This window comes from Dermacentor andersoni, chromosome 8 (assembly GCF_023375885.2).
Source record: "Dermacentor andersoni chromosome 8, qqDerAnde1_hic_scaffold, whole genome shotgun sequence".
NCBI lineage: Eukaryota > Metazoa > Arthropoda > Arachnida > Ixodida > Ixodidae > Dermacentor > Dermacentor andersoni.
Genome location: NC_092821.1, coordinates 129,340,179 through 129,484,357, shown reverse-complemented (window position 1 = coordinate 129,484,357; position 144,179 = coordinate 129,340,179). Strand labels below are relative to the sequence as shown.

The 144,179-nt window shown below is 43.5% G+C and overlaps 5 protein-coding genes and 7 long non-coding RNA genes across 12 annotated transcripts in view; 5 read left to right on the top strand and 7 right to left on the bottom strand.

The window, feature by feature from the left end:
* LOC126526014 (uncharacterized) overlaps positions 1 to 14,018 on the top strand; it is a 17,974-nt gene extending 3,956 nt beyond the window's left edge. The window contains exons 3-7 of the mRNA XM_055067779.1: positions 2,675 to 2,772; positions 8,212 to 8,568; positions 10,187 to 10,406; positions 12,822 to 12,975; positions 13,832 to 14,018. Of these exons, the coding sequence (XP_054923754.1) occupies positions 2,718 to 2,772; positions 8,212 to 8,568; positions 10,187 to 10,406; positions 12,822 to 12,975; positions 13,832 to 14,017 (972 nt within the window). The 5' untranslated portion in view covers positions 2,675 to 2,717 and the 3' untranslated portion in view covers position 14,018. The remainder of the gene's footprint in view (positions 1 to 2,674; positions 2,773 to 8,211; positions 8,569 to 10,186; positions 10,407 to 12,821; positions 12,976 to 13,831) is intronic.
* An 846-nt stretch (positions 14,019 to 14,864) lies between these two features.
* Positions 14,865 to 17,896, top strand: LOC129383340 (uncharacterized). The gene is made up of 4 exons (XM_055067780.2): positions 14,865 to 15,052; positions 16,456 to 16,623; positions 16,785 to 16,916; positions 17,466 to 17,896. Exons 1-4 carry the CDS (start codon positions 14,996 to 14,998, stop codon positions 17,667 to 17,669), a joined length of 561 nt encoding a protein of 186 aa, XP_054923755.1. The 5' UTR covers positions 14,865 to 14,995; the 3' UTR covers positions 17,670 to 17,896.
* A 4,095-nt stretch (positions 17,897 to 21,991) lies between these two features.
* Positions 21,992 to 25,699, top strand: LOC126525651 (uncharacterized). The gene is made up of 2 exons (XR_007598257.3): positions 21,992 to 22,139; positions 25,378 to 25,699. It is a non-coding gene; the product is annotated as an uncharacterized lncRNA (long non-coding RNA).
* Positions 25,700 to 27,166: 1,467 nt separating this feature from the next.
* LOC140219876 (uncharacterized) lies at positions 27,167 to 29,868 on the top strand. The gene is made up of 2 exons (XR_011896138.1): positions 27,167 to 28,062; positions 29,581 to 29,868. It is a non-coding gene; the product is annotated as an uncharacterized lncRNA (long non-coding RNA).
* Positions 29,869 to 43,332: 13,464 nt separating this feature from the next.
* Positions 43,333 to 47,825, top strand: LOC126525640 (juvenile hormone acid O-methyltransferase-like). Its single transcript, XM_050173567.3, has 3 exons — positions 43,333 to 44,001; positions 46,061 to 46,226; positions 47,345 to 47,825. The coding sequence occupies exons 1-3, from the start codon at positions 43,456 to 43,458 to the stop codon at positions 47,542 to 47,544; spliced, it is 912 nt and encodes a 303-aa protein (XP_050029524.1). The 5' UTR covers positions 43,333 to 43,455; the 3' UTR covers positions 47,545 to 47,825.
* A 1,918-nt stretch (positions 47,826 to 49,743) lies between these two features.
* On the bottom strand, positions 49,744 to 59,224 carry LOC140219874 (uncharacterized). The gene is made up of 3 exons (XR_011896137.1): positions 58,988 to 59,224; positions 51,177 to 51,266; positions 49,744 to 49,959 (listed from the first exon to the last, which is right to left on the bottom strand). It is a non-coding gene; the product is annotated as an uncharacterized lncRNA (long non-coding RNA).
* Positions 59,225 to 62,756: 3,532 nt separating this feature from the next.
* Positions 62,757 to 65,379, bottom strand: LOC129383253 (uncharacterized). The gene is made up of 2 exons (XR_008611130.1): positions 64,893 to 65,379; positions 62,757 to 63,101 (listed from the first exon to the last, which is right to left on the bottom strand). It is a non-coding gene; the product is annotated as an uncharacterized lncRNA (long non-coding RNA).
* Positions 65,380 to 74,648: 9,269 nt separating this feature from the next.
* On the bottom strand, positions 74,649 to 80,944 carry LOC126526013 (uncharacterized). The gene is made up of 4 exons (XM_055067633.1): positions 80,668 to 80,944; positions 77,260 to 77,290; positions 75,386 to 77,088; positions 74,649 to 74,791 (listed from the first exon to the last, which is right to left on the bottom strand). The coding sequence occupies exons 1-3, from the start codon at positions 80,711 to 80,713 to the stop codon at positions 75,435 to 75,437; spliced, it is 1,731 nt and encodes a 576-aa protein (XP_054923608.1). The 5' UTR covers positions 80,714 to 80,944; the 3' UTR covers positions 74,649 to 74,791; positions 75,386 to 75,434.
* Positions 80,945 to 86,033: 5,089 nt separating this feature from the next.
* On the bottom strand, positions 86,034 to 93,730 carry LOC126525649 (uncharacterized). The gene is made up of 5 exons (XR_007598255.3): positions 93,633 to 93,730; positions 92,087 to 92,124; positions 89,881 to 89,905; positions 88,699 to 88,748; positions 86,034 to 86,098 (listed from the first exon to the last, which is right to left on the bottom strand). It is a non-coding gene; the product is annotated as an uncharacterized lncRNA (long non-coding RNA).
* A 24,494-nt stretch (positions 93,731 to 118,224) lies between these two features.
* Positions 118,225 to 119,408, bottom strand: LOC140219873 (uncharacterized). Its single transcript, XR_011896136.1, has 2 exons — positions 119,230 to 119,408; positions 118,225 to 118,661 (listed from the first exon to the last, which is right to left on the bottom strand). It is a non-coding gene; the product is annotated as an uncharacterized lncRNA (long non-coding RNA).
* An 11,341-nt stretch (positions 119,409 to 130,749) lies between these two features.
* LOC126525654 (uncharacterized) lies at positions 130,750 to 139,667 on the bottom strand. Its single transcript, XR_007598259.3, has 5 exons — positions 139,527 to 139,667; positions 137,443 to 137,479; positions 136,460 to 136,494; positions 135,484 to 135,517; positions 130,750 to 130,888 (listed from the first exon to the last, which is right to left on the bottom strand). It is a non-coding gene; the product is annotated as an uncharacterized lncRNA (long non-coding RNA).
* Positions 139,668 to 141,604: 1,937 nt separating this feature from the next.
* LOC126525646 (uncharacterized) overlaps positions 141,605 to 144,179 on the bottom strand; it is a 9,552-nt gene continuing 6,977 nt past the window's right edge. The window contains exons 6-7 of the mRNA XM_050173572.3: positions 143,062 to 143,173; positions 141,605 to 141,743 (exon numbers count right to left, since the gene is read on the bottom strand). Of these exons, the coding sequence (XP_050029529.1) occupies positions 141,731 to 141,743; positions 143,062 to 143,173 (125 nt within the window). The 3' untranslated portion in view covers positions 141,605 to 141,730. The remainder of the gene's footprint in view (positions 141,744 to 143,061; positions 143,174 to 144,179) is intronic.

The following is a 144,179-nucleotide window of genomic DNA, read 5'->3' as shown; positions in this document are numbered from 1 at the left end:
CAAGAGGTCACGCGGCTCCATGTCGCGCCTCTCTTCTGCCTGCATCGTAGCGGTGCGTGCTCCACTTAGACTCTCTACTTCCGGTGGGCGCAGATGGCATCACAAAGGAACCACGCATAGCGACTGGCACAGCGATGTAGTGACATATGGCACAAGCAAAGGCACAATTACTCTGCCTTTTCTCTGCGGGAAAACAACAAAACGAATTTCATAACGTTGAACCTGCCGTGGCTTCCCAGCGGCTATGGCGTTGTGTTGCTCAGGAAAGGTCGCAGGTTGGAACCGGCCCGTGGCTGCCGCATTCCGATGGGGACAGAATGCAAAAACTCCCGTACCCTGTAATGGGCTCGTGTTGAAGGACTCCAGTTGGTCAAAATTGTTTCGAAGCCGCTATTGTACTGCTTGCGTCATAATCATATGATGGTTTTTGCGCGTAATACCCAAGAAATGAGGTATTTCCCCCAAAGATTATTATTCTTATTTCTCGAATGTACTGCACTCTTTAAATGCGCGTGATACCACGCGACGGCGAAACTTGAAGGAACGTTGAAATATGACGACCGTAATTAAGCTCATGTAAAATGGCACATGATGCATCTTGCGACAATAGAAATTACAAGAATTTATTTCTGGGGCTTTACGTGCCGAAAACAAGATATTATTGTAAGGCACGCCGTAGTTGGGGACTCCAGACTGATCCTGACAAATTGTTGTTGTTTAACGTGGGCCAAATGCACGGTACAAGGATGTTTTTGCATTCAGCCTCCACGAAAATGTGGCCGCCGTGACATGGATGCGATCCCGCGCCCTCGGGCTTTGCACCGCAACGCCAACCCCACTGCGCCAGCACTGCGGTTTGATATCAATTTAAGGCATTTCGAACAGCCTGCCGTTCGGTCAAGTGAAGGTGTCAAAGAAATGGAAGGCCGTGGCTGCTGCAGTTTAGAAACGAGAAAGCTGGTGACTTGTAATGACGCCGTACTTAAACATTTCATTCGTTTTTTTAACAGAACAATCGTACTGGAACTCGTCTAGTGGCAGTAAGTACGCATGGTGGTTGATCTGCTTCAGGCAATAATAGAAATCTAATCTGATCTTGTTTCAATATCTGTTTACGTACGTTTCCAGTTCAAACCGAAAGCAGGTAAGTGCAGCCAACACCTGGCATTCAATTAAAGGGAAATAACCTTGCCGATAGCCAATAATCAGACTAAGACGTTGAGAGGTAAGTCAACAAAATGTGCCTTGTGATCCCGTACATTGAATAAACTTGTTCTTGGAAGATTATTGAGGTTCAATTGTGGCCTTATTAGCGCTTTAATATATGTTGGCATTCCTATGTGGCAGATCAACTGTTCATGCCTATGGCGTTGACTGTCAAATGAAGTTTATTGCAGTAAAAACGATGTGTATATTAGGTGTGCAACTTGTTTTTTTATGTACTTATATACAGGGTGTTTTCTTTTGGCCACACGGATCTTTTATGATAACGCTATAAGGGGTAGGAACGTTGCGTTCCTGCAGAAAAGCTTTTTTGCAAGGCGCGCCTACATTGCCGCTAATAACGTGAGCATCAGAAGACTAATTAACGAAAAAACGTTAATTAACTTTTTATTTGAACATTTTGGACAGTTATTTGAATGGCGGATTTGGAGGCAGTCACATTTTAATCAACCAAAACTTAGTTTCTAGAAATTTTTACGTAGCACTTAATCTCATGCAATGTTTATGTTTATGCACCGCAGAGGTCCCCACTTGAATGTTACGCAATGTTTGTGTCTCTTCGCTACAGCATCCACAAGCTGTGCCGGTGTGCAAGCAACAGCTCATGCTAATGCACGCTGTGAGACGTTCACGCAGTGACGCCATTAGGACGAAGGCATTGTTTGATGTGAGCACGTGCTCTCACACGCACGTGCTCTCTCGTACCTGCTGCGTGACGAAGCTACTTGGCGTTGGCACGTGGCAAGCATGCGTGCCATTGTGGCCTTATAGTTATAGCATAGGGCTCTTGAGCTGGGGGACGGAGGTTCCACTTTACTATCGGACACGTCATTTTCTCGCGTTCTATGTGTGCGAGCCATGACATTAAAATAACAATAATGTCCATCACTGTCAGCAAAAGCAGCAGCTCTTGCCACCGCGACCTTCAGAGAAATCCTGACGGGTTCAGTTTGATTCTTTTCTCTTTTCAACCGTATTTGTCCTTGTTAACAAGGAGCGAGCAACCGTATAACATCTGCTGTGCTGAGAAGCATGGCGGTGGTGGTGGCCCCTGGTGGCAATGGACATCTTAACATCAAACATGTTTCAGGCAGGCATATATTTAACATTAAAAAGGTGATAGTACCTTAGAAGCACATAAAGATGTGCGTAAAAATTTATATGCAGCGACTTGCGTTAAAAGGCATATAGCAAAATATTTACGTTGTACACATAAAATCAAAATCGGACCGCCTATTGTTTATGCTTGTAAAAATGCACAAACGGTCAGTCAGATGAAGTAAAAAAGAAGGAATCAGGAAGTGAGGAAATGAACAGGAAGTTGGGCAACATCTGAGATTTGTTAAGCAATCATTATTTATTTTTTTGAGAGGTTGAATGCAGGCACAGTTCTCGGTGGCAGCAGCAGAGCAGCAATTTGACTTTGACGTGCTCTTTTCTCTCGCCTCAGGGCCAACGGACAAGCCTATTTCTGCCTGCTAGGCTGTGTTGGCATGTCCCTGGGCTTCGTGCTTTCCGCGGTAGCAGTCCTCGCACTCGTCATGGCCGGTGAGAATCGTTGGCTTACCCTCAGTAATTTTCTGTGTAATATTAGAATGAGTAAAAGAAATGTCAAGAGCCAACCCAGGTTGCAACCCAGATAATATGTTTAGCATGCTTTGTGAGTCTGGGATGAGCGACACTATGTCGCACTATGCGATTTGGGTGACACTCACCTCAGCACCGTGGCTTACCCGTACGCGGTAGCCAACCGGTGCTTCGAGGGCCACATCCTCAAGGGGCAGCTGAAAACCGCGTCTGGTCGCTGGCACAGGGTCTCAAACGGCAGCGTCTCAAAATGCTAGTTGTCATGAGGAAAGAATGCAAGAACGTTTCCCTTCCCGCCATGTGGCGGGAAGGGAAACGCCATATTTCTGTATGTGCCATATTTCACATACAGAAATATGCCAGCAAGTGCAGAAGCACCCCTTCTGTATCGCTTTTTGCTGCAGAGCTTCAGTTTTTGGAAGCGACCGCTTACTGATTTGATTGTGTCTTAGTATCCATCGCCTTTTTTCTACTTTTTGATTTTATTTTTTTCTCTAGTTTTTTTCTAGTTTTTTGTTTTCCTGCGCCTGATTCCGTTGTCTGCCGGCACGTTCGTTCATGGATGCGCAATGTCATTTTTCCCGATTGTGTCACTCCCTCCCCCCTTCACTTCTGCCTTTCCCCTTATACAAGGTATCCGTATTCCGTCAATAAAATTTAGTTGACAGTCAGCGCTTGTGTCTCGTCCTTGGTACCTTGTGGTTGCATGTGTTTGCGCTGTTACAATTTTTATGTCAAGTATGCACCAACTCGCCCAGAAAGAAGTTTTAATGGTACCGCCAAACGGCCAGGAAGTCAAAAGACTTCACTTTATTTGTAAAAGACTACTACAAGCATTAAAATACTTAGACCGCGGCATTCATTTCCCTCGCTCCACCGATGTGCGCCAGCTGACGCCGCTTATGTGAGTGCTCTATCTTGAGGCTTAAGCTCAAGCTTTCTTTCCTCCTCGCAAGAGCCTTCGAATAAGAGACCAGGCATGGGCTGGCAGTGTTCTTTTTTTTTGCGTTACTTGTCGGGACGCCGTGCTGGCTGTAGCACATAGAAAGCACCACCAAAGGACCTCTTCAGCCATCAATTTCGTGCAAACTGGGAAGAAAAGTACCCTGATAAGAAAAACAAGTCAGTTTTGACAGTCTGACTGAAAATATAGACTGCAGTATATGCCCCAGAGATAAAAACAATAAATTATCCGCTGCACCACCACTGCGACGGTGGCGCTGGTATACAATTTACTTGGTAGTGTACCAATTACACGGCCTGCGCCTTGATTCGCAGCAAACTGCAAAGAATGGTCAACGCGTGACACTTCCTTCCAGAGTACTATTGTAAGTGTGGCCAAATGTTTGCCCTTTGTCACCCATTGCGTGGGAGCGGGTTCACCTGCCTGTATTAACCCCATTTCCCGTGCCGCGACAGTTAAAGATCGTGCGCGCTATGAGTCTCGGAGGCCAGCCTTCGCCGTAAAAATATTCTTTGATCACCACATGGCGAGAGGTCTGATGTTTCTGTGGTGCTCAATGGCATGTTATAAACCTAAGCAGCTAATACACGTAAACTATGCGTATGTTTATGTTCTGCTGCGAAAACAACTTCTGTAGAACAGCGCAAAGACTTATATGATCAGGCTTAGCGTGAGTTCCTTTCATTGAGAGTCATCAGGCTAATAATCGTCAATTACAAATTCACATATACCGCACCTGTGAGACGCTGCTTGATTAATTTTTTTCAATCGCATTGGGTTTGAAGTGCAATCACGAATGTTCGAGAGAACTACGTACACGAATAATTAGAAATTCATAACCCGACAAATCGCAAAATCTAGGCATTGTATTAAAATACTCAGCGTATTGAAAATACTCGGTGATTACCAGTTCAATCATTAACTTCAGAACACTTGTTAAAATTGTAAAATTGAAGCCATGCAGTAGTAAAGTCATTGGTGCTTAGGTGTAGTTCTGCACGATTAGGACCGCTCTAGAGATGATTGTTCATCATACCATAAGATACATCCGCATTCAAGTTAACAGCTTCAACAAATCCACCTTCAAGCAGTTCGCGAACATCGTAAATGGACGTATGTTTATCATGTATTGTTAAAAGCCCGTCAATGTTCTGACCAAGTTCTACGGATACTTTGCGTTTATGCAGAATCCCCTTTATTATTGTTTAGGGTCTTCGGACAGTACGTACCTAACTTATGTAGAAGCTGTTGTCGGCCTTCAAAAACGGGCGCTGTGAATAGTTGCATTTTCTAAACATACTGATCCAAGTAAACCTCTGTTTTAATTGCTTCGTGTTGTGCGGTTCATGGAGGCGTATAAAGTAAAATTGCTCAGGCAGTTCATGCAATAATACATTTTAATAATCCACTACGCATCACAATATTTAATTTTCCGGCACGAAACTCGAGGGCAGCTTCTAACAACTTCTAACAATTGTATAACATGGAACGCACTCCCACACAGCGTAAAGGCTAGGCAATACTTTGTACAATGCTTAAAATCTTCTTCTATAATTGCTGGAGGTTCTTTCTATTTATATCCTCTGTTGTCATAACATAGTCTTTTGTTTATCCTACATTTTCCCTCTAAAAAAAAAAGCTTTAATAACGTGTGTTTAAGTTGCCTCGCACAATAAGTACGCTGTTCTTATCTCTGTTAGACCCGAGAACGACCTAGAGGGGGCGCTGCGAGTGGCGCTCGCGTGACGTCAGGGCACGGACTCGCGCCTCTTGTCTGCTGCAGTTCGGGCGCTGCCCGGGCGCCTTCTGCTGTGTTTCCGTTTGTTCGCTCTCGTTCTCTATGCTTGTATACTTATGATGGGCCTCTCCAATATATCTTGTACGAAGTCTTCGCTCGCAAAAATATAATCAAGGAGCTTATTTCCTAGACGACAATATATTTCTCAAAGGCAATGCTATAGTGCCACTCACCCGCCGTGGTTGCTCACTGGCTATGGTGTTGGGCTGCTGAGCACGAGGTCGCCGGATCGAATCCCGGCCACGGCGGCCGCACTTCGATGGAGGCGAAATGCGGAAACACCCGTGTACTTAGATTTAGGTACACGCTAAAGAATCCCAGGTGGTAAAAATTTGCGGAATCCTCCACTACCGCGTGCCTCATAATCAGAAAGTGGTTCTGGCACGTAAAACCCCATAATTTTCTATAGTGCCACCCGATGGAGCTCAGACCAGTCCATTACGAGTTTTTCATGCCCGGATCTACACTTTGCAGTGGTAGCTGACATGAATAATAAAAGCATAGATGCAAAAGCACAGCACACAAGAATCTAGCTAGGATTTCATACCCACCATGGTGCAGCATGCTTGTCACAATCAAACGCTGGCTATATTTGACTTGTACAACATTTATCTTGATTTTAACCCACTAAAGCATGTTTTCTGATGACCAGTAGGTAATGGTATAATATCGAATTGTTCTATTTCTTCACAGAAACGCTCGGCAGTACCACGAGGACTTAACTAACACTGCAGTTTAGATTCTGCCAGCACCACTTGCGTTTTTAACTGCTTCTCAAAACGCCGTTCTGCTCCGGTTAAACTGATGGGGGGGGGGGGGGGGGTTAATTTGAAGCAAAGCTGTTTCAGGCTTACAGCTCTTTGCAGCACACGGAAAGCAACGTACAAATATTTATTCCTTTTCCATGCCACACGTTCAGCTCACTTGAGCAATTTACTGGTGCTTCTTGCTTGAGAAACAAACATGATGAACCTTTTTGGAGAACTGACGCACGTTGCTCGGGCCAAATATTTGAGTGTACCATTTCGCTGCAGCCAGCAAGAAGCCGAAGCCTCAAGCTTTAGTAGTGTGGCACGTACTGAAGTTATCATTGTTCCCTAGTGGAGGTCAAAAGTCAAGTGAATTCGTGTGAATCTTGTGGTGTCTTCTTCATGAGGCGGATATGCGAGGTTTTGTCGTACGTACTGACGAAGCGAATAGTTTTCAGTTTGTATAATTAAACAACGCCGGATCGAGACATGGTGAGGCAGAATGTATTTGAATGTTCCATTTCAAGGGAGCCTAAGCTGTGCGGTAGTGCCTCCAGTATGCTATAGGCATTGTAATTGGCGCTGTGAAGAGCTACTTCCTGGTTTCGATTGCAAGTTGTAGTGAACGGCTCTGTTTCGCGAACAGTGCGTGCCTCGCCATAACGACAGTCGGTTGCTTCCGTTGCGGGATGGGTGTGCCATGTCGCCGATAAAAGCTAGCGAGGGCCACTATGACACATTTCATCACTTGCAGTTGGTTGGTTCTCGATCTTAACCACGAAATTTTCCTTCCTGTGATGGCTGTTATGGTATTCGCTACGTATACATATACAAAACATGGTGCGCCGTCGTATTAAAAGTCAATGCGTTTCTTGGTGCCTGTTTCAGAGAACGGTGAAAGTAGTATTAAACCTTTTTACAAACAATGAGCGCCTAACTCTTCCTTTTAGGCCTTAATACAGTTACCACATTTGACTAAAACTCACCAGAGTAATAAGAATCATGATGAAAGCTTCCTTCTAACACGATTTTATAATGTTGGCACCAAATATCAAGGTTTCCTTCCATGTAGAATGCGATGCCTCGCATAGCTAAGTACTAAGAGAATGTTAAGTGTTTAGAGGAGCATCACACATAACTTCGCGTGTTGAGCTTGGACATTCTTTTTAAACAATATTTATGGACAGACATGGCGGATATAGCATCGCAGGAACAGCAGACCCCTTCTGCGCCATATAGCTTGCGATATCCAAGTCGCAAATTTTCTCCATTCACGTGGTTTTGAAGAAGAAACTGTGGCTCAGGCATGGCAGCAAAAATAATCCGCAATATTCTTTTGTAAGTACGGCTCGAGCCGCCAATACCCCAAGCATGCACGAAGGGAACCAGCGCCCACTGCAGCCGGGCGAGCCGGAGCGAGCGGCGTCCTGGCCGCGACGCCACTCGCGAGAGGGCGCCACTCCAAATTCCCGCCGCTAATAGTCGCCAAGGCTATGGGTCCAAACAGTATTGTGGGTATGCAATGAATCAAATAAAGAAAAAAACTAGAACACAAATAAGTTGGTCTAGCAGACCTCGAGGAGGCTGTATTCTAAGGCGTGGTCGCCTCATGATCCTTGTTTAGCACACGACTACTCTGCCGCTGGGAATCAATTTCGCAACTACATACGTGTTCTAAAATGTAAATGCAAAGAGTTATTCGATTTCCGTTGATAATTAGCAAACCCGATCATCGCGCTTAATTCATCGGGTAAATTTCACCTCTTCCACAAGTTCGCTAGTATGTATTGGCAAAAGTGCGAGAATCGCGATGGAATATGTAATAATTATTTTCTAAATAAAACGTGGAAAAAGCGGGATTTGTATTCGATGGCATTTTTCGTATGCAGGTCTGCCAAACGCTCCCGAGACAACGGTACTAGATGAAGACGGCAGCGATGGGTCCTCATCCTCATCTTCCCCATCCTTACCAGTCGCAGCCCGTGCGACCGTTGAAGTGATTGTACAGCGCACTGCGCCTGTGCACAGCACTGTGGGGACGCCAGCTGAGCCGATGGTACCAACAATGACCACTATGACGAAAGTACCGACCGTGACCCATGCGCCTTCAACAAAACCGAAGGAGGCGACCACACCGCCTCGTCCTTCCGTTCCGACTACGCCTAAAGCTACGCCTCCTGAAGAGTACTACGAAGATATAGAAACGACTGGAGGCGACTACGATTACTTTACGCCTTCCGTGAAACGTGAGCTTTATGTTGACACGCATTGTCATTCTTGGCTAAATTGGCGACGCCTTGTGTTAGTCTACTTATTTTTTTACAATGTTTAGCAAAGGGCGTTGCCATTTGCTAGACATGGTCGCTCGATTCTTGTTCACCTTAGTCAAGTGTCGAAGCTTGAGTATATCATCATCGTTATCCCATTCTTTACGGATCATTTTCTTAAAATTGGCAATCACCGCTTCAATATCGTTGGGTCCATCATGGCCTTCTTCATTATCACGATAGCTTCGCATTCATGATGCCTGAATGGCCCGGTTTTACTCGAGCATTCGACGAAGGCTGGAGAGAGGCGTAAATTAAACGAAACATTACGAATTGTGGCACTCAGGCCCACAATTTGTGAAAATGGAGTTCATTTTGTCCAATCATCAGCGACGGCTCAAATGGCTATCGCCTTGCACAGTAGAACAGAAGGTAGGGGCCTTGGTACCCTGGCACCTGCATGCTGATGGTGATGGAATGCAAAAACGCTCATCGACAGTGCCTCGATGGCGTGTTAATGAAACCTGAGTTGTTTGTATTAATCAGCGGAGCCCTGCTTGGCGCCATCTATCATAACCCAGTGCGATGTTTCAGGAAGTTACACCAAATAATTTAGTAATGAAATATTCCTAGCTTTCTGCACTTTGGGGCGAATTTCGTAGAAATATTTTTTTCAGCCCTATAACACTGTATTGACAACACGACGTGGTGGTTAGCACTGCGATCAGCCACTCAGTAGTGTGTATCTTTAGAATTGAATACAATTACGTGAAAGCTTATTACAAGGTACAGGCAATAATGCTCTCCAGTTCTGGGTTATTTCAGTAGCGGCCTATTAGAACTTGTCTCGTAATGTACATTTGTAAATAATCTTTGCGCAGTTCCTATTCCGAAGGCAGGAAATGGGTATGCGCCACTGACTATTCTCCTCCAATTGACAGCTTTGTTGGGCAAGTTGGTATAGCTTGAAGGAACGTTAGCGCAAGCAGACAAGGACAAAATGGAGACGTCTTTCTCATGTGTTTGATCTTAAAGGCCATTTTAAGTACTTTTCTGATAGTTTGCTTACTGCTTCGTTGGTTGCTGAGTTTCGTGCTTAGTCAAGTCACATGAACGTTTTTTTTTTTTTTCTCTTGGACGCAAACGTTATGTTTCTTGACAGCAAATACAATCAAGGTAAACAAGAGCGAAGTTCACAGGAATGCGAAGGCTTGGAGTGAATAACAGTGACTGAACAAAGAATGCCGCAGGAGGTCACGTTTCAACTAGGGGACATGTCTTTGACTGTGAACCAACTGCTTTGCCTTGACTGACGCAAGCACCGTTCACAAAACACTGGCTTCTCTGACATTGTTCAATCACAGTTACTACCCATACCAGTCATTCTGTCAGACAGACAAAAATAAAAAGATGACGACAAATGGACCGACAAGAATAGTTCTGTGGTGAGCAGACCAATTAGGTTCATTATTTTATTGATCCTAATGGCAGTTTAGACATTTACATCGTACAGCGTCTCGCTTCCTCCTCGTTTTCTAATCAAATAGCCTCAAGAAGTGTTTTAGCAGTCCTAATAAAACAACTGACATACGCCCAGATTCTGCGAGACCTGTCCGCATCCCGCTGTTGTGCACGGTGAGTGTGAAGATCACGGGAGCCACCGCGCTGCCGGACGACGGCCTGTGTGACGTCATCTTCTACGACTCGTTCTACGTGAAGAACGATCCTCACGGGTGGCAGGACGCTGGCCTGGATTATCTTCTGGACTCTGGGAAACGGATGATGAACACCGGCATCGGCGTCTCCTTTTCACCAGTGTAAGAGCCTGAACACACTCCGTAGTGCTTTCACCATCGCTTACGCAAGACGTGCATTCTCCCCGTATACTTTGCCAGCGATTCTTTCGTTCGCTATTGGGCATTTGACATTAGCTTATACCATTGCGGGTCACACGATGCACTGGGTACACGTTAAATTTAAAATTAAGGATAAAATATATTCTGGACTCACCCCCTACGGCGTGCTTATTCTGAAGATCGTGGTTTTGTCGCGTAAGTCCCCAAAATTAAATAACACCCTTTAGGACATAATCAAAATCGTGAAAGTCGTGAAGGGGTCATGAGTTTCTTTCTGTTTTCTTTTACGAAGCCTTACCCGAATTGTGTGGTAAGGCGAAATCTGGAACCGCTATGCGTACATATTGTACGGCGATCCTCCATTCCTTCAAACAAATGGTTGTTTTTTTGTTCGTCCTCTGTACGAACAACAGTTGTCAGACTTTACCTGAATGATCATGACACATTTGTTGCCTCTCTACTTTAGCAAAGCAAACACTAGCTCTAACAAGCAAACTTCAAGTGTTATGAACGACAGATGCATTGCGCCAGTGCAGTGAATGCCCCATAACCAGAAATCTCCAGCTATCTGAACAGAAAAAAAATTATCTTAAGGCGTGTTTCGATTATTTGCAACGGTGATTCGAAGTGAAATTTTATGGCGAGCTTCGAACTTTATCGCTGTATCATAGTTATGGGCAACTACGAGCCCCAGCACCTCCATTGTTTTATGTCGCACCAACTATAGACCAAACGTAAAAGAGGCAAGCGGTGAGCGTTGCGTAATCTTAAAGTAGACTATAAGACATGCATCAATCTGTGAACTACACCTAAAGTTAATGATGCAACAGCAACCAACTTACCAAAAGATGGTGTTTACTGGATTTTATTGGCGCAAGGGCCAGGTGTGGCCAAAGAGATCTCACTAAAAGCTGGTAATAGTTTATACAATCTGAAGGTCATTAGATGAATACGTATCTGCTTGAGGTGTAGCAACATGTGACTGACGTGCTTTGTCAGTGAGGTAAACAGTTCGGTGTTTTGAACTAGCCTGAGTGAATCATGCATTCTTAATCTCGTATCTTCGCTAGCAATTTCGAGCTCAGCTCATTATTTAGCACAAAGTAACACAAAGTTGTATTTTAAGTGGACTCGAACCTAAACTTATGCTGCTTAGCATAAATCTCCCTCAGCCGATGTGCTTGACACAGCAAATTAAGGAATTAGCCTTCCCATCTTATTTCCAATAGAATATAATCAAAAACAAACATTATCCCTGTCAGTCCCTCTTCGCACCACACAACTAAGCGTCACACGCTTCCATTTATACAGAAAGAAGCTAAAGAAGTGACTTTTCTCATCAAGCCCACCTTACGTGGTGTGGAAAGTTAAGGCAGCATATTGCAAGAGAACATTTAGAGCACCTTTGAATAAATAACTGTCAGCAAATAGAAAGGCCAAATAAAATAAAAGCATACGTTAAGGTTGTCGTTTACTGGCAAACTCAAGTTACTCCGTCTCGAATATTCTTTCTATATTTCGTATTTTTAAAGTTTTCTTCTTTCTCGGGAGTCCACCTGCGTTGCAGCTGAAACATCGCGTGACTGCTTGTGTATTTTAGGACAATGTGAGCCTGACGCCATAAAACAACAAAAACAACTTCAATTATTTCCGGCTAGACAAGGAATCGGTTTGGGTGATTTGGCACTGCGCAGGAAAGGGCTGCAGCGCAATGGTCCAAGTGCTTCTTCACCCTGATGTACGGTGAAAAGTCCATATGCCGCCTAGTTCACTGACTCGTCCAAGCATCGCAACCACGCCTATTACACAATACAGATACTTCATATTCTTGCAACATGGAGATGTGAGCGAGAAAATTACCCTGCACTTTATATGTGTGTTCGATATATTTTGCGCAACAGTCCCTTTTAACGATTCAAGAGTTCTGGGAGCGTGGCCTCTCAGCTCCTCAGCACAGAAAACCACGCGGGCTCTTCTGCAGCCCATGAATGCGACAGACTTGCGTGCCCGACTGTAGATACATAAATTAATGATCTAAAAGTCCAAAAAAAAGGTCAACTCATGCCTCCACTCTCTAGCATCCTCTTTCACTTCTCGGTCCCCCTTCTCAATCGTAGGTTAGCACACTAGGCAAATTTTAATTACCCTCGCTTCCTCCCTCCCTCTTATTCTTTCTTTCCCTCTTTCACTGTCCAGCAAGTGTTGCTGAAAACATTATGAGTGACCCTTCAGTATAATAACGCTCTTGAATAGAAAGAGTAACTAGGTGCATTAGCGTATGTGAAATAACACGGTTTGCAGCAAGCTGAACGAGTACTTGCTTCCTTGTGATAGACATTCTCAATGGAGTGTTTCGCTCTTCTTTTTTTTTTTCAGCAATGGCAAGCTTTTCACTGATGCGTTCGCTCCAGCTTTCCTCCCTACCGTCGACAAGTTCCTGAGAAACGGAGTGTATAGCTTCGGCATGCTGAACGTCCACGACAAATATACTACCGCAAAAGATTTGGCCACATGCCTCCAGATTCTGCAGGTATGCTTCGCAGATGGCTCTCACCTCGCAACTCTAGCGAGAAATAGAGATATGAAATTTATACAGTAATATTTTTTCATTGAAGCAATGAGTGCTTGGCCTCTTGATTGTACGCACTTGCAGTGTCGCTAAATAAACATCCAAATTCTTCTATAGATACAATACGCTACAAAGATCCGTGGTCAGCTCCAATGTTTCTTTTTCATGTTGCAAATGTTCCTACGAAACTCGTGTATTTACTTTATTTCTGTGTACGGGGCAATATTACATCACGAAAACGATTTTCCCCACTGATATTAATTTACTATCTACTTTTCCTCCTACGCTTTCATTTGCAGGGGCACAAGACGGCAAATGTAGTGTAGAATTAGGTATAAAAATAAATTAGATATGATTATTCCGCGGTCCAATTAATATCACGCTAGCTTCAGCGACAAACTGAAAAATTATGAAGTTTGAGAAACGATGGTGCCATTTGGCGCCAGAAGAGCAAAATCGATTTCGCTTTAGTTCTCGCCGCGGTGAGCGTCTTGTCACCCAAAATCAAGTTTGTGCCAGCGTTCCTGTAGCGGGTAAAATATTTTTTTGTTCTGAGGCGTCGCCACACCCGAGACGTACTCTTTCGTCAATGTCCTCAAAAATGTACACGATGCGTCATAACTTAGCGTCACAACTGTTTTGCGAAGTAAGAGTGCACGCGGTCGAAAATGTTTAGCTGAAACTGCCATTTGTACCACGCTTTAAGAGGTCAATGTTCAGCAATGTCTTCAACTTTATTTACGCGGGTACATAATGCGTGCTTAAACTATCGTTCGTATCTTGTATTCCCAGTTAACTTTCTTTTCGTGCACTGCAGCTAATCAAACAACGTGTAGGACGTGCAGAAAACAATGAGGCGGACTTCCCACCTGCCTACACTGTGCTGGGCGTCTACTTCGACCTTCCCTATCGATACCAGAACATGAAACAATTAAGGCAAGTTTTATTTTTTTTTCTTGGCAGCGCAACCAAACCTAAAGCGTCAATACCTGAAACAGAATGAAACCAAGAGACGAAAAACGAGGTGGACTCCAATTAAACTCTGCCTTCCAGCTGCAAGTTAACAGATAATGAATAGTGCGTCTACGCGCGCACAATTTGTTTAAAAATTCAGCTAATAAACATAACATATACCCTGACTAAATTATTTCTGCAAAAGTCATCGAAAACACTTCCGACAGATATGGAAAGGTGATAGGAAAGATAAAGCCACAAAATAAGCATTCGGTTAAGACAGCAAGCCATCATTTCGCAGTCGACTAGTCGACTTCGATATGTATCGTGGTTCGATTGGAAAGTGTAGTTATTCAGGAGTGCGTTCAGCAGACGGGTAGCACGAGGCAGAAATGAAACAATTGAATCTTAGCGTGGGACCTTAAATTCGGGTGTAGCCGACCTGACTGCACCATTCGGACCGTCCACGATAATTCTTTCGTATTTGACATTGATATACAAGCAAGTTGTGTGAACGAATCTATGAATAATGACATAAGGGCAATGTTTGAATTAGGAAGGAACAGCACCAACCAAGACGATCACGAGAGGGAGAATGACACAGGACAAGCGCCATCCAATGACGGGGGCGCTGTTCCTGTGTCGTTCTCCCTCTCGTGATCGTCTTAGTTGGCGCTGTCCTTTCCTAATTCAAGTATGCACCATCTAGCCCAAATGAATGCTATTAAGGGCAATGGCATGATGAGTAACCAGCGGTTACAGTAAAAGGTCATGATCATGTCTCAGTTATGAATGTCCCAGATAAAAACTGCAAGTGATGTCAACGCAACTAACGATAACTTACGTGTCGTCAACGGCACAAAGAAACGAGATCCCGCGGTTCAACTTCCGCCATGTCTGATGCCAGATACTTTATTTGAGTCTTGCTTTGCGCAGGCGATTCTCCGTGCCCTCGTTCTTCGTTAGCATCACGCATCCCTCGTACTACAACACCAATGATCCGGACTGCCGCATCCTGCCTAATAGCATGCTGAATTTCCCAAGGAGTCGACCACGTAGCGCCATTAAATACGGCATCACAGTTGTAAGTTTACTTTATTTGTACCTAAACGCGCCGAGCGGTAAAGGTTTTCTAGTATTGTTTGAAGCGTTCAATGCACGTTTAAACCGCACGAAAATAGAACAAGTTTCAAGAACTCCTTCCGATGGCAGGCGACCTCAGAGTTGGGCTCCTTAGTTCTTTATTATCGCATTAACTGAATCTGACGTTCTCTAGGTAGTGTTATGCGCTGAGTCTCGAACGTTGCGTTCAGCCGTTACGAATATTATGACCACCACCTTTTGTGTACCGGTCGTTGTTAATGTCACTGAATGTTGAACCACAGGAAATATGCGACCTGAAGTAAACGAATGCTTTTTGTAGTGATTGTCTAGTGTGGCATTATTAGTGCTTAAAAAGTGTTGCACATTTTCTTGCTCGTGGTTTTTTTTCTATGTTAAGAAGAGCCTTTAGTTTGGGGGTACTTATCTAAATACATTGGAAAGGAGAAATAGTTTTTTTTTTTTGGAACCACTGCACGAAATTTGATGAGGTGCGTTGGCTGAATTTGAAAGAAAATTTTAATGTCTAGTGATGGTTGGTTGCAAACTCTTTATTCAGTAATTTGTAATTGACATTTTGTAATGATTGATAATTTGTGAATTGTAATTTGCAATCGGTTCTCAATTTCGGATCTGTGAATTCATTCGTAAATTTCTGCCTTCTCATTAGGAAATTTGCGCATGCGGAGAAGTCGATAGTATTACGTAGCATATCCGCACGGGGCAGGATTGCAAACTTATGTTACTGATGATTCGTAGACTTACCGGTTTGCGAGCTCATTCACTGTTGCAAATCAGTTCGGGAACCGTTATAAATTTTATTTCCCCGAAACGACACTGAAGCGGAACGAAATCGTATAACTTTAAACCCTTACCCGATCGAACCGGTATTTTTCTTTTTTGGTTCGACACGCTGCTTTATCTATTGCATTAGAGTTTCATTAAGCCAGAAGTATTCATTGAGGGCGTTGTCAGCGTGAACGCTTTCAACGACACAGGCACCGCTGCTAAACACTGTGCAGGAAAGCTGTGAAAGAGCTGCGCTAGAGTCAGGAACAGGTCTGCGTCAACTTTGCTCCGCCCGAATTAAGGCAGTTTCTGTCCAATGACTCATTTTGCCTTCCGTCAAAGTGATGCCACGCGTAAATTTGGCAAGGCCATACAAATCTTTCGGTTCGTGTTTTGTTGAGTTATATCTAAAGCCCCAGGCATTCTGAGCGCATATATTTCGCCACAGTCGTAACACTGTTCACGTACAGTGCTCCTGCTATTCGCGCATGCAGAGTACTTGCTTAAAAAAATACCACACATTCATCAAATGACAGAGTCTAACTCCTGGTCTTTTTATTCAACATTTGGCATTCTATCTCAACAATGACTCCTCAGACGGAAGCAGTCAACCACGTCAAATGGACGATGCGCTATAAGAAGAACTACACGGAAATGGCCATATCTTTCTCCATGCGTGGCTATGTGTATTTGCTGGGCCTGACCAGTGCTTTGTTCACGCCCTGCACAAACATCTTCAGGTACTACGACACTGCTCCAAATCGCGTAAGTACAGCCAAACCTGCACGCCTATTACGCACGCGCATAGTACACCATTGGAATTTGTCACAACTGTAGCTCGTCAGACATTGCTCTGAAATTGCACGTAATAATCCATAGCTATGCATACCGTAGGGTGTAACTATGACACCCGGTGTTTCGCGCAGCTCTGCAACACGAAACACGCATCCAACTACCTCTACGACATTGAAATGCTTGCTGACTACACCTTCTACGTTGATAGACCCCCAAGGAGCACAATGATGACCTTCGACTCCGAAGTCGCCATCAAGTCAAAGGTGGGCGTCTCCGCATTCTATGTAATGAATCTCCTTGCATTTGGTCAAAGTGACCCCATGCATAAATTTACTCAACCGTTCGGCCCAGCTTGGCGTCAAAGTAGGGTGTCAATGAAAAATTGTCCGATAGCACCAGAGCTCAGATATGATTGCCAATCGCAGAAAACGAAAGCATGCCTTAAAACTGGAAATGACAAACCCTTACCAATTTCCACGTGCAAGCTGTCCATTGAGGCGTTCGTTACATGGAGGCGTTCGTAATCAAAATTCGTTGCGTGTCTCTTAAATACGGCGGCGCTGTGGCACGTTCCTACACAAGGTCTTTGATGCGACAACGTTTTAATGCTGAATAAATTATTCACTTGCTCGGCAAGGCCCACTGGGGTGGCTGAGCGACGCGTTAATGACTGAAATTTGAAGTCCGTATCTAGTCGTGACACGCCATTTGTCCATCTGGCTTCACTACACTTTCGCCGATTTCCACAGTCAGTGCGATCTCATAATATTGTTTTTCCATATTCTCGTGCACCTTGCTTTTGGGGAATGCAGCTTTGTTGGACGGCCGCCAATTTCCCGAACCTTCCCATCCTCGCCACCGCCTACGATGTGGACTACGATGCCAGTGACGAGGGCTGCCCTGCTCTGCACCTGGGAAAGGGTGCCTACAGACGCCTGAGATTGCTCAAGGCTCTGAACAATTACGTGCGACACAACTTTACGGATCTTCAGCGCTGCCTCGCCGCTCAGTTTTGAATAAACTTAAAAAGCATACTCGACGCAGGCCGCGGAGCGAGCGTCACGTGATCAACAAACCTAAAAAAATAAAAACAAGGTAGGATTGGCTGTTGCATACCCTCTGCTTTAATTAAATAATCAACCAGCTAATAAAGAACAAAATTAATGAACGGATTAAGGAATCACGCAAATGAATAATAAAGAAATTACCAATTAATCACCAATGTAATTTAATGAATAATTATTTATTTATTAACTGGCTGATAAAATTAATTAAAATGATTGAGTAATTTATTTATACATTTAATCATTTATTTATCTATCCATTTGTTAATGTATCCATTTATTGTGTCTTCATCAACATAATTGGTCGTCACTATATTTGGTCTATAACAATTATAGAGCAATTTCTGTATTGCCACTTTTTTCTAAAATTGCTGAGAGTAATTTACAGAAGAAACAACTGCTCTTTAAAGGACAAAAGCGTAATTTGTAAACAGCATACGGATATCAAACGGGCAAATCAACTGGAACAGCTCTATGTCATATTACGGATAACTTACTTTTAAATTTTGAAAAGAAGCTGTATACCGTTGGTATCTTTATTGATTTCCGCACAGCTTTCAATGCCATTAAACATGACATACTACGTAAATGACTAGAAATATACGGCATTCGTGGACTGTCTGGCAAACTTATACAAAATACTTGAGTGGAAGAAAACAGTTCAAACAACTTCGCGAAACTCGGTCTGAGACCGGCAATATAATATATGGTGCTCCTCAGGGATCAATTTCTGGTCCTTTGCTCTTTATTATCTACATAAATGATATTGTAAATATACCTTTAACCCCAGATATCGTTATTTATGCAGACGATACAAACGTTTTCTTTTCCGGACCTGACCTTGGCTTGCTGGAATCGCAAGCTAATGCCTGGCTTAGCAAGTTATACGCATGGCTGAATAATAATGAAGTAGCATGTAATGTAAACAAAACAAAAGATATGATTTTCGCTCCGAAATATAAACCCACATACTATAATGTCATATTACGCATCAACAATTCTAAAATCATGTTAACAAATGGCTGTCGATTGATTGGGGTTTGCTACAAATCTCATTTAAGCTAGCCGACCATGTCAACCATGTACGGTTGAAAGTACCTTGCTCCATAGGCTTGATGTACCGGCCGAAAAAACTTATACCGATGCGTTTGAAGAAACAATTATATTTTTCACTAATTCACTCAAATCTGGGGTACTGTCATTTAGTTTGGGGATTACGCAACAAGGCTGATTCGGACCGGCTCTTAGCACTCCAAAAAAGAGCTTTACGTTTTGTGTGTTTTTCATTGTCTGTACCAGACAGCTGTATATTCCAGATTCTAAAAATATTGCCTTACGCCGACTTGTACAGTTTCTTCCTAGGACTTTTTGTTTATTGTGAAATGAAGAATAACTAGATAGTTTTCATTGAAAAATATTTAAAGCGGGGTGTAGAATATAATTTACGTACGAGTACTTTAGTTAGACATAGACTCTGGACCAACTATGGCACCCAAACTATACATAATCAAATAATATCCCTTTGTAACAGACATCCCTCTGTAATTGATCACGCTCTCAACAGTAAAACTGTTTGGCAATACAAAAGGAAAATAAAGCTACTATTGTCAAAAATACCCGATCCTAACTGATTTTATTTCATGCTTTAACCTGCTGTGTCATCAAATTCATTGCTGTATGTAGTGCATATCTTGACTGGTGATTATTTCATCCCACATATTCATATTTGTATATTGACACAACGTACTGCACTATATTGTATGACTTGCTACTCTATATGTATTATTCAGTTCATTACAATCTTTGTAAAGTGTACATTTGCTTGTGCTCCCTATGTAGGATACAACCTCTGTTTTGTTCTCCTCATTTGGTATATCATTGCACACTGCACTTGATTTGGTGAAAATGCTGTCGGATGTGTACGCCCAAGGCGAAGGCCTTGTCAGGAAACATACATGTTTCCTTTTGCCACGCCTCGTGGACATACCTACAGCATTGCATTTATGTGCGTAATAAAGGTTGACTTATGAAAACGCCAAGCGGTGAGACAGAATGAAAAAAACAAATTCAGGGCTATTCCACTTTCTGAAGGCGGATGACCAACGGATGACCAACGGACCAACCTGTATGTAACTTAAATAAAATAAAATAACAATACAATGTCGCAAAAATATGCACGGTGTTATGTTCATTGTGAGTGTTACCTTGCGCGCACCACTGATCTTTGTCGTCGTAGTACACAGCAAATACGGGATGAAGTGTTTGCTTGAGGCGTTGACGTGCGCCATACTGGATAACCTCTGAGACGGTTCAGCATATTCTTTGTATCTCATGGCACATCGGATCGTCGCAGAAGTATTAAATTTTATTTGAATTATGGGGCTGCACGCTCCAAAACCACACTCGAAAATACCATGTAATATTCTACATGGTATTTTCAGCTGCACGAAAATTTTTCATAATTTCCAGTGGCAGTCAGCACAATGCTAACCTTCAATCTAAATTACTCTATCACGTGGCTATTACTTCAACTATAAATGAAAAACCTTATTTGAGCAATAAGCATGCGTTTGATTATTACCTTTTAAATAATTACAATACAGCACAAACTTCGGTCTACGAATTTTAGTCGGACAGTTGGCAAGGCATCTTGAATTGGAAAGACAGCACTCCACCAGTTTCGATATCATGATTTTCAGTGTGCGACGAAATTTGTTGACGTTCTAGTTATTTTTGTGCTTCAATGCATCAAACAGCGTTTCCTTAAAGAAAGAAATAAGCGGAACAATGGTGCATCTTCATCGCAACTCTGCCGGTGCATATGTTGAAATCTGTGCCATCCTCAGAATTCTTTCCAAGTCGATACCATCTCTATAGCTACAATCACAATATTAAGATATGTGCGGTAAAGTAATATTTTAAAGCGTCAATTAGCGTGGCTACGATAGTTGTTCAACTACGCATTTTGATTTTCTTGTAAAAGTAATGTCAGTCTCATTTAGTAAATTAAGTGAAGCGTTAGAATACTGCTATTTGCTATAGGCAGTTTTTCGAAATTTGGTGCAGCTAAAAAAAACCCTACATATTTTTTCTGAATCACTAACCGCTGAACTGCACGTTCTTGCTTGAAACGCGTGCTTTTCATTTGAAGTTTAGTGCTATTTGTCCTATAGTCAACTTTATATTCTAACTTTAGATAGCTCAATTTTGTAGTGCTTTATCAAGTGAGTCGGTAACCGAGTACATCAACAAATGTTTGGAGGTTTTATTGCGTTTTACTAACCTCTCTCATTCGAATATGAAAACTTCTTGAGGGAGTGTTATGTAGTGATCGATGATAAAGACCTGGTCATTCCTTTGTACAGACGGAACGCATGGTACTTAAAGAGCAACTTAAGTCGTGAGGAAGCAAGTGGTTGTGAGGAGCGAAAGATTTGAAAAAGTGATTAGCCTTTTCTTTAAAAGAAAAGTCCAGTCTGGGGCTACAAGGAAGTGCTTAGTGGGAACAATACGCTGGAGAGGACATGCGCCACAATGTTCCTGGCTGCAAACTCGAGCCAGTGGTGTCCCTGCACTCTTAAAGCACGGATCCTCTGTTAAAGTATAACCACAAAACAATAATCAATTTCCAGAACACAGATAATGGAATACTTACATGTGATTACATTCTTAAAATTTCACGATACTGCTAAACGTAGGTACGAAATCGACTGTTAAGTTATACAATTTGTACCACCATTAAAAAGTAGGCTAGAAGTATAGGCTACTATGAACTTCTCTAAATTCCAACGGGGCATGAAATTGTGTCTCCTCAGTGAGATAGAAACAGGTTTCATTGCATGGGTCGCTTTAGTATTGGTGTTGTCGTCAAGTGGGCCACAGGGCTTTCGTTAAGGTTTGTTCTTAGAAAAGGAAATGGGGGAGGAGATCTGCGAGCTGCTTTTCATGCGAGAGCCTGCTGCTACGTCTTCCGCGAAAGAAAGCGCACGTTTAGCCTAACGAAAGGGTAGCGCACCTGTTCGCCAAGAGCTGATATGCGTTCAATCGCTGGGTCGTTTAAATCTCGTTCGGCGGAAAAGAAGCAAGAGCGCAGCGCGTCGTATTAATATACCCTCGCACCACCTGCCTGTCGTCAGAGGACGCTCGTGGTTGTCGCGCACGGGGACCTTAGAAACGGTGGGGAAATTAAAGAGTATAAATTTCCAGCTGCTTATACGAACACCAATCGAAAAAATCGACAAGAAAAAAAAAGTACGGCTTGCGATTAGGTGAGCGGATTTTGCGTGTGTTGCTTTCTCGCTTCTGCGAGCATGTACGGTCGCCTGAAAGAGCGCGCTAGTATGAGGCTTGTGGCAGTCGCGTTTTTCGTGACGACTGTCACCTACGATGCAAACACACTTTCTGTTCCTCAGAGGAGAGCAGGTGAGGTGACAGTACACTATCTCTCTGGCAATATCTGTTCTTTTTAGATATGTGTTACTTTATCATGAACAGCCACGCTCTTATTGTAATATGAATATTTCCATGATTTTATTCGTCCGAGGAAACATCGATCAAATGTCGAAGGGTCGATTAGGATTCAGGATCAAACGGGCGAAACAGACGCAGACTTGCTGGTGCAAGTATGCGTCCCTATTTGATGAAATACCCGCCGTGGTTGCTCAGTGACTATGGTGTCGGGCTGCTGAGCACCAGATAGCGGGATCGAATCCCGGTCACAGCGGCCCCATTTCGATGGGGGGCGAAATGCGCAAACACCCGTGTACTCAGATTTACGTGCATGTTAAAGACCCCCAAGTGGGCGAAATTTCCGGAGTCCTCCAATACCGCGTGCCTCATAATCCGAAAGTGATTTTGGCACGCAAAACCCCATAATTTCATTTATATAATGAAATGAGATGTACAAACTTACCACCTGCCCTGATCGTTGAATGCATGTAGATTACTAATAGAGCATGTGTCAACGTGGAGAAATATTCGAGAAGATGGCTACGTATGCGTGCTTAAGTGGCTAGTGCTGTTGAATCTGAACTTCGTTCATGGAACTTTGCATAGTGCTCACCACAGTGGTGCATGTAGAAAGTTTAGATAATGCGCGTTTTGGTTCTCAAGTGACACATTGCACAGAAGAGTTTGGCATGGCGCCAGTGCGTGCGAGGAGGTGTCATAGTTGCAATTCAGGAGTTGCAGTATTAGATGTAATGTCATTCTCCAAGGTGATTGCGGTCAGAAAACGCGAAAGGCGTCAAGGTCAAGCAATGACCTGCCACAGTGAAGCACGAACAATGGCAAAGGTCTCGCAATATTACTGGTAGATAATCGAATATCTAACCGGAGAAGCAGGTGTAACAGAGCGTGTTAATTGTACGCAGCGCTCGTCGAACATATTCACAATATCACCCCCAAGCTGCACAGGACGAAGCTGCTTAAGAAAATCGTACGAGTTTCTCAGAGAGAATGCTTCGCAGTTGAAAAAAAAATTGTTCTAGTTTGGTATAGCTTAGGGCTACCGCCTGAATTTGTTGGAGCCGTAGTTGCTACAAGATGATATTTTTTTTTCCATTCATGAATGTTTTTCCGCGTTTACGGCTTCTGCAGAAGCGACTTACCAAGAGAAAAATGCATGTTGATGTTGCCAACGGAATGAAAGTTCTCTGCTCCGCATCACAGTCACTCGTTCATTCCGGAAGCCTTCAGAAATCGCAGAAATATTTTTGTGACCTTCTTAAGCTGTGAACCGCGAGTTAATTGTATCAAGATTTTGACAGACTGCTCATCTGTTCCTAAGGCTCCGTTTGTACTTTAACCCCAAAAGGTACATGGGACACATGTGTGCCCGAATTTGAAACATGCCTCAGTACGCATGTTTTGCCCCTACAAACCTACACAGGGCAATTCATAGATCTATTAAACTTCCCGTTGCCGAAATGTTTTATTTCGGTCGACAGGTCTGTGACAAAAAACCGACGAAACGTTGGTGGAGTCACGCAACAATGGGTGCTTTGCCGTCTATGGATTGTGTACTTATTTTGCATAGCTTTCTAAACAATGAAGGGAGTCAATGATTACAATACAAAGTGTAGTGATCAAGGGTTCTTAAGAGACCAAGATTCTTCAATTTAAAGCAGTACGAAGTATACTAAGTACTGTTTTACCATGAAAGAGGCATTGGGACATATGTGTCCCAGTGTACCATGACGGAATGCTGGATACCAATTGGCGGCATTCACTCATGGGTGGCACATTTATGTTATAATAGCCTCTTGAAAGTAACGAATGTGTATACTTGGTGCCTTTACGTGTGGCCTGGTTTATCTTAGAGAAACGCTGTTGTGTTAAGATTATTGCAGGAAAACAACGCAAATTCCTCGTATCGGAAACAAGGATTTTATGACATTTTCTTTGATGACAACCACAGTGAGTCTGCTTCACTGCCTGAGAAGGGTGATTTTGACAACCATGGTGCAGAAATTGATGCAGAACATCCAGAGAAACCATAACATTGAAAGCGACCAAAAATCAAAAGAAAGAAGGTGTTTCAGCCGAAAAACTCGCAATTACTGCTCTTAAAACTACGTGTAGAGTCAAAGCGCCACCAAATGAAAGGCAACGTACAGAACAATGAATCACAGCTCATTGCCGCATCCAACGCAGAGAAATAAATAGCATGTTCCCTAGAACAAACAACAGGTGGATCTTATAACATTAACAATATTTTCGGTTGCTGTGAAGTTGGAGAGCTTCGCAAAGAATGCTTGTAAAAGAAAGAAATCGTTATACTGAGCAAAACGGGAACATCTTCACAATATTATCACAATAAATCAAGACCTTTCTAGTTGTCAACATTCTGATGACCTATCAAGTCCTCTCAATCCGAAGGTAACTTGCGAAGTGGACTGCAAATGTAAAATACTACCTTCGAGTTTTCTTTAAATTCCTAGATATCGCAGTAAACGTTGTTTACATAATGTAGTACGTTAAACTGCATGCTAACAAGCTCCCTATGCCCGCTTTGACATCATTGCAGTTCTGCCAAGCGGTCGCACAGGTTCTTACCGAAAATTTTTGACCTGACAGCGGAGCAGAAGTCTTGAGCATATACGCAAGAGTGAGCGCAAGACAAGAAGCCAAATTACAAAAGCTTCCGCTCGAAAGAGGTGCACGGATCGTTTCTACTGTGTGCTCGAAAACCGCATATTTACCAGCGGCAACATTTGCAATGTTCACTTGTGCTTCCCTACCACAACAAATTGCTTCATGGAGCCATATATGTTGGGCAAGCTGATTATAAGTCCACGTAAATGTTCGACTCCCCTCACGTACTTAGGGACACATATGTCCCACAGAATAACGTATAAGCTATCCGAAATAAATGTTCGAAAAGTGCTTCATTAGTGTTTTGAAGGCCCAAATATTGAAAAAAATATATCAATAATTTCTCGACTAATAAGGTTAAGTTAACAACGCTTCAGAAAGTGCATTTTAATGACAAAATCTTGCTAATGGTACGACTGCCAGGGTTTGAACATCGTTTTACACTACATGAGAAAACCCCTGCTCATTATCGCAAATTATTCGATTGGGTTCTTATTCGATTCGTTATCACAAATGACTATTCGCAACCCTGTTATAATTTACGCTTTCCTTAAATTTCCACCAGCTGGAGTGAAAATTCTAGGCCCTAGAGAATGCGCTCCAGGTGAAGCGTACACCTGTGTCAGTGGGGACTGCGGAGAGAGAACCTGCGCAGATGCTGCAGACGACAACAAGATCTGCGCAAGGACCTGCATCACGGGCTGCTTTTGTGCCCCGGGCCTGTTCCGTCGTCCCACGGACCGCAGATGCGTCCCGAGGGAGCAGTGTAACAATACCAAGATGCCAATCGCAGCGGCCTCTTCCTTACAATGAATCGGGGACACTGCTGCAGACGCTTCCTCGTGTACCCACGATTGGCTTTATAAATTATGGTTTCCACCGACAAACGTTGCAGGTTTCTTCGTTGTCCAATGTGACGAAGTGCAAGATGGAATGACTGCATTGAAAGGTTTAAAGCCAGAAACTGGCCGAGAAAGACTACAATAGTTTGACGCAACGTATGATTGATGTACCTATAGGAGGGTACCTCAAATAATAGTAGTAGAACTGAAAAGTAGAAACGTAATAGCAGAACGTGCATGCCTCTAAATTGTGCATGCATTCTCATCATCACACATATTTCTTTTAATGCTCGAACAGACATAGGTAGAATCAATGCTGAGTTTATACAGTTTATTTAAATATATTAAAACATCAAATTATTAGAATGCATTCATGAGATTCAGTCTGGATTTTCGCGACCAGTTTGGATTGATGTACTGGAGCTTACAAAACTACATCAGGAATATTCGAGTTTTTATTTTTATAAGATTCTTTCAGAATTTCCTTACTACAAGAAATTCATGATGCACAAATCGGAGGTCAAAAATACTGAACAGAAGGCAGTTTCTCCTCGTTCGAGATTACGCATTTTCTAACCTTGCGTTTTTCATATGAAAATCAAAGTTCTCAGCAGTTTTTTGATAAAATTGCCCGCGGCTGCATGTGAAACGCATAGTACGATCGGTGTAATGACTTGCAAAAGTAAAATAAGCATTTTCGGCAATTTTCGTGTACACGTTAAGGAATACTAAACCGCCTACTCTTCCTCATTGTATACAGGGCACTGAGCGTGTCGGCAAGAAACCCTGCTTTTTCATATCGCCGAGGCAGGTGTTCAGAGGGACACGGTTTCTATAAACGCGACGCACGTACATGCAGGTCTCGCATGTGAAAAACAGGTATATCACCTCGTTTGCAAGTGTGCACAACCGATAAAACGGTGTTACTGCCCTCGATTACAATTACTTCGCGACAAGGATACTCAGCCGTCAGGCATTGAGCCGCTTTTGCGCAATCTTTTATTATTTGAATCACTGAGTCTAGCTCCATCATGGGCAATGTTTATTGGCGGATATTTAAGAAGAGATTTCTTTCTGTGCATAACTTTTCTTAAGGCCTTCCTGATAGCTTTTAATAAAGAAACAAATACACGGTTGAGCTGGAGTGTAATAAGTCTTTTCATGCTTTGGACCGTTCGTTTTTATCATAAAAGCAAAGAAAGCACTGATTGCAAGATAGAAGCCAATAAAGCTAAAACTTTGTCGGAACTTGTGTGATTCCAGGCAAACTGGATGAATACACGGTGTTCCAGCTAACCTTAGCCCCCGTTTTAAAATATTCGAATGTCACGTAGCTGGACAGAACCAAGCTAATGTTGTCTGCCGTCGCTTGGCAGTACTCAGATTATTTGTTTTTCATTCTATGAAATTGCAGAATTAGTCCTAATTAATTAATCAACTTCTCAAATATTACGATTAGATGGAAAGTGTTGATGAGAAAATTGCAGAGCAACATGAAAAGCTCCCGATACAGCTTTCTGTTGCTCAGTACGTGCTAGGTAAAAGTGTTTTTCCGAGCACAAAAGAAGCCCGTGTGTACAAGCGGGCTAAAATGCCTCGAGCGGCCAGTCGAGCAGCGATTCTGCTTGCATTTGCGGGATTCTTTCGCACTCAGAAAAACACTTTTATGTAGCACGTGTGAGCAACAGAAAGCGCTATTCGGAGTTTTGATGTCGCCCTGCAATTTTCTCACTGACACATTTCATCTTGTTATATTATTTGACAAGTTGAATAACTAATTAAGACTAGTTATCTGATGAGGCGGAGTGAAAAAATAATAATTTGAGCATATCCAAGTGAAGGCAAACAACATTAGCTCGGTTCTGTCAAGCTTCGTAGCATTCGCATATCTTTAAGCTCTGGCTAGAGTTAGCTGGGACACCCTGTATTCAGAAATGAAACAGGAGAGCTAGGATATGATTTCTTTCTAACTTAGTTTTTTTTTTGTAACTGTGTGTTTCAGAAGAATAATGACAGTTTGGTTATTTCCCATACGACAGAAAACCCCGCTATCGTGACGGACAAAGGTCACCGAGTATCAGCCTCTCTGAAAGTGGCCATGTGTGACACGATTCTCGTAATCTGTAGAAGCCCATAGATTTTCACAATGCCGCTGCACCTCGGGACACACGATTGACACGAAGAACAGAAAGTGTTCATAACGAGCAAAGAAGGGTTCGCAACGTGTGTATGATAACCGATAAGCGGGTCCATTTCTACTGGCCGATGAAACTGCGCATACTGTGTATAAATACCACCTAATGCGCTATGCTGATGAATCGACACGGCGAAGCCGGCAGTAACCATGAGAGCCTCCCTCCTCGTGTCCATTCTCGTCGTCGTCATCGGATGCGCAGTTGCCCAGCGAGGTAAGTTCCTTCGATTTCCGCGATACTATCATGTGATCTTTACCCTAGCAGCCCAGCGTGTTCTCCTCAAACCCCTCGTGTATTTCCATACTTGTTCGTAAATCACGCGACCACGAATATTGGCAATGGGAACGCGAAGTATTAGTAAAAAATATATTGTCTTATATCGGCGAATCTTTGTGTAACCGGTTCTGTGATGTTAGACGTCATTTGCGCTCGAAGAAATTGACAAAAAGTTGATCGAGGCAGTTATTTTGACATCGACGACGGAAAGCACCCGCGAAATACATGTTACATCGAGGTCACATGAGGATACACGATGGAGCATAAACACGCAACCCACCACATGCGTCTTCGATGCGTTTAGCAAAACAAAAAAAAAATGTTTTTACCACTACAAATACGAGTAAACGGTGTTTTTTCATGGATATACATGCAGGTTTTGAATCGTGAAGATGACTTCGATGTTTCTCGGTTTCAATTACGTAAATGTATGTACCCTAAGGTTAGCACTTAAAAAATATTTAGGTGTATCTAAGGTATTAGCGAAATTATGGTTCAATATTTTCTTGCTTCTAATGTCCGCCTAGCCACGGAGAGTATCAGCAAACATGGTAGGGGTTCTGATGTGACAGTCTTCTTTAAAAAAATTCTTCCGCATAAAAAAAGAAACATCTGGTATTTGAATGCTTCTTTCGCGTAAAAGTCGGCTCGCAGGACTCTATTGCGACGAGCATACACGATGGTTGATCATTGTATTCTTTAACGATGCTGCGAGTGTAAAGTACTTTGTGTCTACAGTTTGCCCGCGACTAGTCACTCGGTAGTTACGCACTTTTGCTCTGAAGGCGCTTACAGAAATGTGGAGGACGGCACCCGAGTTTTCTTGGAGCACGGATAGCTTAACCATATGCGACAAACGGGTCCCGGTGTTCCTCCTACCACGTCAGGGGTGCGATTCCGTGAGATTGCACCCCGGTATCACCTCGCCCCTTTGACGTCTGCTCTGATACCTCGCCGTGCAATTATGTTTGCGAGGACAAGCAAGCTTCTAACCAACAAGGAGCGTGCTTTCCTATCGGGTAGGTAAAAGGTGATAAGAAACCGACATTGATGGACGGGTCTTGGGAGGAGCAGAAGTTGCGCATGCTTCGGTTGTTTCGTGCGGCAATGTACTTTTCGGGGTGTTATCAATGCACATCTCTCGGGAGGAGTTGAAGACACGCATGCGCCCGAGGTTATGTGCGTCAATGCAAATTACAATAGAGTACAGATGAATGTCCAACGCCCGTCCGTGTCTAACGCATTTTTCCTTGTGTGCGCGTCCTTTGTGTTTCGCTGGTACCCCTTGTCTCAAGTTCATCATGCACCAACCGGCCCAAGAGCTCGCGCTGATGCGCGGTGCTTCTTTTTCGTCGACATTTGCAGAGATATCTGTTCGAAAGTCCATTTATTCAGATTTGTAACAAATGCGTAAAAGAAATACAATTTTTTTTACATTGTTTCCTATTCGCGTAGGATGGCAAATACGGCCGCTTCGCTGTGGTCCTGGAGAAATTTGGAAGGTCTGCGAAAGCAGCTCCTGCGGTGAAGAAAAGTGCGATGTACGAGGTCCTAGGCCCTGCACAGCTGATTGCCAGACCAGATGCTTCTGCAAGAGTGGCTACTACCGGCGACGTGCCGACAACAAATGTGTCCGGCTTAGCCAATGCTAGGCCTCTTCGTGAGAGCGACGGTACTACTCTGCCAACTTACGAGAATTATTAAATGAGAGCGATGAATAAAACTTCCAATGTTGAAACAGTGCGCGCCGAGTGATTTTGAATGCTCAACTTTCTCTTCGTGAGCAAACGCCTTTAGTTGGGTAATTTCACGCGAAACAGCAACTGCGTGTCATTTGCTGCGTTTTTCAATTACTTTTCTTACGAGCTGCATTTGCAGACTACGGCTTATAATGAAGTATGCTGTAATGAATTCAGAACACGGGTGGAAGTTGTTTTCCAACATTCGAAGCAATGTACCGAAGACGCTGAATGCGATCCGTGAGAAAGACATCGATCAAAAAATTTTAAGGCTTGCACATGCATAAGAAAAGGTAAGCGCTTTCAACACATTATTCAGATGGATTTCTGTAATTGCGTTTGTCAAATATTTCAGGGCTTTCCACTGCTCTGACCTCATTTGTTAGACATTAAGGGCAGTGTATTTAATACCCAATGAACACAGGAAACCTAAAGAAACTGAGAAACAACGATAGACTAGTTTATTGCTCTGAATATTCTGTTTACATCATAGTGAACATCACGGTGGCGCTGACGGCTGAAAGTGGCTTGCTGTGCCCATGTAACTGCTATGTCAATAAAAAGCGAGAGTGAGAGATAGTGAGAGCAAGAGAGAGCGGGAGGGCAAGCGGAAAATAAGAGTAAGAGAGAGCGAATGAACATTTTGCTTTCCGGCTGCGACCACCGACGTATCTATATCTTCCGCGAAAACTGCCGATAGAGACAGAGAAGGTTTCTTTGTCCCTGAACAAAAACAAACAAGTTGAGGCGCGCGCTCTTCTAGCAAGTCTCACTTTGGTTTAATGCTTAACCTTTGAAGGGTTTGTGCCAGCTTTGCAGCGTCTGAATAATCAAGGCTTTCTATAGAAGCTTTCCACGCAAAGCCCTCTGGGCCTTTCTTAACAGAGTCTGCCGGCTGGGTGTGCGCGGCGGTCTAGCCGAACAGCAGGCACACAGGACAGCACTAATATCTTTACTGAACTTATAGGTACCCAGGCTTCTGGTCTTGTTCTGCAGGGATTTGCTCAGTCAAATTGTCCTTGTCTCAACATATATACGCCATCAAGAGCGTAATTCCTTTATTAACGCAAACATTTTCTATGCCATTTTCCCCAAGCATTAGGCCACAATCGCGCGCATTCTCCTGTTGCGCCGACATCATGTACATCAACGAGATAATTGCTGCGGGTGGATGACAAAGGTATTTGTGGTATCGCCCCAGTTCTGCCAGCTCTAGGACAATTTTTCCACATGTATGGATTGTGTGCATTGTTTAGGGAAATAGGAAAATGTATTCAAATGAAGGCATGTTTTTTTTTAGGACTTTGAAATTGTCAAATTAGTAACGTAACAGGGTATTGCACCAGTCGCAATGTGCTTGAGCGAGTTTTTCTCTGCAGGAAAGATAATAAAATCTGAGGACACCTTAGCACTTATGAGTTTTGAATGCGAAACCGTTAACGTCCAACTGAACGTCGCTGAGCAATCCTCGAGGGCAAGCGGGCGCGTTGAGACGCTTGGCCAATGCCTCCTAGATAGCACAAGGCCGATGCACCTCGATCCGTGACGTCATGCTACCTTGCCCGACTGCCATATAATCTAATGGGGACGCTTTCGAGTAGGCCGCGGGAATTTTGACGGCGCCTTTTTGGTTACGGCGGGGTTGACAATGAAAATGTTGGTCCAAGGAGCATGATTACATAAATCAGAGTGCATGGGTCTGCTATCTAGGCGGCGCTGGTTTAGTCCAGTGGGTAAGACACTGGGCTTCTAAGCGTGTAGCCGTAAGTTGGCAACTCACTACCACCAACGGTCTTCCTTACGAATGTAGTCTATTTTTTATACATTAATTTCCTTATAGCGATTACCGAAGCGAAATTACAACGCAGGGAAGATGTTGCGCGGTGAAAGAAAGTGCGGAAAACAGAGGCTTCCGAGAGGGAGGGTGACGTGGTGTCGCGGCGATGCCCTTTCCCCTCACAAAACGAACACCTGGTGCGCAAGCGAAGCAGCAGGTGTTCTCTTTCGACCGCTCGGCTTCGTCGAGGCGCGCACTTTACGAGACGTCGCAGCGAATGGGAATCCAGGTGCTGTTTCACTGCTCCAGACGACAGACACCGGCTTTTTCGTTCAATGGGCCAAATTAACCGCGCATCTGTGTGCTTAGCTGCATACGACGCGTAAGCGCACAAATGTGGTGGTGCTAGTCAGCACAGGGCACTGAACAAGTTATTCACATTTTTGCAATCGGTGTTGCGAAGTATTGCACTCTCTTCACAGTGTTATATTCTGTGAGGGATGTCAGACTCTCATCTTACTTGCAATTTGGTGAATGTTCCATGTAGTCTTTGCACTTCGGTACCCATAAAAAGCAGCTTTAGACAGCAACAAAGTTTTTACCTGATGACGTCTGCTTCTGTGAATATGGCCTCAAGCAGGAGGTTGTGTTGCTCGCATTACAACTTGCTTGTGACATCACTACAGATAAAGTACAGTGGCTTCACTATTTGAATGTTTCATATCGAAGCTACAAATAAAGATATCTACAAACAGTGGTTTAGAATCATTGAGGACATTACCTAAGATACAGAAACTCATCCATTGCGTAAACAGTATTGTTACACAGCGTTCAGGCGAGAACAAAACATCCTGTGGGAAAAAAAGTGGCTACAGGCCCTCTTCAAGTGTAGTGAGCTTGTTTTTTACCACTGAAGCGACAAATTTATATGCGCATGTTAATTATAAACCATCTAACGTTAAAGAAAGAAACTTAAGAAAAATGCCTTATGGAGTTTTTGACAACATATGGAAGGCTTTTAAAATGAATTGCGAAATCAAGACGTTGGACACAACGTGCGTTTGTTGTGACTTCTTTATTTACAATTACAGCTGCGATATATAGGCACAGATTATTTAAAGACCATTTTCGTGCCACCAAAGGCACCAAAGGTGACGCGCGGTAATCTGCAGGTTACAAAAATTGGCATGTTTACCTAAGCTGGCGAACTGTATGAATTCCTTTCGCTTGATTCTATTTCATTCCTATAAGGCACCGTTCGTAGCAAGCTGCGGCCATTGATAACCTGTTCATATTTGGTGCCACCCGGAGATCTGACGCACAGTAGAGAAAATCCCGACAGTGCCGTTAAATTATACCAGATCTCACCTCGGCGTGTTACGACGCATGGACACTTGAGAAATGTTAACGAAAACATTGCTTACCAGCTTCACCCAGCTGACCAATTGCACGATTAGAGTTGCTGACACAGGTCTCTCCTTTTCTTTCTTTTCTTTTCTCCTCGCCTTCCCACTCTCCCGCTCTTGTCCCCTCGTCTTGGGAACAACGCTCACAGACGTCAGGTGACAGCTCTCATTACCTCTGAAGTCTCTCCCTTGATAACCAACCGCCACCGACAAAAACTGCACGTGACGTCACTGCACTAACCATTTAAAACTAACATGCCGGGGATGACGAGGCCGCCTTTGACGCAGATAGGTCCTCCTATCGAAACGTTGGCCAGCCTTTCTGAGGCACCTTATCCCTGTTTACAAACTTCATACCACAGTGTGCTATTCTATCTGTCAGCCCCCTTCTTGATTTTAGGCTGCCTAAGTTTATTCTTGATGGACATTTTCTATGTATGGCGGACATTTCTTTCTCGCAAATTATTGACCCCTACAAGAAACACTGAACCGGAGTAGTTTAAATCACGACTATTGTAAAAAGCACAGCAGCGGATAAAACAAAATAAATGAAGGATCTTGCGGCACCTTACATAATTGATGCCTTAAGGTAGTGGCTTTATTTACTCCGCCTATCTTATGGACGTGCTCTTGCGTGGACGCAGTAGAAGGCAGCCTTGGCGGCAAACCTGTTTGGCTTGGTTGTAGCGGCACTCTGTACTAACCGAACCCAGTCTCTCTTGACAGCTTCAATGTCGTCCTCCGGAATCGCCTCGTATAATCCAAATGCTTCAAAAATCAGGCCTGAAATTGTTTCATGGTAAGAAACCCATCAGTCGAGAACTTAATATAGAAAAACAAATGAAAATTAAAAACGCAGCAATAACAGAAAATAGAAGAATGTCAGTGAACATAAAATTATGGTGCCTGTCATATTTCACAATGCAGTGGCAGCAAAAAAAAAAAAAAAAAAAGAAGAAAAACAGCTTCAAGGGTCCTGATATCTACTTCTCAGGAAATCGCTGAAGATCAAAGTAAAACAGGATCGAGGCCCGCACCATTGTCGATGTCGTTCCAAAATCAGTACAGTGCTTGGGCATATTTTCATGCATAGCCGATACAATTGGAACAGACTATAGGGAGGGGGCACTTACCTATAACGATAACACTATATTGACGGGTAATAGCAGCCGATGCAGAACCCGTATAATAGCAAACCGCTCTGTCTGGCTTCATCATCATCATCATCATCATCATCATCATCATCATCATCCTGGTTACGCCCACTGCAAAGCAAAGGCCTCTCCCATACTTCTCCTATTACTCCGGTCATGTACTAATTGTGGCCATGTTGTCCCTGCAAACTTCTTAATCTCATCCACTCACCTCACTTGCTGCCGTCCCCTGCTACGCTTTATGGTGCTGCGGAAAGGAATCGGGCTCGTGGATAGGGGGTCCTGGGTTCGAATCGTATTGCGGGAAAATGTTCTTAAATCTGCAACGATACATTTTTACTGCTTCGTTTTGGCCATAATTGTTCTTTTTCCCTATCCCTATGACTGCCTGACTTCATATTGTAGGTATGTCAACTGTCTGAATCCCAGACATCCCAATAGAATCCCCTCAATTAACTATAGTTTGTCACAGAAATGTGTGGTTATGGTGCATATAGTTATGGTTGTTTTTCACGAGTCGGCAGCTGCACCTAATGTCGCGTTTCTGGAGGGCTGTTTGTGCCTGAAACTCAGTTTATCAACCAGTGAGACAACGTGAACGTAAAGAGATTACCTTGAGCAATAGCCTTCGACAAGATGTAAACTGAGTATGGGAATAAGTAAACCAGCAATATTCCCCTCCTTATATAGCTGCTATTTATAGGTGCATATTTGCCGAACCAGCAATTTCAAATGAGCTAATCTCAATTTCTTAACACATGCACCTGCCACGTGGCTGACCTCGACGATGACGGTGGCGCCCCACACAGCAACAAAGTGCGAAATCGTGTGAAATAAAATGTATGACTACAAAATATGGTCAAACATGTATAAAATTACCACTGGAAACTGCACACAGCATGATTTAAACTTCCCTAGATATAGTCGCAAAAACCACAATTCCATGAGTTGGTTCCAGAAATCCTACATATAGAGATTAATGCGCACAGTTCACATCACTGTCGTATGCTGACGTCTTTCTAGGCTAGGAGAGTGGCGGCTAAGGGGGGGCAACAATTCAAGGAACCTAGCTGTCATCACACACTTCTGAAACAAAGGCACGAAGACACAAATAATTGGTTACGAAGTTCGATATAACGACACAATGAGCATTTCTTACTTTCCTTATGAGTTTTAGGATACCCTAAAGGTTCTCACTCACGTGTTATTTTTCAGCTCACAAAGCGTAGGTTAACGTCATTCTAGCGTCATAACCGTATAAAAGGGTAAACAGTTGCAAGAAAATCTGCTAAAGATTAGTTTACATCACGGAGGAAGGAAAAAACGAAGGAGACACCCTGACGTCACTCTTTGTGAAGCTCAGTGACGCCGGGAAGTTGCGGTTACTCCGCCATCTTGTCGGCGCAGGTTTTCCTCTCTTGATGACATTTCTCGCCGTCGGCGCACAACTACGCCGGGCTGCGCGCCCACGTGCGTGCGCCTTGCTGACCCGACCAACGAACCCATTCGCGGTGTATACCAACGCGATACCGTTGCCTAAGTCATTTTTTTTTAAATTATGGGGTTTTACGTGCCAAAACCACTTTCTGATTATGAGGCACGCCGTAGTGGGGGACTCCGGAAATTTCGACCACCTGGGGTTCTTTAACGTGCACCTAAATCTAAGCACACGGGTGTTTTCGCATTTCGCCCCCATCGAAATGCGGCCGCCGTGGCCGGGATTCGATCCCGCGACCTCGTGCTCAGCAGCCCAACACCATAGCCACTAAGTCAGTTCGTACGAGCATTGTGCTCTGGCATTGAAAGAAGTTCATAACAAACACCGCAAACTGGGATGTGATGATTTTCTGAAAATAAATGTGTGCATTCTGACTGCAATGCAAGAATGCACAGGCGATGACTTTAGCAGCACACTTTACACACATCACGAACTATGGCTCGCCCATCGGCAGCTTATGAGAACCAACACGTGTGCTGATCGTGGCTTTGTAGAAATCGTTTTGATTTATTCAACAAGTTTCGGGTCATAGAACCCCGACGAAGAGGCCAGCAAATGAGAATGTCGTTACGAGTTCAAATACACTGAATGCCGCCTGACGTATATTGTTCTTACGGCAAGTGAAGCTTCGGGAAACAAAGTTCTGTGGTATCCTTGGTGCGGTGCCTAACAATAAGCGCGTGCGCGTGCGGCTATCGCGTTGGCCGGGCCTACGTGCGTTTGCGGTTTGACGTGCGCGCAAGCGTACGTTTTTCTGTCGAGCCTCTTCACTTTGGCACCGCATCCGCCAACCCTGCTCCCCTGGAACGCACAGATATGTGCGGTTGAGCATTCGTCCCTTAATTACCCGCAGCAGCCGCTTCCTGACCCCACTTCCCTGTGGCCGTTTTACGATGCCACAAATGCATCGTCCGCTGTCAAAAAAAGGAATACTGCACAGCTGTCACTGACCTGCAAGGCGTTTATCATACGTATTCTTGAGCACGACAGTTTCAGTCTGTGAATACCACGTTAACATGAATCCACCGAAGACGGCAGATGTACTCCCAGATCGTCCTTCGTCAGTGGCGTGCTGAGCGGTGTACGTTGTTGCGTGCGCTTTAGTTTAACACTTTTTACTTCTTGCAGTCCCACCCGACTTCTACAACAGCCGTCTGGGAGAGCACGGTCTAGATAACAGAGCGGAGCAAAACACTTAGACTTACGTAATCCTGCACATATGACGCCTTTGCCACGGTATGAGACCTATGGGGCAGCGCACAAATGAGCACACACCACCATAACAAAGCTGCCATGGTACCCGACAACATTACCGCTACGGCGAAAGATACCACGTGACTTCCTACACACGTTGCTCCTAACGTGCGAAGCGGGCAGGGCCCATCGTCGGCTTTTTCCTTCCTCCGTGGTTTATATCAAAATTTGTTGCTGGAAGTGAATTATTTGATTTCAGTGTTGAGAAAATTAAAAAAATTTCTCACCGACGAACACTTCCACGGTCGGAAACGGCCATTCGCTTTGAAAGACGTGACATGCGACAGTTTCCAGCCCAGCTTCGGCGACGAGTGCTCGCACCTCAGCTTCTATTTTATCGAGTTGGCCGTCGAAGTCGAACTTGTACTGGAGTGAAAACAGTGGTCTTGGGTCCTATAGGAAAGCAAATATGGTTATTCCAAGTGTGCGTGAAAACATGCCTTATACACCTCTTTTGTCGCAACAGATGCAATCCTTGTGCTTTCATGCATAAGCAAGGAATGTTTCTACAGCCAGCAATAACAACATTATACAACATTGAACACGAGTCTTGTATCGGAAGTGGTAGAAGTGCTGGCTTATGTTAAATTTATTTACAGAAGGTCGCTTCAGTCACTATTGTCTCAGCAATTCCTTCTCGGCTAATTGGCGGAAGTGATTTTTCTGCCGCTTTATTGATCTTAAAGCGAGGGTGCTAGTGATACTTCCCATTTAGGCAAATGAATAATAGTAATCTACCTTTGCGCAGAACTCTTGTACCGTTCGAACTAGATCAATCAGCACCCATCTTGTACGTACATAATCACACTCACATTGTTAGCCTCGGGTCTTTCGAAATCGGGGCGCTAACTATCATATAGGCTTTGCACTGCTGGCCTTACTCAAATGAACGTAAATGTTCGCCTAACCTGATGATGTGCGCGAAGTCACCGTGTCCACGACATCGCCGCATGCATGATCTAAGATAATTATAAGACCGCGGCGTTGCGCGAACGTAGCGTACAAGGAAGAACAGTGACGATGGTAAATGAAGATCCCATAAAAAATACCACGAAGGAATAGAAAGAAAGAAAACGCAAAAGCAAAAAGAAGAGAACTGTGTGAGGAGACACTTCAGCAGAGGTCGTGTGGGCACCACGGGCCCTGCTTCCTTTTTATTATTGTTTCTCTTGTTGCTTGGGTGGCCACGCTGCATGACGTCAGCATGGCATTAAAGAATGTAGGCTCGCTTTGTGCAGATACTGTAAGAGCATCTTATGAAATGTGCTGTCCACGAGCCATCGTTCATAAACTTAAGGTTGGTCGTTTCTCAACTTCACGTCACTGTGTAGACTTTCTTGGACTGTCTTTGTCCAACAGTGTGTCCAGAATTTATGGCGAGCATCCGCAGCAGCCGCAGGAGTGGATCACTTCGGGAATTAGTCATTATCTGGACATCGTGGACGCTATATCGGGCGCTTATCTCTAAGTGCAAGAAAACTTAAATAATAGCCTCTGGGAAATATCACAATTCTAACGCTTGATCTAAATTAGTCGATGAGGCGGTCATTACTGCTATGCGAAATTAAAATGCCTAATTGAATAGTTCACATAACTACGCTAGTTAATTTTTAATTAATTACTTACGGCATATATTTCAATCTATGAATTCTAGCTAGTGAGTTTACTAGGCATATCAGCTTGGAATGAATTCGGAGGATGTCATAGGTTTCGAGATATGCGGTAGTTGCATCGAATTTGTGATAAAAATGCACTGTTGTTCCACTTACTTTATTCAGGAATACGCTGATTTTTTTACCTTGAAGCACAAAAGTAAATGGAACGCCAATGCATTTTGTCGGACACTTTGAAAATTATTATGTCGAAACTGGTGTAGCACATAAAATTCGCTCCAAGTGGATATGCTTTGCGAACTTACCAGCCACAATTCGTAGATCGAAATATGTGCTGTAAAGTAATTAATAAAAAAGTAATTTAGTGCAGTTGTGCTAATTATTTGAGATCAATAGTTATACTTGGTGCTAACTGCCACAGAAAATTTTTTAAAATTTGGTGCAGTAAAAAATATGCATGCATACAAGTGATGTATGATGTAACAGCCGCCGCGGTCCAAAATTTCTTGGCACAGGCTTCCTCCGCCCAAGACAAGCCGCGGTAAAGTGAGCAGACACGGGGAGGATAAGGGTACGTTTATCCCTCTGGAACATAGATTTTCGTGCAGCGCCTGATCCTCCAACCAGCCGCAGCGTAGCTTCCCGAAAACTTTTGGCATCTCCTTCGACTGAGCGGATACACGGGTGGCGTTTTGAAGACCAGACCACTGTGAGGCTTGGCCATTAGCGGCCACTTCACCATGTGGCAGGAAAAACTCGCAACTTTGAAAATTTTTTCCCCTTGCAAGCTGTTTAAGCATAACCGGGACAATGTTATTAGCGCTTAGAACTTATCAGCATGACGTTGGGCTCCCGAGTTTATGCTATAGTCACCGCAGTTTGTGCCGTGCACTGTGTCTTGGTTTGAATTTTGGCGCCTTGCTTTTAAATAGAAACAGTGCAAATGTACTCCGCTTTTCTATGATACCACGTTTCTAAAAGGGGCCCATGATAAACCTGAACGCGAAATCATAGAAGCGTACTTTATCAAGATGGCAGTAGGTAATTGGATCAGCATGGCTTCGCCGTCACTACTGGAAAAGGAAGTTGAACTTATAGCACGTTTCTTGTGACATCGCGGAGATATGCGAGTATATGTGGTTGATGTGGTGCGTAAATATGCGGTATATCATGTGAGTAAATATCTCAATACATATACATGCATGTGGTTTTGAGATAATAAACATTCAATTGTAAGCTAGCGCTTGTCCTATTTTCACGTGTTATCATTCTGTCCTCATCTGAATCGCGCTGAAAATTTCAAGATCCTTCTGAAAAAGTTCCGCTATCATGAAACTGGGTACCTCCCCAGCCACGCCACCCATCATTTGAAAGAGTGAATACATGAACACCCTTTCCAATAAGTTGTATTCTTCGACTTCAATTGACAAAATATATATTCAGTCCACCACGTTGAGCAAGATTTCGTACTCCAGCTTCCACACTTTCCGTCATACCAAAGGAAGCGTCAGGCCACCATTGTTCTGCAGTATCGACGATATGAAAGTGACTGTGAAGAAGAAGTGGGTGCAATAGTCATTAGCCATAATTTTTTCGGAGCACATGTTCATAACAGCGAAAAAAACAGGAACATGTTCCTATAGCACATCACGAAGGTTCGTCGAACTTGCGCATTCCAAGAGTGAATGAACGTATGTGGGGGTTGAATGTTTCGTCTCATATCACAAAAATATATATTTTCTAATAACGATAATATTCTGGACATCAATTTTAAGGTTGCTATGATAGCAAAAGGGAAATCAATATTTGAAAATATCGTAGTCTGAACAATTTATGCAAAACAAAGCATAGAAACTCACAGGAATCACTCGCCGCCATCTTTCCATCAAGTGCACTTGCAGCCAGACATCCGTGAAAATGTTCCAAACGGAAGAGAATACCAGGCACTCCCCTGAAACGGGTGCCAGCAACTTGGCCAGGTCCGCGTAGGCTTTTCGCTGATCCTTGACGAAATGAAACCAGAGAAATGAGTATATGCGGTCGAAGCGGCCGTGCTTGCCAATCAGTTGTTGCACGTCTTGGCCCCCAAAGTCGAACACGTCAAACGTGACGCTGTCTTGGCTCCTGTAGCGCTTAGCGAAATCGATCATCAGCGGCGATCGGTCGATGGCAACTAACTTCGCGCAGGGTGTGGAGCGAGGTACGAGGAAATCTCTCGTGAATGTTCCCGGTCCGCAACCGATGTCCAGATGTTGGTGGTCTTTGGCTGGCGTCTCAAGAAATGTGATTCGGTGAAGCGCACACGAACCTTCTTTTATGGAAAGATCCTCCAGAGTGGTATACGTATGCGCATGGATGATATCCGTCGGGCCTAAAAATTGGTTGCCGAACATTTTTAGCAAGAGAGCAAAGTAGTGGCAAGTAAGCTCCAACAAGTTCTCGGCGCCAAATGGCTTTCTAGGACTGCCGAGGAAGTGTGTTTCTAACTGCGCAGGAAAGCGCCTGCCAAGAGATTATTTTGTAGACCTGGAACTATCTAAAGAGACTCGGAAAGGTCCACCGTGGTTCTGTAGATGGGCAGCTGTTGATCGCAGCGAGTTTTATACGTGTTCTGGCAGAACACCGACGAGCTATATATACATATATATATTCTCTGTCGACTGCGTTGTGCCGCTAACTTACTTCCGCCTATGCGCCGTCCTACTCGTGTTACGCGCATTAGTTAGCTAGTGATTAGCTCTTGCGGTCTTATCAGTTCTCGTCTGTCAGGGCAAGGACCGCACGCGTCAGGTTACGCGCGATCTGATACAGCGGACTTCCTAGCGAGAGCCCATAGCAGCAATGACATGAAATCTTTGGGACATAACCAGTGTACATAAGCACTTCTCACGACATCTCGCTTACGTCGTTCATGGAAAGACTGTGCTACGTCCGTAGAAAACAACCCGCTCTGTTTACCACGCTAGGGGCCCTGGATTGTGCAGTGGGCACATCATTTTCATAGGCATTGTAAAGAGGGTAAGCGGCATCGACGGGCTGTTTTCAGGAGCCCTTCTGGTAATGGAGGCGCGCTAAAGAATGATATATGGGAACATGTCATGGCTACTATTCTTCTCAACTGTGAAGCACCGGCACTGCCACAGAGAGATTCTCCTAAAGGTGTCCCGGCTGGTGCATTCTTTAAACGTACTGAATGGCTTAAAAATATAGCGTACATGCAATAAGAACATATGTAATCGTACAGATAGATTATGGCGTAATTGTCAGACCTTAACTAAACAAAATGCTGCTTTTCGCTTGTGTTATATCTCCGAACACCTTTGTAGTTTTGTATGTTGTTAAGTGCCATGTCTGTGTGTCTGGTGGAATAAGTTTGACTAAGCAGCACGGAACATGTTGCTATGATATCGTATCACGTAACCGCTGCTTTACCTTGACGAGCTGTGTAAGAGTTTAGACCCCATAGACTTCGAACGCGAACCTTTATGCACGTTTCTGTTTAGAGCTCCCAGATTTAAAAACAACATTAAATAAATAGCGCCGTTTTCTTATCTATACGTCCAACTTATGTTTAGTGTACGCACATTTCAAGCTCTGGAAGATTGCCAGCGAGCGATGGACGAGTAAGCGAGCCCCCGCAAAAACAGCGCCTTTATCAAAAGTTCCCGCTCAAGTTATCGCGTGACGTTGCTGAAATTTCAGTTGAGCAGGCGGCTCAAAGGGACCGGTGAAACATTGGGTTATGAAAAAACACACTTTTGCTCCATGAAAAGTCCCATCCAAAATTAGGCTGTCTTATTTGTAAATGCCGGGGCATCGGTGAAATTAAAGATTAAATGTGCGTATATCTCACTTTGTTGAACGTTTAAAAAATTCTCATTGTTGACGAAAATAAGACCTCCGATAGAGGAGGTATGACACTGCAGCGAGCGCGAACTATGCGAAAGGTTGTTCAACACTGGCAACTTCCTGACTATGTCAATGATAGGTAAAATTTTTGAACGTTAGCGTCAACAGAGACAATAATGAATGAGCCCTATAAAGCTATATACGATCTTTTAACAGGTACGCAAGTAAACACAGTTTTCGTTTACACGCGACCCGGAGTTCAGCGTGTTGCCGTAGCCACGCGTGCGTTTTTGATTTCCGAAGCATGGAATAATATGCGAGTCTCCAATAATATACCAACTGCAATTTTAGGCGATAATTATGCTGTATTTATTAACAGTCGACTTGCGTACAGTCATCTCACACACTACATCAGAAGTGCGAAGATTTCACCGTCAGATCTCGCCACTTACTCGTTTTTGACACTTTCTTTGCCAATTTTAAATTATAATTCCTGTGTAAATTGCCAACAGCATGCTGGAATCTATCACTATAAATCACGCTGATTTCATTTCCATCAACGTCTCACAACGCATTATGGCCAGTTGTCAGACCCTTTAAGGTTGTTGTGCCGAAATATGTAAAAATAAAAGCGTGCCGCGCTTTCTTTTTGAATATTTTTTTAGCCATCCAAGCAAGTTCCTGAACACAATTTTCAATTACTTCTTTAACAACTCGAGGCAGGAACCTACGAATTGGTTATGAACGATGCCTAGATGCGCCGTCGTATTTGATTGCAACCTATCGAGACGCCCTTGACGTTTGTTTTCTTTATCACGAATACTCTCGTAGTGTTCGGCGACTTATCTTTGTTGACGTAGTCTCACAATCGCTCCCGACGACGATACGTTCTGAAGCTGCTACCGATGTAGCTCGCGAAGACTGCGCGTTCGAGACGCAGTATCTTTGCATTGGAAACACGCCAGAGAGAGAGACTTCCTATCGCTTTTTTCGAGATCATCGTTGGTAGATTTGCAATTTCTGTCACTTGGCGTTAAGTCATGGAACCTTCATTCAGCCATTCCACCAGAAGACCCGTGAACATGAACGTGGACCTCAGCGCGTACGCGGGCGTCGAGTCATATCCGAGTCAGGAAGACCTCAACGCTTGGAGAAGGGTCCGCTTCACCAAGGCCTCGAGGAGGCACGACCAACATCTCGACATCGGCTGTGGACTCGGCAACTTCACACGCAAATACCTGCTGCCTTACTCGCGTCCTTGCCGAAGGCTGGTGGCCGTGGACAGCTGTCCACGCATCATCGAGTACGCTCGGGAGCGCTCGTCGCATCTCGACCTCTTCTACGACGTGCTCGACATCGAAAAGTACGACGACGTGACGCAGTTTATAGACAAATACGGCAAATTCGACCGCGTCTATTCGTTCATGTGCTTCCACTTCGTCAAAGACCAATCAGCTGCCTACCGGAACGTGGGCCGGCTGTTAGCCGAAGATGGCGAGTGCGTGGTGGTGTCGTGCGTGAGCACCGAACTCACGGACATTTGGCTTCAGGTGCACGAGACTCAGAAGTGGAAGTCATTTGTGCCGGTGAGTTTCCAAAGTGGCTGCGCTATTAACGTGCCCCGTTGTGTTGCTTGCTCTTTTCTGAAGCGCCCTTTGACCAAATTCGACTTCTATTCCCTATCTATTCTTTCCACATACGTATTTATGAGAGCAAATCAGAACAACATGGTACAAATACATTTCCAAGCAACGTTAATGTTGGCGCATCTTTTCTTTTGCAGCTCTCAAGCATTTTACTGTGGTTTGCATGTTTTTTGCATGTCTCTCGCTGCACTAGCTACCCTCACAGAATATTCATCATGGGCGTTCACAAAGGCGCTTTATTCGATGCTTCTTTCAAAAAATTGCAAGCGGACAAAGTCCTATATATCCTATATATAGTGTCCTATATATCAATCTTGAATATACCTGTCAATTGTGAACAGGACATCCAGAAAATTTTCAGTGACATAGGTACTTCGCATAAATTTTTATCTTATAAAGAGCACTTGCTTGCTTGAGATCTTGCACTTCGCAGCAGACGAATGACCGACGAGAAGAGCAGAACCGTTGGCGTTACTTTCAAATATCTTATTCTGCGAGCTAAGCGAACTTAAATAGCCGTCTCTGCTTTTTCATACAAACGTAAGTGCAATGTTACCAATACAGTATTATCAAACAAGCAAATACCTTCACAAGTGAAAGATGCAAGTTACAGAAGTTGAGGCCAAGGCGTCGGTTGTATGCCCCGTGAATGAAATCCAACTTTATTATGTAGCGTTGGTAGGATCAGTAGTCGACGCAGATGCAGTGGTGGGTTCTGGGCTGGCTGATTTATGACGTCGAGATGTTACACGTGATTTAAAAGCAGGGTACGCACGTGTTTCATAACTTATTTTTTTCATCAGAATGTGGTCTCGCGCCCAGAAACTAAATGCTATAGGCATTGAGTTAACGCAAGGGGTAGCATTTAGAGTTCATGATCAGGATTAATAAGACTATTGGAAAAGTGAAAAGGACGTACACAAAAGGAAGAAACTACCAAACGGAGCACTGATTATCGAGTGAAGTTTATTGAAAAACAGGCACGTAGACATACATATTCATTCCCTCTGTTTGGCCGCCCAAAAAGGAGCAAATAGTGAAGAGAAATATCATCCATTCAGAGCAAAGCATGCGTTCATGGTTCCTTAAAAGTAGTTGTTCTTTGATGCAATGCTAATTAGTAACACGTTTCTTTTTTCTATCAAGTACGCGCCCAAGGTTAATTTTGTACTTGCCGAATTTGTTGAGAATTCCTGCTTAAGAAAATGTTGATTTATTTAATGGAGTGTGTCAGTTAAAAATAAATTCTACGCCGCTGTGTGTGTGTGTGTGAAAACATTTATTGGAATGAGGTCCGGAGGCTCGACTTCTTAAGCTAAGGCTTAACCAACCAACCAGCCAAGCCTACACTCCCACGTTGGCACTGTCAGGCCAAGCCCTTCAGCGGCATCATGGGCCCTCTGAACGGCCCTTAGTTGGTCTTGAGACAATGGGCTTTGAATCCTTTCTTCCCACTGTGTCCATTCTTCAACGAGGTTTGGGAGAGTCACGGGACACCCTGCCAGCATATCTCTGATTCCTATGATGCTGCTGTACCGATAAAACATCTGTGCCCGGTATGATGCAGTTAGTGAAGAACGCTAGAGTGCTCCACGCTGTGTTCTAGAGTGCTCTGAACAAGAGTGCTATATGTCGAAACCTCAGACAATCGCCCCATAATGCCAAGGCTGGCAAATTGTAATATATAAGCTCGACAAGAGAGGGCATGCAATTTAATACTGGGAATACAATAATGGGGCAATGTAGAAATGTTTCGTCTGTTCTGAAGGCATGATACGACTGTGTGTGCATATTTCACAGGCATATTGGCGAGCTTCTTTTAGCCACCCGCCAAAGCCAGCGGGGTTCCAACGTAGGTATAAAGAAATGCGATATGATTAGTACGCCAGGTATCATAACTTATCCCTTTTCCCCACCTTAAAGTATCACTCCAGCGCAACGAAAATAAATTCTGCTGCATCTCATATGTGTACCTCAATGTCATACGTAAATGTTGCAGAATCCAAAGGACATATTTTCCACACACTTTCGCTTCAACTGCGTGACGCCAGCCAGGCAAATTGAAGAGCAAACAATGAAGGTGGTCACAGAATCTGGATTGCATTGCGTCACATGCGAGGTATACGAAAACGAATGGACCTTCCCCGACATCGACACTATTATTTGTAAGTATACGCGGAATTTTCTTTTAAAAATTGCAATTATTTCCAGGCCTAGTATGTCGCCAGCATTAGCATAAACATTAGCAGGCTTCGCTTGCAGGAAAATCCTTTGGCTATTACAGAAACGCCATTTACTTTAACATAATTTTCCGTAATTGTCACCTTCGCAGCTGAAGCTTTAAATCGTGGGGTTATTGCGACTCGGGGTCGTAGACGAGAGACGGCCTCTCGAGGCCGACGACGAGGAGACGAAAAAGCTTTATACAACATTTACATATAGCAGATATAGCATATAGATACATATAGCAGGCAACAGCATACAAATAGCGAAGCAGAAGAGCGCACCAGAACAACGGGGCGGCTGGACGCGACTCTCTTTTTCACAATGGGTCGGTTCTCCCTTAAGTCCCTTTGGCGACTCCTCGTCGGCAGTAACCCGGCGGCGCGGGTGGTGACGTCACCCGCGTCTAATTCTTGATTCGTCACGGAGATGGCTGGGCGCAACTTGAAGTCCCCTCCCATGTCGACTTCTTGATTCGTCGCGGAGAAGTGGGAGCTCTCGTCGCCTCGATGATAGGCACGTAGTATGGCAGCTCCCGTCTCCTCGATTCGTGGTATGGCACAACAGGGACCATTAAGCGTCGGATAGATGGACGGACGGATAGATGGATGGATGTTATCAGTGTCCCCTTCGGAACGAGCGGTGGGTTGCGCCACCAAGCTCTTGCTATTGCGCCCAACAAATAAGAAAGTGGCACCTGAGGGCCCCTGTTAGCTTTAAAATTGAGAGATAGGTAAGAATTATTCTGCCCTGTCGCAGCTCCCTCAACATATACCTTTCGGCATTTCTCTTCTCGGAATCCTGAGAACCTAGTTTTATATTTCGGCACAAAATTGGGCTCTTAAGGCCGTTTTATGCTACCAGAAAGTTTCGATGCTCCGTTGCAGAGTTGGTTTGTAAAGCACAGCGTACACCCGTATCTCTAATGACGCATAAACAATAAAGGTCATGTGAGCGCGTTCGTGCTTTTCTTGCTTGCTTTTGTGCATTGCACGACAAAGCGCACAATGGTAGTTTGGTGCTCACTCAGTGAAATGTGTTTACATGCGTTTATTCGCAGATTTCTTCTTCTCCATATTTGGATCAGAAGAGCTGGTCCCAGACGCCGAGAAAGATGCATACCGAAATGTGTGGAGGACAATTCTCGGGAAGAAGACTGAACAGGGGCCTGAAGGCGGCCGTCAGCTGAAATTTCTCATCTCCGTGACTCACTTGTGCCATCGCCCACAAACAAACATCGATTCTTCTGATGTCGCCTAATCGAAAATAATATATTTTTTTTTTTACTGTGTCGTGCTTTCACAGCTTTCCTACGCACTCTCAGCGCCCTACAGCGCATCTTGGACGTGCTATCAGCCTGACGCCAAGCCATGTAAATCGGTGTCTTCAGTGTCGGAAAGCGTCTCAGAATTGCAAGAAGAATATAATTAGTACATACCGAACTACTAAACATTTAACGAAAATAAACATAGTAACACTTCATTTGAACCTAGTTGGTACATAATTCTGAACTTAACGTTGCAGCGCAAACACCTAAGACGATCCACAAAAAGAAAGACACGACACACACTGGCGCTGACTACCAACTTATTTTTTTTTCCTTTCGTCGTCGATGCATATATATACCTAGGCCACACAACCGCGCAATTCTGATGGGTGCGCGTCCCTGCACCCATCAGAATTTGAATGTTTGCGTATACGATAAGTTGGCAGATGTCAGTAATGTATGCTCTGCGCCTGCGCTGTTGTGTGATAGGTATATATAACCATCGACGACGAAAGGAAAAAAAGAAGTTGTTAGTCAGCGCCAGTGTTTGTCGTGTCTTTCTTTTTTTTGGATCGTCTTAGGTGTTTGCGCTGTAACGTTAAGTTCAGAAAATAAACATAATAATATGGTACCCGCTATCTTTCTACCGACCGTTGACGGAATTTGTGGTTATTATTGTTAGCGGGTAAATCTGTGGTGATGTAACAATTTACCATTCATCAAAATTACTGAGAGATTCTGTCAGCAGGGAACTGTCAAGCTGTTAGTTTAGTTCTCATCCTACACGCCTCTTTTGTCATTATAACAGAAGTAGCCACGAATAGCAGAGCCAGTGATATCATGCTTTGAAAGTCGCTAACCATGCGTAATTTCCTGTCGGCTCCTTTCCTCCTTCAATGCGGAACCATCACATTGGCTTTAGACGTCCTCTTAGTTCTGGTTCAATATTAATAAAAAATTGAAACTATAACGTCAATCACTCGCAGATTAAAGGTAGCGCGGGCATGCTTATAATGAAGTTACCAATCGGCATTGTTTAATTGGTAATTTAATAAAATATCAGCAGGCTAAATATCCCCTATCAATGTTAACTTACTGAGGTCCCGCCAATAAACGTTCTTGATTTGGAGATACGTAATAGCAGAAAGCAAGACCTAATTGTTTCTGTCTAACTTCAATTTACCTACGAGAGGCTTGCACACTGTAAACACCGTTAACAAAAACGGTATTCATTTTGTACGCGTACATCAAGGTACTAGAAGTCCAATAGCTAAAGATGTGTTTTTCACAAATAACAAACCAATCACACGGTCAACCGATACTTCAGCAGCCAATTAACTATACTCGCCGAGCCATGCCTATAGTGCACGTGTACAGGATGTTTCAGCTCATTTTAGCCAGAGCTTAAAAATATGCCAATGCACTGTGAGGCGACGCTGCCAAATGCATGCATGTTGCTGATTATTGTACGGAGTAAGCCACCCTATTTTTTGTGTTCTGCTTAATTGCATAGTTAAGATTAATTAACAAACTTCTGAAGGAATGAAGTTAGGCAAAAAATTCCAAATTGAAAGCTGAAAGTTAGCTGAAACACCCCGCACAAGTGTTCGCTTTTGCCCACAACTCTGGTTCGAACGCTTGTAAAATTTCAGCGGTGGGATGCTATAAAATAGTTAACGCGAAAAAAAGGGAATATTTACGCAGGTACTCTCTACAGCTAAATTAAGAAGCGTTTGTATATAATTCAGGGCTCACTTTGATTACAAAAAAAAGTTCGGATTGCGTCACATCCCGACAAAAAAGCAACGACGTCAGTTTTGCGAGCTGCATGCCAATGGGGGTAACAGCATGTATACATAAAGGCAAATGCATAGCTTTAATCTCCCACATACAGCACACACGCATATATGTATACACACAGATGTACACGCATCCTCTCTGCTAATTGTGTTTTAGCAACAATGGTCTTGTTGATGTCGCTCTCAATGGGCTCCGAAAAAAATTTATTGTCAGGTCCTTTGACCCATGCGATTGAACCATCAGAAAATCATCACATCAAGTGGATTTTCACTTCCCCGATGCATTTTGCAGCGGGCGGAATCGCGCCAAACGCCCAGAATGAAACGTCATGTACATTTTAATCACGCATCCGTCGAACGTATCCAGTTACAGACAGTCAAACTTTTCTTACATTACTTTTGTCTTGACTCAACTTTATTACGAAGTAGACAAACGTTTCTGTAGAAGCATGATTTACAAACATCGACCATATCAACGGTTCCTTCGAGCTCTCGCTGTGCACATGCAGGTGAGCTTGCGGACACCGATGCACCTGCCGCTGAAATAGGGTCCCCGGCGATAGCAGCGACTTCGACAACTGCGAAACGATGGACAGCCAGCACGGCCCACTGAAAGAGTGTAGTGGAAGGAGTAATGAAATGATTGGCATGTCTGAAAGGACAATGCAAAGAGTCAATTCGTGGCTAAGTGAGAGCCTGCTGATCAGATGGTGCACTCCGTCCTCAAGATATGACTTTGTAACGCAAAGTGGCGAGCAGACGCACAAAAACCGGGAAAAAAAATAAGAAGAAAAGACAGTCAAGGACTAGAACTCGACCTAATGATTTTTCGTTTTTGTCTATCCGCTACTTTGCGGTACGTTAGCATAGTCAGAACGCAAGGCCAGCAATCCTGACTGTCAGTCCTTCTAAAGTCTTCATAATATTCTGCCAATCTCCTAGGTGTTCTTGTGGGCAGCTGGGAAGAACTATGTTAGATACATTTGTTTTCGATCTCACAGTCTGTCTATGGCTTATTATGAACAAATGAATGCGTGAAGTTCTTCTTCGTGAAGAAGCTGCATTAGGAGCCTGTGTAAAATCATTCTTAATTAACTGGTCGCAGCCTGTAGCATAATCTGTCCATATCCCGGCACCTTCGCTTTTCTATGAATTGCCAAATAGGCCTGGTGCACCATGAGGTTGCTTGTTTGCATTTTTTTCTACATACCCTATGCGCAGAGTTTAGTTTCGACCATCTTCTTACTTTAAATTAAGACTCATTACTACTCAGGGCTCATATTCAACACAGTTTGCTAAACATCGTCCATGATTACAAGGCACGGCCGTCTACGGTCCAATCAAGTTGACAAAAGTTGTCCGTTGGGCTTGTTGGTATATTATGATAGAGGCAAAGGGCACAGTGCATCAGAAAAATGACAAAAGAAGAACACACATGACAGACATGTTCGCCTGTGTTCTTCTTTTGTCCTGTTTCTGATGCGCTACGCCTTTTGCCTCCACTTTGGTCCAATCAAGTCATTACAAAGATTATTACCAATATTTGCACAAATGTAGTGCAGTAGGCTTTTGAATGTGTGTGTGAATGGCTGCCTCGGCAAGCTACAGGTTGCCTGACTGTTGTGGCTTTCTTTTCTTCTCAACTCTGCATCTCTGTTTTCAATTAGTTGTTTGTAGCTGGATGTGACAAGAGCATTGAAGAGTGAAAAGAAACTTGTTTAAGTGTCCGAAGCGCAATGGTCCAACAACAAATTAAGGTTATAATGGCGATCGCTTACAAGGCACTGCAAAATTGAGCAAGCGCCCCAACACACCTGTACACTTACCTAGTCTATAAGACTCTATGGTGATCGCAGTGGTGTTGGCTTCGATTTCCACTTCTGTTACATCCGACTCAGTCACAGAGCACAGGATGCCTGCCAAGATAAAATAATATTCGAAATCCTTAAAGTTCTTTCTGGTCGATTGCACATCAACACGAACGAAATAACACTACTCAAGTTAAAGAAATTGGCTTAGACATGAACTTCCATATTTCACAAAAGAAGGAAATCAGGAGTAGCGCGCAATTGAAGACAATATGATAAACCTATTGGGGGCGAGCTCCACCACTGGAAGAGCTGGCGCCACCGTCGGCGTGACGTGCATGAGGGATCACGTGGGCACAGCGGCCGCGTCGGCTGCTTCGGAAGCGCCGAAGCGAGCTGAATCAGTCCCACCTGCGCCGCGGTTCTGATTAAGCAATGAGGGTTTCCGCCTTGAGTGTCTGCTTGACATCATTTGAAAGTAGTATAATAGGTAGTGGTGGTTTTTGGAGGCGTGCAGCATGGTAGGCTACTGTTAGGTGCCGCAGTGCCGGACGTACGCAACGGAGCCCTGTGTCAGCCTTATTCACACGTAGCCGCAGGGCAAGGAGTTGCGTGAAGCTTAGCTGGCGAGACTTAGAACCGGCAGACAGCCATCGGCTAAAACTCGGGCATGCAGCCAGCGCAGACGCGAGGAAGATTTATGCTACGGTGCCGGGACTGCGCGATGTTTGGTGAGTAGCAGAAAACGCGCACTGAGACGCTCGCCCGCACCCGATGCCCGGCTAATGTCATGACGGTTTGGTCTATGAACTTGTTGATGCTAGATACTGGCAAGTTCACTGGAACGAAAAGGGAGCGGTAAGACGCACATAAAAATAAAGACATGGCATATGGCCTAGTGTTTGTGTTATGAATTAATGCACTAGATTACGAAAAACAAGTCGAGGGAAATCGCACGCTGAGAAGACCGATAAACATGCAGTGCGACGCAACTTGGGAAATAATATCGAAACGTCCAAGAATTTAGAAGACAAAAAATAATAAATCGTCGCGACGGCATATCACAGTCGCCGTAGGCGTCGAAGTCTCTATAGCGAAATTATTTTTGAACAGTTCTGATAGTGTCCATGCAACAATGGTTGCTAGTGCACTGTCAAATGCTCATATGCTGCGGCCTGAAGCTCGCGGCATGCTGCGAAAACGCGCTCACAGCGAAAGAAAAACATTGTGCGCGGACATGCATGCAGACGCGCAGTTAGTAGCTGCAATGAAGCTTCATTCTGTTATGCCCCATTTGGTTATACAGACAGCCCACTATAAGACCTTATTTCACTTAGTTTACTCTCAGCGTCTGCCTACTTTTTAAGCAAGAAGCAGGTTCAGGAGACCCCATCGCGGCAACCGCGCGCCGTTGCATTCACTGTACGTATTCGGCAAAAGGATAGCGTCTGTAAACGATTGTGTGCTTTCAGTTTGCCCAAGATTATTATATCGACAGTCAAAAACTTCCCTCGTTCTGAGAGTACCTATATAAATGTCCAGGAGGGCCGCCGCGTGGTGTTCTTATTGAGCGTCGTAAGCGAAACCTATGAGGAGCGCACCGCGTGATCCCTCATACTACGCAAAGGAGGCGCTTCCGAGAGATGGCGACTCCGTAACTCCTCGCCCCCAATAGCTAAAAACCGCTTAACGTTCCACGTGGAGATCTTCCAGGTAGATGGTCCCCATTTAAAGTGCCTATTTATTGAATGAATGAATGAATGAATCAATCAATCAGTCAGTCAATCAATCAATCAATCAATCAATCAATCAATCAATCAATCAATCAATCAATCAATCAATCAATCAATCAATCAATCAAAAAAGGAACATTATTATATGAGTAGGAAAACTTAATACAGAAATACGTATTTGGACCAAGAATCCAAGAATACAGGAATATTCAACATGAGAATATTTGGTCTAACAGAGCGTAGCCATTTCGGGTGGAGAGGGGTTCTCCGCCGACACCTACGACTCCTCCCCTTCTTAATCTCTCTCTCTCTCTCTCTCTATATATATATATATATATATATATATATATATATATATACAAACTAGCACGCCCCGGACAAGACCGGTTGAGCAATGATGAAGCACTTTATTGCTTTGCCGATACAACACTTTGCTGAACTTCTGGCAAAAGTTTTTCATTGCCACGGTGTGCAGTCACTTCGCATCAAATTATGCTATCATCCTTGTGCTATCTTTAAGAATTATGATATCAAAAAGAAAACTAAAATTTCGTTTACGAATTTATGCATTTGTATAATGTATAATCGAACTATCGTGTGTCTTTTTGTTTGGAGGCCGTACTTGTTTCTGCCCAGGTAACAGTGGAGATAACCATTGTTTTCCAGCCAGATCTTCCAGTCAGTGGTACGGCCACGGCTACGTACGGAAGAGGGCGGACATTATTTTGGAAGTCGCCTATCACACATTCGCTCTTTCGGCGTTGTGGGCATACTATATCACACTCTTAAAAATTACAGCCTTTGCGGCTTATCTTTTTCGATAACGATAGCCTTCTTCTGTCTTGCCCACATTTTCTTTCCTTAACTGCAAGGCCAGTACTTCCAAGTCACGAAGGAAATGCAACAAGGGATACGACGGTTATCGTTGTGGGAAAAGATAAGCCCCGAGGGGGGGGGGTGCAATTTCTTTTAAGAGTGCATTCTAGATTTAGAAATACAGGAACGAAGCTTTGCGCTAGAACTTCGATGTTTTCTTATGACGCAAGTTTCACTCACTTTAGGTGACCTGCGGTCCGGCTTGTTTGAAGAGAAGTTCAGAAGTTACATGCGATCATGGTATTGTTGTCATCCCGCGACGCCGCATATTGCTATTTGGTCACACTCGGGAACTGATGAGGCAGGCAGTGCGTAGCATGGCTACTTCCTGTTTGGAAGCCTTTGCGAAAATTACGGCATCCGTTGTTCACAGTAAAATAAGGGCCAGTAGCTCCAAGAGATTTGAAAGCGTCGTGTCTCCTTACACCCGTCTATTATAAAAATTGCCCAGACATTTAGTAGGATGGGCTTTCCACAGCAAGCAGCACGTGTTACGACGGGGTCCGCGAGCCTTAGCTTGTCGACTGACCTCAGCCGTCTGGTGTTGGGTGATCGGGCAATGACGAGACGCTGTCCCTATGTCCATAATTATCCGCATTCCGCCAACTTCGTTCACGATACCTTTTGTGTGCTCACGCCCTTCCTCGTGTCCGTCACCCAACTCCCCATCTTGAAATTATCTTCCGGTAGTCGTGGTCACACTCTTCAACATTCACCAGGTTGTTTAAAGGAGTACTGACACAAAAATTTTCTATCTTGTTTTTTCCGCTGAATTAAGTAGCTAATGATTCAGTAATCGCGGCACGAGATACGATTTGTTTCAGAGCACGACCGGTAATTATTTCGAGTCTTGTTTGTAGCGACCAGTCCAAGTTTCGCTTTCAGAGAGCAACGAGATTGGCCAAAGAAGGAATGTAAACGCCGCTGGGCACGTGATCGCCAAAAACTGTGACGTACGCATGCCAGTGCGCTCGCCGGCGCGCGAGCTTCGTGTTGCTAGTTCGTCTGCTACGCCTGCGCGTGCTTTGCGATGTCCTCGCCATCATCGTCGTCCTCGTTTTCGTCCTCCAGCGGCGACTATTCCCTGCAGGCGGGAGTCACATCCGTATTAGGCGTGGCCCACCACTTTTGATTGGATCCACTACAAAGCGGCGTCTCGGAAAGTGTGGCTAGCGACACGCACTGCTACAAGTAGTGCAAACCATTCGTCGAGGCCGCTTTGGGAATGAAGGATATTCCAGGAGCAGGACACAAGGCGGCGTAAAAGTCGGCACAGCCTCAGGCTTGGGGGTACGTACTCTTGGTGGAAGATCATCGGACTGATCAAAGCTCGGCCGGTTTTGTTTATACCAGGCACGCTCGAAATGAAACGAGCAAATCTGGCTGCTGCTCAGCGGGGTCCATTCTAAGCGTCCAGCGGCGCGCACGAACTCGGACCACTTCTGCCGCTCATTGACGCCGACGGTAGTGAACGAGCAAACCAGGCGTGCTGGCGATCGCTGGGACATGGTATAGGCCTAGCTCGCTGGCCGTCGGATCCGAGTCCGACAGCCCTTGCGATCCGTCCGCAACTCGTAATAAAGCACCTATATTCGTCAACACCATCAACGTCTGCAGATTTATTTCGCTTATAAGTGACAATACAATTAGCCTTCCCGATGCTGTTGGTAGTGATGAGAAAACACGTTAGCCAGGCGAGCCGCTTCGCAGAGGCGGTTGCAGCGGCGGTTGCGCTGAGCGCTTGCGAGTCACAAATCACGCCAATTATTTACTATTTCGCGCAACGTTTTATGACGTGCACACTTTCGAGGTCACTTTACTCTGACTTATTTTGTGTCGTAAAAAAATTTTAGGTGGTTTATTTGTGCTGTCGTCAGCGACAAAAAAAAAAAAAAAAATAGCACCGGGGCTATCGGAGCGTCGAGAAATTTCTCGCAGGGCCTGCTCCGATGACAGCGAAAACTTGTGACGTAACGTCTTCTCGGTTGTTTATATTCCTTTCTTGATGTCGACGTCTCGAGGTGCTACGTCTTGCGGTTGGTTGCGCGCACGCTTACCTTAAAAATATTTTAAATATTTCCTAAGCTGTATTCACCGTTTATATTATGCAGACGATATGTGTGTGCGTACATAAACCGATCTCGCACGTTAAATCAACTTCTAATTTTTGTGCCAGTAGTCCTTTAACGGCGCGGCGGTCCCTTACATTCCTACATTTTTTTTTTGTTTCTGGCCTGTGAATGAATGTCGAGGCCGTTGATCTACCTGCCCTCCCACCTATTTACTGTGGCAGTTTCTTAGCTTCCCTGACGCAGCACCGCCGTCCTTGATATATTTTGCCTATCAAGATAAAGACCGCCTCTGGAATCTGCCGCTTCACCAAGATAACTTCCTGCGTTACATTGACCCAGAAATGAGACCAAAAATTCCACGACCACTTCCTCGACACTTAGAGATATTGTACCACCGTCTGCTACTGAACGTAACATACACGAACTGCATAGGGCTTACCATACCGTGGCATACCGTACAGTGGCATACTGTACCGCATAGGGCTTACCACTAACCCATATTGTGATAACTGTCGCAACTTAGAGACATTGGAGCACATATTACTAAAATGCCCGCGTACCGTGACGAGAGACAATTTTTTAAGCAACAAATGGACATGATTTGCCACGAACCGTTATACGTTACCGAACATCTTAGGTCCGATGCCCGGCCCATCAAAACAGCGACGGGTTTTGGATTTATTGTTCAAATACCTGTCAGAAATTGGTCTAATAGGAAATTTTTAAAGATTGCACACTTCATATACAAAAGCCCAAATTTACCCGCCATGTCACCTGTAAATGTTAGTATCAGGTCCACTCGGACATTTCATATTTATTTTTATCCTCTTTTTCTCCCACTCTCCTCTGGAATCTTTTAATACCATTCCCCATCCCTATACAGAGTAGCATGCCAGCGGTTATATACGTGCCGGCAGAATTCTCTGTTTTTCTGATAAAGAGCCCCCCCCTCTCTCTCTCTCTCTCTTGCCGTGCGCAAATCATCGTTCTTTAGGTCTTCCTTTCTTATGCCATTTTTGGCCTGTTTTCTTTATTAACAGCGTATACACTCTAGCCTAAAAGCAAGCTCTTCTCAAGTTTATTATTATATTGAAAGTCAGAGACAAGGAAAAGAAAAACAATAGAAAAAAAAGGGGGCGGGTGCCTATTATGAAATTTCCTAGACAAGTAAGTGGCAATATTTCCGGAATGCTTTTCTTCCCGGTAGCGTCGTCGACGATTCGGTCAACTACCAGAAATGAAAAGTTCTTTGATGACACGAACGCCTGGTGGGCGGCAACAAAGCCCCAAATTTTTGTACGTGCGCTCGTGCCATATTTATGTGTGGTGGATTTTGCAGCGCTGATCCCTCCTCAGCAGTTATGGTAAACATGATCCGGAATGAGGTAGAGACGCGTCATCAGTGCGGCCGCAATGTTCTGTGCATGGGGAGAGGGAATAACCCCATGAAACCCTCCCGCCCCTTCGAACAGCCACTAGCCCTCACCTTGCTTTCACATTGAAGCTTTTCCTTTCATCCATGACGCTCTTTCGGAGCTTACCTTCTCAAACTTTGTTCCGTGGGAAAGGGGGAAAGGGGGACGGGGATTCATAAGAAAATTGCGGAAGGCTTTCGAGCGCCCCCCCCCCCCCCCCCCCCTCCTCCTGCAATGCCTTAAGCAACCTTATTCTCAAATTTAACATCACACTATTGATCGAGACCAAAAGAGGCCTGATAACTCTAGACACCGTACCAGATTTCACAGTTTCCTAACTTACAAAATTATCACAAGCGTCGTTCATTTCAGAAACGATGTGTGTTAGCTGCGTAAGGATTATTTTTGGTCAGTTATCTCTGAGAAATATGTCTTCTTACTCCGCGGGAATGATTTTCGTCGGCCTTTCTCTTAAAAGTAGCTTAAAGTTGGGTGCCATAACGAACCTTATTACCTTATGAGGGCACGCAATTGCTGTGATATTAACTCCTGGCACTTTTCGTTGATAAATAGTTACTTAAAACCATCCCATCATTGATATAGAGCCAATATTCTTGCTAAGTATTAAACTTTTCTTCATCTAAACTCCATCTATAGCATTAGGAGGTTGTTTATTACCGGCCGCTCCACTGTATGGAACAAGTAAACTGGCAAGCAATACTAACACCATGCCATTTGCATACCTGCCAACTCTAATTTCTCGCGAAGGTTACGAATTTCGACTCCTTCAGAGGTTTTATGATTGTTATACAAGTTTTTACGAACATGAAATTTTATTCTAGAAGATGTTCTGAAAGTGTTAAAAAATGAGGTGGTGCAACGTTGCAAAAAATGCATATGTGAAAAGTTTTGCAGTTGTGAATTTAAAAAAGTCACCTACTTGAAATCATAACGCGAATGAGAAAGACCGACACAAATTTTGTTCGAGGGTTATTTTCTAAACCTATGTCTCAGCCTCTGTTGTTCATGTAGTGATTTCAAGTTGGGTGTTCTCAAAATTACCATGGACCAACTAGCTTCTGTTATTGCTCCGGTGGTATCTGCGCCGTCATGTTGTGATAATGTATAACACCACATACCAGAGGGGTACCTGCTTTGAGCAAGTTTATTCTCGCAGGCTCCTGAAGCAGGTGAAAGTAACTGCGTTGTATCATTGAAAAAAGTAATTATACTCTAAAAACTATGCGTTGCTTTTCACTGCCGTTGCTTTTCACGATGCTGATAGCAACCGGAATAGTAGAGATCCCGATGCTCGTTGTCTTAAGGGGTTTTCCTGCATCTTGTGGCCACTATACAAAATATCACTCTCGTTTTAATTCCCGATTGTTTTTATTACAGAAAATTTGCAACAAGAGCGTTAAGAAGCCTCAGAAATTTCGCTGGTTCTAAGTGGTCCATCTCCTCACTCCTGCTACCACTGTTCAATAGTTAGGGATCATCCTAGTCTGAAAACATAGCTTTGCCGTTAGCATACACTTCTTTCAACACTAGTTTATGTATCTCAACGTGCTGTGGCTGCTAAAACAAAAAGCCGTAAAATGGTGCGTTTACAGTAACAAATGTTTTCCGCCTGGTTTTGTCATGCGACTTTCACCTTCCCCCGATTTACGGGGCAAATTTAGATCCATATGGGGAGAGCCAGCATCAGGAAAGCATCGTAGCGGAGTACGTACCTGTTAGCGTCAAAACGATAAGCGCAATCCACAGCGTCTTCATCCTAAACACAGGACCGAACACTTGGATATGACGATGTGGTCCAAACCTTCTTTAAAAGTAAATTGTACGTCGATCGTGAGATGACGGTGACATGGCGTATCCTTAACGAATCCTCTCGCTTGCGTGCGTCACACGAGACTGACGTCGTGGCCCAGCTCTGTCATCCTCTCTCGCCGCCTGCAGCTGGAAACACTCTTGGGGATCCTTGCCGCGGCTTGCACTCCTTCCTGTAGGCGGCTCTTGAAAGGGCACACGTCGAGAGGTGCGGGGACCCGACGGAGATAAGATACCGTACCCTAGAAGGCTGTGGCTGGCGCGACCCGATGAAAGGTTATTTTCCGCAAAAGCGGGCCAGGCCATTTAGACCATGTTGTTCCGAGTTCACGTCGTTTACCTCGAGCGTAGCTCATGGAAAGCGCCTTGTTGAGCTCTTAATCGCTCAGTTTGCCTGTCGCCAAAGAAACCCATGATCAAAGCGTTTGGTTTTCACGTGACAGTTGTCATGGAGGGTGGAGTTAGAAATCGAAACTGCTCTCTTAAACTGGCAGCCCTTTGTGAATCCGCTGGCTTTTGTACTGCAACTTACTTTGAATTCCGCGGGACTTGGCCCCTGACGAAAAAGAAAGATGCCAGAAAATAAGGTACTTCATGATAGTTGCTGCTTTTCTCAGTACATAACTGTAGGCTTAATTTTGAGTTGTTCCATAATACGCAAATCTTTTACCTTTGCACAGACTGTTCTTCTCGAATTAAGTGCACTGATGGCGCTTAAATGTCGGAATCTGCTGGTTGACTATGTTATCCCAAGTTAAAAAATCGTGGCGCATGTGATGGTGAGTTGCCGAAGAGTTACTGGGCGAGTAACAAAGGTACAACGTTAGGTTAAAGTGTCCCTCAATTATAAATGAATGGTATACTCCACTGCAAACTACTGTGTCTTCCGCGGAATATTTCACCCAGGATGAAATATTACGCGCGGATCTGATTACTGGTTTTAGCTCTTTATCTTTGTCTAGATTTATTTTTGTTGAAATTACAACCGTGATCCAGTGCACAAACAAGTTGTGTGTTCTAGTGAAGTTTCACGACTGCGCGAAAATCTCGCCCACTCATCCTCCTGTTCCATACTTCTTCTGACCCGTTAGTTCTTGTTTTCGCTGTCTACTAGGTATGATTTATCTTCTTGATGATTTCGCTGTAAATCACAGTAACAATTATAAACAAATAAGCACTACACACACTTGCAAAGAAAGTTGGAAGACTACTGAGGTACTACGCACTGTTACATTGGTAATAAATGCTGGAGAATACGTCCTCCTTAGGCGAAAAAAATGCATGGGCATTTACTTAAGCAAAAAAAAAAAAAAAAAAAAAAGAAATCTCGTGAGAGGTTTATGGGCGTATTAAACTCACACTGAGAGATTGCATCCAACAGGGCATTGGCTAAGAAATAATGCATTACTGTTTGACGTTTGCATTTATCAAAACGCATTGTTCAATAGCCTACCATACAAATAAAATTGTAAACCAATATGACGGAATAAATAATATACGGAATTTTAAAATTCGTCCGTTGCAGACAGCGCAGTTCTAGTTCTTGAGCTGTATTACTTGAACCAACTGGGATTACTTGCGCAAGATAATTGGGATGCCTAATTGGTTAATTGCCAATATCACAAATTGAGTTTCTAAGCATTAATTTTACTGTACATACTGCAATCAGCGAATTGTGGCTAGTGAGTCGGTAAGCCATATCCACTTGGAAAGAATTCCGAGGAGAGCACTAGGTTCGAAATATCTGCTCTGAAACTACCGGTAGAGATTCACTGCTGTTCCGCTTACGCTTTTATGCACTAAAGCACAAAAGCAACTGGAACGGCCATGCTTTTCGCTGCATATTTTCGGAAAGAACACCGAGAACTTGGTGCCATTGTGGAAATTTCTTCCAAACGGATAGGCCTTGTGAACGCTCAGGCTGCCATTTGTAAACTTCTATACGTGTCGTAAAGCCAAAATTAAAACGTATATTAGTGCACTTTTGTTAATTAGTTGATAAACCATTTGTATTTCTAATCCAAGTGTTGCTTACCTCTGAGTATTCCAGCTCAATGAACAGAAATATGCTATGAGCCACAGGCAATCTTCAAAAATTATGTTTACCCCTAAAAGAACTCTCCGTACTTTCTCAATGTCACAAATTTGCTGGTTCGTATTTGAAAACTGGGACAATTCTATAAATTCCTATAGGTCGGACATGTCGTGATCATGTACTCAGTAGAAGAAGCAGCTGCAATATGTACGCTGGAAGTAATAAATACTCGATGGGTGATTCAAGGAGCTTATGGATGAAATGCCTTATTGGCTCAAAGCTTATAATATCGCTTATCGTTATAATTTTATCGCACTGGCACTGATAGAGATGTTCGAGGCGCGAGAGCTCCGCCGCTGCCGTGCTTTCAAGGTATGGACGGCGCATGCGAGATGCCAGCGTGGAGAGCTGGAAGGCCTAAGGACACGCTCGTATCATTTTGCTGCGAAAATGATGAATCCAATTGCACGCATGGTCGTACTCCACTAAGTCGGCTGTACGTACGTACACAGCCACAATAGGCACAGTCATGAAATGCACAATGGTATGTATGACATCGTTGTGCAAACATTGGTATGAGAGTAAACGTCGAGGTAAGTTTAACTAATCTTTCCGTTGGGGCCCTGACAAAAGCCGACAGCTTTTCGGTGGTCTAGTGCCGTGCACAATCGAGGCACTAAACCTGTGACGTCACTGCCGTGCCGGCGTGCATTATGGTGGCAGCGTTGTGACAAACCTGATAACCACCAGGGCGCGCTGGCAAAGGGTTTCATATAACAATTACTAGAGGGAACTCTGGCGCCACTGTCTATGGGAGCTGCAATGTGGGTGGCTCAGCCAGCCTGGGAATTATGGGAAGTACGTGAACTTCCCTAAACTACGTCGCCCTGGCTTCAAACGGCTTCGTGACTTTGTAAGTTCATGCTTTTCAACAATGTACTGCCTAATAAACAATTAAATACCATTATTAAAATTGTCCGATGACAGCATTCGCGCACAGGAGCTCAAGAGCGGAATTCTGATATGGAAACCATTACGCCATGAACGCATGCGTCTACAAGCGATGTGAAACGCACTTACGAATTTATTGACAGCGTAGATAATTTTCCACTCACGGTTATTTTTCTTTCTTTGTTCGATTACGTTCAGACGGTTGCCGGACAAACGAAGCTGTTTCGCTGGAAGCTGTTCGAGCATCCCTAATACCATGCGCTAATTTCATCATGCTTTGAAGCAAGTTTCTTGTGTGTCTTTTTTTTATAAATATATGATTTATTACTGTCAGCAGCCTACTGAAGAAGCAGTATACTGCAAGCGGAGTCGAGTTGTGACTTCTATGGTCTAAAAAAAATTGAATTCTTTAACCCAAAAGTCGAATCGCTGCTAGGAAGTGTTAAATATTTTAGATAAAAAATTTAATATCAAGTCGTTCCTTTGAAGCGCTGCTTATTCCTCATGACTCCGCTTCAAGAATTTCACGAACCTTCCATGGTTTTCTGATGCCTGCGCTGGAAATGGCGTTTTAGTTCTAAACGATGCCAGCAAGCCAGATGGAATGAGGGTAAACTTTGACTGTTACATCAACCGCACTGGTGACAGTGAGTCGCGGAACAGAAAACAATCGCAAAAACAACTGGTGCTGCCGAATTACGTGCTTTATTCCAGATGCGCTGCTACACCGTGCCTCGAGAGGCGTCAGCGATCAGTAATGTTACTTGTGGTCGCCTGCATAGTGCTTTCCAGGGGATGCAGTGGCTTTGTTGGAGTTCGCATTGTAGGGGTGATCGGCGTTCGCATTTGCATCGGAGTCTGCGTTATTATTGGCGTTGTTGTAGCTGTCGTCATAGGCGAGAGCGCTGTCACAGAGCTGGAAAGCTACGAACGCGATCACAAAAAGGCAGGCGGCGTAGCGAAAGCCACTGGATCTCTTCTGGCACGAACTCATTCCAGACATGGTGAAGGCTGCTTGGAATGTCTTGCTTCTGCAAAAAAAGCGAAACGTGGACAAGCAAGTGATGTCAAAAACGAGGTGTTTGCATAGACGTGCAACTGAACATTAGGAAATTACATCGCAGCAACAGAACGCCAATATCGTTGGGCTTACGATCACAGAGGGAAGCTATTTAGTGAGTCTTCCGCAGGTTTATTTGGTTTACCACGTCTAACATGCTAGTCCACATGGGAAAGAGGACAAGTTAATATATTCGCATAGTGTGCGTCACAGATAAACAAATATTCGTAACGAAAAAACAACGTTCAACATACAAGCTGAACTACGCTATGATCAGTTTCTCTTAGAAAAGGTAAAATGGCTGCGTAATGTATATAGACGCAGAGGCGGCGTTAGTCCATAGACAAAGTACATGTAGTCGGTCACAGTATAATAGCCTCTGATGCGTATTCAGTGCATCAGACACAAGCATTTTTATTGACCCTTGATATAAAAGGTAAAAGAATCGCATGCAGTGTCGCAGTCAGTGTAGTTGGGATTGATCTGGTTATAAACAAAGCTGCAATAAAGCCATGGAACCCTCCTTGACCTCTAGAAGCGGAGCGCTGGAAAAAATGGCCTCGGTAGTGATGGAATAGGTTGAAAACAGCAGATTCTAGGCATTTACCCGAGAGCTGCTTTCATTGCGATAGCATTGTTGTGGAGGTGCGGGGCGCCGTCAGCATTGGCGTGGTCCTGGTGTCCTGCTATCGAAGCCGCATGCGTCACTCACACGCATAGGATCGCCAGAGAGGCGGAGGTCGCTTAGTTGCATAAACTAATCGAAGTGGACGGACCGTCAACACTCCCCTCCACAGGCTGGGTGGAACCGAGCAGGCGTTCTGCCTTCCGCTGCGGGCATGACCTTTGTACGCAGGCGTACTATAAGCCCACTGAGGTTGCTGCTTGGCTGTATGTGTATGCACTGGTCTGAATAAAACGGGCCGTAAACGTCAAGCTAGCGTTTTCTAACGTTACACTTTGTGCGCAATGACGTCATCTGTTTCCCGTCGGTCTCTCGTCGGGCACCCGTTGGAGATGCGATTCCGGTAACGCCTCTGGTGGCGCTCCTAGTTACGCAAGCATTGTGAGAAACCTGGCAGCTGCCAGGGCGCAGTTCGTTCTGGCTGGCAGCAGTTGTCTTGCGTGGCGCGTCGTGCCAACACGTCGCAACCGCGCACAGTTAGAGAGCAAATCGAGAACAACACTGAGCCTTGCTGTCGCCCTCCATGCTTCGACCTTCAGGCGAAACTGCTCGAGTTTTTTCATGCCACTAAAGTTTCCAGCAAAGTACACCCTTCTTAAATAAGCAGTGAGGTTAGCGACACTCTCACTTCGGAAAATAACTGGGCACAATGGAGAATCAAAGAAAAATAAGAACTCTCGAATATCCGGCTATGGCAGCCGTAGCGCAACAATGCGAGCGAGATAGAGAGAGATAGAGAGAGAGATAGAGCTAATTAGCCTACTAGCTAGTTAGCTAAGGTCTTCTAAAGGATATTCTGTCCCTTGGGATGTGCAGAGCGTACTTGCAGCCTTCCCTTGGGCTCGCCGTAAAATATACAAACGAAACTGCTGCTTTTGTAGGAAGTAACTTGCTTCTTCGGAACCAGAGGGCTCGGAAACAGATAGGAATACGCCGCATTAAATGATATAGTCATTTTTAAACCCTTTGCAATAGATTTAAAATTCTAACCGTTTCTACTGCTTTATAACACGCACTTAGTGCGCAGGCAGGATTGCCTTTTCTTAGACGGAGGTGCGGCTTCGCTGGTGAACTTACCCGAGCAAAGAGACCAGTCAGCTTTCCAGCTTAGGCGACGTGTCAAAGACGGGCTTCAACAGGCACCTTATATATAGTCCTAATGCTTGGGCATTACTTTCAAATTATTGGCTGGCCAGTATTCTTCGAGAATAACTGCGATTGTCATCAAACACAAAGCGTTCCTTGTTGCTCATAGTCGAATTCTAAAAGCCGCAGTGATTGTTGTGGCAGGAGAAAATGAGCACGCGCAACTTTCTTTGTTATAAATGCCCCAGGAAAATGCGAGAATTTAATTGCGTTCGCCGAGGGATATTGTCCATGTAAGAGTTTAATGCTAGTTCACGAGCTTTATTCGAACAATAATCGACCGCACTCTGAAGGCGAATCAACAAGTCCCAAAGCTCATGTTAAAATAAGGAATGCTCTAATTTTAAAGGAAAAAAAGAGAATAAACCGTGTTCGCAATTCTAAGGATAGCTTTTAAGTGAGGCATCTTACGAAAGCAATGACGATATATTCGTTTTCAAAGCAGCGTCTAAAAACGCAGCTTACGTGTACTATGACAGGAAAACTGTATGCCCGGCTCGTGTAATGCAACCATGTGCATGACGCAAGCCCTACCATGTGCAGCTAGCCCTTCCTGTTGATTTAAACGATGATCGTTGCCACCGTTAGTTGTAAAAAAGTGTAGTGAAGAGAAGTGCACTTGCAAATTTGAAATATGGTCTGTTATTTTCCTGTAGATGGCCGAAGCGTGAGGGTTAAAAGATTGAAGGTTGCTTAATCCCAGAACAAACCCACAAAGGTGAAACATTATGCGCACAATTGATTTTTTTTTGTATTAGATTAGGTAAAGCGTATCACTTCGTGGCACATAGCGGACATCCATTACATGCCTGTATACATACTACACCGTTTCACCACGTTTGCTTAATAAAGACGATAAAAACTGCAAGAAACACTGCCAGAAAGCAAAATACTACCGCTAGTGACGTTCTGTGACAGCATCTAACGTTACATATTTAGTCAGGATGGAAACATTTGTGTGGGGCATTTGTTTTTTGCAGGTCTTTTTTTCTTCTTTTATGGCGATGGAGACTTCTATACAGTAGCGGGGAAGAAAACTCATGCACCTTGAGCTTCGAGTACATGGAACCCTGAGTGTTGAGCATTGAGCTTGAACATTGATACTGCCCGCAATTGCTTTGCTGGATGCCAGGCAGTTGTTTGTGCATCGCGCGTGTTCTGTCATAAATTTCAGAAATATAGGTTTTTCTTTGTTGTCCTTTGTGCGGTGAATAATTAACTTTTTCTTGTACTTCGAGCCGGCGATGCAACTATTTCTCTTTTTAAAATGCGCGACATGTCTTCCTGTAAATGTAGGCGCAATCTGATTAACGACAATCTTTAAGAATCCCTAGAAAATGCAGGTATCTTCACCTGTAACGGAACGTCGACTGTCTTGGAATGAAACCAAGCAACATTTAAGCTGTCATCGACGCTTCAGAATTCGCGATGGAAGAGGATATGCTGTTATTGTAACAAACTTGGCTAGGTGTTAAAGCAAGTATAACTGGTACTGGATTCAGACACGCAACCTGATCATCTGTAGAGAGGCTCAACCACTTCGCCGCCATGCCTACTTCTCTTATTTCGGGGTATTCATTTAAATACGATGAAGATTACGTTCCTGTCATTGGTTAGGATCATCGGACGTTCGCAATACTGTAAATATAGTTCTTGTAGATGCACCACAGTCTGCTTGCCGCTCCGAGGAGACTGCAGAGCTTCACTAATGGATCACAGTATGCTCAGAAGGAAACTTCAGTTCGATCTTAGCTGCGACTTCGTTGGGGATAGACATGACAAACGCGCAAATGCACTCATGTGGCAGTCATTGAAGAGCTTTCAACCAAAAAGTGGTTTGAATAAACAGAATCAAGTATATTTACAGGTATGGAACAGCATAATTTATAGGCGCTAATGTTTTCTCGTAATACTCAGCTATTTTCTAATATTTAATTCAAATCTCAAATAAAATTTCAATTATACACCTCCAGAACATATGTACATGCCTCAGTTCTTTAACATCAAACCATAACATATTCTGAAATGCACGAATAAGGCATGATGCCGAACGGTATGCACGGTACGAAATATTCACAATATTTTCATTTAGAATATTGATTAGGCATGGAGCAGTATGTGTTTCTTTGTCTACTCGCTGATTTTCTTTTTTACCTAATTTAGACGTTCTCTGTATGGGCTTCTCTCTGTTCATCATTTGTAAACATCGAGCTGAAAAAGCTTTATACTGTATTTTTGGGTCCTGAAGCGCAGAAGCGAAATTTACAGCATATAATCATTTCACTTCGCTACGTAATCTGCCATATATAAACAAGCAGGCGAAACGTTCCGAAGCAGTGACATATACCTGGATATTTTCGAAATAAATTTGTTAAGACTTCACTGAAAGTCGTCACGATGTTTATTGACTATACATTTCTACAGCGAGAAACGTCTTACCATAAATGTTTCTCAAACAAACGCACATGGTTACATGTTTTCCAACAGCAGAATCTTCAAATATTACTTAAGTTTTTTTTCTAAACTCAAGCACCAACCCGATTTTCCGAGTCCAAGGCGATCACACACACACAAAAAAAAATTAGAATGCCGGGTTTTACGTTGCGGAACTACACAGCATGTTGCGAGGCAAGCTGTAGTGCCAGAGTCCGGTTTAATCTTTACCACTTGGATTCATAGGCCGCTGACCACCTTTGGAATTTGCAAGAATTGAGGCGTGGTGCGCCGATCATGCCACGCAAAGTATGTTTGAAAAAATTATGGAACTGTCGCACGGAGCTGGAGTATCTAAAATTTTATGAGATATTCCTTGCGCCCTTCCTCTCGAGCGAGTCACACTGCTTGCTGGAAAATCAGCCACACGCATGAAGGCCTCTAGGTCTGACACACTGTCTGCAGCCTCAAAATTTGTGACACGTGACTTTGCTAAAAGACAGAATGCAGGGGGTGCAAAAGCACCACTCGAACTGCAACGCGCAACAAAAAAGAAAAAAGAAAAGAACAACAAAAAGGGAGGCCTGGCCTGTGGTGTATATGGGATACAGCCCCTTGGCTTTGATAAACGAGAGAACACAGGACGCCATCTCGCTTTTTGGACGCTGGTCCTGGGAAAAGACGTGCGTGTTTAAGCAGGAAAAGAATCTTTCATGCGGACAGCATCGCGATGCGATATTTATATATTTGCTATGTTCTTGCAATAATCAAGTGATTTGAAAAATATTCTTGCGGTAACAAAATGCTTCTGGTGAGAAGACGGCTCAAAATTTTTAGCGTAAAACCACACATTTCAACAGGGCCAGGTAAGGGCCCCTTTAACGTGCACTGAATCCACTGTGGATGAGCGTTTCCGTAGAGAACCACCACCTTTGAAAGAGACCGCGGTGGCCACGATCAAATCCACGACGTTGCGCTCTGAAGCAAAACGCCACACATCGACTTAGTCATCGTGGCAGGTCACGACAATATTTAGGTGGATGGCTTTCCTTCAGCAGGTGCAAAGTTGTTAATGCGATAGTATTAATTACATGACAATCCCGCACAATTTGTAGGTATCCGTGTGACGAAAAGTGTGGGGCGACTCCAAATATAGTGCAGTCCAACACGGAGTCACAACGTACTGGCTGACACGAGGCAAAGATACGAGAAACTGGCTCGAGGCGCATGCGTCAGAAGTCTTAAAGAGCGAGCTCGGCGCGACGTGAGCATGCGTGCAATCGTGTCCTAATGGTTAGAGCATTGGGTCGCTGCGCTGGACGATAGAAGTTTGGTCCCACGATCAGTCAGGCATTACTTTATAGCAACATAGTCAGCCTTCTGCCACTTTCAAGGTATCTAAAATAGGTCTCGTGGTGGTTTGAGCGTGCGCGATTGCTTCACAGTGTGCTAAAAATCGCGAAGAGATGCGTGATACGGAAAGGCCACTTTGAGAAACAAGAGTGCGCAAACTAGGTGACCCCTGATTAACGCGTGCACCGCTGTAGGAACAACACAATTTAAGTCTGCTATCGCATACTTAGAGTGTTGTGGCAATTTTTGACTTATATTTTGAGCAAACACAGAATAGATACTCATTAATAAGGCACGTGTCCTTTAGGTGGCAAGAAATTGAATGTAAGGTTACCATTTATTTCATGCTACTAGCCCAAAATGTTTGGCCACGTGAAGAACTGATCTTTAACTCGTGAACAATGCCACGTCGGCTGCCGTGCTGAAGTTGGCGCACTCATGGTTGCACTGATATGTAAAGTCGGTGTCACAGAAGTGAACCTTTCAGTTGACAGTTGTAAAATGTTCTCCTCCATTGTGAATTTTCCGCATATGTTCATCATTGGCATGGACGACCTCGCTTTTCACCACGTCCTGCTGAACAAAAGAGCCGAAGGCAAAAGTAGGCAGTGGACGTTTCTCAACGTGTTTCAAGATATTGTGGGCTGCAGATTTCACGCGCTCATTTACTTTATCCTGGAGGGTAAGTTCCACTGCTGATTGCGATAGGAATTTTGATTGGTCCCTTTTTTCCGACTGCTTTCACGATATCGTCAGCTGGAGATATCAGACGTTGTTCTCCTACAATCTGCAGGGCAGCTTCCACTGCCAGCTGTGATAAGATTGGAGTAGGAATATGTTTATTATCTGAAGCAATCTCACCGATAACGGAGCAGCTTCTGAATATTTGCACAGATCAGCTGCGTGACAGCTCCAATTGCCTCCAGTAGCCGAACAATAGCGGTCTCAGGGCCTGTAAACCTCTTTGTTACTTATACTTTTGCAAAACAGATACGTATTGTGGCAGTGGGATCGTTTCCCGCGAAAGGCCCCAGACCTTAAAAGCAACTTTGCAAGTGTCTTTTTACCTTTCAACAAGGCTTATTTGACTTAAAATTTGTAGGTAACAAGCTGAGATGATGGTGCGTAAAGTGAGCTATCACGTAGTTTCACCTGGATAGTTCTATTATAATGCTTAATTTAGGTCGGAACATCTTTAACAAGTGACTTCCTGCGAAGTTCGGAAGCAGAAAGAGAGCGAACTAGGACAGGAAAGACAGGGGGCTCGTAAGTAGCTATCTGTAAAAGTATTTTGTTTGTTAATGCAGCATTCTTCTAGCATAAGTAAACAGTATGAAAATATTGGGCCTCAAACGTTAACAATGTTGATGCAAAATACTTCTAAAAACACAAAACTTCTTGCTTTTTGCAGAGCCAAATAAACCCGCAAAATTGACGGATGTGTTCACCTATGACGTCACATAAAAGCACCACTTCAGTAATATATTTTAAAATAAGATGTGCCATTCTACCAAGCTTAACACATGTTTAAGAAAATTACCTCCAATAAACGTACGCTTCATGGAAAGCTCAAAGAGGGCTTAAGCCACCAAAATTTTCTGCCAGGAAAATGCTTTGGTGAAACCTCACCCGCACAATGGCCAACTAACCCAATTTTGTACCCCCAAAAATCGGCGATAATCGCTTTTGTAATGATGGACTTTCCGTGTGAAATGACCCGGTGATAACCTTTCTCGAATGCTTCTCGAGACATATTTCTATTTACATGCTAGAAGGAGCAGAGGAAATCATACTAGTGACAAAGTTTTTATTATCTAATAATAGTTGTAGGTGAAGTGGCTAACAGTCGTTTAACAAGTATTACGGCTTTCTAAGCCTTATGGCTGTCCACCGGCACTTAAAAAAAAACGAATAAAAAAATGAACATATCTAATGGAATTGAAGTGTACTATCCTTTAATATATTGCAGGAGTAATCTTACGGAGTGCGCCCTTCTTCAATTAGAAAATCAGCAGTGCTGGAGTCGTAGCTTGGCGAAAGTGTGACGCGTCTTATGCAATATGTGGAGTGGAAGGAAACAGCCTTTATTTTTCATTACAAAGTTATTCCTGCGGTCAGTGATGGAAAAACTGGTACGACGCACGTTTCCATTAATGTAACAAACTTCATGATAAACTGGACTTTTTTTTTGGGCTGCTAGTACGCCTGAGCTTCAAATATATCCGTATTTCACAATTTGTGGCAAATATAGCACTTCTTCGGGCCGTGCTACGGCTGCTAAGCGACACGCAAATATATCTGCATTTCATGAAAGAGCTGCTGTATCGATTTCACTAGCTTCCAGCACAGCACGAAACTCTTTTTTGTCCGTTTAGTTCCTGGTATATATTCTACTAGAACATAGTAAATAAGTAACAGCCTGCAACTTTCGAATGCCCCAAGTGCCAGCTCTAAAAGAATGCATCTTGGATGGTTTCGGAAATAAGACTTAAAAAAAAAAACAATGCAACATCAGCACTCATAACGCGCTTCTCTTTGGTGACGTCAAAGTGCGCGCGAAGCAAAGCGAGTGCTTCTAAGCGGCAAGAATCCAAGTTATGATAATGAGAGCTTCCGCATCGGGGTCGTTTCTCGTTTTTGCTGCCATTTTTGTTTTACGTTGTTGTTAATGGCTCAATGAAATAAGCACCAGCTTTAAAAAAAAAAAAAAGATTGGAATGGTTCCCCACAATACGAAAAGTGTCATTTCGCAGCGCTATTTTACTTACACGAATAAAAGGAGCCGCTGCACGCCAAAAAAAAAAGAAAGGACACAGGAAAAACAAAGGTGGATTAGAAGCTGTAGTTAATTTTATCTTTCATCTGTTAGTCCTCGACATACGTCACTAATAGCGCTGGTACCACATGGCGCTTGCAAGAAATAATTTAAGATTTTTTTTATATTTTCCGTATTGAAAATATTTACAGTAAGACATAGGACGGGAAATATGCTTTTGATATGCCTACACTCTTTATATCACACTACAAGTTGAGTTCTGCTCGACAAAAAATATCCTAGGTGGAACAAAAACTGTTGTAGATTTAAAAAGATGGACATGACTCGGACATGACTCAGTCACGCAACCTCTGGATCTTGAATCAGACACGCTGCTGTTGCGCCACCGGCAGCCTGATATCAGTCTGACAAATGCACCAATAATTCGCTTTGCCGTGCCAGGTGAAGTTTGTTTGTTCTTTCATAATTTTCACCACCTGGGGTCCTTTGACGTGCATCTTAATCTCAATACACAAGCACTTCTCAATTCAGCCTTTATCTAGAGGCCATGAGGTCGGGATTGAACCCGCCAACTCGATCCCAGCCGCGCAACGCCATAGCCATTATCTACCGTAGCAGGTGCCTCTTGATACACGCATGGGCGCTCGTAATCATAGATGCCTGTTATCAAGAAGCAATATTTGGGGTTATGCAATTCTCCCAGGATCAGCTTATACCAACACGCATTGCCCCCTTTTCGTATTTGAGACAATTATTCGGAATAGCGCAATTCTTTAATAGGAATGGTACAGTTTATAATCCCTTCAGTGAAACGGCCAGTGAATGTACAACGTGTCACGGCACCAAAGTAGGTAAGATTTTATCCGACTGCAGCACAGGCGACATATCAAGTCCTGTAGTAGCACTAGTAGTAGTAGTATTAGTAGGGGTGGTAAACAACTTTCTTTTGTCCGAGATGGCGTTTAGGCATGAGGGTAGTGGGAGGGCCCGTCCTCTTCTTCCACAGGCGGCGGCCAGGCCTTGCACTTGGGCGGCTTCTTCGGCCGTCTGGACGACCCGGAGTACTGGCATAACGTACTGAAGAAGTAACCTTTGAATGCGTGAGCACGAAGAGTGCCAAATAAAAGAAAATGTATGTCTGCAAATCCAGTCCCATAGTGCATATATATATATATATATATACCAGTGAGAAGTTGTACAAGATACTGCAACTGACAGTAGTCGGGTCCACTCCAGACAGACGACCATCAGTTGCACTAAGCTTCTCGAACAGGCAGGGCGTGTGTCAAGGTCAAGGGAATTCCAAAACAACACTTCGTGCTAAACGCGATTTAAATCATGGACCTGGAAACTCAGAGGCACGACGTAATGCTAACGCACTTCTTTCACATTTACAGCTAAATCGCCACGTATACATTGCTTGAACTGGTTTGAATTAGTTGCGTGTTCATCATGGAATGCGGCATTTCTTACCGTTTTTATTATTTACATTGTTATGGCGCTGCAGGTGACCATTGCCGCGTTCTTTGTCCCGAACGTTATGTGTTATATTGCACCGAAACGAATTCTGCTGTTTACGCGCCGAAACCGCCATTTTATTATGAGGCCTGCCGTAATGGGAGACGTTCGATTGTTTTCACCACCACGGGATCCTTAACGTGGTCCCATTGCACGGGATACGGGCGTTTTTGCATTACGCCCACATCAAAATGCGGCCGCTGCGGCCGGGATTTGATAACGTGGCCGATCGTGCGCTATATTGGTTTCTCCCCTCTTTACAAAGCCACCAGGTGGCCAAGGAGAAAACGCGAAACCTTTTTTTTTTTTTCATACATCATACATCGCAACACGTCTTCTATATTTCGCTTTCGCAAGTTCTTTTTTTTTTTCTACTTCGTAGAAGTTGCTGCGCGAGCAGCTGCACGTCAACGAACAAAACGCTTGTTGCCAACGCGAAATTGTTCGCATTCAAAGCAGGCAGACATCGCATAATATACGTGTACACTTTCGAAGTGCGTTGTTCAAGTTCATTATATAAGTTAGACAAATAATTAACCTATAATGCTGCCATTAAAATATATGCGAAATGCGTATGACATGTCACTGGTTCCACCGAAGAGAGGGCCCACATTTTTGAGCGTATAACGTTGCAATAACACGAAAAAATATATATATCCGAGAGCAAGCCGCTCAAACACGCGACCTAAAAGTACAAGCATATGTTTTTATTTGTTTAAAATCGTGATACAGAAATGGCTAACGGCGCTGCTGAATTTAACTTTGAGGGACTGTCAGATCTTACCTATTTCACACAATTTCTTCCAGAGCAGTTTTCTGGTTGTCACTGCGGATGGACGCTTCAATGCTAACACGACTCTGTAAAAGCTCAGGTGCATTCTTGCCATATTAATGGCTGGTATCGTGCCAATTATAGGGTCTTACAAGCAATCACTTATTTCAGAACTCTGTGTCTGTTGCTTCCTATAACACGCTTTGTAATTACTGACCGTGTCTTAAGTGTTGCAGCGGTCGGATTGACAAGTCTTATTTCAGTGACGCAACCGTCAGTAGTGTCAAGACTGTCAGGATTCGCACAGGTTTGTTAGTTTACATTTACTTCGCTGAGGCGGGAACGATGATTGTGATCTTATGTTATTCCCACAAAAAAATTTGTGCTCATGGGTTGTCAGTCATATTCAGTGGTTTTCCGCACCATTAAAATCACACTCATTTGAACATTCTTGCGTGGCCAGCAGCTTCTAAACTGACGCTGTTAGACCTCTGAAAGGCGGGAAAGGTTACTAACTGTGCATAAAATTGATGTGCGTTGAAGTGAGGTGGTTGAGTGCGGTGATCGCGGGACACTTGGACACGATGACTTACACAGTGACCATTAGATTCCTATAAAAAGATAGTTTTTTGTAATAATGGCTTTGAAAGGTATCTTACAAAACGTGTCTTCGACATAAGTACGTCTCGTCTTTTGAGGAACAAGAATTATTTTTTCACAAGTCTCCCTGGAACTTAAAGTACTGTTCACCACTGCGCAACTTGTAGAGGTTGAATTCTGATAAATGTCGAAGACATTAGGGCCTGTAATGCCATTAACCACACGTACTTATCCGTAGAGATGAAAATAAACATGTTTATTCTCAGTCAGCTTGTGTGCTTCAGTGTATTGGGCCGTTTACAGTTGAGTTGATCTTTATTATTCCGCAACAAGTAGTTCCATGCACATGATATGAAGAGCAAAGCAAGGCTCCAAGTCCTGAAATGAAACAAAATCGGGTAGACGAATGTAGGAGTTTATGTTCGCAACGCAGTGTTTTTTTGTGTGTGTGTGTAACTTAGCACAATGTAGCCGTGGTTGTGTTAAGAAAGCTCACATTTTCAGCTTTCTTCTAAGTATGGAACGCCCTCCCGCTATGCGAAATAACCTAGTAAACCACTGGAAGATTTCTTAAGCTAAGACTACACCCTTTTACACTTTTTACACTGTCGATTAGACTATTCTGTGACATTTTCAGGACCTGCCATTTGCTGTTAGAACCACGTTCACTGTGTCAGCCATCACCTCATTCCATGACAAGTGCACCCCTTCTATTAAGATCACTGACGCCGAGAAGCACTCAGGCTATTGCTGAAGAATGGAAGACTACCTGAGAACGCAGACAGCTGATCATGAACTTCCGTTGGCGACATTGTTCAGGTGTCCGCACTGAATATGAAGGATACGGTGATGAGAAGAGCTTGTCTCATTCTTCTCCCTCTCCTTAATAATTTACAACTATTTTGTTTGCTCTACGCCTTTTCGAAAAGCTGCGGCATTAAACTGGTACAGGTGTCCCCACGCCATACTTACTCGGCGTTTTTGCATGGAAAGTGGGTGCGTTCCTCATGCCTATGCTTCTCTACTCTTCCAGCCCTCCTTCAAAACTTTCTTCGTCATCCCTGTTCTCCTCCTCGGCGTAGTCTTCGTAGGCACCAACGTCGTCAACCTGTCCTTTCTGACCTCCTTTGGTGCCGTTCTCCTGAGCCGGCTCGATGGGTCTCCACTTCTGGCCCTTCGTATCCTGACCACCACCACCAAAGTATTCGTCAGGTACCGGCAACCTGTCAGTTTCCTTCTGATCTGAACACTTGTGGTGACTTTTTTGGCCACCCTTCCAGCATGGTCTGGATGGAACCTGAGGATTCTGTGGGCGCTGGCGATATTGGGGATGTTGGGGATACTGGGGATACCGATGCTGTTGTTTTTGTCCTTTGTAATTCCATGAGTGGGAACCAGGGCGATGTTGCCTCTTTGGGCCCTTCTGGCGGTGCGGACGCCGTTCACGTTGTGGACGTTCGTAATGCTTCATGACGTGTCGTTCTTGAGGCTCCTGTATACTCTGTGGTCGCTGATGGTGTTGCTGGCCTTTGATGTTTATAGGGCGATGTTGCTGCGGTTGCTGGCCTTTGATGTGTATAGGGTGATGTTCCTGCGGTTGCTGGCCTTTGATGTGTGTAGGGTGATGTTGCTGCGGTTGCTGGCCTTTGATGTGCATAGGGTGATGTTGCTGCGGTTGCTGGCCTTTGATGTGTATAGGGTGATGTTGCTGCGGTTGCTGGCCTTTGATGTGTATAGGGTGATGTTGCTGCGGTTGCTGGCCTTTGATGTGTATAGGGTGATGTTGCTGCGGTTGCTGGCCTTTGATGTTTATAGGGCGATGTTGCTGCGGTTGCTGGCCTTTGATGTGTATAGGGTGATGTTGCTGCGGTTGCTGGCCTTTGATGTGTATAGGGTGATGTTGCTGCGGTTGCTGGCCTTTGATGTGTATAGGGTGATGTTGCTGCGGTTGCTGGCCTTTGATGTGTATAGGGTGATGTTGCTGCGGTAGCTGGCCTTTGATGTTTATAGGGCGCTGTTGCGGCTCTTGCTCTTGTTGCTGCTGGCCTTTGATATTTATTGGGCGATGTTGTTGCATCACTTCCTCATGTTGCTGCTGGCCTTTGATATTTATTGGGCGATGTTCTTGCGGCACTTGCTCATGTTCCTGCTGGCCTTTGACATTTATTGGGCGCTGTTCTTGCGGCTCTTCCTCCTGTTGCTGCTGGCCTTCGATATTTATTGAGCGCTGTTCTTGCGCTTCTTGCTCCTGTTGCTGCTGGCCTGTGATATCTATTGGGCGCTGTTCTTGCGGCTCTTCCTCCTCTTGCTGCTGGCCTTTGACATTTATTGGGCGCTGTTCTTGCGGCTCTTCCTCCTGTTGCTGCTCGCCTTTGATATTTATTGGGTGCTGTTCTTGCGGCTCTTCCTCCTCTTGCTGCTGGCCTTTGACATTTATTGGGCGCTGTTCTTGCGGCTCTTCCTCCTGTTGCTGCTGGCCTGTGATATCTATTGGGCGCTGTTCTTGCGGCTCTTGCTCCTGCTGTTGCTGGCCTTTGATATTTATTGGGCGCTGTTCTTGCGGCTCTTGCTCCTGTTGCTGCTGGCCTTTGATATTTATTGGGCGCTGTTGTTGCTGCTTCACTCCTGCGGTCTGTTCAGCAAAGCCATCGTCTTGGTCGCCGTTCAGGCTGGCACTGTGGGACAGCGGACGCAGGAAGGTATTATTATTGGAGTAGTACTGTCATCAGTATATTTCTGATTTAACTTATTCCACACTTAACTGCTCGAGTTTGCAATTAGGTTAACAAAAATAACGGCTCAGATATACTTCTAAATTCATCTTCAGAAAAGAAGTTGTTACTTGCCTTTCTTCTCCATTATAACTTTCGGCAGCCGCTGAGAAAGAAAGACGGGGAGGTTTGCTCAGTGATTTTTGTTTAGAGGAAATTCAGTGACATTTTATGGTTTACTATGTAGCGACCGTCCGTCACTATGTTGTCCAGGCTTCGCGGAAATCCAGTTTATCTCGCCTTCCCTCGCCGTGGGGGTTAGTGCCCCCTGCTCTTTTTTTGGAATCGAGGTGGCTGCCCGACAGAGGTGCTACCACAGCGACTCGGCAAACCTGCTTTTACATTTGAATAAAGCCAGTCGACTCTCCGTTCTCAACGTGTCAAAACGTGTATTTCTTGCCTCCGCTAAACCGAACTCCGAACAAGTGGTGACCCAGGACATTTACGTTTTTTTTAGTACACTAGCCATGGACGACGCTGTTCCTACTCCTGCTGCCGTAGCCGACGCCACAATTACGTCTCCTGTCATCGCCGCAGAGTTTCAGCTTCCCAGCTTTTCGCCCAAGAATCCCCGAGTTTGGTTTATAAAAGCAGAGGCCCGTTTTCAACTGCGGCGCATCACTTCACAGATCGCAAAGTACCTGCACGTAGTCACCCCGCTATGCTCCAACATCGCTGATGCCATAGACGACTTGCTAGCAGGTAGACCTTCGGCCATCGCATACGACGACCCTAGGCACACGGTCCTACAACACCTCCAGCCATCGCAACAGTGTGGGTTCCAACAGCTCCTCTGCGAGGAACTCGGCGACCGACGATGATGGTCTTTAAGGGTTACGGACTGGATTACAAGGGAAGGGAAGCGTAGCAGGGGGCGGGGGCGTAGGGGGCGTAGTCAGTGCAGTCGAGATGCTCTATGGGTCAGAAATTCGTATTCCAGGCCGGTTTTTAGGCACCCATCAATGCACAACGACAGCGGCTGCGCAGCACAAAGGCTAGATTCCTGGCTCGACAAGCTTCGACCTACTACCCCACGTATCGTCCCACGGGCGATATGTCCCATCGTCCCACGGGCGATACGTTTAGTTTCTTACAATGAACACAACCACGTTCGTCTTTCTGCGAGGCAACTCTATCAGGCCACCATTGACTCCTTTCTATAAAGGCCCCTTTCGTTTGGTTTCACGTTCAGAGAAAGCCTTGAAGAATCACGTTCGCGGAAAAGAAGATACATTGTCGTGCGACCGCGTGAAGCCAGCTTATCTTGAACATTAACTCTTCATTCCTTCCGCCATTCACACCTAAGCTTCTGGCAATCTAGGATTGGAGGGGGGGGGGGGGGGTGAGCCTATGTAGTGACCGTCTATCCCTACGATGTCCTCACTTCGCGGAAATCCAGTTTTCCCCGCCTTTCCTTGCTGTGGGGCTCATTGACCCTGATCTTTCTTGGAATCGAGGTGGCTGTGTGACTGGGGCGCCACCACAGCGACTCGGAAAATCTGCTTTTACTTGTGAATAAAGTTAATCGACTCTCTGTTCGCAACCGCTCAAAACGTGTATTCCTTGCCTCTTCTAAACCGAGCTCCCAAGAACTATAAAACAGCGCCTACAATTTTGAGCAAAATTTCACAAGACCTTATTATGATATTGCTCTGCGCGAAACTATCACATAAAGGCACGCAACATAATACTTGAAGAAAAAAACCAGTCACAAAACACAAAGGACAAGAAGAGAGGTTCACACCCCAATGACTGGTCGTTGTGGTGTGAACCTCTCTTCTTGTCCTTTGTGTCTTGGGACTGGTCTTTTCCTTCAACTATGTACAAACTGGCCCGGATTTCATCCCTTCAACATAATACTTGTGGGGACCTTCGTTCTGCACATTGAAAAAACCTAAATTTAGACGTTTATTAGCTCAACACGGGGAGCACTGCTAAAATCGGGATAAGAATGACAGAGCCGGTCAACTCAAGTAGATATTTGATTATAATCATTACCTGAATTGTGGGCGTTGTCCCGGCCAGGTTTCTTGGGCTGTTCAGTATGTTGAGCACAGGGAAATACGTTGGACTTCGCGATCTCTCGGAGAACATTTACAAAGCTTTTTACGCGATCCACATATACGCTCCTTTTGCTTCTATGCTTACAGTAAGAAGGCTCTTTCTACTAGGCAACTGCTCTGATAATGTTTCTTTATAAATACGTATACATTTTGATATTTAAGAAAACAGAGCGAGTGTTTCTTCAGCTAAGGACATATACTTCGGGGGTTCCCGACTTTGTTATTATTTCAGCGAAAATTGAGGCGGTCAAACGTATCGGTGGAAAGTAATCGCCTTTTGTTTTGCGAGATGGGGCGCTGATTTCCAGAAAAAAAAAATAGATTAGGTAATGGCGATGAAGAGCACTTTTGTGACTTGCAGATCTGACAAGTACGAAAACCTGTCAATCAAAAACTAAATGATTGTGCACCGCCAAACATGATTTTGGTAATTTCAGTCATCAGCACTACCGGCCAAAAGAAACTCCGGTGTACTCCGCGCGCTATCTTTTTAAAAAATAATTGTTGAACTTTGCTTTTGAGCAAACGCCTGTCACTGTCCCCGCCTTTCCAATTTTAGGGGCGTCTTAAAAAGTAATATTTGCCCCTATTCATTATAGTTTTTACCGAATGCCCTCGAACGACGGCTAAATGTAGTTCTACAAAAAGATATCCCGTTACTTTATTTTAAACGGAAAAATTCAGCCCATACTTAGAATCTTGTATGGTCATCCGTATTATTATTAGTTGCCTAAAGTAGGAAAAGAAATGCTTCACAAGAATGACGGAAGGGTTGTAGCTTCTGTCAACGGCAAGATGGTGTGGGAGCTTAAACGAGTCGATGCCACGTGCCTTTCGTTTTAGCGTGTTATACAGCTTAGCCTGCATCGTTTCAGTCCAAAGTGGCTGTTCGGTGATGTATTACAAATTTCTATTTTTTTTTTTTAGAAAACGCAGCTTTAATTAGTGTTCTTGGTTTCTTCCTTTATTTCGAAAGTTCTTGATACTGACATTGTGTGTCTTTAACGCTGAACATGGCAGCCTCTCGTCGAATCAACTTTAAAAACAGTTTTCCTAATAAGATTACCAATGCGGCTCAGTACTCCAGGAAACATATTTAATAAGGCGAATTGACTGAAAACACACTTCTAACGCCCGTCGTTTTCATGCAGTCATAGGATGTGAGACGGAAGGCTTCGAAAGTAAAAAAGAGATTCTACGAGAAAAAGAAATACAGATATTGTATACCGAGCTTGCGCTAGGCTAGTTTATGCCTGCAAACACTCTAGAATTCCAGAAACCCCCTTTGTGGAAGCAACTGACGTCATCAAACCGCGAGACGCTTACATGTGCGATTTAATGCAATAAATAAGGCAACCTGTCTCAGTTGATCATCCCTAAGCAAAGTTGAGGTCTTAAAGGACAATGAACATAGCCTTACCTAAAGAGAGCGTCAGGGCGCAGATGAGAAATACATATCCATTCATGGCGACCGCACAAGTCAAATCACTGGAGGCAAACCGCTATATAGGTGGTGAAGCGCCCATTGTGAGGAGGCCTCCAAATTGTAGCTTCTAACGGGGCCAATAAATGTTGCCGATTGGTGGGCACCTTTCTGGCAACAATCTCATCGACCATTCAACCTGCTGCCAATTTTTTAAGAGAGTGCGCGACCAATCGTCTGTTCTTGATAGTTGCGGCCGCAATCGGAGTGAATCGTCTCGTAACGGAAGGAAAACAAAAGAAGAACCACATGTCTCACGTGCCAAAGCGCCTTTATTGTTTTCCCTAGTTCTCGCAAATCAAGAGTTATAGTTCTTGTGACATTTCCGTTGGTACTGTTCAAAGAATCTTCCGATGATATATTTCCAAGAAATTTGGCATGAGAAACTAACTCTATACGCTAATTTCTTTCTGATTCTCTGGGAGAGAAGCCGTCTCAACTTCATTCTTCAAACACGGATGAAAGGCCTGTGTTTTTTATTGGCATTGGGTTCCCGTTTCATCACAGCAGGGCTTCTCAATATCAACTCAGGAACAGGTACAAACACGGAGGCTCCTTTAATTTGCCATCGGAGATCGTTGAAAAACTGAGCACCTGCGCTCACGTGTAGCGCGTTTGGAGACGTAAATCATTCCATTCATCTCTTTGTGTGCTCCATCGTGCTAATGACGCAAATTTTGAAGCAGCAAGATTGCCTATTGAAGGATGTGCGTCGTGATAACTCTTCACATAAAGGTGCCTGCTTATAAAGAAAAGAAAGAAAAACGAAATGCTCATTGGATCTTATCGAATAGCTGCTCGCGGAAGCGCAGAGTCTATACGGCTTCTTGAATAGCGTCACACTGCGTTTAGGAGCAGCTCCCAATGCAGGGCATCACTGCTGTTGCTGAGAGTGCGAGGGTTTGCGCAGTTAGAAGGTATGAGGTGTATAAAGTCACTGACCTGGTCACATCGATTGGGAAGGCTACTGCTGCACTTGACAACCTTTATGGGGCTTTCATTTTATATTTCGTTGCTATTCACGTTCTCAATCATCCAGGCATCCAAATACTAGATCTCTGCTCAACCACATAAGCAGAAATTCGTAGGTATAAGGTTCATCTTTAAAGGTTCACTTACATGGCCTTTCTGTGTACGTCGCCCAATGAGTCCGTGGCTCCCTTTGTATGCCGAAAGAGATGCTATTAGGTTCATGTCATTTAAGCTGAAAATTAAAGGGGCCTTGTACCTCATCTTTATGGAAGTCGAGAGACTCACTTAAAATAGACCATTTCAAAAATATTTTGCTGCAAGAAGTACCTCAACACGCTCAGAAGAAGCGCGAGGTAATGGCGATCAAAGGTTGCGTACGATCCCGTTCGCTGTGCTCCCGTTGCTTCTTCAGTGCCTTGCACTGCCAAGGCTACGGCGGAGCGCGACATGCCACGAGGCTCTCAGCCTTCTGAACGTCAGCGTGGGGCAGAGGTGAAATTTCATCCTGCTTGTCCGCGTCGACGCCACTACTTATGATTTTGGCGCCCACGACGCGCCAAACGAAGCCGAACGCGGTTGTTCTCTGCGAGGCGCAATTCGCTCAGTCAGGCGACTTCGTCACCGCACTACCCGTGCCCGCGCTATCTATGCTACGTCGTCATCGCCATCATCATCACCACCACCACGATCATCATCATCATCATCATCATCATCATCATCATCTCTTATGTCCACTGCAAGGACGCAGCAGACCGAATCTACGTGAAACAGCATTGCTTATGCGTGGCGTCTGCTTTGTGCACGAATGGGCTATAGTGCGCGCTCACCCTCATAAGCTCCAGTCGGGCCATGGCACGTGGTGCCAAGCGGCTTTGTCCTGCACCAGCTTCACCAACAGATAGTAGTCACATCCAACTTGCCCATTGTGAAGAGCTAATAGCTCAATGCGAAGCGAAGTCTTGCAAGGCGTCTAACTAGGAGGGGCCAGGACTTAGCGCACGCTGGCAAGGGTGCGTGGGTTCTGACCTCAAGCTTCGCGTAGTTCGAGGCAAGTTGCGTGTTCAAAACTGGTCGAAATTAGCGAGACCCGATGGCTGCGATTCCGACAAGCAAGGGTGGCCAAAGTTTAATTTCTGTGCGGGCGGCCACGGCCGAGCGTCTGCAAAGGACAGTCGGCTTCTTCCAGAAATACGTAATTATTATCAAAATTCGAAAGCAGATTTTCGCTCACTTCAGCCTGTTTATTAAACTGCGTCAATAAATGGAGACAGGAACACTAGGAAGAAATGCACTGCTCCAAACACCCTTCTTGATTGATGTCAGCTATTGACCAATAGCTGCCGCCCATGGGAATTTGTTATATTACAAAACAAAACCTCCAGAAGATAGTGACGAGCATGCTTTTTTTTAAAAGAGAACATTTCGGAAAAAGGTGTCTTCGCGCTCAGTTTGTGAGCTCGATGGGCTGCGCATGACTGCAAAATTTGGCAGTATTCATTACAGCGCATGCTATCCACGGGCTGTGTTTCTCACCAGGCCCGAGTGGTGGCTCAGGACCTCTTTAACTGAAAAACCGATGATAAGTTGTATAGAACAAGCTGTTAGAGGGACAGAGACAGAGAGATAAAGAGGAAGGGCAGGGAGGTTAACCAGATATTTTTGTGCGCCTGCCCGCAGTAAAGTCCATAGAGGGAATGCCATCGCCATGAACTTGACCAGCTGGACGACCAACCACTATGAGCTGTTAAATTCTTGTTAATGTTCTCAGTCTGCTAAACGATATATCGCAAATTATCAGAACTAAAACAACGGGGAAAGTTTTTGAAGCAGTGCAGCAACAGAATGCATAATTGAAGTTTTGCTTTCAGTTTTGATGTGCAAGTCCACATGACAATTCGCGACTTTTGCTTATAGTCTACCATATAATTTTTTGGCAGTCTAGTCATGTACAATTTTTGCCATTTACGTTACGGCCAATCTTGTCTTCCTTGTATCGGGCCTTTTTGCATGCCTTTACAGCACGCTACTCCTTCGTTATGTTTTTTTTTCATCACTTCTGTCTGTTTCCCCAAACATTAATTTACTGTTTTTGTAAGGGTCAATTTTCAAATAGCGGCGATTCATTTTTTGAAATCATGCTTCCAAAGAGCCTTTAAAGTTGTTGAGAAGGTATTCGTGAAGTAAAACTCTCTAAACAAGGTAGTTAGCTGACGATATTGCGAAGCTGCCCAGTAGCGGTGCATGCAGATTGATTGTCCACTAAGGTTGACTAACTTTGCTGTATACAGTCTGTTAAAATTTACGATGAACGTCAAGCAGTCAATAGACTTTGCCCTATTCCATGTCGAAGTCACTGACCACAGTTCATTAACTCCATGGGGTTTGGGCTTCGTCTCTCAGAAGGTAGCAGCAATAAGAGCCTTCCCTGCCGAAGCAAGCCGTCTGCTAGAAAGTATGCTGCGTAATAGACATCGGACTGTGCCAATTTTGACATAAATATAATATTGTCGCGTGGTAGTGACGGTAAAGAAACAGCCAAACTGGGAAAGACGAAACTATATCGTTTTAATGGGCGAACATGTGCCTACAAAAACAGGCTAAACTTAAAGAACGGCGACAACGGCGAACACAGTCGGCGATCGTCCAAAATCCGATCAGCGGGTCAAGCTCGTCGGCTTTTATAGATGAGTCGTCGAATGTTCCAGAGTAATCGCTGGGACCCGTATGCCTTCCACAAAGTTCTAAGCCATTCGCGTCGCGCATACATGCAATCAGATTACACAGGGTTCAGCGACGACAGACAGCGGATAGAAGCACCGATAACATTCCAGAAACTTCCGATACGTGTAGACGCGTCTGCGCTGACCGATAATATTTCGTGGACGGTAAAAGCGCTCACCCACAAAAGATAAACGAGTTCACGTGTCAATATAGCTTACTCAGACATGAACTTCTTGTGCGAGTATCATAAATTCACAGGCTTCGAAATTTTTTACTGGAGTTCTCCGTGCACCACCCCACCCACGTCTAAGATCACAGTCGTAATCTTAATGATTTTCCCACCATCCGTGGTGAAAGATGTCGGGAACTGATAATGCCGCACAACCATACCTACATGATAACGCTGCCGCCAAGCCCGACCATATTCCAGGCACGAAGAAGTGCACAAGACGGCGATGCGTATCTTAGTGGCAATGCTCAGCACCATCATGGAGGTTACACACAGACAAATTTATCTTCTGACTTCTTCCGATGTGTTTCATTGCAGGCTGCCCGTCGCGCTCTAGTTAACATCAGTGTAGTTATAGAACCGATCTTTTTTCTCCCACGCTTCCTTACAAACCTAACATAATGGATCAACGAAGGGTGTAAGCTCATCACATCAGAGACGTCTAGAACAGTGGGAGAATATGTCAGGTAATTAGTTATACAGTAAAAGCTTCCGCACTATGAACAATCACGTCCCCACTGGCGCTTGAGATCACGCGACCTAAAAAGTGGAATGATGGTAGACATAACCATACGGTCATAAACTTCGCGCTGCTAGGACTTCTTGTCACTTAAATAAAAAGTTTCCTTTAGATCACTTTTCTACCAATATTACGGCGCAATTTTTTTTTGTCATGTCGTGGTGCACTGGCAACTAGCTTGAAATACATCACTATGAATAACGCAGTTTGAGGCGAAATTCGCTAGATTCGCTAGATCGACAAGTGTAAATAGCACTTGACAGGCATAAATTCAGTGGCAAAACGTTTGTGGGTGGGCGTGTAGATAGATGAATGAAAAAAAAAAAAAACATGAAGTGGTGATTGTACATTTCATTCTGTGGAAGAGATGTTCACACCCTGTGTTAGCATTTAAATAGCGTAGGCGTCTGTTAGTATTTAAATGACGCGTGATTTTCTCTTTGTTCGCTACGTCCACCCTTGTGAAATGAACTTCCTTTTGCGCTTGTCACCCTCCTCCCTTTAAAAACGGGAAGTTCGCCCTATTACAGGATGAAGAAAATAAATACCGCAGTGAGGACAGCGCAGAGAAACATTGAGGCTTTAAAGAATGGAATTTTTTTTTTCTCAACGATGGGCCCAAATTTCTGAGCTGATTTGTGTTCCATAAATAAAGATGATAAATGAGACCGGTTTCGCCCTGTTTTATTGGCTAGAAAATTGACTGTCACTTAGGAAAGAGGTGGGATCTAGCTCGCGAGAAAGAGGGTTGCGCTGGCTTTCTCGACTGTGGTCACCTCAGCCCACACAGCCCGTCATCATACTCGCTTTTTATAATACGCAACGCACGAAATTGGTTTTCATAGGAAAAGAACCAATATATAATCTTTTTGTTTATAGTTTATTCTGGGTAATAATCCGGAGGCTCCCGGTCTACCTCCTGTCCGCTGAAAAAAGAAAAGAAGACATAAATGTCAATAATGGTTGTAAAGCATTTACAGCATTGCAGATAAATCTGGATACCCCAAATATGATCAACAAATTGTCAACTTGATGTCGCGTCTCCGCACGGGAGCCTCTTCGACACTATATTAAGTTGTAGGGATATAAAGGTGTTGCTCCTATTCTAATTTTCATTGTAGCCCTGCCATATCTCGTGTCGCCATGTCTCTTCCCACCTGAGGGATTTTGTCAGGTTCACAATTTCATTGAGTGTCTGAAGTTTAAAGTTTGAAGTTTATTTTCTTTCTTCATTACAGAAAAATGAAACAAGAGCTAAAGGCCATACGGCCTGACAGGGGCTCTTGCTCCTAAGCGCGTTGGGCTTACATGATGATTCAATGTATGAAAAAAGGAAATATAACAAGAACGAGCAAGTACGATGTAGAAAATACAAATAAACAAGATAATTTGTACATTCTACAATGACTATGTGAAAAAACATTTATGCTGCAATTTTTGTTTGTTTGTACTTTCACATTACAGCGCAGACTAAAGCATACATATATAGCGCATAAAAAGTTTTAGTGCGATAGCATTTGATGTATAATTCGATTATATATGAGAAGGGTTTTTATACATTGCTTAAAATGAGGTGCAACAAATAAATTTTTTGCTCAACGATGTTTAGTAGCCTTGGTATTTGATAGTTTATATCCTGACGTCCGTAGTTAGTACGCGTAAATGGTATTTTTCTGATTTGATTACGTAATGGGTATCGGGGAGAAGTATGTATGCTGACAACATGGAGCCTGTGTTTCTTTTATATGTAAGAGTAATCTATAATAAAAAACGATTTACTCGGATCAGTAAATGTTTGCCAAAGAGATTGTGTGTAGGTGTCCAAAAACAAGAAAGGGGCTGACAGATGGAATAGCACACTGTGGTATAAAGTTTGTAAACAGGGATGAAGTGCCTCAGACAGGCTGGCCAACGTTTCGATAGGAGGACCTATCTTCGTCAAAGGCGAAGATAGGTCCTCCTATCGAAACGTTGGCCAGCCTGTCTGAGGCACTTCATCCCTGCTTACAAACTTTATACCACAGTGTGTGTAGGTGAGTCACGCGGCCTACCATGGTAGTTTTCAAAAATTCGGACTGCTCGTTTTTGCAAGCTTAATAACTTCTCATAGTTTTTTGCTGTAGTTGTTCCCCAAAATCAAGACACAATAAGTTAGCTTCGAGTAAAAAAGGGCGTAGTATATTGCTTCCTTTAGCCATAATGGTATTAGATCAGACATTTTATACAGACAGCCTACTACTTTGCTAAGATCATTGCTAAGATTATTGACATGATTGTCCCAGGAGAAGTTCTCTTGAAACCATACCCCCAAAATCTTTGGGCTGTTACTTGTTCTAGCCTCTTTGCTTGAAATATAACAGTTGTATTAACAGGCAATGGCTTATTTATCTTTTTAAATATTATATATTTGGTTTTGTTGATATTCAATCGTAGTTTGTTGATGTACAGCCATTCACATAATAAATTTAAATAATCATTTATTTATTTTTCTAAGCATTGCAAGGAAGAATTTGCAAAGAAAAGATTAGTATCATCTGCGTAAATGGTGGTATTAGGTGAGGTAAAGATGTTAGGAAGGTCAATAATATAAAGATTAAATAATACAGGACTAAGTGTGGATCCCTGTGGTACGACATTCTGTATTTTGAGAAGTGAGGAAGTCGCCTTATTATATGAAACAAACTGGTAACGATCCGTTAAATCCGTCAAACGATCCGTCACCTACGCAATCTTTTCAAAGCAGTTTGAACTCCACAATAAGAGTACTTTAATTCTCTAAACTGTCTCACATAACTGATTCTTCAGAATACTGTTACAGCGCATATAAAGACAAAATGGGACAATATGCAAGGGACGGGACAGAGTGGCGACATTAAACTGAGTCGAAAGTAACCGCTATATTCTTTTTCTCCAAGCTTGCGTTCTTTAACACTGCTACGAAGAATGCATAACAAACTAGCCTGACCTGAACTAGTAAATATTACTCAACCAAACTGACGACTCTTCATTGAAAGCTCACACTTCATAGGTTGGAAATGCCTCTGGCTAAAAATTTATAACTTAGGTCTGAAAAAGAGCACTAGAACAGGAATTAACATCCAATCTGACATTTAGCGTATTATCACGCTATTATGATGTTAATTATCAAGTGATACCGTCACTTCGAAGCTTGCTTTAGCACAGCAAGCTTTTATTGTAAGGAAATTGTTGTGCGAGCTGTTGGAAACTATTGTCTTTACATTTGTACAAGAAAACACAAAAAATGCCCTATTTGTGTATTTCGAATGAGCGTAACTTCAGTATAGAGTTCAGATTCCTTTTTGCCCTCGAACAGCTACAGGCGAAAAAGACTTTGCTCACAGTACCGCGGCCATGACCAGTTTATTTGCCTTTACAGAAAAAGTTGCCTTTCACCACGCATAGAACCAAAGTGAGCAGAAAATACTTCGATTTTTCTGAGGCCCCTATTTACTACCAACTGGAGGGGTGTTTAAGTTAATAAATTGAAAGTGAAAGGTCATCGCACCTTCATCTGCTGACATGGCTTCGTCAGATCGTTCCTCGAGCGACTCCAACCTGCAATAACAAAAGCACAGTTTATAGCATACAATTAATACTACGAATTTCTAAAAGATGTCGTCACAACACCGGGATAGGGAGGTTTACGTGTAGATAATCTCTTTACATGCACATATGCCGAGACCATTGGAAATATACCGTCGACATTAAGGTGGAGCAGGTCTCTTGAACATTTAAACTTTGTTTCTTTCCGTGAAGCACGTATCACATTTTTGCTTTACAAGCTGTCAACTAATTTTTTAAAGACCTTCGCAGCAATATCCATTCCCTACCGGCATTTCCTCTCCTCAGTAAAAGTAATTTGTATATCTATTGAGTCTCCTTTTTCACAATATCTACAGCCATATTAGCTTCGCTAACAGAAGCTTTTAACTGTCTCAATGCCTTCTTCAAAATCTTCACATCTTTTCCTCGTTCTATTCCTCTTTCCCTCGCCCCCAGTGTAGCATAGGACACAGGGCGCTCGTCTGGTTGACCTTCCTGCTTTTCCTGTCCTTGCTCTCTCTCTGTGTCTTTCTCTTTCTAACATCTATAAGGCGAAAGACGCAAAAGACGAGTACTATAGCGCAAAAGACGAGGACTGAAGGAAGCACACAGCACAGCGCCTGTGTTGCGTTCTGCCTTCAGTCCTCATCTTTTGTGCTGTGCAAACATGTCGATATCGAATCACCAACTCGCCAAGCTTCCACCTTATCAAGTTCTTCAAGTGTCAGTGAAATAGAAGTTAACGCCAGGGTGACCGCTACCGACTGGTTCACTGGTTAACACTATCATGCCCAACGTATTATATATAATACTGCCTTGACACCTCAAAATTCTTATTCAAGCAGGCGAAACTTAACACGTAGCTAATGATAGCGTTTGTGATATGCTGGCGAGAATATCCCTGGTGTCGATAGCTCAGCAAATCAATTACGAATTGCTGATTACCTGTTACTGTACGCATTAGCTAAAGACTGAAATAAAATTTATTTCCTGCTTTTGTACAAATGTACTATGCATGACCTAAAATAAACGCGAACAAACTACTGTAATTTCTCTTCATGTGTAACTGCGTTTGGCCATTATAGGGTTAGCACGCAACATATTTGACTGCTTAGTGTTGGAATTCATAATTTTTATGACTTACATGTCATCCGTGTCCGCTTCCTCATCTGCAAGAAATAATTGATCATTCCTCAAGTACATGCTTCTGAATGGGCATTGCATAAGGATGTAGTTGATAGCTAGCAGAGTCTCTCTCATATCAAAATAGTATTGCGTTACGTTCCCTCATATATTTTAATCATTTTAAAGCTATTCATATCTTGAGGCGTAGGTTAGCAATACGAACGATAGCAAATGGACGACGTTGGCGCACAGCTGGATTTTGTGAGCATTTTACATTTCTTTCTCATCACCTCCGTTCTTGACCACTCAGTCACCATAACCTCCTAAGCTTTCTTATTCGTCGAGATCCCGCACAATATTTCTCAAATGTCCGTATTCTTCAGCTATAAAAAATCGATTTTAAAGCGAAGGTATTTTCGCGAACCCTCCCAAGCATTGCCGTTCGTGGCTGCTGCTCCTGCTATATTGTGGAATATGGCATATACGCACAAACACAGCAGAGCAGCTGTACGCAATAGCAGGTACCCGCAAAAGGTATCTGACGCGGCCGCTGTCGTTACCAATACAACACAAATCGCGGCGGACGGAGCTGGGGATCACGCGGACGCCGACTGCGATGTCAAGGAGTTTCCGGCAACGTACAGAGAGGTGCTTGGTCACTATAGAAAACAACGAAGAAAATATCCACAACCACACGGGTGTCTGGATAGGTCCCAGGTGGTCGACCTGAGACGGTTGCAGACGGGCACTTTCACAAACCCCTACCACCTGCACCGCCTGTGGCCCGCGCTGCACCCGTCACCCGGCTGCCCGTGGTGCGAGCACGAACGGGCCGATACGGCCCATGTGCTTTGGGAATGCCAACGCTACGTGGAACAAGGAAAAAGAGGAAGGGGGAATACAACAGCAGAACCCTCTGAAGCGGGGCGCCTCACTGAGAGATGGCAAGCCGCCCTCCTCAGCGAGGCACCCGAAGACCAGGAGTGGGCCGCCCAGCGGGCCAGGGCCGTTGCCGAGGATCTTGAACGATCTTCCTCGGGCGATGGACCCCTGGCAGCCTAGCCCCGGGCACCAACATCAACAACCGTTGGACAAATAAAGTTTATTCCTATCCTATCCAAAAGCACACGTCGCAAACGCACCCGTGCACGCCAGTGATCCCCAGTGATGAGTTGGGGGTGCCTGCAACTCTAAGGCGCAGTACAATTGTGCGGCTAGTTAGTCATGTCCATTCGGCAGCTTTTAAGGGAATTGCTGTAGTGTAACCTTGCATTGACGGTGAAGAATCACAGTGGCACAACGCAAGTGCCGAAGTAAGCCGTTTGTTGGGCGAACTTCATCCCAGCTAAACCAGCGCCACTCAGCGCAATGATAGCATCGAGCACAGTCAACTAACGTGGAAAATCTGAACTGCTTGTCAAGCGCGTCGGCTTTTCTACACGACTCATCGAAGTTTCCAGCGTAATTGCCGGTGTCCGCATGCCTTCCAGGAAGTACTACACCATTCGCGTCGCTTATACAATCAGATTGCACAAGGTTCGGTGACATCGGTAACATTCGAGAAGCTTCAGATGCCGAAAGGCGCGTCTTGAGCCAGCGCGATAACATTTCAACGAAGATTGGCTCGTAAAAAACGTTTACTGAAAATATAATTTACACGCTAGTTGTTACGGCGGCCACCAAGTTATACGGAGGGTGCCGCTGGTTCCAATTGTTGCGGAACTCTGCACCCAGGACCATGGAGGTAGCGTGGACCTAGCAATCTGCAGCTTGACCAGTGCTTGACGGATCGCTCCGCTGACACCAGGTTCGAGAGGTCTTCTGCCGCTTCCTCATTACGTCCAATGTCTTGCGTTCTTGGTTTCACTTCTTCAAGCATTCAACCAAGCAGGTTGTACTAGCACTGTGGAAAGTTTGGCGCACACTAAACACGACAACAATAAAAGGACACAGAAGCCAGCACGGTGCGCTTGTGTCCTTTTCTTGATGTCGTCGCTTAGTGGGCGCAAAATTTTCCACAGTGAAATAAAACCAACTAGCCCGACTTTCAGTTTTATTGTACTATCACTTCTTCCATCTTCGAAACTAGCAAGGATCAAGCTGTAGGAACTGCGAAACGTTTTCAATTATTGTGGATATAATGACTCTTCCTAAATTTTTTTTAAAAAGCTAAGATTTATCAAGAACGGTGTGCACGTTTTTGGGAAAAAGCTAATGTTTCTTACCTTCCCTAGAGTCTAACTCATCTGCATCATAATCCAACCTGCGCAAAATAATAAAAATCGACCAAGCATCAGAAGTATTGCACTCATTTCGCTAACTGCACTGTGTATTCGTTACGTTACGATAAATGTATCTTTCTACGCGTGCAGTAGTACAAGCACGTCAGTACTTTTACGATCATTATCGTAATTTTCTGGTTAAAATATGTGGCTACATTGCAGCTATCCAGTGACATATAGCGAAGCCCTGAGCTCACTAGAGCCGTGAGAAGTCAAGGAACGACAAATTATTGGAAAAAGATTGGCTGTACTACCTTACGAGAACGCGAGAGTCCATGGCATCGTAATTAGTGAAAGCACTTTCTCCAAGATTTTTTTTTTTTTTTTTTGTAAACAGAAAGGTTATGCACTGCAAAGGGAGTGATGGTGGAACGTTGCATACCTTGGGACATTCCGGACACGCGAAATTCTCCCAATAAGCGAATGATCAGTGCAGTGTACGACGCTGGATTTACTAAGGCTAACACTTAAAAATCTGACCATGTACCCGCACTGACGCTGTTTTTGCCATGGAAGCTTGCTGGCATGTCGTAATCAAATCCGGCGTAAACATTCCACCTAAATAAGCGATTTTTCTTCTCTGACTGATACCGTCCGCATTTCCTATTCGTGGCTGCATGTGTGCGAGGCCGAATACAGTAACGCTCAAGTGCTAACACTTTGGTATATCTTAAAGTGTTTTAACTCTAAACTTCGCTCCTTAGAAGTTCCAATAAGGAAGTGGAACCTTTTAGTAACTGTCCTCTTTTTGGTGTAACATCTGTGGAACAATTTCAGATGTTCCACTTGTTTAAGTAATGCTAGGGGGAATGGTGTTAGGAAATGTATACAACTGCGGCAATAATATCGAAGGAAGGAAGAGCCGGCCCTTATGAACAATTCTTCCACCATAGGTTCCGCATAGTAACAGGAACATCTTTAGAAATATGTTGCATCTACATAGAGCAACCTACGTGGCTAGATATTCAGAGTCTACAACGAGGTACTAGAACGGGCTAATTGTAGATGCACATTAAAAGTGAGCATAGCACAGAGGCAGACGATTGACAAATAAATGGGAGAGACAAAAATGCTGACTTGCAAGTAGAGAACGTTCATATCTGGGTCATACGGCATATAACGCTCTTTTGTAGATATTTAGAAGTTTGTTTTGTCTTTGGGGGTGATGGTAGAATAGTGGGATTCACGCCATTGTTCCATAGTTGGCCACTTGTTTTGCGAATAGCGGTATTGTTCTCGCGAATTTCTGTAGATGTATTTATGAAATGAAGAGAAAAGCGTTTAATCCTATGCCTTAAGCCTTAATCTTGGGTCTGCTGTCGCTGTATAATTGTTAGTCTCTTTCTACGTCATAGTCGCTTCGTATATTACATTTCTCATTGGGCAAACAAAGCATTTACTACTGCGACGTAAACTGATGTCACTCATTCCATCGCACTGTGTCAAGATCCAGCTCAATTCAATAAAATTCGAAGAAAGAAATTCATACGCTCTTTCGTCCATTTCATCAGCGGCACTGTCCTCTTCATCTGTTGTCCACAACGAAAAGAAAAAGAAGAGAGCGTGTAGCAGATTTAATAGATTCATCAGATAAATGCTTAATAAGAACGAAAAGAAGGACAGGAGGGATGATCGCAAATCTCGGCCGGATAAAGCGAAAACATTGATTTCGCTTGGCCGAAGATCACTTAAAAGCAGCGGATACCGGTGATAGCACAGGTTTACGTGCAGTTTGTAACATCCATAAAGAGTCAAGAAGAAAAAGAGCTCGAAATAATCTACATATTATCCTAGCACAGGGTTTTAACACATCTGTGACGTTCTTTGCAGAACGGGCTATCAACACCAAGCATCGTGGACTATTGAGGTCAACGCCTAATCCAGTGACATACGCACGCTCGCTTACCCTTTTAGTAAGCGAGCATGTCCGTGAAACTAATATAGCATGTCATTCTGTAAAAGACATCTCTATTCCTCATCTCACACAGAAACAAAAACCATCATGCCCACTTTGACATAGCTAGCAGACGCTAAAACATTATGGGGAAATTGGATGAAATATGTCCATGGTGCAGCGACATTGCAGAGAATGGCTCACCATATCGCGGGCTGCTTGAAGGGAGGGGAAACATAGAGAGAAAGAGAAAAAAAACTCCAGTTAATTTTCAGCGGAGTTTCTGCGACAAACTTCAATAATACTCAATAAGCATACTCATGACCTAATTAGTCGGTCTGCCGAAGTAACCGTACTGGCATTTCTCTCCATCAAATTACGAGCCTAGCAAGCTCGTATTTTTTCTATTGAGAACTAAGGCGGCCACAGTCTGTGTAAGCATGCAACCGAAGGCCATATGTAGAAGCAGGCGGCGAAATGAGGGCATTGGGCAAAAATAAAAAAAGAGAAGGAACTACTTTAAGCGACTTCTGTAAAACGCCTACAAAAAACAGTTCTCAGGGAAGTACTAAACAAGTGCGCCTAGGTTAGCGGTACCATACCCGCTACAACTGATCTACAATTAGCGCTGTCATTAAGGCACGTGACATGCTGAGATATTCGAGAAAATACTTTGTAGCAATTGCTACACAGTTCTTTTATTACAAGACCGCTTTTATTATTGATATTTGCATGAGTTTCTTACAGTTGCGTAAAATTTTATGCGCAAAGGGTTAACTAAAGCAAGCTAAAGGTTCATTGCAGGCTTAGCACAGGGGCCTGTAATGACTGGTAACAATTATACAGAGCCAAGTGCGTCAAGTTCGCGGGAATATATCGTTCTTTAGTAATTTTTTATTCACATGAGCTATGTAAAGGCACTTGTAAAAGGAAATATTATATATTCATCTGCTTATCTGTCGCACGCAGCCGCGAAGGAAACCCATAAGGGTTTCTCTGAAGGATGGCCTCGTAGTTTAATGAAAATTTGTCTAGCTGTGGAGAGGGAAACGGGACGAACGCGTTCTCGGCGTGGTCGCTTCGCCATCTGGGCTAGCCTGGAGGCAAAATTATAGCAGAGCGAAGGCGAATCAATCGACAACTAGAACTACAGGAACACAAAATATGACATTATTTATTTATTTGTTTATTTATTTATTTATTTATTTTTATTTGCAGGATACTGCCGGCCTGAGTCTTAGGCCTTGGGCAGGAGTGAATAGTGCGATATACAGATGAACAAAAAAGATTGACAGCAAAAATCATTACAAGAATTAAATACATTGCAATAGACATATTCCCTGATCCGGACGAGCCGCTCGTACAGAGCATTCCAAATAAAAAAAAAACATTAAAAAATTTCAATATATTTTGGAATACGGATATTCGCTGAACCGCAAAGCTGTAGAGAGCATATTGATAACAACGCGATATTGATAACAAGGAGTCCCATTCATACTGGTATGCTGAAAGACATCGCGCATGCTCGGTAAGTTGAGCACCAAAAAATCTACAAATAGTAATGACAAGCAAGCGAAAATAGCACTTGCGTGTATTGTAAATCAAAAAGGAAAAAGAAAATTACATTTGTACATACATACATATACATATGCATACATATAATAGCAAGTCCAAATGCTATTCAGCAGGTTACACAATGACTGGACTGTCGGGCATTCCACTGTACTGGCAGAGAACGCATTCCACTCACCTATCGTCCGAGGAAAATACGTGTTTTTAAATACATTTGTTCTGCAGGAAAATTCCTTTATTCTTTTCGGGTGATTAGATCGTGTTGCACGCCTAGTAACTAAAGTGATACACATATCCTTATCTATCCCCAGCATGTCATGGTAAAGTAAATACATGTATTTCAGTCGGTCCCTAAATCACCTTAATTTTAATGTTTCTAGGTTAGTTTTGTTAATAAAAACAGTCGGAGATACGTGCCAGCTACAACAGTTAAATACGAATCTAACAGATTTTCTTTGAATGTTTTCCAATTGAGTAATGTTCTTCAGGGTGTACAAGTCCCATACTACAGAGGCGATACCAAAAAAGAAAAGCTTCGTGCCACATACACCAAAAGACAATTTTGCCTTTCATTGATCTTTCTCCACCTTGTGGGCTTCAGCAAAACTGACTTGCCACAGGGGCACTTATTTTCGCGAATAATATCCGCCCAAGACTATGAAACATATCTGAAAGTAAACTGTGGTGGTAGCTCAGTGGCTATGCCGCTGCGCTGCTGAGTACGACGTCCTGAGTTCGATGCCGTATTGCAATGACTTCATTCCGAGGGGGGCGGAAAGCAAAAACACTCGTTTACCGTGTATTTCGTGCCCGTTAAAGAACCTCCGGTAGCCGAAGCTAATTCACAGTCCGCGAATAGGGCGTCTCTGGTAACGCGTTTGTGGTTTTGGCCCTCAAAAACCCCGAAGTTATTCAATGTTACCAGAGAAAGGGAGTCGACAGTTCACGCAGTGTGTTTGATTAGCAAACGTTTTTTTTTTAATGGTATGAGCTTTCTGAAATACTTCTACTTGCGCTTATGCACCATGCGCAGAGGAAACGTCAGCTGGGACGTCCAATTTTACTTACACTAGTCTTCGTGTTGTAGAGCGCCTCATGCCGGGGGTGGTTCTTCTAGGGCTAGCATCGGCGATTGCGGCTGCAAAGTCAAACACGAGCGTCATTTGCTTCTTGGAAGACGTAGAATACATTTGCCCGCGAAAATTTGGTCGCTTTGCACAACGCTGGGATAAGACTTTCAGCCTGGCGATGTCATGTTTTTCGGTATACAACTTCTTAATGAAAGCAGAATTAGCACGCGTCTAGAGTATGCACTACAGAAGAAATAGTGAGCCTTGAACAGATTGATCTTATAGCATAAAGATAGCCGAATTTAAGTACCCAAATTTAAAAAAAGGGACCTCCAAAGTCATTTCCTAAGACAGTGTTGCACTAATAATTGTTGTTGACTTGTTTCTGTTTCCTTTGTCCCATTATTGCCTCATTGCCTTAGAGCGCGTTTCTCTCTTTGATCACTGCACCAAACGGCACTGACTGATTTCATGACATCAGGTTCGCTCCAGGGTTATCATTTAGTTCTTATCTTTCAACTGACCCATAGGGCTAAGTACCGTTGTCATTGTCATCGTGTTTTAGCCACATGATGATGAAGAAATTCGCTCAGTGTCACGTGGGTTTTGTTCGAGGCTAGTGGCACTGAAGGTGTCAGAGAGTAAGTGCTTGTTACAAAAATTATTAGCTGATAACCGCCCCAACGTGGTTATCTTTTTTCGTTTCTTCCTTTTTGTTTTCCTTTTCACTATCTTCTGTGGCATGCACTGATGTCCCAGATGGAACGATAGATCTCAGCCATTTGACTTCTGTCGCTTCTGCAAACTTCGTCCTTGAGGGTAAATTTTGACGGTTAATCTATCATATACATTTTGTCTATGCTCCTCCCCCGCCCTCTCATGTCATCGACAGACACAACTCATGCATCATCGTGCCATTCACACATACGGTTCACTTGTCCCACTTCAACAAGAGAAATGGTTCACAATGAGAGAGGTACGAAGCGATGATCTGTGAGTGAGACAAGGGAAGCTGAAGGCTTGGAGCCACCGTTTGGGACACGAAACTTGTCTTTGTGATGACGAAACTAAGCCCCCTTATCAGAGCGCTGGCTATAGCTTCAGGCTTACTTCGCTCGGCCACCGTTCTCAACTTGTTAACGCACGCTGACATTACAATAAATGCATGAGCGGCCGTAAAGGCGCCTAAGCGATCCCATATTTCATTATAAATTTTTAGACATTGAACATCTATGTTAGGAAAAAAAAATATTTCGTAGTCATTTGCGTGCTCCGACAACGGATAAACCAGCCCGGCGCACAATCATATTCTAAATAGAAATAAAGAAAACTACAAACTGCAATACGGAGTCCTTTATATTCAAATATTTGCAACAATTGTCTGCTGTGGCTCGCACCCCTGTGTTGTATGCGTTGTAATATGCTGAGCATTAGCACATGGATTTCTTATTTATTCACCTGGGTTGCGACACGGATAGCGCCATTGCTGATTTCAACTACACGTTACACTATGGACGCTTTTGTGCAGCTTTAATTTGGTTGCGTTCTGTTCAGGATTCACTACCATGTTAACTGTGACGCACGTTAACGGTGCTGCACTAACCTTCTGAAAGATGTAAAGCCAACGTGAAAAAATGTTTGGAAGAATTCTTTGAAAATTGGTTGGTTCAAGTGTAGCAACGACTTATCCGTGCAAATTAAGAGCTCCATGCAAAGAAAACACTATGAAAAGTAATAAAATTACTAGTCCCTCAAGGGGCATTGAAAGTTTATTGTGGTAGTTTTGCCACAAATGCATTCTTGGCTCTACAGAGCACGAACGACAAATGTGTACCTTTTTAAAATTGAAACAATTATGCGTCCAAAATAATTTATTAGCATATAATTTGTAGACTGTGATGGTAGCATGGTTTTCATAATACACTAAGCATCGCGCTTGAAGCCAGCGCTCCCGGTATTCAATCAGCAGGCTTTGCGGCGTGTGTGATGAAAATATTTGCGTTTGCATGCACAACTGAGAATATTGAGCCTTCGTGGCGACAGTTCAAGTCTTAGAAGCCTGGACAAGACAAAGGTACTACATTTGAACGGCATCCGTAGGTACAGCAGAAACATTGGTGAAATGGGGATAGGGGTTAGAAAGATGACAGAGGAAAACGCCAGTGTAGGGTAGCAAACCGGAGTCTCATATCTGTTTAACCTCCCTGCCTTTCCTCTTCATTCTCTCTCTCTCTCTTGGTGAAATGATTGCTGTGGTTTACGCCTTCAGTCTCGAACTCAGAGATCAGGTGGCACGCGCTATACAACGCGCACCAGAACATCTCAGAGGCTAAGTTTTAAGTCATTATTGTCATTGTCTCTGTTCGATGCAGCTTATCCCAGTAACAATAGTCTAGAAACGAACACAAATATGCCTCGAGTTAAAGGGTTAGCTGCTCTGAATCGTTGCACCATAGTAGTCTCCAAATTTTTGCAACTTCTGGGAAAGGAACTAGCGCATATGGATTGCATTTTTAAAAGAATTCCTTTACCCACCATGCCAAACTACTTGGTCGCAAGCCATCACAATTCCAAAACTTACGCTAACAAGAAGACTCGTGTTTCGCCAAATGGGATGCTATTGTGAACATCAGCGGAAAAAAACGAATCTAAAGCCTCACCCAAGACCAAGACAATCGCACAGCAGAAGAGCACCGTGCTTCTCATGGTTCCAAAGCAGGTGTTCCTGTTTCCGGACAAGAGATGTCTGCAGCCGACGGCTTCGCCAAATTAACGAGGGCGCTGCGGGAATGAAGATCTTGTTTTATACGACCACCAAACGATCCAGCGAATTGGGCTAGGAGCCACCTTGCAGTCTCTACGTGGCTTTCTGCTTGGCACAGCCCAATCGTCTGTTCGCACGTCTCCTATATCTCATTGACTATACACGAAAGAAATTCCCACTCTCAAGTTGGATGGCTCGGTTGGTTGTCACGTTCTACTAGTTCATATATTATCTCTTGCCAGTGCAGAGTTCGCTTCCCCAATGACTCTCTTCCAAGAGAGCGTCACACTCGATATTGGCTCACCTTTTCTTTTGCGGCCTGTTTTCTTTACGGCCTCCAGCCATGAATAATCGGCGTATATCATCAAGTAAACTTCGACAAACGACTTGAAAGTGGTTCTCCTTTCAATACGTCAAGGCTTTTTGACTTTAAGGTGACGTTACCTTGGCTGCAAAATTACGTGTGGGGACAGCCTAACCCCGCGTGTCAGAGATACAACATCATCGCAGCTCTACGTAGAATCCGAAACCTAAACAGCTAGTTTTACAACAGCTGGTCACTCCATCTTTTTAGCCCTACTGGTGTGGACAGCAAGAGTTGTGTTTCCTTTATATGGACGAGCCATTAAAGCTACCTAATAGCCCGTCACGTCCTATCGTAGCAGGCAAAGACCCATAGATGCTACGTATTCTATACCAAAGGCATTGCCATATTCTTCTACAATTGAATGCGGTGATTGAAATATGGCCACCAAAGCTGCGATATGTCTTTGAGCTTTTGTACGTAGAGATGCCGAAGCGGCGGGCTGCAAGTGCACACGCAGCCACCCTTCCACCCCATCCACCCACCTATCTTTTAAACCTACGCAATGCTCTAAGCACTTTCTTTTGGTGGTAGCATTCGCATGTTATATACTTTTCTTTTATGCCTTATTTTTGCTTGTTTTGTTTCTTCCTCTCCATGCTGCGCACTTTATATTCGAACAGCCTTTTTACGATTGTATGGGACAGATGGCGTCGCCAGCGTCATCTCGTAATCATTCGAACCCTCGTGCCATAGTCGTATAAACAGAAACCGCGCACAGCGGTGGAATCAACTCTTAAACGCCAAAGTATTTGCGTAGTTTGCGAATTAATGAACAGGGATACCTGAATTTTCGATAGAACAATTATGACAAGGACGAATAGGGAAAATACAAAGTTGTGTGAGGAAAGGTAGAGACTTTCCGAAGTCCTGTCAATTTTCGAATGCACTTTACGTAAATGAAAAAGGGAGGAGTTCACGAAATAAGAGAAATTTTGTTGCAGTGCGGGTACGAAGTAACTTCAGAATGCGAGATTGAATGATATATCCACGTTCGTTTAACGCGGCCCGTCGAAATACGCAATAAATAATGGAAACCTGACTCCACCACGAAATCAAAGAAAGCAATAGACAGCATATGTACTTATAATTGCTATCGTCAACACGTACAGCTTGTCCTTAAGAGAATGGTGCAGCTTAAATGCAAGAAGGTCTGTAAGGATAGACACATGCTTCGCCTTAATGCAGAAGAGAAACCGAGCTGTCCACAGATCAGAGTTGGTAGACTTCATACAGGGAATTTCTGCGTTGAGCAGCTTGTGGTAGGTCGATCAATATATAGTGGTACGTATAGCTAAATGACTTTGGTGTAACGCACCCGACGTGACCCAAGACCATCTGTGTCAATGTTGCGTCCAGAGACGTGTTCTCTCCTTTTTCAGTGCAATTTTTTTTCTTCATTTTTGAAAAATGTCTCTTTGTGGCTTTTTCTAGTATTGGCTAGTCCGCAGCATTGTTATTGTTTAACAAATTCAACTGCAGCTTTTCTGTTACTTTATGCCTTGTCTCCTAAAACCTTTTCTTATCGCAAAATTTCACGTGTTTCCATTGTAGTTTGTACAATTCCTGTCATTATGCACAAGAGGTCCCATTTCAGTTTCTAACCACGGGACCTCCTTCTGCATACACAAATAATGTAATTATTTCAGTTTTTTCACATAAGTAAAGCGATTATGACTATGATTTATTGCTCCACACTCTCTAGTGGCGTACCAAAAAGATCAATGTGTGACCATATTGTGATTGGTGTGGTAACTTCGGCCTACTAGCCCATAATAAAAGAGAAATAAATGTATGACTACCTGCTGTTCAGGATTATTCGTTATTTCGTACCACGCCTGCTTTGATGCGCCGAGTATCTCATTCTACCGAAACATTCACGACCAGCTGAAGTGGAACACTTTGAGCACGCAACGGCATCCGAGTGCATGACGTGGCAAAATGAGGGAAAGCTCTCGCCTGCAATATCTGCAATAGAATGTTTTAAAGCAACGTTTTCTGTACTTTTTAGCTTCACACTGTGCGTTCTGGAAGTAACCTGCTGTTTTGCTCGATTGTCTGGTACTGGCCATAGCACGAATCGGCACCGGAAAAAGTGCAAGCGAAGGCAGCGAAGGGTTTCAGTTGATGTACGTGAGCACGTACGTGAGCTCCAACGCAAAGTCGTCGATCTCGCCATTTCATCTTGATTATTCCAGCGCCTTCGTTACAGTGTTATTTCTTTGTTCTTTAGAAGGCTCAAGTGTTCCGCTGTCCTCACGCTGCCATTGTACCTCTAACGTCTTCATGCCATCGTCATCCCACCGTCGCAATCACCTTGCCGTTGTTATTCCGAAGTCATTGCACTTTTGTGATACAGTCGTCGTCATGCATTCGTGGTGACAGCGTCATTGTCATGCCGTCGTAGTGGTTTCATCGAAGCCATGCTGCCATCGTCATTTTAGTTTCCTTGTTCCATTGTCACCACGACTCATCGTCAAAGAGCCATCGTCAGTCCAGCGTCGTCTCTCATTGCCAGCACGCCACCGTTTATGATGTATGGTGTTTTATGGCGCAAGGGCCATGGATAGCCAAAGAACGCCGATGTCTTCACTCCATCGCCGTCATTTGACGATCGAATGACGACGAGCCATCTAAGTCCTTCTGCCGTTGCCAGTCTTTCGTAGTCACTCTAGTCTTGCAAGTCTATTGTTATGCATTGTTGTCATTACTTCCTCATTAAGGCATTGTCGCCATTATTTATCGCATATTTCCGCATATTGTCGTCATTAAATGATTGTCGCCAGTATTTCGCCCCCATCGAAATACTGCCGCCGTGGCCGGATTCAATCCCGCGACCTCGTGCTTAGCAGCCAAACACCATAGCCACGAAGCAACCACGGCACGTGTGATAATTGTCTGATAACTGCTATGGTGGAAATACTGCAGGGTTCACTAATTATTTTTGCCTAACGCTTGCCTTTCTCCACTTATAAATTCAACGCCGTTGCTCATGGGCTCTGCTGCCATCATGTGACCTGGTTACAAACTTCTGGCCATTGTGATCAAAAGTTTATGGCTTGTGTCTATGCCTGCAAATGCGTGTTTTGGCTCGACAAGTGTTCGAGTGTACCGAGAAGCAGGCACATCGGCGGCGTATCTGTCGCCGAGCTAAAGTGAAGGGCCATGAAATACGTGGCAAAACATCCGGGCCTGACAATGTGACACGGAGGCTGTCGAACACAATCAATGCGGATAATTTCTTTTCCTCATTGATTGCTCGGTTCGAGCGCATTATATAAAACTACCAACGTCGCCACTGTACGCAGAAAGGGGAGCACGAACTTAGAACGCGTGGCGGCGATAGGATGCCTCAAAGTATAAGCACTCACTAGTCGTAGCAGGAACACCGATACCCGTGTTCATAAATATTCGTCGTTCTTTTATATTGTTGCGCATAGTGACAAGAACACTGTGGGTAGAATCAAGCGTGGAAAGACAGGAGTTGTAATTCAGAGCGAACAATCTGTGGCTACCAGTCGAGACACTACGGCAGGGAAGAGTCGACGACTCGAGAAGAGGTTAGCATTCGCATACCTTTATAAGAGAAACAACATTTTCCACCAAGCGCAGTGCACCGTTTTTGTTTCCGGGAAGACGCGCCCTGCATTACTGCTGAGAGAACTACAGGATATCAAGAATGAGGGCCATCGTACTGCTCTTTTGCGTTTTTCTCGTCACGTTGGGTACGACTCCGTTTTATTTTACGCCTATTTCCAGCCTTCTTTTTTTCTTTAGTCGTTAAGCGATTATTTGTGCGGTTATCACGAGGATTTCGCTGCAACGCAGTCATGTAAATTTAGATCACTAAATAAAACTGTCAGTGTCTCTACAGGTTTCAATTGGACGTTGCTTGACAAGTTGTGCCAGATGACGCTGTGTCCTAGATCATTGTTTCTTGTCTTTGAAAATGAGTATGCACATTTTGGTGACGTTCTTCTAGCAGCAAAATGCAAGTGAAAATAGTGAACATTGCGTACATTTCCGCTTCACTCAATGCTTCTAACCCCTATATATTTTTTAGAAAGATACTAAACAAATAGTATTAAAAGAATACTTCGTTCGATATCTCAAAATCCGAACCAGTAACTAAGCTGCTGAAATTCAATGGCTTATTTATCTTACTTTCCTTTTGCATTAGAGTTGCCGAATTTATGCGTGTTCTACAGTGATACTTTGCAGAGACAATAGTCAAGCTAGCTAAAACCCCTGTGCCTATATAACGTATATAATTCATAAAATAGATGTACCTAGGTTGGCGAAACACAAATATTAGCAAGCTAAAGGCTGATTGCCAGGTATCCCATGGTAAATGTGTCGGATAATCCATGCACTAAATGACAACAATACCTCCAGATTTTTTCAAGCTCCAAGAAACTGCACACATGTGCAGACGTTCGGCAGTTGAAAGGTTAAAATTGGAGCTGCAACAGTGGCGAACAGGTTACGCACAGCCTCCGCTCTTTTATTGCAATTTACTTGATGTTTCAACATTGGCCTTTCCCGATGGTGCGCAAAAGTAGGTGAAATAAAACCCAAATAAGACTCTAATACTGAAAAGATATTAATAGTCAAGCATCTTCTTTATAAAATAGACAGCCTTATCCAGGTGTTTCTGAAAATGAGTAGGCTAACTTGTTGCTCTCAAGTTCCATATTTGGCTTTTCCCTCAGTATTGATACAGGGTGAAGCCTTGATTAACATTATCTGCCTCTGCAAAGTATTCTTCTCCTAGTTACATTGTCATCCGTTTTCCAAGGAGAAGTGGTCATTGTAATAATTCTCTGTTACAACCGGCTGTGTACTTTGTTATTACTTTAAAAAAATTTTTACGTGCATTTATTTGGATAATTCAGAGCAGGAACAAGCGTAAGAAATCCCGACATAATTCCTGAAAACCAATAAATTACATTACCATGGGCTTGTCAAAGTAAAAACAACAGTAATTCTACCTTACACAAGGTAACATTAAAGTTCAATCCTAACCTAGATAATATCAGCGACTTCGAGCAAGCTCTAAATCATTTTTTCATCGCTTACTTTGCAGCGTTCATTGAATCAGATGCAAAGAGAAGCAGAATGTGAGTACATTGTCAATTCAGGAACTCGCTGAACAAAATATACCTGTAGTTGACCATATAGATTTTTTTTTAATGAGAGCGTTAGAACCTGGGTTTATTTACAGCTAGTCATGGGATGTATAACAGCGAAATATGGTCAAAGACAGGGGGAGGACATGGCCACAGGTTAATCTTGTATTTTAGCTGTTTTCTTCCGTTTTGCGCTAACAGTGCATCAAGTAGGACAGGTTTGAGCCTCCGCGGGACGTGCTTGTTGCATACAAAAATTTCCTGCTCTACATTGCACCTTCTTATTTGTTCTTCACTGTTCGTAACGTATGCCGTGCGTAGGGCTAGTCAACTTTATTTGTCGGTGAAGTGACATCATTTAAAGTGCCCGGATGTATAAATAAATAATAAAATCTTTGTGCTTGTTCGCGGCTAGCATTTCTAGATAACGCATACTCTGCGTCCAAATGAAATGCTCTGAGTAATCGGGAAAGTTTCTTTTTCTTGTGCATTTGAAGTATTGTATTTTTTTCGCATTGGTTTCGCTCAACTTTTCGCGAACGTGTAGCAGCATGCTGCTTGTTCGGAAATACGTTTCTGAACCAATGTTCTGTAGCTGAGCCTGCACTGCAGTTTTCTGCACTATGATAAAAATAAATGAAGTGATTTTTCCATGCACTCTTCAATTTCTGCAACAGCCTTGCTTTTATCGCCTTATAGAAAAATAGAGAAAAACTCATTTAGTGGAATATCTTTATCAAGCATTTTCGGTTTGCTGCGAACTAAAACAAAGAAATTCACAACCGAGATACATAGGCCCGACTGTCGCACATTTGATAACGTCTCCTATGTTTTGACATTACATAATCTTGTCGCCCGAGAAACATTAGAACGTATCGTAAATTAATTAGGTGTACTTAGAAAAATGTCTTTGGGAGAATAGTGCACCTCCATGCAATAAAGGCACCAGTATATTCATAGAGCACTTTGAATAGCACAGAAGGCAGTGACAGTAGGCGACTTTCAGTGTGCTTCTTGTAGCAACTTTCAACGTTGTACATGTTTGAATTCATGCTTTAGGCGCAAAAAAGAAAGAGAGACTATTTGATTTAGATCGGTGCTACCTCTCCTTTTTTTTACATGCGGAGTGACTGCACATTTCTTGGGAGAGCATTAGATGCATCATGCAAGCCTGTTTTCAATTCCTAAGCATTGTGAGAGGCGCTTTAATATTTGCATATTGATCTATTTATCCTTGTTCTCTACGCTTTATCGGTCGCCCAGAGACCCTTGCAAAGCTCTATAGGGCCCACTTTCGAGATGAGAACCCCTACAAACAAGTGGTTGTGATACATCCCAAGCTATTAAAAAAATTATTGGTTCTCAGGGCGAATTATTAGTGGTTTGATTTCTCTGGCGCTCGTATAGCTATGTATACCTATGTTTGCTTATAGCTATTGTTTCCTTTGATAAGCTGTAATAAAAATATAGGCAGCTACTTTGTGCTTCTTCTGCCATCCTGTACTACGCAATATAGCGATAGTCGCATCCGAGGAAAAATATTTGTTCACAAATTGCTGTGAAAATTTTGGCGTATGTTGTGTAAAAGAACCACCGTCTCTCTTAAGATGGAGCTAGCGCTGTGTGACAATATTTTTGCTTTGTCCTGTTATTCAGGACGACCGCAGCGCTGCGTAGCACAACTCGAGGTAAGTCCAGAAGTCCATGTTGCTTGGCTAACCTGTTCGTAATACTGAGTAGACAAGCACTGCCCTTGTCCCCTTCCGCCCTTCCTTATTTGCGCTAAGCGTCCGTAATTTTTATGGTCTACTGTGCAGGTAAGTCGAACACACTAACGTGAACAGAACTCAGTCTGTGCCTGTCTGAGTTTTGGTCTGTCTATTTAAACACTGCCTGTAAGGAAATTCGCAAGACGTAACCCTGTACAGAAAAACGATGCAATTTTTCTCACGTGCCTGCTTTCTCTACAATTCTCATAATAATTGAGCACTCCGTCAGCTGCTTAGTCTATATTAACGTAAGGAGTGGGCTGGTCAGATACATTTAGTGTACTTTCCCAGTAACATGTTCGGCAAAGTAAAGAGCGGCCTGGCCAGGTGCGGTGCTCCACAATCAAGTGGCGTTACAACTACATCATCATCGTCGGCAAACTTGCTAGCCATTGCAGCCCATATTATGGTAGGCCTGGAATGGTGCGCAGTATCAGTCACTTGTGTTTATGAGAATATGATAGCAAGAGTCAACGCTGAGCTGAACCTCGAACAAACGGTTTTCTAAAAGTACGCGTGGGAGACATGTTCTCAAGTAGCACCAAGCGAAGCAACTGCGACTGGGTAGCACAAACAGTTCCCTGGCTGCTGTTGGGCATTTTACAAAGCTGCACTCAAGGCATTGGTGGTGCACGAGAAAAGACTGAAGGAAGACCGTTGGCGTTTGTAGCATTAAATTTACTATCGTTTCCGCTAAGATCACTGCTTGCACTCAGCCGCACAAAGGGAAACGCTGTAGTGCTTGCGCGAACAATGCCCATGCCTGCAGCAGAAGGCCGAACGCTGCTGCCGTGGCTCTCAGAGTTTATTCAGCGAAGCGTTAGGCTAAGACTATTTGACTTCGCCATTTTTTTTTTCAGGTAAGCGCACTGCGCCGTCTTTCGCGTCTCTGCAAACTTTCTAGCTCTTCACAGCACTTGCGCCGTCCATCCTGAGACAGCATGATGACGGCAACGGTAGCGCCGAATGTGCGAGTGCACATCGGGTGCCCACGTTCTTGCTATCGCAAAAAATATTTATTTCTTCAATTATGATTCAGAATCAGTAGAAGTTCGAGTCACTCAATAACGCCCTATGGATGTTGTCCTGAGGATCCCTTCCGGTGTAGTGCAGCTCTCAGGAATCACAAAAACAGGGCAGATTCACTGTATCCTCACAGGAAATATTTAGAGAAGAAAAAAATACTTAACCATGAGAACGCGTACAACTGTGGTACGTATTTATAGAAGCCCATACAATGATTAGAACTTATGGTGTATGCAATGCAACGCACTTTATATATCCGGTGTCCCAGCTAACGTTAGCCAAACTGTTCAACAACAAAAAAAAGAAGAAAGAAACATGGTGCACTATACTGTCATAAGACATACGGTGTTCGGTAACCAGACCTATGGCGACCCAACACCGTAGGTCTTATAATTGTATCATGCACGGTGTTTTTTTAATATCGCCGTCTTGGTTGAACAGCTTGGCTAATGTTAGCTGGGATACGAGGCATACTAAGTACAGTTAACTAATAGGACAGTTGTTTGCTGAACACTGGCAATCACCGGTTCAAAGACACAATTAGACTGCACATCGGTAAAAACATTGCTTGACAAATTGGCAGAGGAATCCCGCGGCCCACACCAGTACAAAGTCGCTGTTGAGCCAAACAGAAGTTTTGGACATCACTCTGGCCATACGAGAACTTTGCCTCAATAGACGTTTAGCAACCGAGTAAACCAGCGGTGAATGAACTCCACTTCAACTGGTGTGAAGGGCTATTCCTCCTGATTGTCATATACTATCACCCGTAGCTTGCGCAGCCTGGAGCACATAGCTTTATTTTATTGCTGTACGATCATGCTCGGGTATGACATCACGCAAGCTGAAGATTAAACTAGGGCTAGTTTTTGGATTAATTTGTTTATTTCCTCGTGTTTATGTAGTACTGCGCACTTTAGAAATAATCACAGAAATCTGGCTTTCAACCTCAGTTCACTCGCTCTACTGTTTCGGTTGTGTGCGTTTTCCCGCTATTATCGATTGTTTAAACAAGGCACCTTGTTTATATTTGGTGTTAATAAATAGGGCAGGTTATGTGTTATCTGGAGGTGACGTATACCTCAGATGGGCTATTTACAGCTTTTTTACAACCCATTGCGTGTACAAGCATCCATGAGTGTATTTTACGGATGGCGGATAATTTAGCGTGTGCTCTTCGGAGAAATATCATTGCCACTAAAAGAAAATTTAGTGAATTTCAGAATATTGACATTAGTATTAAAAACATTCTTGAAGTTTGTATGTGCTTGTGCTGAAGTTTGTACGTGCAAGCTAAATGTATGTGCTTCAATTGCAGCTTTTTTGCAAAACTTTCTTCAGGACATGGTCAAAAGCGTTATGCGGCCGCTGTGGTCAATGTTTTCATGTGTGTCAAAAAACTCTATCGCTAACACTGAGATAACGTTTGTGCAAACAGAGGTAATAGCAGATGGACTGTTTCGCGAAACATAGTTCTTTGAGGAATAAAGAATCTAGAAAAAAAATCGCTGAACTAAGTCAAAAACTCTTTAAAAATGACTGCTGTAGAACTGACCGGCTCATTATATACTGTGCAACCTAGTGATATTGAACCGTCACGATCGCACAGAATCTGTGCTAGGAAATGAATGTTGGTAAAAATATAAAACATGACGAAGTTCAACGTTCGTGCAAGCCTAACAAGGCTTTACTCGAATAAATAGCGGGAATCAAATCCTGATTGCCGATGTGAGTTTCTGTTCATAATGAACGCGAGCTAATCGACAATCTATGAACATGTAGAGCAAGACGTTCGGGTCAACAACAAAGTAAGAAAACTAGTAGTTTGTGCTTGTCCCTGACAAGTGATCAAAAGTGATATTTCTTTCTTCATACCTATGGCACGGTCGTTCCGAAAACATTAAGCATGAAGGACACGTGGATATACAAAATCTGTGTGGAATTGCTGCCACCTGTTTTCGCTTCGTTCAATGGCAATGCAATGATGTATCGCGATCCTTCAATGAGACCGTCATATCTTCATCATGTTGACTGCTGTTCTGTCACAGGAAAAATTTCAACCGCCACGCTAGCCCAGTTGCCATGGGGTTACCCTGTTTAGCTCGAGATTGTGGGTTTGATTCAAGCCGTGGTGGTCGCATTCCGATGTGGCGGAATGCAGAAGCGCTCGCACACCGTGATCCACGTTACCCAGGAGCCTCCTATTGTGGCATGCCTCATAATCTCATTGGCGTTTCGGCATGTATAAAAACCCCTAAATTTAAAATATTTTCCTTCTGCCGCCAGCACGTTTTATCTTTTAGCTTTCTTTTTACTATAAAATACCATCGGAAAGTAAGTGGAGCCTCTTATTTCTTGTTTCATGCGCAGCTCGTGGACGCGGCTTAAGGTGCGTATGAGAAGTTTCCATTCTGCGGCCGCAGGCCATAAACGTACATCACTCCTGATGTTTACAGCAGCATGCAATAATTTTTACATCGTGCTTGACAGTAGCGTTGCCATGATTGCAATACATTGGTTTGTTCAGTCTAGTCTCTCGGGTTTTGCTGAATCTCTTGTGCACAGGCCGCTGCGCACAGTAGTATTTAATGCACGAGCACCAGCAGTGGCGGTTCAGTGGCCATGACGTTCTGCCGCTCAAGACCAGGTTGCGCTTTTGCTTCCCGCTCACGACAGTCAAATTACATGGAGGCCAAACTGAAGAACCATAGCAAGTTGTGCGAGGTGGCCCAATTGCATAATTAACTGCAATGCGAACACATCAGACTGAAAAAGAAAAGGAAGAATGACAGCACCCACAAACTTTCAGTCGTCAGTTGGCGATTGCGTGGTGCCATCTTTCGTTCGAGTGCAGTCTCTTTCGCTTGCTCTCTAAGTAAACCGTGCTAAAACACAAAACGAAAAATTTCATATGCCTAAATGTAAGCGCTATGTTCGCGTGTTGGTAAAGAACCCATAGTGTCGAAAATTATTCCGCAGTGGTGCACTGCAGTGTTCCTCCCACCCACGGAGAAGTTTAAGGATGTTATACTCCTTAGTTTGATACAGTATCGGATGGCTTATCTGTTTTTCGCTCGTGTTTAACCTTTTTACTGGTGTACACACCAACCCAAACATCAACCTTTCTGGCTTATTTGCTAAAGCTGTTTTTGCGTAGCTCGAATTGTTGCCGGAAACATGAACCATGTGAACAATTTCACTGAGAGGTACCCAGGTACCCTGTGCTATACTATGTGTCTTTTGTCATTACTAGGAAAAAGAAACGTCTATTTGTCATTCGTCCGGCAAACCTGAAATAATGCTGTAATTTGTTGGGACTGTTTTGCTGGAAGCGTGATTTGGTTATTTTATTCACTGCTCTATTTCGGATAAACTAGGGAGTCTGACAGAACATCATCTGCTCGCGAAGAATCGTGAATGAAACATGATAGGCAACCGCTAAAGTGAAGCAATATCATCGGCCGTGAATTGCTCCTTGTGAAAGGTCCAGGGGCCCCCATCAAGCTGTAGCCACGGCTTTTATTTCACTGTCTTCCGTTTCCTGATGGAAGAAAAACAGTGAAAGTGAAATATAAAAAGCTTGACGCTTCTACCGGCAGGCGTGAGCCGAAGTTAATACGCAGTTACCGATATGTCAAGCTTTTGAAAATATTTCTTCCTCTTAGAGGGCCTCTCTTCTGTTTTCTTAATATGTTTGTGTATAAGCATGCACACATTTCACTGTCAAAACCCCTTTGAACACGACAGCGTAATGGGCCGCATGTCACCGAAAATCCTGTGTCGGTGTTGGCGGGTCCATAAGTGAAAATCACTGTATATATTTATGCATATCTGTTTGCTACAAATGACATGCGGCATATGAGGGTTATATTGTCACACCATTTTATCACTAAGATTGCTCATACCTTGCCTTACATTCTTGACGAAGTTATTCCTCGGAGTATTGAGAACGACAGCCCAGAAACAAATGTCATGAAACAGGCCGACCGCGCGTGCATTTTATGTTAAATTTCCTCACACTGAAATAGCAAAAGTGCGAAACAATAACAGAAACCTGAAAATCACGTAATTTATTGGGCATGGCTGTGCACGACCTCCTGGATCTGCCCACGCAAAAGCCGCATTTTTACCGGAACGCTCGCCTTTGTGCATAGCGTTTGCCACCAGCTTATCCCTGTAAACATTAAGGTTAGATAAGCTGAAGCCTCCTGGAAGCGTGAGAAGCAATCAGGGATCTTTGAATGCTATCGTGTTCCATTCGTAAAGGCGATGCTAAAGTGTCCTCCAAGTTTTTCTACGTGTTGGCTTCTAAAGCGAGCACAAAGAAAGCGCAGGTTCATTTAAACTTTTTAGCCATCTGCTGCATCTAGGAAACGATCAACAGGGTCTGAGCTAAATGGTGGCACCCTCCAGCGTCTGCAAAAGCAAACGCATTGTGCGTTGTTGAGTATAATAGTTCACGTGGACCGACCAGCTGCTTATATCTGTGCTAAGTAACTTCATTGTAGTGGCATCTCAAATTGTGTCAACTGGATAACGTATACATATGTTGGACCAAGCCCAGAAGCATGGGGTGTAATCCATTAGGTGATTTAGTGTGATTGACTTCGTTAACCGAGTTTGACTAAAAACAAAAAATTTCGCGTAAGAAATTGTCGTTCCTGCAACTTCACAAAGCTGCTGAAGAAATCACTTCTATAAGCCTTTGAAAAACTATATAAATTACTGTGCGATTTGTTTGCGGGCTCGGTGCTGCTTTAGTTTCAAACTTGTTCAGCGCGTTACGACAGACACCTGCAAAGAGCCTCGCATACGTATGGTAGTAAGGAGATTGTAACAAATGAAGCTATTCAAAACTAGTGGTCATGCAAGCATTTTGAATAGCTACAGAGTAATTTGTTCGCTTTGTTACAATTGCACAGAATGGCAACGGGGCGTATGAAGCATTCTACTCGTGCTAGAGGTAAGTGTGAGAAATAGCTTCTCCTTCAATGTTTAAGGCAGCCTAATGTATTACAACTGTGCACTCACGTTTCTCTCTCTCTCTCTCTCTCGCTACATGTGTGTGTATTTTTAAACTAGCAAGAAACACATTTCTCTCACTGCACCACTGGTGCAGTGAGACACTGGTGGCAGTGTCTTTCCTTGACGCCCGTTCTGTTATGTTACTGATAAAAAAAAAAGTTATGTGTTCTGCTCCCTACCACAACCACGAGACTCCACACCGACTCCAACTGTATATTTTAATGCATGAGAGAGTCGCTACCCACTCGGACATTGTATTTTTTTGGAAACAATGCCCTCACTGTCATTTTCCGCGATAGAATATCAAGAAAAATACAGCAGAGTAACAGGTAATACGACACGCGATTTTGCTGCAAATTTGACGCCATTATTAGTGAGAACTGCAGTCATGTTTTAAACGCTCTGCGGTTCATGTGAGATGCCATATACTAAATCTGGCGTCCATAGTTTATATGACAACGGCAAGAAAGATTGCAAGAAAAAAAAAAAAAAACAATCAGGAGAGAGTTTAGTGGTGCATGTATAGGCTGACAAGTTCATCTAGTGCTTGTTATTGTCTCCGATAAACTAATAATTAAAAAAATTATGCACCCCGAATCGGTCACGCTCAAATTTAAATCATTTTGGCATTCATTACTGCTGCTAGTATATACTGAACGTTTCTGCAAATGGTTTAGGGAACCCTAAATATCGGACAGAAAAAGATCAATATTGATGGTGAAGAGGCTCTTTATTCGGGGCCAAAATCGTTGTGCTGACGAGTAGCAAGTATTGTAAATAGAGAGAGAGCAAATGATAAAGGAAAGGTAGGGAGGTTAGCCAGGACTGAGCCCGGTTGGCTACCCTACACTGGGGAAAGGGAAAAGGGGACGAAAAGATTAAAAGAAGAAGAGAAAGTCTACTGGGGGTATCATTCGGTCATCAGTCCGTATCACAGACGCTAGTTTGTTGTAAGATTAGGCGCAACGACTCTGTGAACGTAAAGGAAATGGATTCGTTGTTCACACATACCTGCTTCTTGAAATAACATAGAAGCAGAAATCTGATATGTGCGCGGCTACGGTTTCTTTTTCTTTTGAAAGCTTTTACGCGTGAAGTATAGTTCTCACTGAAATCTAATAATATGTAAATTAGGACTCAGATATTCCCTGTGGTAGTCTGAAACACCACATCTAATGTCAGACATGCTTCTTACGCTCCAAAAAACTATCATTCAGGTATTTTATAAGCAGAGCCACTTTAGTGTAGTATCCAGGATTCCCACATGAATAATATATAGATAGTTTTGATGTCGTCAAAATTTCGCACTGGTTTTTTTTTTTTCGTTTTCTTTGCATATTCCACAGTGAAGTCAACCGCTGCGGGGTAAGTGCCTCTCTCCTCAGGTTTTCAAAATCTGGATCTTCTTAATTCCACCGACACAGATGTTTACCTGTTAATGGACCTTATGAGAGTGTCCATTCATTGCTGAGTTACCTATTCCTCTAGCGTCGAAACCTCGTGTGGTACCGTCTCAGGATCTCGGTAGTGTGCCTGTGGTACTTCTGTCTGGGAAAAGTCATATGTTGACATTCCTTGATTGAACGCTCTTAAGAATAACGAAAGCTGTCCATTCAGAACCTTCTGCGGAAATACAAAGCACGTATCGTGGTCGCTCTTCTAGAACAAATTCACCATAAAACAAATATCCGCAATCTTTGAGGCAACGAATGGCTACTTTCTCATTCCCAAATACAGCCATCACGCGAAAATTTCCTCAAGCTTTCTTGCGCATCTGTGGCCGCTGCAGGTTCCAGTTCGGCATTTCTCAATATATTCATGCTGTTGTCCAAAGAAACGCGAAGTATCTGTAGTCATTAAAGAACGTTTTTGTGCAAGCGTTCACTATTTAGCCTTATTGTTTCTAAGAGGTACCAAAGACAGAAGTACTACTCGAAGTTAAACATACCTACATGGTTTTATAATATAGGCACATAAGTTTGCCGAGTTAAGCACAGATGTTCGCGTAAAGGGGCCTTACTGAACGTAACCAACGAACCTTAGTGGTACTCATCGTAGTAGTACGTGCAGTAAACAGTTCTCAACGAAAAACAAAAATAAAGCCCATTTAAAGAAGAAACGTTGCTGTAGAGGCGTGGGATACCATTCGCTAACTTTTTGTAGTCGTTGTCCTTGCTCTCTTCATTTTCGTTAACTATATCGTGCGCGTACCCCAACCATTTCCCCGTACAAGGGTGTCTGCAAACGCTGACTTTGCTTTCGACCAAAAGGAAATGCAATTTCCGGGAAGTGAAGTGAGAACGGATAACAGGGATGGAGAGACAGCCTGTAGTAAAGTGATAAGTGTTCGTTCTCCTTTCAAACATCATAGCTCGTAGACATAAAACAGCTGTTTTCTAAATACCACATGAAGTTATATGAACAGTCGAATATATTTATTTATACTTTAGTATTGCAGGTGCACTATTAGGGGAATAATATTGGTATTGAAGTTCCATATGTTGAAATAATTGTACTTGCCTGCTGCGATCACGTACAAATCTAATGATTCCTCGTCACGTGCCTCCGCGCACGTTGGATTTGTCTCCTTCCTGTTGCCAACAGCTTGTGAGGTTTGCACGGTCTCCCTCAAATGTGGAATAGCGCGTGCAATATTAATTTGCTGCAAGATAAATACAGGATAAAATGCTGAGATTGCTCAAAAACAATCTACGTCAAACTATGGCTTAGCTACAGATCGCTTCAGATACATTAATGTAGTCACAATGAGTGGGCAAAGATAATGAACTTAAGCGCCGTGGCATCGGAGAGCAAATGAACATGCTGCGTTTCTCCCGCTCTCTGAGCTCATCACAATATCAATTATTCTCTTCTCCGGTTCACCAACTTCACTTCGTGTACTAATGGCAAGGATAGGTCTCGGGATGGCCGAGTGTGTAATCTCGAGGAGGGAGGAGTGATCCCCGATTGTGCGCTGAAAGGCTCGGAGCTTCGGTGAGTCGGTGTGTCGCAGAGGGCGACGAGAGGTGGTCATCCAACCCCTTCCTCGCCCTCCCCGTCCCGCCCTTGCAGCAAGTAGGCGCTAAGAGCTTATCATTGCTAATCGTACATACTCGCGTACAGCTTTCTGAGGCAATGAAAGGGACGCTCTGCGGGCCGAGCTTCTGCACATGTGTTACCACATCAAGGAGCCCGGCAGAGCTTCACAGCACTTTCGGTTTCTTCGACCACATAATCAGTGCAGATTCCACGTGCGACGGTTTCGCATTTGCGCAAGCGTGGAAGAGAAATGCAATGAAAGTGAAATTTGACACTCGGCGGTGCATTCTGTCTTATTTGGCTGGCGTAAATACGGCGTCTATGTTTTCTCTTTCCCTGTCTAAACTAAGGCGGATGAAAATGTGGGACAATTTTCAGTAGCGCCTCCGTAGCATTTCCTTGATTGCCATACAAAGTTGTCCACTATAGTACATCAATGCTGACGCTCATGTTACGAATGATGTAGTTATAATGTATGGGCTTCTTATTTCTAAAGGCGCAGTCGCCGTAAGAGCACGACGGCAGGTCCAAGATTTGGTGACGACTAAGGTAATGTATTGCCATGCGTCAGCAGATATTCTGTTACCTAATTAAATCACGGTCTCTTCATACAGCTGGCTTTACGCCATATTGAATTCTATGCTAGAGAAATGCCGACATTTACATTACTTATTGCTTAAAGTTGACAGTGAGTTATGAAGAAGCCTACCAATTCGCTGAGAGTTAGGGTTATTACACAAATCATGGCTATCGTGACACGTGAAAAAATACGCAACGCCTTGCTGCCCCAGAACTTCCGGTTTATACACTGTGAATGACTGGCAGTGCTTTAAGGTTTCTTTCAAGTTAGGTTTGGTGAATAAAGTGCGTGTGACGTAAAGAAAAAAGATATTCCATTCCATTGCATTCGGTTGGAGTGGAGGAACTCATCGTAGCAATGTCTTATCGTAGCAAGGGGAAAGTTTGAAGACTTCTGCAAACAATATCAGAAAAAAGAAACAGAAAAGAAAAATATGAAGAAAGAAGAAAAATAAGCTTAGCCGGCAAGCAACTCTTTTTCTCGTGAGACTCTTTTCAATCTAGCGGCAAATAGGGCGCGGAGTGTGACATTGCAATCAGAAGTATTCATGTCTGTTATAGTTTTACCCTAGTAATGTTACGGTGACTTGCGAGGCGTGTGCTGACGCAACAGCGATGGTAGCAATATATCGAGCAACTTGAGCGGAATTTAAAAAAAAAAACTCAATTATCTACACAATTTGTAGACCCGTTAGATGTTTTACTTCTATGTTTTGCTACTGTTGTATGTCTTCGGAACAATGCTGAATTTAAAAAATCATGTGCCATATGGTAACCGTCAGCTTTCCTTTTACTTCATCTCACAGATTCTACATTGTTTTCGCCACTGCCGAATTCGCTCAATCAAAATGCGTCATCGCACCAAATGTGTTTTACTCGTGAGGCTTCATTACGGTAATAGCTGCACATACTTGTGAATTCTGGACTCTCTAATTTTGCCTAGGAGGTTTTGATTTAGGATTTGGTGCAGCGCTGTGTTTATTCTAGCTTTGCTTTGACGAAAGCATAAAGCACTCCGTCTTCTTTTTTTATTGTATTGAGAAGTATGAGAAGTTTAGCCGCAGATAGTGCAGGCTATTGGTAAGTTCTGTGCTGGAAAAGCAACAAAAACAAGAAGGGCAATGCAAGCACAAAACACTGCCAAAAGTTTACAACTAAATATTAAGGGCCTAACAAAGGAAGTCTTTAGATTACGAAGAAAATAAATAAATATAGACGGTCATGAGCCCTCGAGGCTTAAACCGTGGTGGGCAGAAATTACGACGTAACGCACGTCATTTGTCATGGTTAATCTTCATATTATGGGCTGGTAATTTCACGGTGAATCTGTAGGGCGGCAAAATGCTATTTATAAACCACAGTAACTTTATGTTTTGATTTGCAAAGTCTTAAGGCTGAAACATCGACATTTAGCTGAAAACTGGATCCTAAAAGGTTTAAAGATTGTGCTGACCAATTCTCGCACAAGCTGTAACGCTCTCATAAGAAATAAAAAGGAAGAGACTGCTGCAAGGTTAAGTATTTTAGGGTTCTACCTAAATTATTCTTTATGCGTTATTGTATAAAATAAGTATAGGCAGATACCAACCATGGTGCCCATTGAAGCGAATTAGCTTGTGCTTATTTCAAGTGCCTTTTCTTTCAGATTGATCCAGATGGCGTATATGTAATTAACAAAGAAGCACCAAGAGTCAGCCCTGCAGGCAGCTAGGGAATAAAGACGGTTTGCAAAATTTTGCACAGCACTCAATATTTATTTCACATGCTACGAGGCAAAAAAAATAATAATATATTACTTCACGCAGCACGCGTGGCTATGCAGGCATTTGTGCTATATGTTTACATTTCAGAATATAATTGGGAAAAACTGCTTGGCTTTAATGTGTCGACGTACTTTGGTTTTCATTATGTTTTATACGTGAAATAACTTGAAAGAAAAGGGACACAGTGCATTATTGTGCATCTAATTTTAATTACCAATCATGCACGCTTCCTGCATCGGTAAAATTTGTTCTACTGCAGTTCACTTGTCATTGAAAAAATGGCTAAATAATCAGCCATCTTCGACTTCAATAAACAATTGCAAGTAGTGCCTTGTTCTGTCTTTGTTCCTTCCTAGTGTGCCGTCACTTCTGGCGCTTCATCTTTTGAAAGCTATGCACCAACTAGCCCCACAACGTGTTTTACTTCAAAGGACGCGCAGGTGTCCGATTGATTTCATGACTTACTCTAGTCCATGGCTGCTGCATCCACAACGCTCTTTCGGGACGCAATATTAGTGATCAACCTGTTCGAAGGAAAATGTACAATTTTTGAAGACGTATACAACATCTGTGTTATTTGCAAACCACCTATGAATACGCAGCTAACTATAGAACGAGCATGCTTCAAGAAGAAGGGCTTCGTATATTACTATATATGTAAAGCTTGCCCGCCTCAAATGTAATGCATACACGACCGTGTTGCAATATTACTGTCACCAGTTAAGGGCTGTTCTGAAAATTAGGAGACTTTTAAAAGATGATCATGTTTTACGCATAGCAAATGCAGTTATCTGCCATAAAAAAAAAGGATTTATACAGCATGCAGCATTGGTCGTTTAATGCACTGTTTGCAAAGGTGTCATTAGTTAGGAAAAAACATATATATCATGTAAGGTAACGCTGGAGGCTTCACTGGTAATGTTGATGGCAATTTGCTCAATGGAACAAAACTTTCAAAAACACTGGTCCAATGTTGTCGTGCAAAAATGACAGTGCAGTAAAAAAAAAACAGCTCGGCGAAGCAACGCAGCACAGAGTGAATAAAACAGCACCGTGAATGATTAATGACTTTGTATAGGCGGAGACGTTTACCGTAAGACAATCTTGGAGCGATAACGTGTACCCCGCCAAACGGAAACGTGGAGCGGACGCAAGCTCAAGATCGACGCAACCGTTTACACTCCATGCGTTCTTCGAAGTGTACACCCGTCAGTTGCTGGGGCTCCTTCGTATTCTGGCCGGCTTTGAAGAGTACGGGCAACCGTACACGAACTTGCGCAAGCGCGCTCTGGCCGAGACACAGGGACGCAAGTGCGTAAGTCTCGCTGTCCCCCCCCCCCCCCCCCCTTTCGGCCCACGCTTTTGTGGCCCTGAGCGATCAACATTGTCGTGGCGAGCTCTACGGCGCCTATACACGCTGTGATAGCCGCCGCTGTTTAAGCCGCTGCGCCGGCGTCAACACGAATACATGGCCATCCGAAGGTTGACTTCACTGTATCGCGTCGCATGTGCTCAGTGATGTAGCACTGTCCTTTTTATTTTTTTGTGTGTGTTTTATTGTGTTTGTATGTCGTCGCAGCTTTTTTTCACGCCACGAAGCGTGGTGCCGCCTTCTGGCGTAAGACTGTTTCTCGTTGATATGCTGTTTATATTAGCCTAACCGGCAGGTGTGTTGTAGCCATAACAAAGGAACATCGAGGATAGATGAGCCGCCACCGAGATTCAGTGGCTATGACTCTGTTTCTGAGCACGGGGTCACGGGCGTGAATAACAGTCCCGGCGACCGCATCTCGATGAGGGCGAAATTAAAAAATAGTCTCGTATGCCTAAATTTAGGTGTACGTCAAACTCATGGTCAGAACTAAAACAGCGTCTTCCAGTACGGTGTGTCTCATAGCGGACTGTGAAGTTTAGGTGCATTTAAACCCCGTATTTTTTAAAAAATTATCCCAAGTGAAGGCATAATGAGTTATTTAAAAACTCACTGCCGCAGATGTGGGTACGGGCCTTTGTTTGAGAACACCGATATTGAACAACGCTACACCGTCAGGACACGGCATCAGCTCCTACAATATAGAAAAATGCAAATTGCTTGTGCGTTGGCCAGTGACTCTTCTGCTTCATCATAGAAATCAAGCATTTCTGGGTAATCAAGTATGTTGTCGAAAGTTTGCACCGCTTGTTGTGCCTTTACTAATAATTTATTTACCACGCAAATGTAAAAATAGCTCATCAAACCTATGTAGTTTGTATTTCCACATTCGCCTGTGTCATTGCTTTTATATTCGGGTTTTTTAAAACGTACTTTAAGTTGTTAGCAAATTATAGTCCTGTCCTTTATATATCTTATTGAGCCTTCAAGTGTCCGTGCTGTTATTTGTACTACGTTGCACTCGCTGAGACTCAGATTTCTAAGAGGGTACTTGGAACTTTGTGTACTACAGTTTCTATGCAGTTCATGGTTATATTGCGCTTAGTTTTACAGTGACGATATTAAATGAAGGACAGGACGTGGACGTAGGTAGCGCAAACTACCAACTGTTTAATACTGTTAAAGAACGCGCTTATATACAAGGAGATGTGGCGCGGGGGGGGGGGGGGGTAGCAGAGATATAAAAATATATGACAAGGTAACGACATGTGATCATAGTTCGGGCAACGCATACATTGTTCACTTGCACCCGTTCGCCCTGGCAAACTCGACTTCAGCTTCGATAAGGGCGATGGACGGAGTGCTTACGCACATCTCTTTTATTTTAGCTATCACAAGCGCATCCCATATTTCTCGCTCTGTTTTTGTTTTTGATGTGCCAATGACTGTGGTGCTTTCTAGTAGCTGAGAGCATTTGCATTCTTTGCAATGTGCAGCCAAGTTGCTAGGTGCTGTCAGGAGCTGGCATATGTATTTGTGCTCCCGTAACCTATCATTTAGACAACGTTCAGTTTGCCCAATGTATACTTTCCCGCAATCTAGTGCGATTTGGTAAACAATTGAAGTAGCACATTCCACGTACTTTTTCACGTGCTTAGTCTGTCAGACCGTAGCACTAGGATTGCCCTCTTTGGATCCTGCGTTCACTCTCTTGCACATGCCTTTTAGTTTTTGCGAAGCGGAGAACAGTGCTTGAACATCATGGCGTTGGGCTGTCTTTTTTATCCTATGTAACAAGCCATGGATGTAAGGCAACACCACGCGTCTTTTCAATTTTTCTTTTTCCTGTGTTTTTTGCCTTTTCCTCTTGGTTCTGATTTCGGGCAACAAGTTTTCACAGATTTGCACCACCATACTGTTCGGGTACCGACTGTTTCTTAAGCAGCTTACTTGCAAATCGATGCTCTTCCTCACAGCATGGCGGCACGATTTTTCAACTGCTTGACTGATGCAAGCCTTGGCGATGCCTCTTTTTATGATTTTAGAATGGCAAGAGTCAAACCTCAAGATTTCTTTTTCTCCTCTAGTTTTGTAGCAAGAATGGAGCGAGAAATATGGGAGGCGCTTGCGGTAGCTAAAGAAAAAGAGATGTGCGTAAGCACTCCGTCCATCGCCCTTATCGAAGCTGAGGTCGAGTTTGCCAGGGCGAACGGGTGCAAGTGAACGATGTATGCGCTGCCCGAACTATGATCACATGTCGTCACCTTGTCATACCTATTTATATACCACCCCCCCCCCCCCCCCACGCCATATCTCCTTGTATATAAGCGCGTTCTTTAACAGTATCAAATAGTGGTAGTTCGCGCTACGTACGTCCACGTCCTGTCGTTCACTTAACATCGTCACTGTAAAACTAAGCGCAATAAAACCATGAACGTTCACCGACTAGCCCCCTTCATTGCTTTACTAAAAAAAATTCTGTGCAGTCCTAGCGGTGACGATGAGCAGTGGATTGAATAGAAGTATTTTTTTCTTGAAGCCACTCATTATGCGTAAATTTTTCTCCCAATCCTACCTCATTTTGGACGCAACAACTTAACACATACTTCTTTAATTATCACGGTAATGCCCAATTTCCGCAATATTTTCCATTTTCATACGGTTTTTAAAACTGTTCCTTCGTTGTTTCTTCTGACTTCGCAGTGGAGTATGTTGGTGTAGGTAAAATGAATCTTAAAACATGGTGGCGTGCCTAAGCTTACAGCGACGAGTCGACGAATTTGGCCTAAGGAGAACGAGAGCATGTTGTAAGGAAGCACAGCTGTTTCCAGCACGTATGAAGCAATTTATAAAGGATGCTTTCTGCTTGACAGCGTGAAACGTGCATCTCCTGCTCCTTTCTTCAAAACCATTGTGAGGGAACAGGACTGGTACTAAACGGCAAGAGAAAGAAATTCACGCCGCAGATTCATTCGATCGGCGAGAGCAACGAGGAGCGCTGTAATTTAGGCCTTCAACGTCGATGTCTTTGTTTCTGGGACAAATTCTTCAGAATGCATATAAATCTTGACACAGCATTCCCTGAAATCGACTTCAATTTGAGAAGTGCAATTCAGTGAATCGGTTGAATGAGCGACCGGAATATGTAAGGACTGAAGTTAGGAGCGCAAGACGCCGCATCGTATAGTCGGTTAACACCATACGATGACAGCCACCATCATTAAACTTAGTGATTTGAAACTCGTTTCAGACAGAAAATTGTGTGCATTTGTGTGGGGGGGAGGTGCATCTTTTTAGGGGCTTGCAAGTTATGTGATTTATGCTCTCAGAATATCGATTTCATGGTGATGCTTGCCAGTTGAACACTGTCAACTTTTCTCCGGTAACACGGGTGCTAAATACTAAAATAACGCTTCAGTTTAACTGTAGAAACAAAACACTCTTAATTCTCTCACTTGTGGACATAAATCAGTCCACGTAAGAATTCAGGAAGATAGCAAATTTGGAAACTTCCTACGCCTCTGCAACGCGTACTATTTCTGCTAAGTATATAAGAATTTTACTGTATTACGGCCTACTGAAAGTTCGGAGATATGTCACTCGCAGAAGCAGCACACCTCCTCGCATGCCACAAGGGAAGTGTGAGCCGTTCTTGAAAACAGCCATGGCATGCTTGACACCGCAGGTGCGAAGTCCTTACCGCAACGCTTAATTGAGGTTCGCCCGCTGCTTGCTGTGGATCTTAATCTTACTCACGCACTCGTGTTGCTGTTGTTTCGACGCGTCGGGTTTCAGCTGTCAACTCCTCAAGCAGCGTCATTCAGTTCTTGTTGAATCTTTCCTTTTGATATGTTTTTTCACGGAATCCCGAGAAAGAAACGCACAAAAAAAGGAAAAGTTTCGCATATGCTCCAGTGCCTTGTATTCTTTCGGAGAACAATCTCTCGATACCGGAACATGAACACAAACGACCTCATTGGAAGGATCTCTTTTTTTTTTCAACGAACACTTTTAGCGAATAGGAGCGCCAGGGCTTTGTGCTTGTGTCCCATATTGTCAGCAATACGCTGTAGCATCACACAAACTTAAGGCATCTCGAACGGGCTGCCAGTGCCATGTGTCTAATACTCTCCACTTCTGGTTTTTATATTTAAGCCTTCACTTGAACAAGGCCCTGCACAAAGCTCCTTTTTCTTTATAAACGCGCTGTTTTGCACTAAGCCAATAACAACTACAAACGGGACAGTAAAACCGCGCACAGCAACCGTTTAATAACAACAGCGGATGAACTAAATTTGCTCGGATGTACAGCGTATTTATCCAAAACAGTGTACATGTGGCCTTTAGTTTCAAGTTTGCGTGCGCACAATCTTTTTGCTGCGCAAAACAGAACTTGCAATGTTTCTAGGGAGCGCCCATTGTTTACAGGGACTGCGAGAACCAGCCGAAGGAACATAAGATCAACAGCAATAACGGTCAGCCTGTTCTTAACGCATGTGTGGTTCCAGTATTCGCACGCCATGGCTTTGAGGTGGTCTGCCCCGCCATGAAATTGCCAGCCCTACGTAGGCTGCACAGACAGCTGGCCACTAGAACCGAGTGTAAGCACTCTTGCTTTCAACGGGGCGGCGAGAGTAACAGATCCTGGCCTGTACTGTTTCCGTCAAGGAACTGCGTTTTAGGATAGGAGTTTTTCAAATATATATACATACATATTTATTTTATAAAGATTAAGATCTCGTCGTATTATCCTCTCCTGAATGACAAATACAAGCTGGACAAAGAGTTCACAAAAGATGGAGCTACCGGACACCGGACACTTAAAATCTGATTAACCCTCCGCTTTTCACCTCTTGTTTTCCTTCCTTCCTGAACGCTGGCTGAACGTCGAAACGTCAATCTACAGACAACGTTTCGACAGGTTGACTTGTTTCCACCGGCATCTTGGCAAACACAGCTCCCTCTGTCGAAACGAATAGGCTCCAACTAGGAGCTTCTATTGTTCGCCTAATGCTACTGGCACTCTAAAGGAATGTATTTAGTTGAACTAGATTGCAAAATCACGCTTTTGTAAGAAAGAATTTTCTATTCGTGGTGAGAATTAAGCTGTTGTAAGCGAAAAAAGTTTAAAATGAAAATTGGAGCAGCACCATTCATTTTGGACGTGGTATTTCTCGTGTGAATGTGAAGCGCACGAGGCTCAATATAGTGTTTGAAAACAAGAAAATGAATCGGATAACAAAGAGCGCATGCGTGAACGCAAGAGAGAGAGAGAGACAAAGGAGAGGAAAGACAGGGAGGTTAGCCAGTGTAAGTCCCGGCTGGCTACCCTGTGCTGGGGAAAGGGGTAAAGGGAATAAAAGGAGAAAGAAGAAGAGGAAAAAAAATGGAAAAACAAAGAAAATTGACACAGTAACGCGAAACTACGCGCTACAACGTTCAGAGGCGGTCACACAATTGGCATGTCCTTAAAAACTTCAACAAAGCCCTTAAGGCCTTGAGTGCCGAAGCCCGTCTGGACCAGTGTCCTAGAGCTTTTTCCTCTGTAAAGGGGCGATTGTCCAGTTTTGCGAGAGCGGTCACGAGCACTTTTCTTCGCACTGCGTAACGGGGACAGTCACAAAGGAGGTGTTCAATCGTCTCCTCGCAGCCGCAGGTGTCACAAGTAGGGCTGTCGGCCATTCCAATGCGGAATGAATAGGAGTTTGTGAATGCCACGCCGAGCCACAGGCGGCACAGAAGTGTTGCTTCCGCTCGTGGCAACCCTGGTGGTAGGCGGAGTTGCAGACGTGGATCCAATTTGTGGAGACGTGCATTTGTGAATGCACTGGTGTTCCACAGTGTTCCGGACAGGCCGCCATTGGAATATGAACCTGGCAACGTTTAACGCAAGAACATTATCTAGTGAGGCGAGTCTAGCAGTGCTATTGGAAGAATTAGAGGGCAGTAAATGGGATATAATAGGGCTCAGTGAAGTTAGGAGGCCAAAAGAAGCATATACAGTGTTAAGGAGCGGGCACGTCCTGTGCTACCGGGGCTTAGCGGAGAGACGAGAACTAGGAGTCGGATTCCTGATGAATAAGAATATAGCTGGTAACATACAGGAATTCTATAGCATTAACGAGAGGGTGGCATGTCTTGTTGTGAAACTTAATAAGAGGTACAAAATGAAGGTTGTACAGGTCTACGCCCCTACATCCAGTCATGATGACCAGGAAGTCGAAAGCTTCTACGAAGACGTGGAATCGGCGATGGGTAGAGTGAAAACAAAATACACTATACTGATGGGCGATTTCAATGCCAAGGTAGGCAAGAAGCATGCTGGAGACAAGGCAGTGGGGGAATATGGCATAGGCACTAGGAATAGCAGGGGGGAGGTATTAGTAGAGTTTGCAGAACAGAATAATATGAGGATAATGAATACCTTCTTCCGCAAGCGGAATAACCGAAAGTGGACATGGAGGAGCCCGAACGGCGAGACTAGAAATGAAATAGATTTCATACTCTGCGCTAACCCTGGCATCATACAAGATGTGGACGTGCTCGGTAAGGTGCGCTGCAGTGACCACAGGATGGTAAGAACTCGAATTAGCCTAGACCTGAGGAGGGAACGGAGGAAACTGGTACATAAGAAGCCGATCAATGAGTTAGCGCTGAGAGGGAAAATAGAGGAATTCCAGATCAAGCTACAGAACAGGTATTCGGCTTTAAGCCACGAAGAGGATCTTAGTGTTGAAGCAATGAACGACAATCTTGTGGGCATCATTAAGGAGTGTGCAATAGAAGTCGGTGGTAACTCCGTTAGACAGGATACCAGTAAGCTATCGCAGGAGACGAAAGATCTGATCAAGAAACGCCAATGTATGAAAGCCTCTAACCCTACAGCTAGAATAGAACTGGCAGAACTTTCGAAGTTAATCAACAAGCGTAAGACAGCTGACATAAGGAAGTATAACATGGATAGAATTGAACAAGCTCTCAGGAACGGAGGAAGCCTAAAAGCAGTGAAGAAGAAACTAGGAATTGGCAAGAATCAGATGTATGCGCTAAGAGACAAAGCCGGCAATATCATTACTAATATGGATGAGATAGTTCAAGTGGCTGAGGAGTTCTATAGAGATTTATACAGTACGAGTGGCACCCACGATGATAATGGAAGAGAGAATAATCTAGAGGAATTCGATATCCCAGAAGTAACGCCGGAAGAAGTAAAGAAAGCCTTGGGAGCTATGCAAAGGGGGAAGGCAGCTGGGGAGGATCAGGTAACAGCAGATTTGCTGAAGGATGGTGGGCAGATTGTTCTAGAAAAACTGGCCAGCCTCTATACGCAATGCCTCAAGACCTCGAGCGTACCGGAATCTTGGAAGAACGCTAACATAATCCTAATCCATAAGAAAGGCGACGCCAAAGACTTGAAAAATTATAGACCGATCAGCTTACTGTCCGTTGCCTACAAAGTATTTACTAAGGTAATTGCAAATAGAATCCGGAACACCTTAGACTTCCGTCAACCAAAGGACCAGGCAGGATTCCGTAAAGGCTACTCAACAATAGATCATATTCACACTATCTATCAGGTGATAGAGAAATGTGCGGAATATAACCAACCATTATATATAGCTTTCATTGATTACGAGAAAGCGTTTGATTCAGTCGAAACCTCAGCAGTCATGGAGGCATTGCGGAATCAGGGTGTAGACGAGCCGTATGTAAAAATACTGAAAGATATCTATAGCGGCTCCACAGCCACTGTACTCCTGCATAAAGAAAGCAACAAAATCCCAATAAAGAAAGGCGTCAGGCAGGTAGATACGATCTCTCCAATGCTATTCACAGCGTGTTTACAGGAGGTATTCAGAGACCTGGATTGGGAAGAATTGGGGATAAGAGCAAATGGAGAATACCTTAGTAACTTGCGCTTCGCTGATGATATTGCCTTGCTTAGTAACTCAGGGGACCAACTGCAATGCATGCTCACTGATCTGGAGAGGCAGAGCAGAAGGGTGGGACTAAAAATGAATCTGCAGAAAACTAAAGTAATGTTTAACAGTCTCGGAAGGGAACAGCAGTTTACGATAGGTAGCGAGGCACTGGAAGTAGTAAGAGAATACATCTACTTAGGACAGGTAGTGACTGCTGATCCAGATCATGAGAGTGAAATAATCAGAAGAATAAGAATGGGCTGGGGTGCGTTTGGCAGGCATTCGCAGATCATGAACAGCAGGTTGCCATTATCCCTCAAGAGAAAAGTGTATAACAGCTGTGTCTTACCAGTACTCACGTACGGGACAGAAACCTGGAGGCTTACCAAAAGGGTTCTACTTAAATTGAGGACGACGCAACGAGCTATGGAAAGAAAAATGATAGGTGTAACGTTAAGGGATAAGAAAAGAGCAGATTGGGTGAGGGAACAAACGCGCGTTAATGACATCTTAGTTGAAATCAAGAAAAAGAAATGGGCATGGGCAGGACATGTAATGAGGAGGGAAGATAACCGATGGTCATTAAGGGTTACGGACTGGATTCCGAGGGAAGGGAAGCGTAGCAGGGGGCGACAGAAAGTTAGGTGGGCAGATGAGATTAGGAAGTTTGGAGGGTCAACATGGCCACAATTAGTACATGACCGGGGTAGTTGGAGAAGTATGGGAGAGGCCTTTGCCCTGCAGTGGGCGTAATCAGGCTGATGATGATGATGATGATGATGATGGTGTTCCACAGATTCTGTGTAAGCTCGCGGGCGAGGGAGCGAAGACTTGTGGCTGCATCTGTTCTTGACAGCGGTATGGGTGTAATCTGGGCACCATCATGAGCCGACCGGGCAGCGTCATCCGCACTGTCATTTCCTGAAATTCCACAGTGACCCGGTATCCACTAACGCAAGTACTGTGCTTTGGAATACACGAGGAAAACTAAGAACCAAGCACTAAACGCGTGCCGCAAAAATAAAAAGAAAAAGAAAGGAGCCAATTGCAGAAGCCCACAAAACCCGAACCAACCAATTGGTGAAACACATAAAGTTCGGAAGAACTAATTGTGGAGACATATGAGGCATAAGGAAAAGAAAAACACAACATGCGTTGTAGAATGGTGGGTGAGTTCCAGGAAGCCACGCAGGAAGAAGGTCGGCCAGCGCATCGGGCGCTGAAGACGGGCAGTCAGGTTACGGACCCTAGCCACCACGACTTCAAGAATCCCGGGCTAGCAGCCCACGGCCAGCCTATACCTACCAGCGCTTCGCGACATCTCCTGGCCCCTCGGACTCCCACCTCAAGGCCTGCGGACGCCTGCGCCCCTAGGCGGATGGAATGTCAGCGGTCGGGCTACAGGCCCGAGCTTACGTGCCACTGCCTTGCCATGACGTTATGGTCTTCTGCCACTTACATCCACAAGGTTCCCGGTGCGGTGCCTGCTTCCTCGCGGCTAGCTGGAACTATTGCACTTCAACAACGTTCGATACGTCGCTCAAGACGTCTTCTGCATTGGTAAGCTCTTCGCCGACTGCCTCATTGCCTCATCCCGCCGGTCGCGTAATGAACTATTCCTGATGAGCAGTGTTAACAAACGACCTTGTCCTAGACTGTATGCTTTGAGGTCATGCTTCAGCGACCCGCAGCAAAACCTAAATAAGAACCCGCATCATAGTGACGTCCGTAACGGCCGATTCGAAGACAGCAGCCGAGAGGGAGGCCCCGCGGAGATTAAGTCAACTCGTCTCACGTAGCGTGGGTGATTTAATTTGAGGAGGTGCAACCGTTATTCTTGGTGACAATTTCACACGCAGTGCAGTCATATGTGGGCATGCTAACAACGATTATTGATATCTAGACGAATAATGTACCTATCTAGCATTGCATAAATTTTTCTATTAGCATTCTTTTAAAGCACAACCGCCGGGATCAGTCTTTTGTCGTAGAGTTAAAGCGGTCGCGATAGTTATGCATTGCCATAGCGTGAATTAGCATAGCTGTGCTCATAGTGAATACTGAACCTCACAATGTGTACTTCTTTATAATAAACTTGCTGCAAAGTCTTCAGGTTTTGCACATTAGTAAGTTTGATTGTTCGTTGGGAATGCCAACAGTCGACAGAGAGAGAGAGAGAAGTTTAATGATACAAAATGCAGAGAGGTCGGCCTGAGGTATATTTCTCTAGCCAGCTACTCTGCGTTGGGGGAGGGGGAAGAGGGAAAGAAAGAGGGAAGAAAGAGGCGCATGATGGGTGACGATGACGAGAGGAGGATGTAAAACATATGGCAAGCAGTTTGGCATACTCGAAGCCTACAGTCGACAGTTGTTTCTTTTTCATATGGGCCCTGGTAACGTTACTTGAAGTTTTGTCGGACTTAATTGGCATTGCATTGTCCTATAACATATAGATGTCGCACAATCTCTCGGATCATGAACGCAAAACGAACACGAAGATTACATGGCACACAAGGCTGAGGACAACGAGCAATTCTTGGCCGTGTTTTCTTCTTATACTAGCATTAGGCTACGTCAATTTTTTACTATGTATTTCCTTCAAATGTATTCATTTGTCACCCATAGTGCCTGTTTGGACCTTTCGAACATTGCCAGAAGCTTACGGAGTTAGAAACTATAATAAACCTGTCAGAATAGCTGAAGTATGTTATCCTTCTGTCCTAGAGCACTGCATGTCGTAGTGTGTTGTTTTCTTTAGCCAGTTTTGCTATTGCTGCCGCGTACCTTTGTAAAAAGCAATTACGCCTGCTATAAACCACCATTCGCTTGTAGCAGACGACACGAGATAGACCTACTTCATTATGCAAGTTCAGCGTGGCGCACTCTTAGTTAACGTATTACGAGCGTTATATCGAAGCAGCTTTGATCCTTCCAGGGGTACGTTCTGAGTGGGATTAATCTGAGAGATTATTTCTAATTGGTGGTTCTTCGATACAATTATCTCATATCCAGTAAAGTTCTATTTAGTAAGGTTGCGCAAAAAGGGTAAAAGTACAGTATAGAGAAAGCGGGGATGACTGGTATAGGGTTGGCGGTTGTTAACGCAGCAAAGTGCGATTTGAGTCTGGTTGACGTGACATTTGAAAAGGAAAGCACATCGAGCGACTACACCAAGAAATCGTGAAGTAAGAAAATGTAACAAAAATTACACCACGTACAGAGACAAGCACGACTGGTAAATGAAAAGTGGGCGAATTAGCAGACACACGTGAAATTGTCAGACATTCCCTAAATTGCTACATCACAAATCTCTCTCAATTCCTACCGGACTCACTTTATTGTTTTTCACAAAACACGTGTTCAAGTAGCCCGAAACGACACGATGAGGCACGTGCTGCCTTATCCTTGCATAAACGCAGGTTCCTGGACGAACGCATGCTCCGCTTGCATGTATGAACTAAAAGAAAGCAAAACAGAAAATTGTCAGTTTCTCATAATGACATTTTGTGATAACAGTAGCCGCCTAAGAAAAATTTTCACGAGAAAGATTGCTGACCATGTCATAACTTGGTAAGTTCATGGAAGTGATCGTAAGAAACATTCAAAAATGCATTCACAACCCTAGCTAAAGTGAGAGCTTCGAGCACTGCCACTTATGCGTAAGGTAGAGGAAGAAAGTTCACAGGCCAAGCCTCTTTGCACTGAAATATGGCTGACCATGTATTGCGCATACAAATTAACCTTTTTCCTTCTTCATCACAACGAAAAACAGCTGAAGTATTGTACACCGTGTTGCAAATTCATTGCACATACGGGACAAAAGAGTGACTAATACCACATTGTCCGAACACAGTTTCGAATCAAATAAAACTTAAATAACTTGTTCACATTTATTTCTGCCTATAGAGACTATATCGTTACGTAGAAAACTGGAAACTAATAATTAAGTAAGAATTGTTTTGTAGCGTAATTACTTATTCTAACAGATTTGTTGAACTGTCTAGAACTAAAAACTGCCTCTAGTATAATGGAAACGCTAGTGTAGGCGTCCCATAGACTTTCTAGCGCTTAACTCAGAGCTTTTAGGCATCAGATTTATGTTATAAAAAGTTACACGTTGGGCTTTGTTGGCAAGTGACACACGAACGCAGAGAAATACCAGACCTTGCTCGGATGGCACAAGTATTGCAGCCAGAGTAACGCGGACTTTTTTTCAGGTAAGACTACACGCACCAGATGTAGGAATGCCAGAATTAAGATTGCCTGAAGAGTCAATATAAATTTAGGCTTAGAGCAGTTGCTTATGCGCATGTTAATTATATTCCATATGTAAACCGACTGTAGACATAGGGCGAATCCCATAAAAAGAGAAATAAAACACCCCGTGGGCTTGATCAAGAGTCGGAGAATAAGTTGGACGTTGGTGGCATGCGGCGTTGGCACCTCAGGCTGCTGCTTGCAGCCTCGGACAACACGTGCCGCTATGGTGCATAACTCGCAGCGCAAAGCTCGAAGAACCGCTCAGCGGTTTTAAATTGGGCAATTGCCTCCGCATTCACAACTCGTAAGTGCTTAGGTGTCCTCGGATTTTTTCGAAAATAAATTAGATCCTAATTCATAACTGTGTTTCTTTTTGATTCTTTAAATGTGTATTTGATTGAGAATGTGTATTTGAATGAGATTTGATTCTCTATATGTGTATAGTCCATTAAATTACGCAGCACCGAGTGGACGCCTATCGAGTGAGGGCTCCAGGCGCACCTGATGTGCCGTGTTTCTCTGCATGAGGCTGTTTTTAACATTTATTGCACATTCTGGGTTATATTGTCCAATGTATTGTTTTCATTGTTTGGCATGTCATTGTAGGTCTCTCATTGTATTCGAAGAGTGGAAGATCACAGGAGCGTTATTCACGCTTTACATACCTAGTTCTTATAGAAATACTACATGGCCCTCTCAAAATCTCGAGGGCATCGCAACAAACAATTACAGTGCAATAGAATTGGCGGAGGAGGAACGTGGTGCAGGATTGCACCCAGAATTTTAAGCCAGTTGAGAGCCCGACGCAAAACAAATCAATTCCCCTGATGATACTCATTCTAATGAATTTTTGTTTATTCGCTAAAATTCAGGGATTTAATATCTTTTACCAGAAGCGTTAGTTGTAATTATTCGTGTGGGAACTAGGAGATGGGATATGCTAATATGGAGGTACCGACATACGGATTTTCCAAAGAGCCAATGAAAATCAAGCCTGCTATAAGTACCTCAGAGTGAGATTCTAGGTACGTATCATGAGATTTCTAAAGAAATTCTTTACAGGCCAAACAATTGCTTGATGTCATGACCACCTTTTTTCATTTGTTGATGTTATGGCTAACAAGTATAGACTGATGACATCGATACAGAGTCTTTGCATTGGGAATCTCTAATTTTCCTGTGTTGCCTAGTAACGTTGAAAATGACATGGTTCTTTACCCCACAGAAGGTTTTAAGGTTTATTTCCGCAACTGGTGTTGCGAACACAGCCAGGGAAAAAGCTGTATAGACAGCTTGAGAGGTCCTGGCTTCCTCTTACAGTGCAGCATTGACGGCGGCGGAGTACAACAACAGACAAAACGTGAGGAGAAAAACAAAAAAGCAAAAAAAACACGTACGTTCGGTACAGAGAATGAGACATACACTTTCAGTACGCAGTACATTGTACTTGTACAGTACAAAACTACACGAACATTTGGGGCAATTCTTTCAGAGAAATATTAGATAAATCAATATTCTCGTAGCAGTACAAATGGTTCAGAAGTGTCGGTAAGGTATGCTGCAACATTTGTTTGCCATTATTTGTGTGGCATTTCTTAACATTCCATGGTTCTGTTGTGCGGGTATCATACACAGTTCTGCTCTGCTCTAACCCAGCAAGTCTAAGCAAGGAGTCATCATTTTTCATCATGGCGAGTTTATATTTATAGCACAGTCTGTAGTTATACATGGACTTCATCTGTATAATGTTGTGTTGATGGAAAAGGCCAGCAGTGTGGAAGAAATACGGCACTTTACATGCAATGCGTATAATACGTTTTTGTAAGACAGTGAGTTTGTTAATGTTTCCAGCTGTTGTTGTTGCCCACACCATACATCCGTAGTTGGCTATGGAAGAGAACAAAGAGTGGTAAAGTAACAAGTTAACTGATGTAGGAGAATTAAAGCAATATATATAGTATGCACTATATATATATAATTAACGCACTATATATAGTATGTGCACATTGGCAGTCCACTGAAAGACACTTCGAATGTATAAAAGTTCACTACAACACCGAAAATGTCGTCCACTGGAAATTCGGTCAGATTTCATTGCTCCTCAGAACACTCGTACCGATGGCCAACTAAGCGACGAAACCGAAGACCTCTCTCTCCGCCAGAGCGAGATAGAGTTGGGCGCCCAGTCAGCTGAGACAGCCAGACGCACAAATCATTCGGCTGTCGCTCAAGCTTACGTGGTTCTTCGTGATGGGTGGCGCCAAGCGTGTGTCACGCATCCTGGGAAAGGCGCGGCCTTCGAGCACTTCTCGGAGACGCCAGTGAATGCTTTAGTACATGAGAAACAGGTGGCGTTAGCAGCATGCTGCGCGTGATGTAACTGATGTCGCAGGCTACTACAAAGCGAGAAAAATAGAAACTGCGACTAACGTAAGAAACGCTCACCCTTATCGTATCATCGACAAGTAGGGTGCCTACGTCGGCGCAAACAGGTGAAAAGTGTTTGCTTTCACATTCACATATTCATCTTCATTTAGGCATTCTTGGGCATTTGTATCGCAAAATGCAAGGCGTAGACTAAAAGCCGTGATGGTATTATGGGGCTTGCACCGAAACGCACACTTGAACATGAGCACTGCGGGATAGGTCTATCAGGCCTCTCTATGACCACGATTGCTGGAGAATACATGCAACCTGTTAGCGAGGAAGTTGCCTGGCAGTGATACAACAGCAGGACGTGAAGGGTTGTAAAGATGGTTCTATCATACGACATTGTTGACGGGCATGGCAGCCTCAACAGGCGTATTCTGTTGTGGTTTACAGTCAGAAGAAAGGAGGAGGCCTAGCTATATATTGAAGTGCCAGTGAAAACCAGCACTGCTATGACCTCTCCGACACCCGCTTTTTCCGGTAATGTCAGTCGTTGCCCATGCCCTACCATTCCTTACTCTTTTTAGTATTTTTTTTTTCCATCTCACTACGTTTGGTCCGTCTTATGCATAATGGCATCGGTAGTATCACATCGTTTTGTTTTGTTTATTAGGTCTGCTTATCTCTGCGTTTCGTGACTACAATTATAAACCCACAAGTTCTCGCCAACAAATTTCTACGTGCACTGCACATGATAACTGTTATTTGAAAATATTTGTGGTTATTACCATTCACTGCGCATTAGCTATTCATTGTAAGCAGTGCGAACAAGGCCAAGGACTGTATAAAAGAACTCAAGATCAGCGCTGTTCAGTAAATGAGAGTATCTTCGCAAACATTTGTTAAATCTGACAGTCCTTCCTACAAATCAAAGAAATTCCTTCAGGTTAAGTGAACAAAATAATCATATAATAGCCCAGTTGGTCCAAATCTATCTGGAGCCTCGCCCTACGGCGTGCCTCATATCCTATTGCGACTTTGGTTCGCAAAATCCCACATATATTTAAGTATTCTTGTTCACTCGACTTCAACAAAATATTTTGTTTGTAGAAAAATTTCCGTTGTTCAGGCGTTCTTCTTATAAATATTCACTCGACAGTGTTCGTTGTCTTTTGCTTCCTAGTCGTCGTCCATTCCCATTACAGTGAACCACCTTCGACTTGCCCGCTTCATCAGCGTTCTGTAACGATTATTGCCAAACGTACTTTCTAACAACATTTCTTACAACATTTCTAACAACAACTTTCTGCCGCATTTTGTTTGGTTATTCACTGGAGATTTACTTGGGGCAACCTGCGTGCATCGATTTCTTATTTACATGGGGCAGGTCAGTACAAAATAAAGTTCGACAAATTTACGTACCTGCTTTGCTGCTGAAAATCTGGACGCTGTATATCTGCAGTAAAAAAAAACGTGTGGAAACGTTTCACAAGATCAGTGACAGTAAAAAGAATTGTGGATTAAGCTGCAAGTATAATTATTCTGACACCAACTTTATGTAAACATATTTTTTTATCTTACTAGCACAAAAATTAAATAGGAACACTAACAAACAGAAGCCTATATTCGGTGAATATGGGAATTGGCGGCTGTCTTAGTATCAGGGTATAAACTAGAAATAACTTGAAGTGTGCCTGAATGTGAAGTGGTTTTTTATTGTTGTTATATTTGCTTTTATTATTATTTTATTAAAGCCTACAGGAAAGAGGTCTTTTCTTTCAATATTACTGAAACTTTTTTTCCCGTTACCCTTCCCCTCCCTCATCCCTAGTGAATGTTCTTAGTACTACGTTGTTTCCACACTGTCTACGTGAGAGAGGACATACTAACATTTTAAGGGCTCACCGAAGGCACGGTTGGTCTCTTTCAAAACTTGCTTTTAGTACTCGCGCCATTATGCCCGAAATGTTCCTCAACAAAATTTGCTTCCAGAACGCCACACAACTGAACATGTAGATAATCGTGAAGGAAGGAACTAATGTTTATATAGTGCTTCGCAGTTAAACACGCTTCAGGTCCTTGCCCCTTTATAAACCGCCATAGAACATGGCCTTTAGCACCTGTTGTGTAAACTCTGCGTTCTTATCAGGGCACTATCGACACTCGGTCATTTCGCTTTAAAGAAGCGAAAAAATGAGCTAAATAACCATTATTTTGTATATGAGCAAAGCGATAACAAGCGGGAGTCACCCGCTTACACCTTGTTCTCGTTTAGCTCATCATCTAGAATTTCCATCTCCCGCCTTCTGCCTGTTTTTGCTGCATCCTTATGTTTGCTACAATTGCACTTAGACTTATACAAACCATACGGATGGGACATAAAACAGGAAATTCTTACCGTAGAGGTGTTTCGGAAACTTTTGAAAAAGAGAGCTGGACGGAAGAGACAAAACAGGCGTAATTCTTTGTGAGACCATGGGCACAAACAGCGCAATTCTCGTTAGAAAAGAATTAGGAGCAATTCGCAAGGGATTCGCGTTCGCAATTTTCGCTTTTCCTAAATTAACGCGCAACGTAGAGCTCGTTCAGCAGTTGTTGCCAAAGGCGACAGTGGCGACGACAAAAATGCTGACAGCTAGGAAGGTTTTTGTTTCTGTTTAGAGAAAGAATGCAATAACTGAAGCACACGCTTTGCCATACAGAACGCAGACACTGTTTAATTTGGGCGTGCTGCAATATTGACATATTCATAGCTAATTTATCCAACATTGTCAGATGGCTTTGCGGAACTTTATAAAGTTAGGTTGGGGCAAAGTTTGCTGTTTCTCGCAAGGAGAATGGCCCCAGCTCTGAAAGAAACTCGGCACAATGGGCGTTCAGCGAGTGTGGAGGCACGCGTAAGCCTGTCCGTCTCCATCAATTTATCCCACTAGCCCACATAGGCCTTGAGCCACCGTTAAAATGTATTGTTTCCTCTCTATTCATCAATAATGTAAGATGTGGTGCAACGTCGACCATGCAAAGCAACAACTTTTTTCAAACTTCGACAAAAATGATAGGCGTCGTCATTGGAGTAACAAAATGCACCGTGAGTTTACATTTATCGAGCATTCATGAATATTTCTTTCTTGCCATTATTCGTAGAATACATCTGAAGGGGTAATTTGTAGGGCTCCGCTATTTACGCTTGGCTTGCAAGTCGCCTTGACTATGCTTTTACATATACATTGACAGAACGCTCGCACAACAGGTAAAGTGTAGTTTGAATAATGTATATATTACATTATGGAGTGGCCACAAATCATGCTTGTGCAGCCTAACGCTTTTTACTGACGTCAAGCATTTCCAGCCTGTGAAATAGTGCGTACGGTAATTACTTACCGTTCGTAGATGTGAGACTGATCCATAGCATCGGTTCCTGCAATTATTTCATAAGATGTATGTCATGGTCTTAGGAAAAATAACTGCTTGATGGCACTGGGACCGCGCGTTTCTAACTCCGTGGCGAAAAAAGAAATTAAAACGTTTTCTTTGAATACTTTGTATATCCGTATAATACAGTAGAAAGGTTGAAATCTGGGCCAGTTGGTACATACTTCTGTGTTTGGTGCAGTTGGTACATACCTTTGTGTTTGTTGACTGATTTTTTTTCCTTCAAATAATACTGTAGTCTGCCGAAGCTATGCCTTCCATTCTTTTCTCTTTATCTTTTACAATTCTCAGTTTCTATACCACTGAAATATCCTTCATGCAGCCTATACAAGGAGGTAATATGTAAATTAGGTCTAAGTGTTCCGCAGAAATCTCGAGAAATTTCGTGTGTTCAGAGACTTCGAGTAAACCGAAATCCTTCATCTCACAATGCTTCTTGCGTCACAACCCGTGAAGGAGCAGCAGCCAGGAGAAAGGGGTGCCAGATTACATTTTTTTTATATTGGTAGCCTTGATCAATCAGAAGACGGATGTGTCCGTAAGCCATGAAATTAATACGCCTGCCCAAATGTTTTGTTTCTATAAAGTATACCACGTCGGATCCAGACACCCGATTGTTAGACAAAAATTAGGTCTGGACACTACAGCCGGTGCTCGAAGTTTCTGACAATTTCTCACAGAATTCAAGCTTTCAATCCGCAGTTCGAAGAGGTTAAAATACAGTTCATTCGCGCTTGCGACCAAAATAGCAAGCAATGTAGAGCACTTTTAAAGGGACAACGGTCAATTCGGAACTGCCGATTCTCCCAGCTCTTAGCAGTGTCCTTATTAACTAAATAATGTTCCGGGGTTTTATGCATCAAAACGAAGACCTGATAATGAGAAACGCCGTAGAGGGAGACTCCGGATAATTATAGAGCAACTGGGGTTCTTTAACGTGCACTCAATGTACAGTACACGGGCTTTCTTGCATATTGTATCCATCGAAATTCGGCCGCCACGGCAGGAATAGCATTCAGTGACCTCGTGCTTAGCATCGAAACGCCAAAGCCACTAAGCAACCATAGCACGTAGCAGTGTCCGTATAGCCATGGTTACTTAGCGGTAATTTGCTACTAGTTTCTTTTTCCACTTATTTCAATGCTTTTTATCACTACAGAAATATAGGCCGCGGGCCAACACTACAGGTGAACCGGTCGCTTGGCTCTTCATTATTCTATATGACTCGAAAATAGCGATGACTTCCTGAGACGTGGAAATGGGGGTGCTACTCTTGTACACAGATTAGTAGGAATATCTCACAAAGAGCTCACGTGAACACGAGCTCGCAGCAAGCTTGTTCATAACATGGAATTTTCATGTAGTGCGTAAAATAAACAAGGTTTATCAAATGCAGAGGTAAAGACGTGTGAAAAAAAAAAAAAGGTGTCGCACTTGAAGCGTGTGACACTTCGGCAAGGAAAACATCAGCTTTATGCATTATTGTGCGTTTAGGAAGGCAAAAAAATATTTATGAGAATGCAACAACGCGCTGGCACTTGCAATCGATACTAACAAGACAAAAAATGGCAGTTTCGTGAGACTAAAAAGGTGAATTCTAAGGTTCCAATTTCGTATTCTGTTATATAATTTTACAAGTAATACTAAGCCAAGAACTACGTAGCCACACAATATGGGTCCAAATTTTTCCAGTTTCATGTTTCGTGATTTTCCTTCCCAACATACTCCGGCACCAATAACATCACGTCTTCCGGTGGCATAGCGTAACCGTTCTTTTATCAACATCATCATTATTATCGGTACCTGCCAATTTTCACTGCGGAGAAATTCTCCTCACAAAACTTTCAATTTAGAGTGTCGTGGACCAAGTGAACTATATTTTTATCTTCAAATATTTAATTCGTTTCGTCGCACTATCTCGTGCATCGCGGTTGTTCATCTGCTTTGTGCTTCTAAATTCTATACACCAGAGCGCTCAAAGCACAAAGAGGCAGCAAGTAGCTTCAATGATAGATTAAACAAGAAAGACTTACTTGAAACCACAAGCACCAGGCTGATCAACAAAGTCATCGTCTTCGGCATCATCGTTGTGCCGTGTGAGCACTCTCGTGCGTTCGCTCTGCCGCTGCGATCTCTTGACGCCAAAGCCTACTCGCCCGCCGTTTTATCTCCTTCACCGCAACGCAAACAGAGACTATAATCCTTGCTTCTGTGTAGGTGTGTGCAAGGGCCAGACGGTCTCAGCAATGCGGACGGTGGATGAGCCGAGGCATCATTAGTAAATTAGACACCCGCCGCAGTTCACAGACAATAAAGCTCGCTTATTCATCTCATCCGACCGAGTCACGGACGCCTTTTTTGGCTGTCGGTGCGCTTAAAGGTGGCATATCCATTTTGGATAAGAGCTGAAGTGGGCCACAGTGAGGCCTTCCATGCACGTGGCGTGACTTATGGGCGGTAGTATAGTTATCCGCACCCCTCCCATGGAAGGCCCGCGTAATAGGTGTCTGCCAGGCCTCCTTTCATTTCGTGGCCCCGAGAGTGGCCACGCTATTGCGTAACCCTTGCCGCGATTCGTTGCCTATGATGCGAGGTACGATCCCATGAATGCCGGCACGGGTTGGCTCTCATAGGTAAAACACATTGCGTTAGTTTAGGCATGTCGTGTAACGTATTATGTTGCACGTGACGAATTAGTTAGAATAGAATGCGCTATTTTTTATAATTAGCAAAATAGGCTAGGCAATCTTCCCAGGTATTTTCTGAATGTGTCTGATAGAACAGAACACGTCAAGTCAATGTATTGTCAATGCAACTGCCATTGACTGCTCTTCGCGGCCTAGTCAATACCACAACGCCATAATTGAGTGCATCTTGGTCAAAACCAGTAGGGTGGCAAAAAAAAAAGGCCATTTACCAGATGCATGGCAGCTGCTTACTGGCGACAGTCTACGCGCTGCTTCTTTATTCGCTTTCTCCAACTCTCGAGCGCCTTATGATGGGTACATGGAGAACTGTACGCGGTTTAATTTTCGTGAATTACCCCTACCTCCTGAATATCTGCCATAGCTTGAGAATTATCAGAGTACAGGTGTAGAACCGCTTACGAAAAATCTTATGAGCCTCCGTGCTCCAAAGAAAGAAAACCGAGAAAAAGGGCCAATGTGATAGCCACAAGACCGTGTCTGTTGCTAATAGGTCAGCTGAGCCACACGTAATTCACTATCAATATTTCGTGCCAACAGTTACTTATTTCCATGACGTAATAGAAAGCCAAAATTTTAAGTATTGCTCTGTAAATCTCGGGGCCCCTATTTACAACAGATATCCTGCCAATGCAATCAATGCCGCGTTAACACATACCCCGAAAACAAATGCACAGTGGATACACTGACTCTGATTGACAGGCAGTGTTCGGGTCATGCCTATGAAGATCGTTGAACAAAAAAAGAAGGTATCTATTTCAGTGCAGTTGCATGGCCGACGCAACGCTTATATATGTGAACTCTATCAAAGATATTGAATGTACATTCTTGCGATACGAGCGAAATAAATTAAATGCTTAGTTACAGAGACACATTTAACAAATTGGTGATAAGCTTCATGGAGCTGAACCACAGAAGCTATACTTTAGAAAGTGGCGTTCTCGTTGCAAAACTAGGTTAAACGAAAGGCTCTACCAAGCTCAGTGCATTAATTCCTAATTATTGTCATGGTATCACTGCTTAATATGTCTGGAACCCCGCAGTGTGATGGGCAGTTACTGAGAATTGCAAATGTGCCCTTGAAACCAGGTACATACAAGTTGTTCTGACATATATATATATATATATATATATATATATATATATATATATATATATATATATATATATATATATATATACGCATTTCAAACACTAAAGCCAATCCTTTCACAGAAGCAATGGATAACATCTGCTAAGGAGCAACGGCTACCAACACCTCCTACAAGTGTTTTAATTCGCGTTATTAGTATGCCTAAAACCACGTTAGATGTGCTTTCACGAGATTCGTTTATCCTTGGGAAGCCTTGAAAGAGTCGACCAAAATGCACACGGCTAACTATATTACTGGTTCAAAAATAGTCGTGTTGTATGAGAGTGCATCATACATTTATTACAGGTGAAATCGCCGGCATGTCGTCAAACTAGATGCTTCTTCTCAGTCCACTGACCGATGTGTGCCCGTTGAAACGTTGTACCCCAGACTAGATTCTTCAACCGAAGAAACTAGAATAGAAAAGCACCAAATGAGCATGTTGAGGTGGTAGAGGGCATTGCTGCATCCTCTTGCATTGTACTGTCACGAAATAAGTAATTCAAACTATACAAAGCTAAGCTAAAAATAAACATTGGTGGCGTATTTCTTCGTTTTCGAAGACAAAAGAAATTGTTCATTTTCTTAGAGCGGAATCCGTCAAACAGGCGATGAAATACATGTTCATCATTTTAATTACATAATGTTGAAAATGGCATCGCAGCCTACAAGTGGCACTGGTAAATAAGAAGTAATTCTACCGAAAATTTTCGAAAAGCATTGAGTGCTTGCGTAAGAGCACAAATGTGTACTAAAGTGATTTTATACACCAGTCTACGCTGGTTTACTTCTGATTTACCTTTATCTCCTGCTTTATTCAACGCAGTAGAATATAGCTATTATTTGAAGTTTCTGCCGTGGTTTCAGGACTAAGCATAATAAATTATTTACTAACTGAGAACCAACTGACCGACGATGCTGTAGATAAGTCGTTTTTAGTAGGCTAGTACTGATGCGAAGGTAACTTTCAAGTTAGAAAATGAACCCCATAGTAATCAGCTCTTAACAAAATATTACACAAGGTAGTCAGAGCTGTCTCTCGAAGTACCCTTACTTCATAGGTCCCGGTAGAATATATAGGGTTTTTTTTTAGCGACAGCAACATTTTTTAAAGGTTTCCTATGGCATATATCACTATTCTAACCCTTGATCTACATTACTGATTCAGGTGGCCATTACTTCTACAGGAAATCAATATGATCAATTGTATAATTACCGTATTACGCTAATTACATTTTTAATTAATTACTTTACGCCACACATTTCAATCTACGAATTATAGTCGCTGATTTCGCATGGCATATCCCCTTGGAAAGAATTCTCTGGACAGCAACGGTTTGGGGACGTTAATTTTCAGAGTGTCCGACTAAATGCATTGGTGTTCCCATTTATTTTTCTTCCACAAACCGCTGTTTTATGCACTGAAGCACAAAAGTCAGCGCTTTTCCTCGCTTCGTTCTGTTCTTTCTACCGTGTTTTCGCAGTTTGCGCATGGCTATGTATTATCATCTAGCCCCGTACAACACTTTAATAGGTTTTTTACATCTTTAATATAAATATAGGAGTCCGATAAGATCGAAAAACATTGACGTGAGTGCAGGAGTTGCGCACACCGGTAGTGCTTTTCTTTTTTTTTTCGTATTTCATCTTTATGAGTGGTTAATTTAACAGCATTTCCAGCCCGATTTGCTTGGTTTTTGACGCTGCAACATATTATCACTTTCAGCTTACTGCGACGAGGGAGGTTGGCCACCAGCCAGAGGCGCGTCACCGTCCATTCCCGGCAAACCGCCGGTAGGCATTCGTCCCATGGATCCCATGGATCCCATAGTATGGTCCCCCACTGTATAATGCAGAAGATAAGTACTTAGATAAACGACACCTCACTTATACAGTTCGTGAAAACGCGAATGTTTCTTGAACGACCAGTATGTAATTTCCATTGTAGCTTCGTACTACTGTCGGGTGGATGACAATTTCTTTCGTAATTATTCTAACAATTGGCGGGATTCCGCAGAACTGATTCACCATTGTACATGTACCCATGCTTCTTTTTGTAAAATAATTCAGCCTCCCTGTGACAGTCGGCTAGCGACGTGGTTAACTCAAATGGTAGAGCGATTGCCCCAGAAAGGGCTTGGTCCCGGGTTCAATCCCCGGACCAGGGCGAAATTTTCTTCAGCTGCGAATCTTTTTTTTTTCCGAGAGAACTGTATGGGTTCCCTTTGTAGCTTTGTACTAAATTCGGTCGGGTGACAGTTTCCTTTTTCTAAGCACTTGACCTACTATATAACAACTGTCTAATTTTACACAGAATACTGTTAAAACGGTCTTTCCTAGGCCCCTTCCGCTTTCGCTCAGATATGCTGCGTGGCAAGGTGGTCATTTGCAACAAGAAAAATTTATCCTTGATAATTAAGGTAAGAAACCAAAATTTGTTAAGTAAACAAATATTTACTCACTTTACGGCACCCGTTGCAATTACGCAGCTGGAGACGGGAGCAGTCATGTCAGCTTAACCAAATTCCTAGGACTAACACCAATGTCGAGACAACCGTCCCAAAAATAAACTACAAAAGGCTTGGTCGTTCCAGTAAAATTCTCCCCAACTGTTAGAGGCATGCTTTTGTGAAATTCACTGGAACGCCAATGCATAGCAGCACATTTAAAGGCCGCGTCTCGAAATGGGCGCTTCTTTCACAATTTATGCTACGCAGAAATAGCTCCACTACTCCTCGGTTTCAATGTCAGAATACCAACCTATGCCCCAAAGTGAGTAATTAAATGTTTAATTAGCATGTTTGAATTTAAATATCTATTTAATTTTTTCCGGCTGCTAATATCCGCTT

What these genes read in the sequence shown, in the direction of transcription:
- LOC129383340 (XM_055067780.2), top strand. Translation starts at nt 14,996, where the DNA reads ATGCTGAATTTCCCAAGGAGTCGACCACGTAGCGCCATTAAATACGGC. An exon ending in TTAAATACGGCATCACAGTT is followed by an intron (nt 15,053 to 16,455) that starts GTAAGTTTACTT and finishes ATGACTCCTCAG; the next exon opens with ACGGAAGCAGTCAACCACGT. An exon ending in AAGTCGCCATCAAGTCAAAG is followed by an intron (nt 16,917 to 17,465) that starts GTGGGCGTCTCC and finishes TGGGGAATGCAG; the next exon opens with CTTTGTTGGACGGCCGCCAA.
- LOC126525640 (XM_050173567.3), top strand. Translation starts at nt 43,456, where the DNA reads ATGGAACCTTCATTCAGCCATTCCACCAGAAGACCCGTGAACATGAAC. An exon ending in AGTGGAAGTCATTTGTGCCG is followed by an intron (nt 44,002 to 46,060) that starts GTGAGTTTCCAA and finishes TAAATGTTGCAG; the next exon opens with AATCCAAAGGACATATTTTC. An exon ending in CGACATCGACACTATTATTT is followed by an intron (nt 46,227 to 47,344) that starts GTAAGTATACGC and finishes GTTTATTCGCAG; the next exon opens with ATTTCTTCTTCTCCATATTT.
- LOC126526013 (XM_055067633.1), bottom strand. Translation starts at nt 80,713, where the DNA reads ATGAATGGATATGTATTTCTCATCTGCGCCCTGACGCTCTCTTTAG. An exon ending in CGCCCTGACGCTCTCTTTAG is followed by an intron (nt 77,291 to 80,667) that starts GTAAGGCTATGT and finishes TTTCTTTCTCAG; the next exon opens with CGGCTGCCGAAAGTTATAAT. An exon ending in AGTTATAATGGAGAAGAAAG is followed by an intron (nt 77,089 to 77,259) that starts GCAAGTAACAAC and finishes GCTGTCCCACAG; the next exon opens with TGCCAGCCTGAACGGCGACC.